Source organism: Lepus europaeus, chromosome 10, assembly GCF_033115175.1.
Source record: "Lepus europaeus isolate LE1 chromosome 10, mLepTim1.pri, whole genome shotgun sequence".
Lineage (NCBI taxonomy): Eukaryota > Metazoa > Chordata > Mammalia > Lagomorpha > Leporidae > Lepus > Lepus europaeus.
In genome coordinates this window covers 79,840,744-79,962,639 of record NC_084836.1, presented here as the reverse complement: position 1 = coordinate 79,962,639, position 121,896 = coordinate 79,840,744, and the positions used below count along the sequence as shown (strand labels likewise).

General features: G+C 43.1%; 2 protein-coding genes across 2 annotated transcripts; one reads left to right on the top strand and one right to left on the bottom strand.

Annotated features, from left to right (window-relative positions):
- The first annotated feature begins 2,981 nt into the window (after window positions 1-2,981).
- On the top strand, window positions 2,982-83,060 carry XRN2 (5'-3' exoribonuclease 2). Its single transcript, XM_062203793.1, has 30 exons — window positions 2,982-3,143; window positions 19,031-19,158; window positions 19,242-19,353; window positions 22,035-22,146; window positions 24,183-24,241; window positions 24,318-24,407; window positions 25,154-25,226; window positions 25,356-25,406; window positions 25,873-26,030; window positions 27,022-27,096; window positions 27,182-27,315; window positions 27,399-27,456; window positions 27,537-27,644; window positions 32,538-32,582; window positions 34,456-34,587; window positions 38,721-38,839; window positions 42,002-42,137; window positions 43,669-43,776; window positions 43,863-43,952; window positions 44,612-44,684; window positions 48,491-48,574; window positions 49,958-50,055; window positions 50,588-50,667; window positions 53,440-53,496; window positions 62,127-62,195; window positions 62,277-62,408; window positions 64,098-64,225; window positions 73,315-73,378; window positions 78,902-79,040; window positions 82,508-83,060. Exons 1-30 carry the CDS (start codon window positions 3,069-3,071, stop codon window positions 82,571-82,573), a joined length of 2,853 nt encoding a protein of 950 aa, XP_062059777.1. The 5' UTR covers window positions 2,982-3,068; the 3' UTR covers window positions 82,574-83,060.
- Window positions 83,061-88,709: 5,649 nt separating this feature from the next.
- Window positions 88,710-90,109, bottom strand: NKX2-4 (NK2 homeobox 4). The gene is made up of 2 exons (XM_062202249.1): window positions 89,635-90,109; window positions 88,710-89,344 (listed from the first exon to the last, which is right to left on the bottom strand). The coding sequence occupies exons 1-2, from the start codon at window positions 90,092-90,094 to the stop codon at window positions 88,710-88,712; spliced, it is 1,095 nt and encodes a 364-aa protein (XP_062058233.1). The 5' UTR covers window positions 90,095-90,109.
- Window positions 90,110-121,896: the final 31,787 nt, after the last annotated feature.

Here is a 121,896-nt window from a genome sequence, read left to right as displayed (position 1 = left end):
AATCAAACAGGAGGGTTGTGTGTGTGTGTGTGTGTGTGTGTTTGTGGTTTAGTTCTAGGTAGAATATTCATGTTTTTCAACTAGCTAAGGAATGACTACAGCAGTATTTTTTTAAAAGTATCCCTTCCCCACTTTTCTACAGTACAACGTGTCTTTTTCAAGTGTTCATACATATGTAAGTCTGTTTGGGACCTCATTTTCCTATTACCTATTCTTGCACCAATACTCTTACTGTCTTTTAATTTCCCAAATCTCATTTCCTGATTTAGATAGCATCTTTTCACCAACAAAGTGTACTGATTTCTAAAGGTCCTAAACTTGTTTTATTTAGATTAAAAAACAAAACTCTGAAGAACAGCTCTCCATTTAGCTCGAGAAAAACTGATTTAGAATTGGAAATAAATTGGAGGCTTCCACATAAAATAGCAAAAGCACATGACAATTCGCAAGTAAATAAAACTACTGTAATAAGGTTCTCTGGAGAAACAGAATTCCATTACATATATACAATATATATATAATAACATAGATATTATTCCAAGGGCATTCAAAAAGTTCAAGGAAATTTTTATTCTCTTAAAATTATATTTGTCCATGAATTTTCTGAAGTACCTTAGTAATTCTACCTACAGATAGACAGTTATCATAAGGACTTGCCACACCCAGTTATAGAGACCTGCAAATTCAAATCTGCATTGTGGGCCAGCAGGTTCAAGACCACTCAGGAGAGACAGTGCTGATAAAACACAAGGACAATTGGCTGGAGAATCCCCTCTTGCCTGGGGACAGGTCTTCATGTTCTACACGTCTTCAACTGACTGGATGACACCTGCGTAGGTTATGGAGAGCAACCTGCATTACTGATTAAACATTTCACTCTCACTCAAGAATGTCCTTACTCAAACAGCCAGAAGAATGTTTGACCAAATATCTGAGCACCCTGTGGTCCCATCAAGTGGAAGCCAGTAATTAGTCATTATGGCTACTATATTAAGTACATCAGATTATTCATAATGAATTTTGTAAGGCTAAAGAGGGAAAGGAAGCACTAGATAATCCAGAGACCAACAGAAGGCAGAAAACAAAAGCACAAAGACTCTTTCCTATGGTTATTACAATGCTAATGGGGCTTAAAATCAACTTGTGTTTATAGACATTCTGGCTTTTATATACTGTATATTTTTCACACTATTCTTGATATCCATTTAATCCACTGGCTGGGTAGGGGCTTTTCTGGCTCCTTCAGTCTTGGCAAAAATGTTTCAAAAGCCTCTGATCTCCCAGTAGGTGGAAGTCCAAAGTCTGGTTCAACACTCTTGTAAATTCCGAGACTCATAAATTCCCACTTTGTCGGCTTCCTGAACTCTGCGATGTTGCCCAAGCCCGTGCTAGACCATAGTGATCCCAACACAAGATCCATTCTCTTCATTTCCCCGAGAAAAACTCACATCCAGTATTAGTCCCGACACATTAGGCTGACAAAGGCATCACAACACTTAGTTCATATCTTGGGTTTCTTCTACCTTTCATCTCTCTCTCTTCTGAGCACCCAAATCTCCAATTTTTAAACCTCTTTACAAACTTACCTAGATGAATTAACTGTGCACTTCCCAAATTTTACTACTAGTTTGTTGGGACTCTTTCCTTCCCAAGGGATAGGAACATCAGTTAACCATGTTTATGGTAAAAATTATTATCATTATTATTGGCTCATGAAATCAAAGGATAGGCTTACCAACCAAACTGTGGAAGGGATTTTAGCTGGAGCTCAAAAACCATTGGAGTCAGGGACTTAATACCTGCTTCTCTCATTGCACGATGGCAATAAGTTGAATTTTGATCTTCTGGTTTGGGAGGGGCCGCCTCCCATTCCTCACAGCTCAAAGTTCTCAGTCGTTGGGCAAGGGTTCTCAATGAATGACACAACTTGACCACGGCCTATCCCTGCATTGCCTGTGGTGTGTGTACATTTCCTGTACATGCATAGCAGCTTGGAGCGGAGCCAGATGCTTGTCAGAGGAGGGACCATCTCTAGGTAAAATGAGGAATCTCCCCGGAAATAGAACCCTCTGGGATAGTTCTGGCTATTCTTCCGTAAAATATGGGGTAACTCTTCTCGAATACCCACACCGACACAGTGTCATCAGAGCACAGGGGACGGGGGCGGGGCAATGAATAGTGTGCAGGGGAGCCCAGAGAAATACCCTGCTTTCTTAGAGGCCTCTTGAGGTGAGCCTTTAGGATTGAGTGTGATTTATCAAGCCAAGAGGGGATTCCAGGGTAAGAGCCTTCTCAGGCTTGAGTAAATGGACATAAATGCCTCCTCTTCCAGACCTCCCCTTCCACCTGCTGACAAAATAAAAGCATCCGAAGCCATCAAAAGTATGTCAGTACAAAGACAGACGATTAATCGATCTTTGCTTGAACCGAAATTCCAGCTGGGTCAATCAGCAAGTGATTTAACCCTACAACTTGGCTTTCTCATGCGCAGTACGTTACAGGAGTGTAATGACAGTGCCTTCAGAAGGCTTAAGTGACAGTTAAATGAGATAATCCCCTAGCACAGTCGGGGCTCAGGAAGTGCAGGGGAGTGCTACCAGCAGGTATTTCACAGTCCTCAAGGCTGCACTGGATGCTAAATGCCACCTCAACTCCACCCTGCAACTATCTGGAGTGAGTTATTTATGCAAACCAGCCATTATTACAGTACAACACTTATAAACAGTCCTCCTGACAGTCCTGACAGTTCTGCGGTTCCCCGCAGAAACGGAGGGAGTCACCCGGCGTTCCCGCAACTCGGACTCACTCCGGGCCTGGGACCACCTGGAGCGAGCGCGCCGCCCACTTCCTCCACCTACAAACACCCCGGCCCGGGACCACCCGGACCCCGCGGGCCGCTCTGTCAACCTAGCGGCGGAGCCCCCTTCCCGGCTTCCCCGGCGGCGACGCCGTGACATCACTTCCGGGCGCTAGCGCGCACGTGGGAGGAAGTGCCGGTGTCCGCGGCGGCCGCTCTGCCTGTCTCTCCGGTTACGCTGGTCCGCTGGCCCGGCCGCTGCGCTGCCGCTATGGGAGTCCCGGCGTTCTTCCGCTGGCTCAGCCGCAAGTATCCGTCCATCATTGTCAACTGCGTGGAAGAGAAGGTGAGGACGCGCCCGGCGGCCGTCACGCTAGCGCCCGGGGGGCCCCGGAGAGCCTAGGCCGCGGCCCTCGGGCCCGCCGCCTGTCCCTTGATCCCGAGGAGCCCGCACCCCTCTGTCGCAGCCCCGCGGGCGGCCGTGGTGGGACGCGGGGTTGACCGCTGGCGCTCGGAGGCCGGGGGTCCCGAGGAGCGGCCGGGGCGGGGCAAGGGCCGCTCGGGGTCGGAACTGGCGGGAGAGCCGCTCCTCCCCTGCCAGCTTTTTTTTTTTTTTTTTTTCCTTTCCGCGACCGGAAGACCCCGCCCACGGCTTTGTTTGCTCCGGGGATCGCGCAGTTTGGGTCTGGCTGGAGGCTCGGGCGGGCCGTGCCGAGTTCGCCTGTTAGGGAGGCGCGGGTGCCAAGCCTGCCTGTAACAAACAGCCCGGTGCAGTGACCCCCGGGGGCGGGCTTTTTTTGTTTTTCGTTTGTTTCCTGGCCCCTCTCTCTCTCGAGGGTCTTCCCCGGCCTGTGTGTGGCCGGTTGGTTGCTCTTGATGGGATCTCACGTTGGAAAGTCGAGGGCTAGGTGGGAGTGTGGATGAATGCCCCCCTCTTCTCGGCGTGCGCTGGCTGACTCGTGTGCGAGCGGAGTCGGGCTGCTTTCAGTTTGCAGGATTTTTCCTGCACGCTCTCTGAACGGAGGCGTGGGTAGAGCTTGCGAACTGGGCAAGGCCTGGGGGCGCACCCAGCCCCCCCTCGCTGGCACCCATCGGGAAGATAACTCTGATTTTTCCTTTTTTAACTGCAATCGGGGAGAATCCGAAAGCCTGGTTTTGGTGGCATTCGCGGTCTTCCCGGTGCTCTCCTTAAAGCGAATGTTTCTTAAGACTTCTACCACTTCTACCATTACACTTTTCCTTGCGCTGGGGTTGAACGAATACAGACAATACTAGTTCCTTGTTCCACGCCTTCCCCTCCCATTTCTCCACTCTGAACTGTTTCGCTTTTGTGTAAATACTTGATGTATCAGTTTTGCGCCCAGCTGTTGAGTATCAGCCGTGATGGAGGCCTTAGTTACTTCATAACTTTAAGTAATGTGCCTTTGTTTTTTTAGGCCATCCCTAGTATAAGGTATCACTTGGGTGCTTTTCAGAGCTTCATCTCCGTTTTTCTCTCTCTGCTTCCATTACGATGGGAGTCCGGTTTGTCAGATGTCTTATATTGTTGGCATCCAAAGTTGAAAATTGTTGGTGCTTTGACTCCACAGATTTGTTGTAAAGTCTGCAAGCTCAGATGTTATTGTGGTTATCATCACTGCAGATTCAGATTAGGTACTTTATGTACTTTTATTCTGTGTCTTGTGCTTTTTCTCTGCTTTGGTGTTGCCTTTTTTTTTTTTTTTTTTTCAAGATTTTATTTATTTATTTGAAAGTCAGAGTTACACAGAGATTGGCTGCGCCGTTCCGAAGCCTTGAGCCAGGAGCTTCCTCTGGGCCTCCCATGCGGTGCAGGGGCCCAAGCTTTCCCAGGCCATAGCAGAGAGCTGGATGGAAAGTGGAGCAACAGGATCTTGAACCGGCGCCCATATGGGATGCTGGCGGTTCAGGCCAGGGTGTTAACCCACTGTGCCACAGCGCCAGACCCTGGTGTTGCCTTTTTCCCACTTTACACCTTTCCGCATCCTAACTACGTTTTTGACGTTTTCTGTTCTCTTGGAGATTCCTCTGGGGTCTATGTTGGAAGGTTTCCTTTTTTGTTTTTAAAATGCCTTTCTTCAGAGAGCTACTTTTATTTTTTTTTTTAAGATTTGTTTTTATTTATTTGAAAGGTAGTGTTACAGAGAGGAGAGAGAGAGAGAGATATCTTGTATCCACCAGTTTACTCCCCAGATGACCTTGAGGGCCCCAGTCTAGGCCAGTAGCCTGAGCTTCTTCCCCATCTCCCATGTGGATGGATGGGCCCAGGTACTTGGACCCTCCTCCTCTGCTTTCCCAGGCACATTAGCAGGGAGCTGGATTCGAAGTGGAGCAGCTGAGACACAAACTGGTGCCCATATGGGATGCCTGTGATGCAGACAGTGGCTTTTACCCACTACCTTGGCCCCAAAGTTACTGTTGCAGAGCATTATCCTCCAAGGCTTAAATGCTTCCTTTGTTTTTGATTCTCAGTTAACTTTTTAAAAAATAGTGTTTGACAGGGCTGGAGCTGTGGTGTAGCTGATAAAGCTGCTGCCTGCAGCGCCAGTGGGATGCCGGTTCAAATCCCGGCTGCTCCACTTCCCATCCAGCTTTTTTTTTTTTTTTTGACAGGCAGAGTGGACAGTGAGAGAGAGGGACAGAGAGAAAGTTCTTCCTTTTTCCTGCTGGTTCACCCCACAATGGCCGTTGCGGCCAGTGCACCGCACTGATCCGAAGCCAGGAGCCAGGTTCTTCTCCCAGTTTCCCATGCGGGTGCAGGGCCCAAGGACCTGGGCCATCCTCCACTGCACTCCTGGGCCACAGCAGAGAGCTGGACTGGAAGAGGAGCAACTGGGACAGAATCCGGCGCCCCAACTGGGACTAGAACCTGGTGTGCCGGCGCTGCAGGCGGAGGATTAGCCTATTGAGCAGCGGCGCCGGCCATCCCATCCAGCTCTCTGCTATGGCCTGGGAAAGCATTAGAAGGTGGCCCAAGTGTTTGGGCCCCTGTACCCATGTGGGAGACCCAGAAGAAGCTCCTGGCTCTGGATCAGTCCAACTCCGGCTGTTATGGCCATTTGGGGAGTGAACCAGCAGATGATAGATCTCTCTCTCTCTCTCTCTCTCTCTCATCCTCTGCCTCTCTGTAACTCCACCTTTCAGACAAATAAATAAATCTTAAAAAATACTGTTTGAGGGGTGAGTTTTCTTACTCATTGTGGGGCTTAACATCTCCATTCAACCCTGATACACATGAATCAGCATTCATAGCTAGGAATAGAATTCAAGTAATGAAAATTATCTTTAATTTTTTTAAAAGATTGATTTCTTTGAAAGGTAGGGTTACAGAGAGGGACAGAGAGAGAGAGCTTCCATCTGCTGATTCACTCCCCAAATGGCCACAGTGACCAGGGGGGCTAGGCCATACCAAAGCTAAGAGCCTGAAACTGCATCTGTGTCTCCCTTGTGGGTGCAAGGCCCAAGGAGGTAGGGCATTTTCTGCTACTTTCCCAGGTGTATTAGCAAGGAGCTGGATCAGAAATGGAGCAGCCAGGACCAGAACTGGTATTCTTATGGGATCCTGGCATCACAGCAGGTGGTTTAACCTGTTGCACCACAACACAGGCGCCTAGCTTTTTTTTTTTTTTTTTTTTTTGATAAACTAGTTAATGTTCATAACAATTTCAGTGTGTGAGTGATTTATTCATTTAACTAACAAATGTCTAACACTTAGATTTACCATGTACCAGGCAACTTTTGACTGTATTGATTTTCTCTTTTTTTTCCCAAAGAAATTTTTATTTAAGGGATACAAACTTCATGCATTTTTTTTAAGATCTTATTTATTTACTTGAGAGGTAGAGTTATAGGCAGTGAGAGGGAGAGACGGAGAGAGAGATCTTCCTTCTGTTGGTTCACTCCCCAGATGGCCACAACGGCCGGATCTGGGCCGATCCAAAGCCAGGAGCCAGGTGCTTCTTCCAGGTCTCCCACATGGGTGCAGGGGCCCAAGCACTTGGGCCATCTTCTACTGCTTTCCCAGGCCATAGCAGAGAGCTGGATTGGAAGAGGAGCAGCCAGGACTAGAACCGTGCCCATATGGGATGCCAGTGCCGCAGGCAGAGGATTAACCTGTTGCGCCATGGCGCCAGCCCTCATGCATTTCATAAGTACAACTTTAGGAATATAGTGATTAAAGTTTAACTTTATTTACTTGATTTTATTTTATTTATTGAAGAGAGAGGTCTCCCATCTGTTGGTTCACTCTCCAGACAGCCACAATGGCTGGGCCTGATCCTGGTCAAAGCCAGGAGCCAGGAGCTTCATCCAGGTCTCCCACATGGGGAGCAGAGGCCCAAGCACTTGGGTCATGTTCCACTGCTTTCTATTGATTTTTCTAAAGGCACTGTTCTAATCACTTTTGACTGCTGGTTTACTTACTGCTATTATTACTGATGAGAAAGCTGAAATGCAGAAGGATTGAGTAACAAGTCTAAAGGCCCTGAGCTAAGAAATGTCAGAGCCAGGGCAGAAACAAGGAAGGACATGCTCTTTGTGAAGATCTTTCATTCTTCAGTGTGGATCAGCTTTTCATTCTGAATTTTATGTTTTCCTGGACAGTATAAATGTCCCTGATTCTGTATGTAGGCATAACTTTTATTTTAGGTCTAGAATATTGTGTTCCTTAGTTTTAGGTATTTCTTGACCTTTTTTCCCCTTCTCTCTCTAAACTCAATATGGGTCCTCCAAGAATGATTTATTTGTTTATTTTCACTGAAAAATTTATTGTTTGTTTATTTCAAAGGCAGAAAAAGAGACAGATCTTCTGCTGTTTCCCGTTTCAAATGCCCACAACAGCTGAAATGGGCCTGGCCAAAGCAGGGCCATAAAACTAACCCAGGCCTCCCACATGGGTGGCAGGAACACCTGCACTTGGTGTTATCTGTCTGCAGTGACAGAAGCCAGAATCTGAAACGGAGCTGGGGCTCTCCCACTCCAGTATGGGATGAGGGCATCCCGAGGAGGAGTCTTAACTGATGTGCCAAATGCCTTCCTGTAACAGATTTTAATTTTTTGTCCTCTGGCTCCTCCCCCCCCCCCCCCCCCATTTCTTCCCTGTTTGTAGCTTTACTGAAGTACAATTGACAAAAAATAAACTACTTCTGTGAAGGATAGAATTCCACACGGCCATCACTACAGTCAAGACAATGAACTTCACCTCTAAAACATTCCTTCCCCCACTTTGTAATTTCTCTCTACTTCCCCTCCCTACTGCTCTGTCAGTCAGCCACTGATTGGCTTTCATTCTCTTTTATTTTGTGTGAATAGAATTATACAATATATGTTCTTGCTCTCTTTTTAAACATGGCCCAGTTAATTTTCATTCAGTATTGTTATTTTGAGATTTATCCCTGTTCTCACAGTTATGAGTTGTTCATTTCTTTTTATTTTTGGCTAGTATTCTCTGTTGTGGACGTACCACATTTTGTGTTTTCATTCACTTTATTGCTGAACATGTGGGTTGTTTCCAGAGCTTGACTATTTCTAAAAACAAAATCTGAAATTTTTTATTTTAACGTCAGCTATCTTTTTTTTTTTTTAAATAATTTATTTCTTTATTTGAGAGAGAGAGTTACAGAGGGAGAGACAAAGAGAGAAAGGTCTTCCACCTGCTGGTTCACTCCCCAAATAGCTGCAACAATCAGAGCTGGGCTGATCCAGAGCTAAGAGCTTCTTCTGGATCTCCCATGCAGGTGCAGAGGCCCAAGCACTTGTGCCATCTTCTACTGCTTTCCCAGACGCATTAGCAGGGAGCTGGATTGGAAGTGTAATAGCCAGGACTTGAACCGGCATGCATATGGGTTGCCGGTGCTGCAGGCAGAGGCTTAGCCCCTATGCCACAGTGTAGACCTCACAAAACCTAAAATTTTAAAAGAAATTCTTAAAAACATGATGTATTTTTATATACTGTTGGGTTCAGTTTCTTGAAGTTTTCTTGAGCGTGTTTGATTATGAAAGGTCTTTGCAGCATTCCTGTAATTAATTCACTGGCATGAAAGGACATCCTGCTCCTGCAGATCCAGGCCCCAGATGTCTCAGGCGGTCCCTCCTTGAATCTGGCAGGGACCGGAGCAGGGCTCAGGCAGCTCTTCGCTTTTCCAGGATACTGTATGACTGGCGCCTTCTACAGTTACTCTGGAGAACTACAAGCAGGAGAGAAAGAGCGAGAGAGATCTGAGTTGGTCCAAGGCTACCCAGAGAACTTGCCAACACTGGTTATTGGACTTTTAGAAATAGCCATTCTAGTTGGTTGTGAAATGTTATCTCATTGTGGTTTTGATTTACATTTCCCTATTGACTAATGGTGTTGATCATGTTATATGCTTATTGGCCGTATATCTTTTTGGTGAAATGTATATTTTGACTTTTTACTGCTTTTTAAAACTGGGTTGCACTTTGGTTTTTGAATTCTAAGAGTTTCTGTAAGTCCCTTGTTAGAGACATATTTAGCAGAAGTTTTCTCCTGTCCTTGGGTTGTCTTCAGTTTGTTGAAGGTTTCCTTTGAAGGATAAAAATTTTAAGTTTTGACAAGAAGTCTTTAGTGTTTGTATAGATTTGTCTGATATCAGTATACCAGCTGTAACTTTCTTGGGGTTGCTATCTGCATGATCAGCCTCCCTTGTCCATTTACTTTTATATTGGATCATGTTTTTTAAATCTGACCATCTAATCTGCCTTTTTATTAGATTGCATGAACCGCTCATGGTTAATGTATTTGTTTAGTTGGTTTCACATCTGCCATTGCATTTCTTGTTTTCTAGATAGCCTCTCATTTTTCTTCCTCTATTCCTCCTTTACTGCTTTGTCACTACTTTTATGGTGTATTTTTCAGTGTCATTGCTTTAGGGTTTACCATATACATCTAATTAAAATCAATTTAAGGTTTGTACTCTTTTTTTTTTTTTTTAAAGGTTTATTCAATTATTTGAAAGGCAGAGTTCCAGAGAGGCAGGGAGAGATCTTCCATCCACAGGTTCACTCCCCAGATGGTCAAAATGGCTGGAGTTATGCCGATCAGGAGCCAGGAGCTTCCTCTGGGTCTTCCATGTGGGAACAGGAGCTCAAGGACTTCAGCCATCTTCTACTGCTTTCCCAGGCCATAGCAGAGAGCTGGATCAGAAGTGGAGCAGCCAGGACTTGAACCGGTGCCCATATGGGATGCCGGCTATCCCGCTATACCACAGCTCCAGCTCCTATAGTGTCTTAATTCCAGTGGTATCTAGACGTTTACTGTTACATACCTCAAATTCCCATCCCTTTCTTTTATGGTATTATTATAATACACATCTGTAACGTTGTAGCCCAACGGTCAATTCTTTCCTTATCATCTGTAGTCATTTCCTTAGCATATTGCAACTAACTATGCTTCCATCTACCTCTTACTGTGCTATTGTTGGCACATTATGTTATACAGATATTACATTCTATGATATAAGTCCAACAATATATTGTATATTTCACACAGTTGCTCTTTAAGTTAAGAAAGGAGGAGGAAAAAATGTGTATCTTTCTGGTTTGTGTGGAATTGAATCATGATCTAGGATCACTGGCTTTCAGTGCGAAGAACTTCCTTTGGTATTTGTTGGAAGTTCAGTCCACCAGCAGCATACACTCCGTTTTTGTTCATCTAGGAAAGTCTTGGTTTCTCTTTCTTTCTTTCTTTCTTTTTTTTTTCTTTTTTTTTTTTTGACAGATATAGACAGTGAGAGAGAGAGAGAGAAAAGTCTTCCTTCTGTTGGTTCACCCCCTAAATGGCCGCTACGGCCAGCGTTGCACTGATCTGAAGCCAGGAGCCAGGTGCTTCCTCCTGGTCTCCCATGCGGGTGCAGGGCCCAAGCAGAGGGCTGGATTGTAAGAGGAGCAACCGGGACTAGAACCCAGCACCCATATGGGATGCCAGCGCCGCAGGTGGAGGATTAGCCAAGTGAGCCATGGCGCCAGCCCCTTCGCTTTCATTTTTAAAAATATTTATTGGGGCTGGCACTGTGGCCTAATAGGTTAAGCCTCTGCCTGTGGTGCCGGCATCCCATATGGGCGCTGGTTCAAGTCCTGGCTGCTTCACTTCCAATCCAGCTCCCTGCTGATGTGTCTGGGAAAGCAGCAGCAGATGACCCAAGTAAGCTGTTGGGCCCCTGCAACCATGTGGGAGACCCGGAAAAGCTCCTGGCTCCTGGCTTTGGTCTGGCCCAGACCTGGTCGTTGTGGCCATTTGGAGCTAACTGGGGATTGAACCATCAAATGGAAGACCTCTCTTTCTGTCTCTCCCTCTCTCTCTGTAACTCTGCCTTTAAAATAATAATAATAAATCTTTTAAAATGTTTATTTATTTGAAAGGAGGAGAGACCAAGAGAGATGTTTTATCTACTTGTTAACATCACAAATGCCCTCAACATCCAGGGCTATGCCAGGCTGAAGTCAAGATCCAGGAACTCCATCCAGATCTCCTGAATGGGTGGCTGGAACCCAAGTACTTGGACCATCATCAGTTGTCTCTTAGCAGGAAGCAGAATTGAAAGCATGGAGTAGCTGGGACCCAAACTGGCACTTAATATATGGGATGTGGGTATCCCAAGTGACTACCTAACCTGTGCCACAACGCCCGCTCCACCTTCTGTTTGTTTTGTTTTGTTTTTTTGTTTTAAGGATTTTATTTATTTGAGAGGCAGAGTTACAGTGAGAGTTAGAGGCAGAGAGGTCTTCCATCTGCTGGTTCACTACCCAGATGGCCTCAATGTCTGAAGCTAAGCTGAGTGTAGGGGCCCATGGACTTGGGCCATCTTCATCTGCTTTCCTGAGCTACAGCAGAGAGCTGGATCTGAAGAAGAGCAGCAGGGACTAGAACCAGCGCCCATATGGGATGCTGGCATTGTAGATGGAGCATTAATCTGTGCCACAGCGTTGGCCCCTCCACCTTCAGTTTTAAATGGTGACTTTCCTGGTTATAGAATTCTTCGTTGATAGTTCTTTTCTTTTCTTTCAGTGCTTTTTAAGTCATACCACTGCCTGTCTTCCTTCCTGTCTTCCTTCTTTCCTTTTTGTCTTGTCTTGGCTTCGCTTCGCTTCTCTCTCAATATTTGTTTATTTATTTGAAAGTCAGAGTTACACAGAAATCTCCCAACTGCTGGTTGACTCCCCATATGTCTGCAACATCGGGGGCTGGGCCAGGCTGAAGCCAGGAGCTTCTTCCAGGTCCCCCACATGAGTGGCAGGGCCCGAAGCACTTAGGCAATCTTCCCCTGCTTTGCCCAGGCCATTAGCAGGGAGCTAGATGGGTTCCCATACGGGGCGCCGGCATCACAGGCAGTGGCTTTACCTGCTATGCCACAATGCTGGCTCCTCTGCTCATTTTCTTTACCTTATATAAGCTGTATGAATCTATCTTCAAGTCTGCTAATTTGCCAGTTCACATCTGTTGAGCCCCTCTAGTGAATTTATTTCTCTTTTTCTCTGTTGATAGTCTCTTTGATATGACTTTTCATCATATCTTCTGCTTCTTTAATCATACTTTAGCTTCGTTTGCATGTTTGTGATAACTACTCTCAAATCACGTAACTTTCTGTTGAACCCAACATCTGGTCAGTCTCAGTTAATTTTTGTTGTTTTTAGATTTATTTATTGGGGCCAACATTGTGGTACAGTGTTTGCAATGCTGGCATCCCGATATTGGAGTGCTGGCTTGAGTTCCTGTTTAATGCTCCTGGGAAGGTGGTTGAAGATGGTCCAAGTACGTGGGCGTCTGACCTACTCATGTTGGAGACTGGGGTGGAGTTCTGGCTTCAGCCTGGCCTAGACCCAGCTGTTGTGGCCATTTGGGGAGTGAACCAGTGGATCACTGTCTTTCTGTGTCTCTCCCTGTCTCTTTTGCTCTTTCAAATAAATAAATATATTCACTCAAAATGACCATAGATAGCAGCCTGGGTTTGGCCAAGCTGAAACCAGGAGCCAGCAACTCCATCTGAGTCTGCCTCAGGTGCTTGGGCCATTAGCTGCTGCCTTCCCAGGTGCATTAGCAGGAAGCTGGATCAGAAGCTGAGGAGCCAGGATTTGATCTAGGCACTCTGACATTGAATGTGGGCACCCCAAGCGATAACTTCATGTGCTGTACCACAGCTCCTTCTTGACTCACAAGCGGTTTCTGTTGCCTGCCCTTTTCCTGGGGTGTGTGTCATAGGGTAGAGCTTGTTGTTGTTTGGTGGTTTTGTGTGTGTGTGTGTTGTGTGTGTGTTGTGTGTGCTTGACTTGATAATTTTGTTGCAAACAGGACATTTTAGATAATTATAGTAGCAACTTGGGGTACTGATCCAGCCTCCTCCCCACCCAGACTCCTTTCAGATGGTTATTTGCTTATTTATTCACTGCATTAACTGTGTTTCTCCATTGCTGTATTGTGCCTCTGATGCTGCCCAGAGAGGTGCAGTTACCCTGGGACAACAGTGGTACAGATAGGGCTCTCTCCTGAGCAGTTAAAGTTCACCAGTTGTGTCCTTTGTTCTGTTATTTCAAGAATGCCTAGAGTGTAAGTTTCTCTTCAGGCTCCTCCATTTGAATTGTAGCTCCTTCCAGGGATTGCTTTTTTCTTTCTTTCTTTTCTTTTCTTTTCTTTTTTTTTTTTTTTTAAGATTTATTTACTTACTTGAAAGTTGGAGTTGCACAGAGAGAGAAGGAAAGGCAGAGGCAGAGAAAGAGAGAGGTCTTCCTTCCTTTGGTTTGTTTCCCAGTTGGCTGCAGTGGCGGGAGCTGCGCTGATCCAAAGCCAGGAGCCTCCTCTGGGTCTCCCATGTGGGTGCAGGGGCCCAAAGGCTTGGGCCATCTTCCACTGCTTTCCCAGGCCACAGCAGAGAGCTGGATCAGAAGTAGAGCAGCCGGGACTTGACATGGTACCCATATGGGATGCTGGCATTGCAGGCGGTGGCTGTACTCACTATGCCACAGTGCCAGCCCCCAGGGATTGGTTTCTGAAGTTAGTGTTTGGTGTTTGTACCCACCCGGGAGGGCTTCTCCTAGCTGTCTGAATTTCTCAGTTCTCTTCTACAAACTAGCTAGCCTGCAGAGAGATCGTTACTGCACATCTCCTCCTAATTGCTTTTTCATTATAGCTTTCACTGTTATGAAGAGTGTCTTTAGGTGTCAACTTTGCTCTGTTTTTTTTTGCAGTTGGAACCAGTTCCTGTGTTTTTCTATTTTCTTGATTAAGTTGCTGTTTGTTCTGAGAACCATATCAAAAGACTAAATGTTTTTGTTTTTAAAGTAAATTTCAGCAGTTTTGCTGAGTAGCCATTCAGAAGAGTCCTTCATTCATCGTATTGGAAGTTGGTCTCTCTGATAAGATTTTATGTCTTGGAACATGGGAACCAGTTTCATGTCTTGAATATTTTGTATACTCCATAGAACTTGCTGTTCTTGGTTCTTGGTACACACCCCATTGAATCCAGTGAAATTACAATTAATCAGACTAATGTACTGGCTAAGACATGGACTTTTTTTTCCCCACTTTTTAAAAAAATTTATTTGACAGGTAAAGTTATAGACAGTGAGAGAGAGACAGAGAGAAAGGTCTTCCTTCCATTGGTTCACCCCTCAAATGGCCGCCACAGCCAGAGCTGTGCGGATCCGAAGCCAGGAGCTTCTTCCCGGTCTCCCATGCGAGTGCAAGGGCCCAGGCATCTGGGCCATCCTCCACTGTCCTCCCGGGCCAAAACAGAGAGCTGGAGTGGAAGAGGAGCAACCAGGACTAGAACCGGCGCCCACATGGGGTGCCAGCGCCACAGGCGGAAATTTAGCCAAGTGAGCCACGGCACTGGCCCCAAGACATGAACTTTAAATTTAAACTACTGGGTTCAAATTTTTGTCTCTGGTGGTGTTGTGGTTTTGGAAAAAGCCTTGTAATCTCTCTAAGCTTGTATATTCTTGTTTGTAGGGAAGGGTACTACATACCTTACAGAGTGGTTTTAGTGTAGAATAGAATAATCCATGAGTAAAGACCTTTAGAACAGTGCTTGTTGCATTTTAAGTGCTCCATAAGTGTTAGTGATAATTATCAGTCCTGTTTGCCAAACATGTAAAATGAAGATCTAACACACGTACAACCTGAAAAAGTGCTGATCACCCACTAGCATCCAGATGCTCTATTTGGCAAATACATCAGAATTGTAGCCCAAAAATTTAAGCCAAAATATAGTAATTGAAATTTTCATTAACCTTTTGGCTATTTCTTCCTGAAATGTCACCCATAGTTTTTATTACTTTTCTGTAGTTCCGAGCTACTTTAAGGGAAATTTAAAAAGGTAAAAGTTCCCAACTTGATAGGAAAGAAAGAAACATCATATGCTGAGATCTGCAGTTAGAATGAAACTTACTATAGTGGGTACTGTCTGTGTTTTGGCATTCATTCATTGGGGGTTTTGGAATGAGTTTCCCACAGATAAGGGAAACCACTGTATAAACATCATTTTGGGGGGCTGGTGCAGTGCCGCACTAGGTTAATCCTTCATCTGTGGTGCCGGCATCCCATATGGGCGCCGGTTCTAGTCCCGGCTGCTCCTCTTCCAGTCCAGCTCTCTGTTGTGGCCTGGGATAGCAGTAGAGTATGGCTCAAGTGCTTGGGTTCCTGCACCTGCATGGGAGACCAGGAAGAATCACCTGGCTCCTGGCTTCAGATTGGCGCAGTGCCGGCCTTAGCAGCCATTTGGGGAGTGAACCAATGGAAGAAGACCTTTGTCTGTCTCTCTCTCTCTCTCTCACTGTCTGTAACTCTACTTGTCAAATAAAATCTTTAAAAAAAATCATTTGTGTATTTGTAGTATCTTTGCTTCTTAATACCTCATTTATCTTGATTTCTTGGCATCTTTCTGTACAAAAATACTGCCTGAACTTAGTATTTGGGATGCATGTATCCCTTTTCTTTACCATCGAGTGGCGAGTATGCTTCCTGTTAGGCACAGCTACCTTGCCTACCATGCTTCTGGCCAATGGTGCTCTCTGTTCCTTCCAGGAATTGTTTGTTAGTCTACCTATAACCCAACTTCCCTTTGACCGAGTTCCTACATTGTTTGGGAGTGCTGTCTCAAGTTGCCTGAGATGTGGGAGGAAGAGAGGGCAGGCACTGACCTGCCAGGCTGTGTGCCTGCAGCTGGTTCTGTTGGATCATGCAGGAGCTGTTCCTTGAGCCCCACCCCCCAAAGCCAGGAGTGCTCTTGTGTTTGCGTCCCTCATATCTGCACCCCCAGCTGTGGTTGCTGTACTCCATCCTCAGTCAGAGCTTTGGATTCCCTCGTGATTTCTTAACCACTGAAGGTTCTGCTCTGGTTTTCCACCATAGTTAAGCAATTATTTTTGTTTATTGAGTCTTTCATATGGTTTTGGGGTAGAAAGGGAAAACTGAAGTATGTGCTCAGTGTGTCATTGGGGAACCCAAAAGATAATGAAAAGTTATTATTATTTGACATAAATTGGTTTTAGGGCCCAGAGTAGCTCTCATTCCAACTGCTTTTTGATTGATTAAGGATTCCTCTTTAACCCAATGGGAGGCACATTGGTATAGTATTTCACGAGGCTTTTGAGGAGCGAATTGCTTTGTTGAGTGAGAAAATCTCCTCTTAAAGGAAGTCTAAATTTACATAATAAAGTGTATACTATGTCTACAGTACTCTTGAAGGGAAAATATGTTAAGTTTTCTTAATTGGAATGCCTGGAGCTCCTTTCTCAAAATTAGTACCGGCCTATACTATCCTCCCCACACCATGCTTTTTTCTAGGTAGTAGAAGTAGAAATGTCCACGTAGCTACATTCAGTAATTTTTAAAGAACTGTAATATTCCTAGTGCTGTGCTAGAAACTAGGGCAGGGGTTAGTTTGCTAGCTATCTCTTGTTTTTGTGAATAAAGAGTTATTGAAAAGTAGCCATACACATTCATGTAGATATTGTTTATGCTGCTTTCATTCTACAAACCCATATAGGAGTTGTTGAAACTGAGATCATTGGCCAACAAATCTGAACTGTTTGCTCTCTAGTCCTGTGGGAGGCACACAAAAATGAGTCTTCACTCCTCAGAGGGTCACAGTGGAAGCCAGAAGTCATGAGCTTCTTCTGGGTCTCCCACATGGGTGGCAGGGGCCCAAGAACCTGGGCCATCTTCCTCTGCTTTTCCCAGGCCATTCACAGGGAACTGGATTGGAAGTGGGAGCAACCGAGACTTGAACCATTGCCCATATGGGATGCCGGTGTCAGCTTTACCTGTTACGCCACAATGCTGCCCCTACTAATACTCTTCAGTGCCTTGCTCTGTTGGTTAAGCCCTAATTCTTCACATCTCAACTGTGTCTGGCATTCGTTTTGAACTTACCATGGCTTATTGATCATTTTCTTCTTGATGGGCTTACATTGACCTTTTTTTTTTTTTTTGACAGGCAGGCAGAGTGGACAGTGAGAGAGAGAGAAAGGTCTTCCTTTGCTGTTGGTTCACCCTCCAATGGCTGCCGTGGCCGGCACACTGCAGCCGGCGCGCTGCGGCCGGCGCACCGCACTGATCCGAAGCCAGGAGCCAGGTGCTTCTCCTGGTCTCCCATGGGGTGCAGGGCCCAAGCACTTGGGCCATCCTCCACTGCACTCCCGGGCCATAGCAGAGAGCTGGCCTGGAAGAGGAGCAACCGGGACAGAATCTGGCACCCTGACCAGGACTAGAACCCGGTGTGCCGACGCTGCTAGGCGGAGGATTAGCCTGTTGAGCCACGGCGCCGGCCTTATTATATTTTTTTTAAAGATTTTTACTTATTTATAGCTTTATTGAGATACAATTTATATAACATACATTGAACAGTGGGTTTTGGTGTATTTACAGTTGTACAAGCATCAACCATTATCTAATTTTAGAACATTTTATCACATCCCAAAGGCAGTATTGTACCCATTAGGAGTCATGTCCCATCTCTCTACCTTCTCCTTGAAATTACTACTAATATACTTTCTGTGTCTAGACTTGCATATTCTAGATGTTTCATATAAATGGGATTATGCAGTGTGATCTTTTGTGATTGGCATTTTTCTGTTGGTGTAATGTTTTGCAGTTCATTCAAGATGTAGCAGGTACATGATGAGCTTTGAAATTGCTGTTTTTTTTTTTTTTTTTTTACCATTGCCTTGTGTTATTTGGGAAACTGTTATTTTTAAATTACTTTATTAATAACTAAAAATTGGATTTCATTTTCTTAATCTTTTGCTGAAGCTCTGGAAGAAAAAGACAAAGGTAATATCATTTGTAAAAATAAAATTGAATCCCTATGGGAATGAATAAACCCTTACTTTTGAAAAACTTACTTGTAGTTGAGCTAGAACGACTAAGTTTAAAGCTATGGAAGTGCTACAAGTGAATAAGCAAAATTCTAAGGAAATGCTGGAGGAGGAGATCATGTACAAAGTGCTATGCAGTGAGTGGCAATTTCATCGGAATCTAGTCTGTAGGAAACCAGTACAGTTTTAGGACGTGGGTGTTGGCAGAGAGGAAGGCATTCTGAAAGGAGAAGCATTATGCAAAGGCGTTGAGAGATGAAAGAGCGTTTCTAGGAACTTAGAAAATTGAGTGGTCTTCAGCGATATTGTGGCAGGATAGGAGACTAAGAATCCAAGTTCACCAGGCAGCACTCGCTGTGCGAGTCATTGGAAAAATTAGGAAAGAGAGAGGTGCATGAAATTTAAGTTCTAGAAGGAGAGCTCTTGACAGTGTAAAGTGTGGGCTAGGGCAGCCACACAAAGGTGGTCATGATTTTTTTGGGTGAGAGATGATAACTTAAGGTTGTTCCTAGTAGTGGGAGTGGAAGGAGATGAAATGGAGGCAGCATTTTTTAGGTCAGATTTATAGGATTTACTGATGTGGGTGGTAAGAGAAATTAATTCCAAGATTCCAGTAATCTCTCATTTGGATAATTGAATGACTGGATAAATTGGTAAACATCCCCCACACCGTCAAAACTAACTTGTTGGAAGGCATTAACTTTGTGTAGATGACATATCTGCTTCCATTTGTTTAAGGTGTAAAATAGCTTCATATCTTAAAATTTAAAGATTACTCGAGTGTTTTATTTCCAGTTCAGAAATGAAACATAGGTTCATACTGAACCTAAGATCTGTCATTTTTAGACTTGAACAATCAAACTACTATTAATTATCACTTCCTCATAGCCAAAAGAATGCAATGGTGTAAAGATTCCAGTTGATGCCAGTAAACCTAACCCAAATGATGTGGAGTTTGATAATCTGTATTTGGATATGAATGGAATCATCCATCCCTGTACTCATCCTGAGGACAAGTACGTAACCTGTTTTTGTCACTGATATCACAAGTCACAGAGGAAATACTGTATTGTATTACATGGTTTGCTTGTCATTATAGACCAGCACCAAAAAACGAAGATGAAATGATGGTTGCAATTTTTGAGTACATTGACAGGCTTTTCAATATTGTAAGACCAAGAAGACTTCTCTACATGGCAATAGATGGAGTGGTAAGTGCTAATAATTAACTGAGAAATCTCCATTTTTGTATTTGCTTTGCTCTCAGTGTCTAGAGTGAGAGTCAGTTAAATAATGAAAAATATTGCTAGTGGTGAGTTTGAGAAAGAGAGCCTCATCCTTCAGTCATTCACCTAAGCATTTCATGGGTGTTGGATGAGACTGGTGTGGTGGGGAAAGGCTTTCCGGATTTCTCCAGTGTGCCCGGTAAGCACCCCTTGCCTTTGGCCACACTGACATGCTTGGGTAACTGCAGGTGGTTTGGATTGAAAAGAGAAGTAGAAAGACAGCTTGAGACAGCTTGAGAATGCCTTAGGTGCTGCACTCAGGAGTTTGAACTGTGTCCTGTGGTCATCAGAATGATTAAGAGGGAAATATCTGACTGACCTATGACCTATGATAATAATGTTGATAACTTAGGCTAAAAGTGACCAGCAAACAAGAGTGTAAGGAAAATCATAGCTGTGCTTTTTATTTATCATTAAATATTTATTTATTTATTTATTTGAGCATCTGGGAGAGAGGACACATACACACAGAAGACTCTTCCATTCCCACAGCCCTCAGCAGCCAGGGCTGCCAGATTCTCTTTCTTTTAGATTTAGTACATCCTAGTGGCTAATGGAATGATTTTGAAAGTCCAGAGAACCTTGAATCTAAGAAAACTAACTTTTCTGTGAGATTCTTTTTACTCGGTGAAGAATCTTAGCTACTAGATAACTTAGTTGAAGTTATAGTAGGGTAAAGAATAAAGAGAAAAAATATGTCCTGTTTTGAGCATATTCCACTCTACATTCAGCTAAATGTCTTGAAGAATAGCTTCAATTTACCACAGTATGCCCTTCCAGGTATAAAATATGGGCACATTTCTTTATGTTTATGGGTGTACACGTGTATACATCTTTTATTAAAGTGTAAATGTAGATCACAGTACTTGGTAATTGAGATGGCTACGAGAGATGACTTCTTTTATAGGAAAAAGAACTGTTTAAAGACACCATACATTACCTAGATGTAGACAGAGTATTCCAGAATTCCTTTTGACCCTAAAACTCAATTCAGTAATTTCAGAATTTTTTTTTTTCTTTAAAGATTTGTTTGCTTATTTGAAAGGCAGAATTAGACAGTCTTTCTTCTGCCAGATCATTCATCAGGTGACTGTCGTAGGAAGTCCGTCCAGGTCTCCCCCATAGGTGCAGGGGCCCAAGCACTTGGGCCATCTTCCACTGCTTTCCCAGGCTGTCAGCAGGGAACTGGATGAGGCATGGAGAAGCTGGGACATAAACCAGTGTACATATGGATGCTGGTGTCACAGGTGGAGGCTTAACCCACTGTGCCACAATGCCTGCCCCCTAGAATCTTACAGTTCATTCAGAGTGATTTAAATTACATTTGGTTAGAGTGATTTAAAAGTACTTTTAAAGGCTAGAACATTGTGCCCTTTAGAATTGTGCTTTATTTCAAAGACAGTAGTAATTATGAACTTTATTGTGGGCATACAAAGTAGAAGCGCATCAGGGTCCTGCAGGTGAAAAATAAGCTAGTTTTCTGTTGCTCTTAGGGGACGTTGTGCATCCCGTTTGGAGATCATCCTTTCCTGGGGGCTTGGCCGTAGGGAAAGTCTTCTTCCTGATCAGCCAGTCATCTCATGCTTTCCTTCGTGGGGACCTTGAAACAGTCTAACCCAGGGCAGCTGGCATTAAGCTGTGGGCCATGCAGTAGGAAGTGCTGTGGCTTCATAGGATGTTTGTCCATTTCACATGTCATTTACCTGATTCAGCTCAACATTTAGGGTCTTTCTTTTTTTTATATTTTTTATTTTATTATTTTATTTTTTTTGACAGGCAGAGTGGATAGTAAGAGAGAGAGACAGAGAGAAAGGTCTTCCTTTTTGCCGTTGGTTCACCCTCCAGTGGCTGCTACAGCCGGCTCATCGCGCTGATCTGAAGCTAGGAGCCAGGTGCTTCTCCTGGTCTCCCATGGGGTGCAGGGCCCAAGCACTTGGGCCATCCTCCACTGCACTCCCGGGCCATAGCAGAGAGCTGGCCTGGAAGAGGGGCAACCAGGATAGAATCCGGCACCCCAACCGCGACTAGAACCCGGTGTGCCGGCGCCGCAAGGCGGAGGATTAGCCTGTTAAGCCACGGCGCCGGCTATATTTTTTGTTTTTTAAAAGTGTATTTATTTGAAAGGCAGAGTTACAGAGAGGGAGAGACAGATCTTTGATGTGCTGGTTCACTTCCCAAATGGTTGGCAATGGTCAGGGCTGGGCCAGGCCAAAGCCAGGAGCCTGGAACTCCATCTGGGTCTCCAATATGGGTGGCAGGGGCCAAAGAGCTTGAGCCATCTTCTGCTGCTTTCCCAGATGCATGAGCAGGAACTGGATTGCAAATTTAGCAGCCAGTACTCTAACCGTTGCCCACGTGGCATGGTGGCACTGCAGTTGGTGGCTTAACCTGCTGTGCCACAACGCTGGCCCCAGCCTTTATTTTCTTGGTCCAAATTTAAGTTCTGAAGATCTACTGTCTGTCGTGAAAGAATTGTTAGACATATTACTTAATCTTCCTTCCTTTTTAGTGTACTGCGTTTATAAGCATGATTTTAAATAATTGTTCAGATTTATCTGTGAATATTTTGAATAGTGTTACATGACTATGAAAATACATATTTTCAGGCACCACGTGCTAAAATGAACCAGCAACGTTCAAGGAGGTTCAGAGCATCAAAAGAAGGGATGGAGGCAGCTGTAGAGAAGCAGCGAGTCAGGGAAGAAATATTGGCAAAAGGTAAAGACTATACATTTTGAAGTTGACCTTTGTACAAGATAAGTGCAGAAGGGGGAGGGTGATAGCCTTACTTACAAAAAGGTGAAGTTTTAATTGAGGATCTCAGAAAAATGTATGTTTATTATTAGAAAAATAGTTAACAAAATCACTCATCTTTTTAAAAAAAAAAAATATTTATTTTGGAAGTCAGAGTTACAGAGAGAAAGAGTGGGAGAGGCAGAAAGAGAGCTTTCCTTCACTGGTTCACTCCCCAGATGGCCACAGGAGCCAGGAGCCTCATTCAGGTCTTCCATGAGGGTGGCAGGAGCCCAGGCACTTGTGCTGTCTTCTGTTCCTCCCAGGCATATTAGCAGGAAGCTGGATTGGAAGTGGATCAGCCAGGACATGAACCAGTGCCCATATAGGATGCCTGCATCACAAGTGGCAGTTTAACCTACTATGCCATGATGCTGGCCCCAGAATCTTTACTCATTAAGAAACTTGTTCACAGGCTGGAACTGTGGCATAGTGGGTAAAGCCGCCACCTGCAGTGCCAGCATCCCATATGGGTACCAGTTCAGATCCTGGCTGCTCCACTTCCAATCAAGCTCCCTGCTATTGTACATGGGAAAGCAGTGGAAGATGCCCCTGCATCCAGATGGGAGACCCAGAAAAAGCTCCTGGCTTCTTCGGATCGGCACAGCTCCGAACATTGTGGCCATTTGGAGAGTGGACCAGCGGATGGGAGATTCTGCTGCTTCTGCCTCTGCCTCTCTGTAACTCTGTCTTTCAAATAAATAAATAAATCTTAAAAAAAAAAAAAAAGCGCTTGTTCATTTCTAAACTCTACAGTAAAAGAGAAAATTGGGAATAAGAGGAGGAAACTGGTAGGGAGAGGAGATTGCCTACCCCTTTCAGGTGAGTGTAGCTCTTCAACTAACTTTTACGTAAAGTGGAAATACATTGAGTGCTGCCTCTTGTTTTCTGTGGCTGTCAGAAAACAACAGTTGTGCAAACTGTGTGCAAGAGGTTATGGATGGTTGCAGCAGACTGATTTCTTTGTTGTTCTGCTACATAGGAATATAATAGACCAGGAAAACCACATTTTATTGGTGCAAGATAATTGTGCATTACACTATAGCATCCTTTTTTTTTTTTTTTAAGATTTATTTATTTATTTGAAAGAGTTACACAGAGGCAAGGGCAGAGAGAGGGACCGAGAGGTCTTCCATCTGTAGGTTCACTCCCAAAATGGCCGCAATGGCTGGAGCTGGGCTGATCAGAAGCCAAGAGCTTCTTCCGGGTCTCCCACGTGGGTGCAGGGGCCCAAGGACTTGGGCCATCTTCTGCTGCTTTCCCAGGCCATAGCAGAGAGCTGGATTGGAAGTGGAGCAGGTGGGACTCAAACTGGCACCCATATTGAATGTCAGTGGCTTTACCTGTTATGCCACAGTGCCGGCCCCTATGCAGCTTTTTAAAACTGCAATCAGCTTGACCTGCAATCATGATAAATTTTGTTATTTTAATTTGCTGGAAGTATGCAAGTATAGTTACTTTAGCGACAGCTTATAATTAAGACTCTGGAAACTGTATTTATGACAGTGTTTTTGATTTTAAGGATGTCTTCAAAGAAGATGTGTAAAATATATTTGTTCTTGAGAGACAGCTAATTAGTGATATAAAGGGAAAAATAATTTTTATATCCTAAAGGCTAGTACTTTTTATATCTTATCAAATAAAGCTCAACATCTTAATTTCTTGTTTTCTGAGGTACTTTTAAGAACTGTTTTCAGAATTAAAGCTCTTAACTGTGTGTGTGCACGTGCACACACGCATGCACGAGAGAGAGAGGGAGGGACTGTGTTTATGTTGTTAAAGCTTAATCTAAATCTGAGGGAAGGAGTCTTGTTCTCTTCCCTAAAGGGAGCACAGTGTTCCTTAGTTGACAGCACTTACTTTCCTTTTGTGTTTGAACTTTTCATTGTTGTTCTAGCTTCATGTTGTGTAATCTACCTCACTTTTTATGGGGAGAAGAAAACATTGCCTTTTTTCTGTAGGTGGCTTTCTTCCTCCAGAAGAAATCAAAGAAAGATTTGACAGCAACTGTATTACACCAGTAAGTAGTCTCATACTTTGCTAGCTATTGCTAACTCTTAAATGATAGGTTAATTTATCTCCTTCTGTCATTTTAGGGAACTGAGTTCATGGACAATCTTGCTAAATGCCTTCGCTATTACATAGCTGATCGTTTAAATAATGACCCTGGGTGGAAAAATTTGACAGTAAGTTTCACATTTTTGTACTTCACCAAGATTAGGATGATCATTTGAGGCTGTACTTTGATATGACTGATATTATTTATTCTTTTTCCCTCCATAAAATGCTAGTTGAGTGTCAGAGAAAAGAGAAGATTCTAGGATTATTGAAAATGGGATGCCTTGAATGACCAGGTTTTATATAGCTGTGTCTTCTTGCAATGCCAATTTTGTTCTGTTAGTATTACTGTGAAGCCACTAAATAGGATTCATAATTTTTAACATGTATGTGTGTAGATATGAATAATTTAAAATAGAAGTTTCTGTCATTAAATATCAAATTTAGCAATATTAAAGTTCTGGGGCTGCCTTTGAGATGTCTGTATCTTAATAAATACTAACATAAAACTTAATTGTATTTAATTTTGGATCCATAAGCTTGTTTTTGTATTAATTAGCTAGAGTAAATTGTATTTAGTGAGTACTTTTTATTGACTCTCGTGGGGCTTATTTGAGCAGAGTGAGAGAGGTTGTGAACTGACCAGTTTTTCTGGTGTCTAGTTTGCCGCAGCTGTTTTCCTTCCTTTCTGTTCCATATTGTACCTTAGTCAGTGAAGTGGTTTTGGTGTCATACATACATTATTCAGAAATTTTTCCAATTAATAACTATCCTAATAGAATTACTTCAGTTTTTCTTAAGATAGTTATTTTGATTTTTGTGTTGATAGAAAATTGGAGATGAACTGAAAGTGTTCACACTTGTTTTTAAATAGGTAATATTGTCTGATGCCAGTGCTCCTGGTGAAGGAGAACATAAAATCATGGATTACATTAGAAGACAAAGAGGTAAAACTCATTCATAAGTATTTGGTTATGTATGTCTTATTACGGAAAGACAGACATTAAATAGGAATATTTTGGCTAGATGTGATATTCTTGTAGTGTCCAATATATTTGTGTTTCTCCCCTTTTTAGCCCAGCCTAACCATGACCCAAATACTCATCATTGTTTGTGTGGAGCTGATGGTAAGTTTGTTCTTTGAGTTGTGCTTTTTTTGCACTAAGCTACAGCAGGTTAATGGGCTGGTGTGCAGCCATGGGTTATCCATAAGCTGTGTGGAAATTCCAGAATGCATTTTTTATTTAATATGTTTGAGAAGGAACTAGTGTTGAGTTGCTGCTAAATCTGTGATCAGTGATCGCCTATCTTTATTTCATTTTTTACATTTTTTAGCTGTTTAATATAGGTGCATGTGCCTTTAAAATGGGAATGGTTCCAAGTGTTTAATCCTGAGTGGTAGTCTATGTTCTAGAGTCCCACATCTGGAGGACTTCTTGTTGACCGAGAACTGCTAGGAAATCTTAGGCTTTTTGGCTTTGCTGCCTCTGCTGTGTGCTCATCTGGGCTTTTCTTTGTTGGTGTTCTTTGATTATGGTAAGGATCCTCTCAAAGTGCTCACCGTTCAGTGTTTTTCTCATTATTGATTGATAGCTGATCTCATTATGCTTGGCCTTGCTACACATGAACCCAACTTTACCATTATTAGAGAAGAATTCAAACCAAACAAACCCAAACCATGTGGTCTTTGTAATCAGTTTGGACATGAGGTCAAGGATTGTGAAGGTTTGCCAAGAGAAAAGAAGGGAAAGGTAAGAACTTTGAGATGGTGGCTGCCTCGTTTAAAAAAACAAAACAAAACAAAAAACCACAAAACCTGTTACCATGTAAAATGTAGATAACACACAAAATATATCATGTTAACTATTTTTAAGTGTACAGTTAAATAGCATTAATTACTCAAATTAGCTCATTTTTAAAATAGATAAAGTTATATTTGATTATTTTTTCCTTGCTTGCTCGGATGTATCTTTTTAAAGTGCTTTAAGCCCATATTCAAAAAGATGCACACACTCATTCTTTATACTTTTTCTAACATAGCCGATCTCTGCAAGTGGCTTAGTTCTTGTATAGATTGTGCCCATTTGCATATGATTTGTTTGTAGAAGTTATTTGTTTCAAATGGTTACTCTTATTAAAAGGAACTAAAATCAAATATGTTAAACTTCTGGATACCTTGAAGTTACTCCCTGTTACCATGTATTTTGGGTTTACTTGGTTATATTCAGTCTCCTTTAATGGAATTTCTGTTTTGAAAATATGGTGTGGGGAAAAAATGAGCAAAAGAGATACACTGTATGGTTTCTGATTGGCAATGCAGTAAGGCCCTATGTGTGTATCTACAAGTATATATTCACAGAGAACAGAGTGGAGACATAGGCATCACAGTATTAATATTGGTTGAATGTAGGTTAGGGATTGGCAAACTACAGTCCTCCAGATTTGACCCATGAGCTGAGAATGGTTTTTACATTTCTGAAGAGTTGTACAAACAAATGAAAGGAAATGTAGCACAGACTGCATCAGTCCCACTAGGACTAAAATAATTGCCAAGTGGCCCTTGATCTGGGTGCAATTGAATTTCTGTGTCATTTTTATTTTAGAAGGGTCTGGTAAGGTTTTTTTGGTTTGGTGCTTGTGTTATTAAAATGGATCCTGCTTTAGGAAAAAACTTTTTAAAATATGCTTGGTTGGACAGAATTACATAGTAGACCTGTTTACTCCTCCCTCCCGTTCCTACAGCACGATGAACTTGCTGATAGTCTTCCTTGTGCAGAAGGGGAGTTTATCTTCCTTCGGCTTAATGTTCTCCGTGAGGTATGTGGCAGTAACCCTCGGAATTGGCACTCTAAAGCAGTGTGCCTTTGACTGCTATAATGGCAGCCTTCCTTTTTGGTTGTAGTATTTGGAACGAGAACTCACCATGGCCAGCTTACCATTCACGTTTGATGTTGAGAGGAGTATTGATGACTGGGTCTTCATGTGCTTCTTTGTGGGAAATGACTTCCTTCCTCACTTGCCGTCGTTAGAGATTAGGTATGTGTGCATGAGTGGTGTTTCAGCCTTCTTGACCTCACAGAGCGCACTGGTCCTCATGCATGTTTCTCTCTTGGTGGCAGGGAAGGTGCAATTGACCGGTTAGTTAATATATACAAGAACGTGGTACACAAAACTGGGGTAAGTTCACTCTTGAATAATTTCAAAACATAAGTGTTTGCTTTTATAAGATCATTTTACATGTATTTTATCGCTTACAGGGTTACCTTACAGAAAGTGGTTATGTCAATCTGCAAAGAGTACAGATGATCATGTTAGCAGTTGGTGAAGTTGAGGATAGCATTTTTAAAAAGAGAAAAGATGATGAGGTAAAGTGTTTCTATTGCAGTAGCTAAACTTGCTCCTGTCTCTAAAAGGCTGTGCTGATCCTGTGATTGTACTTTTAACCTCTTTGAGTACATTGTTGTATCATTGCAGTGTATCAACACTAATTTATCTTGAGCAGTCAGTACTTTATTATAAATATAGACCGTGATGTTGGTTATGTGGAATTATGTATTGCAATTTTTTCTCTTCATAATATTAATTAGGGTATTAATCTAAACACTTATCTAATGAACACGATATGAAACAAGGGCTCCAAGGCTAGAGGGATGCTGGGTTTGAGCCACTACCTGCCATGGTTTATAGGAAATGCTTAGACTCTTGAAGACAGGTTAAGACCTAGGAACTCATACTCTCAAAGTAGAGCAGCAGGAGTCTGGGCTGGATTGTCTCAGCCAGGGCAGAGGATTGGAAGAATATTGGATCTGGGGAGAGTTGCAGCTCTGTAGTAAGAAATCAAAATGTAATGGAAGGAGATCAGATAACAAAGCACTTTGAGGGTGATTACATTTGGCAGTTGAGTGCTTAGGTGAGGTGTCCAGGTCTCTGGCTTGGGCATTTTGGAGTTTGCTGGTACCACTCATATAGCAAGCACTGAGGGTGAGTAACTTGGGTAGGGGCAAGGTGGAAATTGAGTTTCAGTTTGGAGTTACTGAGGTTGAGGGGCTATAAAGACAGCTGAGAGCAGCCCATCAGTCATTAAATGGTTAGATGGATGTGTGCGAAGATCAGAGCAGAAGATTTGAGAATCATTAGCTGCTAGGAGGTCCTTGAAACCCTGAGTGTGGACTTGAATTCCGTGGGAATTTGTGTGGAGTGAATGTTCCTCCAGCAGAAGCCTTGGGAAGCATGGGCTTTGGGAAGAGGGGAGCCAGTTCTAGGGAGATGGGGAGAAATCCCTACAGAGGGAGGAAGCCACTGTTGCTGCCTGGGGGATCAAAGAGAGATAGCCCCGGGCCAGGTGTCAGGGAATCCTGGGAGCTGGTGGCAGTGGAGGGGCAGCAATCTGAAGGCAAATGGGTGGAAGGGTGATTTATGGCGGATGATAAGGGAGGCCAGCAGGGAGCAGAAGAGGCAGGTAATAAATATCTTCTTTGAAACAGTGAAGGAAATCCTTTCAGAATCTGAAAGTAATTCAGTAAGAAGTCATGTGGCTATTTTGAGCAAATAGCAGTACAATAATCATACTACATTGTCTCATCATTTCGTGACAGATTAAAACTTGTCATTGAATCTGGCAAGATTTTTCTATTGTATTGAACTTTGAATACTACAGCTAGTGATCTCTTATTTTTAGAACTTTAGACATCATTTTATGTAATTATGAGTTGACTAGGCATTCTTCCAAAAGCCTTCAGTACTTGGCATTTTTGTGTTATAATGGCAAGAGTTTTACTTATAAAATTAAAATTTCAGAACTGCCTTGTCTGGGTATATCAGGTGTCAGCTGGAACAGCCATTTGTAACTTGTACAAGAAGTACAGCACCTTCACTTGACCTACAGCTGTTTAGACTTAACACTATTAAATACTGTGTACTACCTGGTATAAAAACCACATTATTATTATTATTATTTTATTTTTTTTTTTTTGACAGGCAGAGTGGACAGTGAGAGAGAGAGACAGAGAGAAAGGTCTTCCTTTTGCTGTTGGTTCACCCTCCAATGGCTGCCGCGGCTGGTGCACCGCGCTGATCTGAAGGCAGGAGCCAGGTGCTTATCCTGGTCTCCAATGTGGGTGCAGGGCCCAAGGACCTGGGCCATCCTCCACTGCACTCCCGGGCCACAGCAGAGAGCTGGCCTGGAAGAGGGGCAACCGGGACAGAATCCGGTGCCCCGACCGGGCCTAGAACCCAGTGTGCCAGAGCCGCAGGCGGAGGATTAGCCTATTGAGCCGCGGTGCCGTCCAAAACCACATGTTAACAACAGTGCTAGTATGTGGCTTTAGCCCATTCTGTGCCATTGAATATTGGTGATAACTTGGCATTAGAAGAAGGAATGAGGGATTTAATAGATACTGTAGTGTTTAATGGGGTTTCCAGCTGTCCGAGAGGGATTTTCAAGTGGTGGCTTTTCTGCTATTCCTGGAGTTGTATGATATCCTTTAGCCTGGTTGGGCATTAGGGGAAACCCTTTTAACATTCTACTGAACATTTCTGGGTGTATGTATTTTTTTGTGAAGTATGTCTGGCACTGGACAGGTTTCCAAAGGAGTTCATAGCACAAAAATGATTCAAGATCAGTAAGTTCATACAGAGGGTCTTTGATACTGCTACCATCCTTAGAAAAATATGTTTAACAGACAAGAGTACAGGTGGTCAGCAAAGAATACATCATTATTTGTTATTAAAATTGAGTGGTTCAGCCAGAAGTGTGATGCTTTTTTTTTTTTTTTTTTGACAGGCAGAGTGGATAGTGAGAGAGAGAGACAGAGAGAAAGGTCTTCCTTTTTGCCGTTGGTTCACCCTCCAGTGGCCGCCACAGCTGGCGCATCGTGCTGATCCGAAGCCAGGAGCCAGGTGCTTCTCCTGGTCTTCCATGCGGGTGCAGGGCCCAAGGACTTGGGCCATCCTGCACTGCACTCCCGGGCCATAGCAGAGAGCTGGCCTGGAAGAGGGGCAACTGGGACAGAATCCGGCGCCCCAACCGGGACTAGAACCTGGTGTGCTGGCGCCGCAAGGCGGAGGATTAGCCTGTTAAGCCACGGCGCCGGCCGTGATGCTTTTTTATTTTATGGAATTGACGTTTGCCTGTTGCAAATGTTGTTCCTTCATTCAGCAAGTATTTGTTAAGTTTTTACTATGTGCCAGACAGTGTGCTGAGTGCTAGTGATGCAGTCAAAAAACAGAACTTCCTGGCCTTGCCATGGAGCTCCCATCCTCCCTGGGGGGATGACAGTAAACGCAGTGAGTGAGTCAACTGTTAACATCTTACAGAGAAGCTGGTGAGGAAACACGTGGGAAGGTGGAGAGGGGATCAGATAAGGCCTCCCCGACAGATGGCTTCACATGAGGACCTGAACGATGTTAGGGAGTAGCCTTGTAGGAAGAACATTTCACATGGAGGCAACGGTCAGTGCCAGGACTCTGGGGCCAGGGTGTTCACAGGACAGCGTGCAGCTGGGAAAGTGGTGGGAGACGAGCTCAGAGAGGCTCCAACAGTGGCCCGCATCTGGTGGGATCTGTAGGTCGGGATCTGGACTTCCGCTTTCCCTCTGCAGCAGTGGGGGGCCGTGAGTAGAAGAGCAATGAGATCTGACACGGAAGGCTCGCTGCGCTGCCGTGCTGAGAAGCAAAGGTAGAAGCAGTGAGCCTAGGGAGGGGGCTTTCTTAACATAAGCCACAGCAGCTCAGCTGGTGGCCTTGGAGATGACAAGAGAGAAAGTTGAATTCCGAACATGTGTTGAAGGTAGAAACAATGAAATTGGCTAATAAATTAAATGCAGAGTGTGAGAGAAGGAAAGGTGTCAAGAATGACTCCAGAGCATTTTTTCCATTGTGAGAAAGACCGCGGGAGATGTGGGGATTCCATTTTGGACCAGTTTGAGGAAGAGATCCTGGTTGGAGAGTAATCTGCATATAGATGGGTAGTGTTTAAAAACCCTGTGACTGGTGATTTCTGCCTTGGGATGAGAGAAGTGAGGAGGTGCAAGCTTGGGCCCATGGGAACACTGACATTAAGAAGTTTGGGAACTGCATGAAGGCAGGAAGCAAGAGAGGGAAGGAGGAAACCCAGGTGAATGTAGTGTCCTGGAAGCCAGATGAAGGAAGAGTATGATTCAGGGAGGAGAGCACCATGGTCGGACAAGGGCTGAACACCGACTAATGGATTTTATAACCTGCAGGTTGTTGGTGAGCCAGAAGATTCTTTGAAGATGGGGGGCAAAGCTTGATTAAATCAGTGGTTTCCGCATTATAGGGAGTTTAAAGTTTTAAAATAGTCACCAGAGCTCTGTTTTGGAACAGACTGAATGTATCCAGGGTTCAGCCCCTCTCCTTGCGGAAAGAACCAATTTCAGGTCTTATTAAGGTACTGAATTGCAATTGATGGGACTGCCTTGGAAGAAATAGGAGGACAACCACTAGGGTAGCTGCAGTACCTACTGGTCCCTATTTTAGGCCTTAGCAGCATCCATGGTCACCCTAGCTGCCTTTGAGTGGTTCAAGGCTAGTGGGGAGCAAGACCAGCCCTAAATCTTATCTAGTCGAAACCATGGCCACACTTTGAGGATGAGTGGAGACTACGAATCAGTGTAGACTGGATCCTTTCCTGTGAATTGAATTGGCAGAGGAAGCAGTGCATACATCTGAATTCCTTTCCTGTCTTTCATTGGGTTGACTTTGGAAACTAAGGAGGTCTTGTTTGCAAAGAATCCTGTTTTTCTTTTTTTCCTATTGTGCCATGCCTGTTGTAGAGTTAGGAATTGTCATGCTCTTTTAAGGTTAAAGAGTGTCATTGTTAAATTGTCTTGTTGATTTTTTTAAAAAAAATGCTATTTTAGTTATTGATGATATTCAGCTAAACTTAAGAATTAGTTTTTTTCCTTATTTATTTGTACCTTCTCTGTATTGACAGCCTACTTGCTGTAGGGTAAAACCAAGGGTCTTTCTAATGGCTCTTGCTTTTTCCTGAAATAATGTCAGAAACTAACTGTAAAAAATTAAGAACAACAATTAAACTGTAAACTCAATCTCTGCCAGTCTAAAGTCATGATAAACAGTACTTTGAGCTTGTAGCTATTGCCCAGTTAAATCACGCATCTAGATTTCTGGGGTTATCCTTTAAAGCGTAAATTGTCTCCCAGATCATTCCCGGTTATGTTTAACTCTGACATTTTTGTGTAATTATTTGACAGAATGTATGGATTTTATACTTTTAGGACAGTTTTAGAAGACGACAGAAAGAAAAAAGAAAGAGGATGAAGGTGAGTTTTCGCTGACTTTGTGAGATCGGCAGTAGCATAAGTATACAATTTGTGAGGGCGATGTTCCATCCAGTGACTTTCTTCCTCATCCAGTAGGAGTCGCTAAGGGTCGTGAATGTGCATCCAGCTACCTTCTTACCTGGAGAAATATCACTGGTTTCAATTTGAAAGAAGCCCTTTCTGAGCTCTTTTTTTTTTTTTTTTTTTTAAAAGATTTATTTATTTAAAAGGCAGAGATACAGAAATCTTCCATCCTCTGGTTCACTCCTCCAATGTCTACAAAGGCTGGGGCTGGGCCAGGCCAAGCCAGGAGTCAGGAGCTTCTTCCAGGTCTCCCTTCTGGATTCGGGGGCCCAAGTACTTGGGCCATCTTCCACTGGTCTCCAGGCCATAGCAGGGAGCTGGATCTGAAGTGGAGCAGCCACGACATGAACTGGCACCCATATGGGATGCAGACACTGCAGGTGGAGGCTTAACCTTTTATGCCACAGTGCTGTCTGTTCCCCTTTCTGAGGTCTTGAGTGTGAATGGACAGGAGGTGGGTAGCTCTTGGCTATTCAAATTGTTTACATCAATCAGGTATTGTTTTTGTAATGAAATGGTAAACTCTGTGTGTATCCTCTAGGAGTTATTATACTCTTATTCCTATATCTTTGTCAGCTTACTTTTCCTAGATGATGGCACTCAAGCTTTGTTGTTTCTCTGTTAGGAAATTACCAGATTCCTTAATCCTCAGAATCCAGTTCTGCCTTAGTTTAGTGTTTAGAACACGCTGTGATCTGGTTGAATTCCAGCCATTCAGCTTGTCTTTCCCATCTTCTAAACACATCCCATCCCTGCTGACTCTCTTGCCTCATAGGGTTCCTCCAGTTGGCTTTCTGACTTCCCAGTTCACATCCTGCCTTCTCCATGAGGCATACAGGACCAAAAGAGATGAGGCTTTTAACTGTGGAGTTTCTCCCCATGAGGTTGGCTTTCTTACTTAGTTACATAATGGTTTTTGGGTCTTTTCTATTGGATTTTAAAACTCATGGATTTTAGAGGCTGCTTTTTAATGTTTTATTAAAATTGGGCAGTTTCAGGAAACCAGAAGGAAGAAAAGTAATTTATTATTGCATGTAGGTTCAAAACCATTTATATAAAGGACGTTCTTCATTTTTATCATATTATTTTCTTTCAGTCAATATCTGTTGTATCTCTCAGCCGTTAACTATCACCTACTATAGCTATAATCATAAATGTAATTGCGAATAAAGAGTTAAATTCTAGGAAGGTAAAGAGAAAATAAAAGCTGTATTTCCTGGGTCCTGCACTGTGGCATAGCAGGTGAAGCCAGAAGAGACCCAGAAGAAGCTCCTGGCTCCTGGCTTTAGATTGGTCTAACTCCAGCCGTTGCGGCCATTCAGGGAGTGAAGACCTCTTTCTCATTCTCTGCCTCTGCCTCACTGTAATTCTGCCTTTTAAATAAATAAATCTTTAAAAAGCTGTATTTCCTAAGATTAAGTCAAACTCAGTTTTTTTAACCTTAATTATTTTTATTTGCCTGAAATGGTGTCTTGAATGTTTTCTGAAATTGTAACCAAACTGGATTATTAACATGAAGAGACTGGAATCAGTTTTCTGTGTTCTTTTAGAGCAGTGGACTGCGTAGGGCAGAATTACTAAGTATTGCAGACTGTTGTTTACAGGGGATGAGTTGTCAACTCCAAATGTAGACAGCTTTGTAATGTTAATAGAAATCCATTTGGTGTTTTAGTGAGTTTAGTAAGTTAAGTGCTTAGACCTGAGAACTCTTTCAATGCCCTCTTTACTTAACCTATCATCTGTGTTGTAATTTAATTTTAATTTTCACATTTATTTCCATTTATGTTAGAGAGATCAACCAGCTTTCACTCCTAGTGGAATATTAACCCCTCATGCGTTGGGTTCAAGAAATTCACCAGGTTCTCAAGTAGCCAGTAATCCGAGACAAGCAGCCTATGAAATGAGGATGCAGAATAACTCCGTGAGTGACCTACTTTTTTGTGGCATTGAAGAGTGATGAATATCAGATGTTTCTTGCAGGTTGTGTGTGTGTGTCTGTGTGTGTGTATTTCATTACTTAGCCTGGAGTTGCTTTGTTTAAGTTTTCCTTTGCCTTGAGATATTTTTTACTCTGTTAAGTCCACCTTTATCAATATGAAAATATCTAAATGATGAGAAAAAAAGTATATGGGAAAGCTGATGCATGTGAATACAAAGGGAGGGCTAAGTGGCTGCAGTGTTTCTAAACTACAGATGAGCCACACCGCTTCTTCCTCTCCCAAAGACATCCCAGTGTCTGTGCAGCGGGGGCACGAGAGGAGGGCAGGTGTGTTCCTGTATTGCCCGTTTCCTTGCAGAAGGTGGGTATTTTTGCAAAACAGTGCTCCTCAGGCTATCAGATAGAAGTACCCCTCACTGCCTAAACTCTTAATCTTCAATTCAGACTTGGATTAGATCTGAATGGGTATTTTAATTAAATATTTTAATAGCCAAATTCTGATTGCTCCTATTTGTAATTCAGGAACTGAAAGGATGTTTCTTGTGATAACTCTTCTTGTTTGAACTTTGCAATCCAAACTGCAGAAGCAAGTCCCCCCACCCACGGAGGCTGTCCTCCATCCACTGGCTTCCTGTTGCAGTGAGGGTGGTGGTCCGGGAACAGACTGTACTGACAGCAGAGGAGGGAAAGAAGTGGAAGGTTTATTATTGTGTGTGTGCTTTTGCCGTGCTAGATCCAAGGCTATTACATAAACTTTTTAAATTTTATTATTATGATAGTTATCTTCTTGATATTTATGTCCCTAATTAGAGGAAAATTCTGTGAAACTTTTGCTGTAACCGATAACAGAGACTAATTCAACTTGTTTTCACAAAGTCACACCTGGAAGTTTTAGGACCTGTGATTTGAAATTTGAGCACTGAGATGTTGCATCTCCCGAGTAGTAGCCTGGGTTTCTGTTGTACTTTTTGGTTGTTTGATTTTCGTTGTCTTGTCTTACTGACAGTGGGATATGGAGGATCAGGGCATGGTGTTGCAGTGAGACCCCTGAGTGGAATAGAAAAAGCTAGTGCCCGTCATTCAGGATCCTGGTGACTGCCATCCCTGTAGAGCGGGGCTGAGAGTGATGGCATTCTCACACTCACTGTTGGTGGGTGGATGCTTTTTGCTTAATCTCCAGGAGGCACAAAGGTTTCAACTTTACCAGCCATGATTGCTTTGAGGATTCTGATATTGTTTCAGACTCCACATAGAACTACACCCATCGAACTACACTGTTGATCAGTAATTTCTTTTCTTTTTTTTTTTTTTTGACAGGCAGAGTTAGACAGTGAGAGAGAGAGGAGAGAGAGAGAGAGAGAGAGAGAGAGAAAGGTCTTCCTTCCATTGGTTCACCCCCCAAATGGCTGCTACGGCCGGTGCACTGCGGCCAGTGCAGTGCGCCGATCCGAAGCCAGGAGCCAGGTGCCTCCTCCTGGTCTCCCATGCGGGTGCAGGACCCAAGCACTTGGGCCATCCTCCACTGCCTTCCCGGGCCACAGCCGAGAGCTGGACTGGAAGAGGAACCAACCGGGACAGAATCTGGTGCCCCAACCGGGACTAGAACCTGGGGTACTGGTGCTCCGGGACTAGAACCTGCGGTACTGGTGCTGTAGGCGGAGGATTAGCCTAGTGAGCCGCGGTGCTGGCCGATCAGTAATTTCTTCTTTGGGAATGGGAATGGGGAGATTGGTAATTAGGTTGCTTGTTTGATTCTTAACCCTTTTTGACAGGATTATTTCTATATACATGAGGTGTGGAATTTGGAGTCTTTGCATGGTGAGATTTTTCACCTAGAATGTTCTGAACTGAAAGAAATTAAGGAGCCAAATCATCAGTTAATCTAAAATGATTTGTTAAAATGGATTTTCTTTTACTGTTTTTGTTTGTTTGTTTTGTGAACTGTTGAGCCATTTAGTTTCCAGTAGATGGTCAACATTGTTAATGCTTTTTTACGTAGCTAGTTTTGAAATTTATGGCTGTAAGTTTTGCATTCTGAAGTATGATTTCATTGTATCTGAGGACATACTCAGTTTAATGGAATTTGTCAGATTTTTTTTTTTTTTTTTTTAATTTTTGACAGGCAGAGTGGACAGTGAGAGAGAGAGACAGAGAGAAAGGTCTTCCTTTGCTGTTGGTTCACCCTCCAATGGCCGCCGCGGCCAGCGTGCCGTGGCCAGCACACTGTGCTGATCCGAAGGCAGGAGCCAGGTACTTCTGTGGGTCTCCCATGTGGGTGCAGGGCCCAAGCACTTGGGCCATCCTCCACTGCACTCCTGGGCCACAGCAGAGAGCTGGCCTGGAAGAGGGGCAACCGGGACAGAATCCGGCGCCCCGACCCGGACTAGAACCCAGTGTGCCGGCGCCGCTAGGCAGAGGATTAGCCTGTTGAGCCATGGCGCCAGCCGGAATTTGTCAGATTTTAGAACCAGCTTTTTCAAAAGACATTTGTTTGAATAAATTTGTATGAGTTTGATACATTTAGAAAACAATACTTTTGTTGGTAGATTTAACATTAAACGAACAATTTTTTTCCCCTTGAGAATACATTATTTTTGATGTGTAAAGTAGTTTATATTTTGTTAAGAATCCATTTGGTGGGAGACCAGGAGAAGCACCTGGTTCCTGCCTTTGGATCAGCACGATACACCGGCTGCGGCGGCCATTGGAGGGTGAACCAACGGCAAAGGAAGACTTTTTTTTCTCTCTCTCTCTCTCTCTCTCACTGTCCACTCCGCCTGTCCAAAAAAAAAAAAAAAAAAAAAAAAATCCATTTGGGAAAGTTTGCTTTTTATACAACTTCTATATACTTACACATTTGATAGGAATGTCATCCTCACAGTGTAATCCCAGTGGCTGAGTGTAAGATTTGAACAATAATGAGTGGTTAAACCGCATGCCTGGCAGGCAGTGTGCTAGTAATCTTTCACATATCTGTTTAGTCCATGCAGTAATTTGTAAAGACGCAGAATGTTATCATCCCAATTTAAGGTCAGGCTCACAGAAGTTAAATAAGTTGTCCAAAGCCACATAGTAGAGGTTGATCTTGGTATTTCAGACTCGGATCTCTCATTTTCCAAGTGTAGTAGTGCTTTCCTGGATGGGTGGATGGGTGGATGGATGGATGGATGGATTTATGACAGTGTTAGCTATACTGATCATAGGTAAATGATCCTGTCATACAGTGCTCTAAGCTCTGTAAAATACAACATTGCTTAGTTTTAACTTTTCTTGGCATATAGTATAAACAGTCTGTATACTAAGGTTTTAGTTGCAGTGTCATTAAAATAGACTTCTGAGCTCAATTTTAAATTCTGTTGACTTGACGTACCTAATAGACTGAAGAACAGAAGGAAAACTTCATTGTGAAAATGTTTCCTGCCACTTATCTTTTTGGTAATTTGGCCATTTAAATAGCTGAAACTGTGAAAGATTGTCTTTTAATTTTGTAATTAAATGTTAAAATATTTTAGGGCCATATTATGTTAATTGAGTTTGGTATAAAGGAACTATAATGTCTTTGCAATACAAATGAAGTTGCATTTTTCTAAGATGACTAATAGATTTTTAATTACACATTTGGAACTTTAAAACAGTACATGCAAAGTAATTTAGCAGCTGTCTGTCATAGTCTGATTGAACTTACTTTTCAGAGTAGTTGTAGATTGAATACCTATTATTTAACTGCATTTGCACCAGCACTGACCATTAATAAACTTTTATACAAGTCATTGCCGCATCTAATATATATGTAGCATATATAATGTATATTATATGCTTTTTCCCCTTACAGTTTTGCTATGTGGAAAAATGTGAATTTACAACATGAGGGAAGCACAAAGGAAAACAAAATTTGAGTTTAAATGTTTGAAGCTTGGTGCTACATTAACTCCTTCGGGAGGAGTGGAATAGGGCAAAATGAGTCTTTGTACTTTGTAAATACATTTACCTCCTTCATTTACTAGCTCTTTAGAAATGTGTACCATGAAGCATGGTGGGTAATGTCAGTTGGATGTATCTTCTTAAGTAAAATGAATAATGCAATCCTTCCTTTGTAATGTCATAATCGTCTGCAGAGTCCTTCAATATCTCCTAATACGAGTTTCACGTCTGATGGCTCCCCGTCTCCGATAGGAGGAATTAAGCGGAAAGCAGAAGACAGTGACAGTGAACCTGAGCCAGAGGATAACGTCAGGTGATACCATTTTTTGGTAGCACTTTGTTAGCAAATTGCTGAAATAGAGTCGGTCTAATTAATGCTATTTGGCTTAGAGCAGTAGTGCCTTCGGATGCTTGCCTGTGATCTTTTTATCCCGCAGTAATTAATGTGGAGGGTTAGACTAGTCAGTAAATTCCAGTGAGATGTGTAAGCTGTAGCTGTTCAACCTAAGTGTCTAGATTAGTATGCGTGCAGGTTTTCGTTCTCCAAGCCACTTTTCCCTCTGAGACCAGGCACAAAATCAGCTAGACATGAGATGTTTAGCTCAGCCTATGTGATCTGAATGTTAGTGTTTGGAGATGAAATTTTCAAGCTGCTTACCTTAGAAAGTTCAGTTACGCTAAGGTACTGATATAATATAGTTGGCTTTAATTTTCTCGACTGAGAAGGTTCTTCCTCAAAATGAAATTATGCAGAAATCATTCTTTGAGAGATAGATGTCTTTTTTTTTTTTTTTAAACTACACACTTACATGGATAATTATATGACAGCAGAACTTTCTTTCAGCTGTATATGTAAAATCTATAATAGGAAGCTGAGTCTTTCATTGATCCCCAAGAAGGGGATCATCATACAGTATTACACACAGCCTCATGTGTAATTAAACCAGATGTGAATTCTGGGCTCCAAGTGAAAGGGCCAACAGTCTCAAACATTGTAGCTTATTAAGAATTTAGGAAAACTGTATATTTCAAAGTTAAGCAGGACAGTGGTGGACCACAGCTCATGCTTTGAAAAGATGCAGAGAGTGTGTGGTTTATGTTCATGGTTATTTTTCATAAGAGTCATATGTAGTTGCATTTTTTTTTTTTTTTTTTTGACAGAGTTAGACAGAGAGAAAGGTCTTCCTTCCGTTGGTTCATGCCCCAAATGGCCGCTATGGCCGGCGTGCTGCGCTGATCTGAAGCCAGGAGCCAGGTGCTTCCTCCTGGTTTCCCATGCGGGTGCAGGGCCCAAACACTTGGGCCATCCTCCACTGCACTCCTGGGCCACAGCAGAGAGCTGGACTGAAAGAGGAGCAACCGGGACAGAATCCGGTGCCTCAACCAGATCTAGAACCTGGGGTGCCGGCACCGCAGGCGGAGGATTATCCTAGTGAGCTGCGGCGCCAACCTAGTTGCATTTTTCTAATGTCCTTCTATATGAGATCCATATCTGCTTGGGATTGAACATTTATGTGATTTATCTTTAGTTTCATTAGCTTCAGCACATGCTGAAAGAGCCTTGACTAGAGAGTCCTATCAGTGCTCTTGATCTGTCCTGTTTTTTTTGAATGTTCTTTCACTTGTGTTCCTTAAACAAAATACGTAAATCTTGCAGAGGGTGAGAAATGAGCACTTCAAGAAAGTAGACTTTGGATGAAAATGTGTTTCCTCATGTTGTATTTTTTTTTGACAGGCAGAGTGGATAGTGAGAGAGAGAGAGAGAAAGGTCTTCCTTTTTGCCGTTGGTTCACCCTCCAATGGCCGCCGCGGTAGGCACGCTGCTGCCGGGGCACCGCGCTGATCCGATGGCAGGAGCCAGGTGCTTCTCCTGGTCTCCCATGTGGGTGCAGGGCCCAAGCACTTGGGCCATCCTCCACTGCACTCCCTGGCCACAGCAGAGAGCTGGCCTGGAAGAGGGGCAACCGGGACAGGATCGGTGCACTGACTGGGACTAGAACCCGGTGTGCTGGCGCCGCAAGGCGGAGGATTAGCCTATTGAGCCGCGGCGCCGGCCCTCATGTTGTATTTTTGTGATTAATAAGAATATAGTGGCTTGATGGACCTTCTGAATTTTACCACAACACGTGTGCACGCACGCGCGCGCGCGTGTGTGTATGTGTATGTATAGAAATATAGAGATAGACATTCTTTATCTCTGTTTATCTCCTTCCTGTAAGCCTTCAACGATTTCACTTGAAAGATAGATAAAAGCTCAGGCAACAATAGAAATAGAGCAAGTATGTACATAATATCTGCCTGGTCTCTAGATAATAATTTTTTTTCTCCTCTAAATTAAGGGAGGCAGAAAGAGAGTGGAGGGTGTGTAGATGTACATGAGAGAGCATCTATAGGAGTGCTGGCTCACTTCTCATGCCCGGAACAGCTGAAGCTGGGCTGGGGCCAAAATTTAGAGCTGGGAATGCAGTCCAGATCTCCCACATGGGTGTCGGGAAACCCCATTCAGGATCTGCATTAGCAGGAAGCTAGAGTCACAAGTTGGTGTGGGATTTGGTTAATCAAACCCAGGTACGCCATCGGAAATGAGAGATAGATGTTTTAATCCAAGGCTAAATGCCTAGTCCCCTTTAGATAATTCTTTTGTGAACTTTAAAAAAAGAAAGGTTATATTTATTTGTTTGAAAGGCAGAGTGACAGGGTGTGGAGGAGAGAGGGAGAGAGATTGATCAGTTTTCTCTCCACTGGTTTACCCCCCAAAATGCCCCAATGATCGACCTGGACTTGGCCAGGCAAAAGCCAGGAGCCAGTAAATCCATCCTGGTGTGCTATGGGGGTGGCAGGGGCCCAAGTACCCTGGCCATCATCTACTGTCTTCCCTGGCACATCTGCTGTCTTCCCTGGAAGCTGGATTTGAAGCAGAGCAGCGGTGACTTGAACCAGTGCTTGGATATGGGATGCTGGCGTCGCAAGGTGCTTAACTCGCTGTGCCACGACGGTGGACCAAACTTCTTTTTAACATTAAAATTGCCTCTGCATGTCTGTTTTAAAAAAAGTAATTTTACTGCCTTTCTTTGTATACTTTATATTTTAACAAACTGAACTATGTAAGATATCTTAAAATGTGGTTTTTAAAATTGTTGCACAGTTACAAAAATATGTGTAGCACTGGTAAAATTTGAGCAGATAAGTATTCTGTTTCTACTTTAATAAGTTATTCTCTTTTATTTTTTTAGTGTAATTTTATATTGATCTTACTAGAATCAATGTTTGGATTTTTGATGTTTAACTGTCATTAAGTTGATAGTAGATCCTGTGAAAGTGGACTTTTCAGAATTAATTAAATGAATCTGTGTTAGCATTACTGTTTAATTCACTCACATTTCCCTAGATATTAAATATAAATGGACTTGGGATATAGACTGGTATTCCCGAAAGTGTATTAATTCAACATGAGCTGGCTTTGCCTGGTTTGTAGGTTATGGGAAGCTGGTTGGAAACAGCGGTATTACAAGAACAAATTTGATGTTGATGCAGCTGATGAGAAATTCCGCCGTAAAGTTGTGCAGTCTTATGTTGAAGGACTCTGCTGGGTTCTTCGGTATTATTACCAGGTACAAAGGAGTATTTTCCTTTAAATCTGTAGCTAATAATTTTAAGAAGATAGTAATTTCTATAGTAATGTGTATTATTGAGCTATATTCTGAAATAAAATAGAATTATTTTTTGAAGCTTCCTACTCAGAAATTGATTACCGTAAATAATATTTGTAAAGATACCTGAGTTCCTTAGGTTTTAATATACTGTGTAAACAAAGCTAGTTTTTGTTATTTTAAAGGATTTTCAGCATAAGTAGCATGGTTGTCTGTCTCTAAGGTGATTATAACTGGGTAATTAATTGACAGTCATTAAATGACTGAACAAAGTACAGTGCCTGGAGATTCCCAATAAGAATTTGAAAGGAATTTGAGTGATAGCATCTCTGTGAGGCAGTGTTATTGCATGAAGTGCATTCTAATACTCTGTGTTTAGCTCACACCTTTTTGTGACTGAGGTGTCATACCTGTGAGAGAGTAGCTACACCTGTTGGGGATTACAACACTGAGTGTTAATACCTGATTTAGTTCTCAGAGAACAAACCAAATTAAGTTTGGTAACTCTAAACAGACAAGGTTTGTGAGTAAGTAGACAGTACCATAAAACACTAAATATTGACTGCAGACTTCTGTTTGCAAGTTTTACACCTAAAGATTTTTTTTTTAAGAAAGAGTTATACAAAGAGAAGAAGAGACAGAGACAGAGAATCTTCTGTCTTCAGGTTCACTCCCCAAGTGGCCGCAATGGCTGGGGCTAGGCCAGGCCGAAGCCAGGAGCCTGGAGCTTCTTCCGGGTCTCCCTTGAGGGTACAGGGGCCCAAGGACTCCGGCCATCTTCCACTGCTTTCCCAGGTGCATTTAAAGGGAACTGGTTTGGAAGTGGGGCAGTTGGTCTCGGGCATCTTGTAAGGGATGCCGGCATCACAGGTGGTGGCTTTACCCACTATGTCACAATGCCAATCCCCATATTCTAAAGATTTTAATTCACTGAGAACAGAGTGAAAGCACATATCAGGAAGAGATCTCTTATTTGAGTATAACTTGATCTTGTTTTCTTCTTGGTGTACTTAAAGTTTTTAGTCAAGAGAAAGATGTCCCATGAAAATGTAAGAGTGAATTGTAAAATGAAACTCTCAACCTGTGTTCCAGTGATGTCCCAGGCCACCTGCATACTCAATAAACATCAGCTACAGCTGCTGGTGTTATTTGGTGATGGCAGGTTTAGATTTACAAAGGAGTAGCGCCAAGTGTATTTTGAAGAGAAGTCATTGAATTGTTTTTGTGAATATAAAGGTTGATGTTAGCTACTGGTTATTAAAGATGCTTCACAGTATTGTTTAAGCCAAGGAGCTGTTGATATGAAGTAGGAAGCTTAGAATTAATCAAAATAATTTTTTGGACTCGTGGACAAAATATATAGAACATATACCAGTAGTCATTGTGTTTTATAAATAGAATATTTTAGGTTAGCTGTCTGATTTTGTTGCACTGTGCCCATCATGGATTCGCATGGATTTTGAGGATGGGTTTTGTTTGTTAATGGTTCTAGGGCTGTGCTTCCTGGAAGTGGTATTATCCATTCCATTATGCACCGTTTGCTTCAGACTTCGAAGGAATTGCAGACATGCCTTCTGACTTTGAGAAGGGCACAAAACCGGTAAGCCAATTGTGTAGTCACAAAATTTACAGAATTTTGGGTCTGGTAATAATTTGGGGTCTTAATTTTTCACATCATTCTTGCAGTTTAAACCTCTGGAACAGCTTATGGGAGTTTTCCCAGCTGCGAGTGGTAACTTTCTACCTCCGTCATGGCGGAAGCTCATGAGTGATCCTGTGAGTCTCTGGTTTGAGTGTGGTGGTAACCTGGATGTCATAACATATTTTATTAATATTGTCACACCTTCTTTTGCATCTTGTAGTTAAAAGCAGTGAAGTATAGAAAAAAGGTATTTGAGTTCTATAATTTTTTCATGGTATATATATTTTTTCCTGTTTTCTTTGACTAACAATACTCTACCTAGGAAATGAGATTGGTTGGTGTTATTAGAAATTCTTACATAGCAGTCATTTTCTTGTCAGCCTGCTTACTTGTAAGTCTTTATTTTCACTTGTTTCAGCCTTGTGTGATGGCTTTCAGAACTCATGAAGTCTGGCTTACCTGAATCTCAAAGCTTGTTATGTGTGCTAGCTAGAAAGAGTGAGACCCAACCAAGCAGGAATTGTTAGAGGAAATGAACTCATTCTTGCTTGCCAGAGGCCCACATTTGTCAGTTCTTAAATTCTTCTGAATTGATGCCTTTGTTTTTCATTTTTTAAAATAAAGTTAATTTTGTTTTATGAGGCCTGGTTTTAATGACCTCTTAATGACATTTTTTTAAAGGAGCACACCTATTTTCTCATCAGGCATGATAGCTTGGACAAAAGTCATCAAATTCTTTGTAGTAGAGATATGTGGCTTTGGTTTTGAATTTTTACTTTTCTTCTGGATATAGGATTCTAGTATAATTGACTTCTATCCTGAAGATTTTGCTATTGATTTGAATGGAAAGAAATACGCATGGCAAGGTAAGATTTTGACATTCTTTTTGTTAAAACTTTATTTTAAAACTGAGCAAACAGGATTTATGGGATGAAATAATTCTGTAAAAGATAAATATTTTAAAAATTAAGTGTGAAAAATTGATATTTCTCCATCCAACCTAGAATTAGCAATGATTAATAGTAATTTTAATAGTAATATTCTGATGTAATTAGAATTAAAATAGATTAATAATTGTATCTTCTGTCTCCTTTGTGCTTGATTAATGAGGCTTATTCCAATTAGTAACTCATTAACATCTTTTGTGATTGCCGAGAGATACAGAAACATCTGTCTCTCCCTCTCTGCCACTCTGCCTAACAAATGAATAAAGAAACCTAAAAAAACTAAATACTTGACATTGATAATTGCCTATAATTTTCTCATTTCTTTTGTTAACAGATTTTGTAGGATTGACACTATGAAATGAGAATTAAATTTAAGATGCTATAGTATTCAACAATATGTGATGATTGATAGTAAAACACAACAAGAAAATCTCACCATAAGCCAACTTCTGTTGCACACCAGAGCCCCCTTTCAGCAAACATTTTCCTCTGCCGTACATTTTTCTAGGATAATGAGCACATTCAGTAAAACTGTGTTTTCACTTTCTGCTTGATTATTCTCTGTGGTTGGGATGGCCAGTAAATGACCAGAGAGTTGTGAGGCAAAGAGGAATAAATAATGATTTACAAATTGAAAAATTACTATTTTGTGAGACTTTAGGGTTGCCTTTTATTAGGAGCAGGAATGATTGTTTAAAGGAAGTGTTTCCCAGTGGTTAGGGCTGTAGTCATATAAGTGTTGTTCTGTGGTCATCATTTGTTATATGTAAATAGATGGAAGTTTCAGATGGTGTTTGAAGGTGCTTTGTGTAGGATGTTTAGTTAAAGTAGAGACAGAGGAGGCATAGAATGGGAAATGGTAAGGTAAGAATAAGTAAATTAATTAGTAAATATGTTTATGTGTTTGTTACGTAAGTATATAAATTCTTGCCTTAATTTACTACTAGTAGTAGACATACGGGTGACTTTATAGCTGTGTCATTGTGGCATGTATCTTTTCTATCACTGACCAGAGATGTTTTTGATACATTTTAACTGCAGAGGAAAACTAAGATAATACACAAAAGTTGCAGTTTCTGCAAGTGTTTGCCACCCACTTGTTGTTTTTTAAAAAATTTTTTCCTAATAGTAGCCATGCTGACAGGTGTGAAATGGTATCTCATTATGTTTTTATTTCATTTCCTTAATAATTAGGGGTGTCAAACAATTTTCATGTGTTTATTGGTCTTTTCTATATCTATGGAGAAACGTATTTGCGTTCTTTGCCCATTTTTTTGAATTACAGTCTTTGTTTTATTTTTGCGTTTAGGAGTTATTCATATATTTTAGACAATAATCCCTCATTGGGTATTTGATTTGCATTCATTTTCTCCCATTTTGTGAATTGTCTTTTCACCCTGTGCCATTGTCTTTGGATGCCCAAAAGTGTTTAATTTTGGTGAAGTCTTTTGTTGCCTGTGTCTTTGGTGTCATATCCAAGAAATCATTGCCAAATCCAGTGTCATGAAACTTTCTCCTGCGATTTCTTCTAAATGTTTTTATTTATTTATTTATTTATTTTCAGTTTAGCCTGTGTATTTAGGTAATTGATTCAGTTTGAGTTAATTTTTGTGTATGGTGTAAGGCAAGAGTCTAATCTCTCTTCTTTTATATGTAGCTATCTAGTTTCTTAGCACTATTTGTTGAAAAAAACCTTTCCACATTGTGTGGTCTTGGAACCCTTGTTGAAACTTAGTTGACCATTGTATATTCATATAAGGGTTTGTTCCTGGGTGCTCTATTCTATGCCTTTGTTCTGTATGTCTGTCCTTATGCTAGTACCATATTGTGTTAATTACTGTGGCTTTGTAGTTTTGAGGTCATAAAATGTGAGTTTTATAACTTGTTCAAGATTGTTTTGGGTATTCAGGGTACCTCGAGATTCCATATGCATTATAGGATATATTTAGACTTTGACGTTTAGTATTTTATAAGCTCAGCAGCTAGAAAAAATTTTAAGTTAAAATTCAGTACTATTAGGAAATATGTATAATTATTCCCTCACACATGTTTTAAAGTTTAATTAGTAATGGTAGTGCAGTAGTTAATCTCTTGCTGGAAGATAAAATATCTGAGTACTTTTCCAATATTTTTTGAGTATGTATACTTATCAACATTATATATAATTTAATAGCAATATGGTGGATTTGTAAAATTCAGTATAGATACATAGATACTGTGTAGTTTATATATGCACAGAGAGTTTTAAGTAACTTGATCAGAGCCACACATTGGCAGAGCTAGGGTCTGAACCCAGAAACTGTGACTCTAGAGCTCACATTTGAAAGGATTGTGCTTCTCTACGCGTTAATCATTACTTGGGCCATCCCTGGTGGCTGAGAGAGTTATGTGAGGTGTTGCTCGTGACATAGTAAATGCTCAGTAAACAGTAGTTGGCTATTCTCCGTCTTAAAATCAGCTCATCCTTAAGCACTGGTCGTTGTCATTCTGGATGTAAGACATTCCTTTCTGCCCTGGCCAGTTGGGCTGATCTGCTGCCTAGTAATTTTATTGCTGTGGTAGCACTACAAGCTGTCTATTGATTAGATTTAGATTCTGGAATTGATTTTGTAGCTAAGTCTTTCATAGGTTGTTTTCTTAGGCCCTGAGTATAATGGGTAGAAAACAAAGGATAGATAATGCTGTAGCTGCTCTTTGATGTGTTTCTCTCAAATGTGTGACCAAATAAAACTTGAACAGCTCCTTAGGTTTGTTTCCCAGTAATTGAAATGGCCTGACCCAAATGATGGATGTTCATATTTTTGAAATTGCTTTTAGACTCTTGACAATTCATGCTAGAACTTAATTTTTGACTTAAAAAAATTATCTTGCTATGTAGTAAAATCGAACAAATTTCCATACTTAGGAAATATTGTGGACTTTGAAAATACTGTGGAAAACCTTTTCATTTCTTAAAATTGTAAAGGGAGTAGCACAAATAAAGCAGTTTTTAGTGGCAGTAGTTTCAGAATTATTTAACTCTAACATTTGTCTTTGTCATTTATCTTAAAATTTTTATTTAGCTGAAGTACTATTTGTACTGCTTTAACAGAACAGACATGTGCTTTAGTAACTTTGTGTGTTTTTCTAGTGACAGGCATTGTATTAGATCTATACTTTGAAAATTATGTGCATGGTTCCAGATAAGGCAGTGCCCTTAATTCCAGAATACCATAGAATGAAGAACTCTGTTCTACCCAGCATCCCCAGGTCACTTAAGCAAGTCTCTAAAGAATTACACAACACATTTATAATGTCAGAACAGAACTTCTTAGTATTTTATTTGAATGATCTTAGGTTAAAAACAAGAGACCAAGTACTAAAGAATGAAAGGACAAGCTCAAGTCCCAGGGAGATTAACTGTCTTGCCTGAGGGCATCTTAGTAAATAGGTGAGAACCCAACTGCTGTCCAGGTGACCAGTAGTTCATTTAATTTATAAATGTTACCATTTCAGAGTCAAGATCCAGAAAATATTATTCATGTGAGCCACTTGAAGGAAGATACAAAGGATTTTTCTTCTCTCACCATATAGAGAGTATTTGGGTCTAAGTTTTGACTAGAGTTCAGTTCCAAGATGCTTTTAAAGCAGCAGGGATATTCTAGAACTGCTTCTGAGGAGCGGTGATATGTTGGAGTCTGATGATCCTGACTGTCTGGGTGGTTTGTGGGCCTTTGTTTCTCCAGGTGTTGCTCTGTTGCCGTTCGTGGACGAGCGCAGGCTGCGAGCCGCCCTGGAAGAGGTGTACCCCGACCTGACTCCAGAAGAGAGTAAGTCAGTGCTTCTGCTCCATCAGCACCCAGTCTGCATGACATGGGCTCAGGCTCTTCAAAGAGTTCACGGACAGTGGAATCACAGTTTATTTTGTTGCGAAAAATTTAAAAGAATCTGCATAGGCTTTTTCATAGTACATATTTTCCTTAAACTTTCTGAAGCCCCCTTATATAGACTTTGTTTATTTTCCATAAAGGGAGCCTAAACCATTAATTTTACTTCTTTATAACAAATGCTAACTTTGGTTCTCAATTTGTAAATTTAGTAGTACTTAAGTAAAAACTTTTTAAGATTCTAGTGTTTGTTGAATTTATTAAAGAGCAACACTTCGGTAATACCCTTTGAATTTTTGATTTTTTTATATGACATAGCCTGCAAAAGTTGGGAAGATTGTTTTCATTTTCTTCATCTACCTTCTCCCTGCCTTTCCTCCCCAAGCAGCAATAACTTTACTTGAAAAGATTAGAGTAAAATAAGCATTTTCCTTTAGAGTACAACTTGAAATATTACATCAAAAGTGCATTTTATAATCCTGACAGTGAAAAAATTCAGATTGGGGAAATTACAAAGATCAGCTTTGAAAAATTTATTCAATATCGGTCTAATCAGCCGCAGAAACAACTTAACTGTCTTAAGAATAATTTTAATTATCAGTGATTCTATTTCTTCACAAAATGCTTATGTATTTTAAATATGTATTTCTTGTACTAAGAAATTGAATTATTCATAAGTAAGAAAACCTTGCCCTTTATCTTGTAGTATATCCAAATAGCTTTCAGTGATTTTTGTTTTTCTGATAGTCATATTTGGTCTTTGAAATGTTACTGTCAAAATTTTTTGCTCCCGCCGGCGCTGCAGCTCACTAGGCTAATCCTCCGCCTTGCGGCGCCGGCACACTGGGTTCTAGTCCCGGTCAGGGCGCTGGATTCTGTCCCGGTTGCCCCTCTTCCAGGCTAGCTCTCTGCTGTGGCCCGGGAGTGCAGTGGAGGATGGCCCAAGTGCTTGGGCCCTGCACCCCATGGGAGACCCGCAGAAGCACCTGGCTCCTGCCTTCGGATCAGCATGGTGCGCCGGCTGCAGCACGCCGGCCGCGGCAGCCATTGGAGGGTGAACCAACAACAAAGGAAGACCTTTCTCTCTGTCTCTCTCACTGTCCACTCTGTTTGTTTAAAAAAAATAATAATAAATAAATTTTTTTTTGCTCCCATAGAGAGACATCACATACCTAGGGCTGTCACTTTTGAATTATTTTTTATAAACACGGTACTTTAATTAAGTTGTAAAATTTTAGATGTGTCTTTTTGTTTTAATCTCATACAAATTGCACTTTCAGCTATACTTGTTGAATGTGTGGTCTCTTTTTCCTACTTTTCCCTCAGATAGAAGAAACAGCCTTGGAGGAGACGTGTTGTTTGTGGGGAAACATCACCCGCTCCACGACTTCATTTTAGAGCTATATCAGACGGGTTCCGCAGAGGTAGATTGTGCACTTTGGTTCATTTAGCAGTATATTTTGTATAAAATTTGGGTGAAATGCACATAATATAAAATGTACTATTGTAACCATTTTTAAGTATAAAAATCTGTGGCATCAAGTATATTCACAGTGTTGTGCAGTCGGAACTACAATCCATTTCCAGAACTGTTTTATCACCCAAACAACTTCTGCACACACCAAACAATATTAAACAGTATCTCTCTGTTCCACCATCCCTCCAGCCTCTGGTAACCTCTGTTCTATTTCCTGTCTCTGTGAATTGGCCTGATTTTGGTATCTCCTGTAAGGGGAATCACAATGCGAGTCCTTTGTCTGCTTTCACTTTGCCCAGTGCTTTCATGTTTCATCCATGTTGTAACATATATTAGAATTTCTTTTTCCATTGGTGTTTATATAAACTGCATTTTGTGTATTTGTTCATCAGTTGATAGACATTTGGCTTTAAAATAATGCTCCTCTGAACATGTGTGTACAAATGTTTTCCATGCATTTGGAATGCATTTCTCCACAGCCAGTGGATGTGCCACCTGAACTATGTCATGGGATTCAAGGAAAGTTTTCTTTGGATGAAGAAGCCATTCTTCCAGATCAGTAAGTGTTCATTTGTATATAACTGAGGTGAATGGAAGGAAGTTTAGTTAGCAGATTTTCCTTGTCTAATATTTTAGAAATAGTGATAAAATGGTGTTTTAAACAGGGAGTGGGTGTTTAATGAACAAGATGCCCACATTTCACATGGGAGTGCCTGGGTTTCCCACTTCTAATTCCTACCACCCGGGCAGGAGACCTGTATTGTGTTCCCAGCTGCTGGCTTTGACCCCAGCCATTGAGGGCGTTTGGGGCTGTGAATCAGCAGATGGTGATGCGCTCCTGCTCACTCACTCGTTCTCTTTCTCTCTACATCTCAAATTAGAAAAAAGGGAAAAAAGTAGCAAACCATGTTGGACTAAGATAGGGGTTGGGTTTAAAACCCAGGTTTTTTTCTTGATTTTTTTAAAGAAGATTTATTTATTTATTTGAAAGGCAGAATTAGAGAGTGAGAGGAGAGACAGCTCTTCCGCCTGTTGGTTCACTCCCCCAGTGGCTGGGACTGGGCCAGGCCGGAGCCAGGAGCTTCATCCGGGTCTCCCACATGGGTGGCAGGGTCCCAGGAAGTTGGGTCATCTTACACTGCTTTGCCAGGCCATTAGCAGGAGAGCTGGATCAGAAGTGGAGTAGCCGGGACTCGAATCGGCATCCATATGGGATGCCAGCACTGCAGGCGGTGGCTTTACCTGCTTCACCACAGAACCGGCCCCAAGCCCAGCTCTTCAACCATAGTAACTGTCACCTTACGCAGGGAGCTCTGATATCAGGGCATCCACAAAGTTAAAACGGTTTTCATGATAATAATAATACTTAGATATTAGCGGTGTTATTGCTTTTTTCAATCTGTTTCTTTCTTGAGTGTACAGTGGCATTTTCCTGAGGCAAAGTATAGTATGTGATCTCCAGAGATCACATCAGAAACAGAAGAGAGTCAGTTGTTAGAGTGACATTAGGCTATATAATGAGTTTTTTTTTTTTCTAAAGATGTTTGTTTATTTGAGAGGTAGAGTTACAGAGAGAGAGAGAGAGAGAGTGATCTTTCAACTGCTGGTTCACTCCCCCAGTGGCCACAGCTGAGCTGATCTGGAGTTGAGAACTGGGAGCTTCTGCCTGGTCTCTCACACAGGTGCAGGGGCACAAGGACCTGGGCCATCTTCCACTGCTTTTCCCAGGCCATGGCAGAGGGCTGGATTGAAAGAGGAGCAGCCAGGACACGAACTGTCGCTCATGTGGGATGCCAGCACTGCAGTTGGAGGCTTGGCCTACTACACCACAGCGCTGGCCCCATAGATACTGAGATTTTTAAAAATGTAAAGCAATGACACTCTTCTCATTTATTTGTGTTTTGCTTTATGCTTGCATGTATAATTTTGATATCTTTGATTCAGTTTTCAAAAATTTTTTAGTTTTAATTTTCAGTTGGTAAATATTGATATAGTTTTGATAGACATAGTTGATAGATAAAAGTTGTTTGAGGTACTCACTAATTTTGAGTGTCAAGGGGTTCTGAGACCAGAGTTTGAGAACTGCTTCTCAAGGTTAATGTGAGTGTGTCCAGGAATGATACTGTGTGTTATGTGGTGTGCATATCTTTAGCTTTTTGAATAGTAATATGGGGCTTCCCAACATGTTTACTCTGGGCTGGCCTTGTGGCCCAGTGGGTTAAAAGCCTCTGCTTTCAGCCCAGCATCATGTTCTGGTGTGCCAGTTTGAGTCCTGGCCCAGCTTCCCGCTTCCAGCTAATGCCTCTGGAAAGGCAGAAGGTGATGACCCAAGTGCTTGGCCTCCTGTCACCCGTGTAGGAGACCTGGACGGAGTTCACGGCTCCTGGGCCTGACGGCTGTGCACATCTGTGGAGCAAGCCAGTGGATGGACAGTGTATTTCTCCCTCTGTCTCTAGTGCTCTGCCTCTTATGTAAATAAGTAAGTGAGGGGCCAGTGCTGTGGCGCAGTGGGTTAATGCCCTGGCCTGAAGTGCCGGCATCCCATATGGGCACCAGTTTGACTCAGCTGCTCCACTTCCTTTCCAGCTCTCTGCTATGGCCCGCACCCACGTAGCATACCAGGAAGAAGTTCCTGGCTCCTGGCTTCGGATTGGCACAGCTCTGGCCCTTGTGGCTATCTGGGGAGTGAATCATCTGATAGAAGACCTCTCTCTCTCTCTCTCTCTCTCTCTCTCTCTCTCTCTCTCTCTCTGCGTCTCCTCTCCTCTGCGTAACTCTTACTTTCAAATAAATAAATAAATCTTTAAAAAAATAAGTAAACGAATCTGCAAAAAACAAAAAGTCCTTACCCTATCTTACACTCCCAGTGGCAGCGAGTAAGATCTGCTTGTTGTGTGTTCTGAGAAGCCCCTGGAATCTATGCCTTTCATTTTTGTCACTCTGTGTGATGCTTACTTGCTGGCATTGTGTTGTGATTTACAGGTGCATTTCTCTGCGAAGAGAGTTGAATGCCTTGTGGTTAATGGTTACTCATTCAGTTTTCCTCATTTATAAAGAGGCTGCTTTTTTTATTGAGTAATCTACTCCCCACTGCTTTTTGATTTGTCGGGTTTTTTACGTATCCAAATTCTGATACAAGTCATTTACCCATAATTGTTTTCTGCTTGTGAGATGACAAACAAGGATGATAGGACATTATAAATGGTTATTTTTTGGTGCATTTTAATGGTTTCTCTCTTCTAAAGTCTTACAAATGTAGCATTATCTTTCTTTGTCTTAACCTTAAAGATTATGATTTACAAACACATGGTGTTCTCTTGTTTCCTTTTAGAGTGGTATGTTCTCCTGTTCCCATGTTACGGGATCTGACACAGAACACTGCAATCAGGTAGGTGTTCCAAAATTCATGGCATTTGTCCAGAACACAGTTCTGAACTTGCAAATAAGTTTTAAAAGATTCCCAATTCACAAGGAAATGTCAGCTGTTAATCCTGCCAGTACTTTGAGATGGGAGGGTCCCTGTGTTGCAGGCCTCAGAGCAGAGCCTCTTGACTTTAAATTATGTATATTGTTAAGGTTACTGATTTAACAAGCTTGCTTATCTGTTTTCTGGTTTCCCCTGGCAACCTCTAATTCTTCCTGGATTAGTCAAGCTTTAGGCAGAGAGAGGCGTTTCTGGTAGTTTGCTAGGTAGAAGCAAACAGTCTCCCATACCCCAGAGGCTCCCACGACTTCAATGTATTTTAACAGATTGATTTATCATGTTTATAACTGTGGCCCCACAGAGCTTAAAAACAAATAATACGGGGCCAGTGCTGTGGCGTAGTGGGTAAAGCTGCCGCTGCTGCAGTGCCAGCATTCCATATGGGCGCTGGCCGGTTCGAGTCCTGGCTGCTCCACTTCTGATCTAGCTCTCTGCTATGGCCTGAGAAAGCAGTAGAAGATGGCCCAATTCCTTGGGCCCCTGCACCAGTGTGGGAGACCCAGAAGAAGCTCCTGGGTCCTGGCTCCTAGCTTTGGATCTGCGCAGCTTTGTCCATTCAACCACCTGAGGAGTGAACCAGTGGATGGGAGACCTCTCTCTCTCTCTGTCTCTCTCTAACTCTGCCTTTCAAATAAATCTTTAAAGACAAAAGAATGTATTTGATATATATTTTTTAATGTCTAGGTATTTTCATCTATTTGAAAGGCAAAGCAAAAGAGAGGGAAAAAGATTTTGCATCCACTGGCTCAATTCCCAAATGCCCATATTAGCCAGGGCTGGGCCAGACAGAAACTGGGAGCCTGGAACTTCAGCTGGGTCTTTCATGTGGGTGTCAGGGAGCCAGGTACTTAAGCCATCATCTGCTGCCTCCCGGGGTATGTTAGCAGGAAACTAGATTGGAAGTGGAGTAGCTTTTACTCAAACCAGTACTCCAGCAAAGAACGCAAATGTATTACACTCCTTGCTAACCTCAGTTAAGATGAGAAATAATCATCTGTGAAAAAATCTTAACAGTTAATATAAACTGAAAGGCCTAATTTCTGTTATCTGAAAAATTTATAATATCTCAGTTCTTCCACAGTGATAGCATTGAGTAAAAATACTGTTAAAATGTAGTAAGATTGTTTAGAATAAAAATCAACAAGTTTACCACTCATTGTGTAATAGAGTTCCTAAAGTTGATGGCAGAGTTTATGTTGTCATTTTTACCAATCTTTTGGCAGTGACTAAAGCATTTACAGCTGAAGTATTCAAGAACTTGGGCAAACCCTGCTATCCTGAATTCTCCTTTCCCGAGCATTTTTATTTCTCTCCCTCTAAGGAAATATTTTAGATTTTACATAGATTTCTCATTGTGAAGTAAATTATTATTTCCTATCGTTAATGGATTTTGATAGTAACTGCCATTTTAGACAGGCTTTTATTTAAAGAAAGCTATTATGAGTTTGGAAATTCTTCTTGGATTAGATACTTTAATTTATCTTCACACATGATTTTTTGTTTATCTTTACACTTAATTTGTCCTGGCTTTGTCTTCATGCTCTTTTGTTAAGGGTGCGGTACAGAATTGAAAGCCATGCTTCTAAGCCCATAACAAACAATCTGGCTCTGACAGACCCAGTGTGGACACTGTGTATTAACCCTTGGGGTCTCTGGCTTGCCTTGGCGCTTTAGGGCATTTAATTCTGCCAGTTCTCTCTGTGGCTTGTCACTTGTTTGCTTGCGCTCCTCAGTTTTTCTGTATATTTTCAAAGGCTGCCCTGCCTAGCCCTCTAGAAGAGTTAATTCTACTTATCTTTCTAATTAGGATAAAGAGGACTGCCCAAAGGAGAGCTTATAGAATTAATGGACAGATCCTGGAATTTTTGCATGGATGATGTTGTTGTTGGTTAGCTACTTCTGAGCCTGAAGCAGCCTTTGGTTTTTGGTACCCACTCAGTTCATGAAATTATTAAATTTATAAAACAAATTCAAGATGTATGTGCATATTCAGGCAAATGTTAAGAGTAAGTTTAATTATAAAATTGATTCAATTTTCTAAAGGTTTGTGAAAGATCAAAGTTAACTTTCACACAAGAAGTACTTTTCAGTGTTTTCTCTGAGGGATAATGTGAAGGCTGAGATGAATTTTATTGGACATTTATTTGTTTCAAGACTTGTGTATTCCAGTGTTATACTTCCTTTGTGAACAAAAGTCTGAAAATGTATCCTGTGGCATTAATTGCAAGTTATTGTTATTTTGACTTCTGGAATTTTCCCCCCTCTTTAATTTGGATGCATACAATATGCTGTTCCATATTTGACAAGCTGTTTGCTGGAGTTTGAATCAGTTATTCCCATCGTGTTTGGTCTTAGCTGTAGTGTTGAGAATGTATATTATACAGATTATTAAAGTGTCTTAAGAAAAGGACCAACAGAGAATAGTTAGGTGTGACCAAGGAGACCACATTTTCTTTAACTCTGACTTTATAAATCATTCAGCATATCAATAGCTTAACTTTGAATAGACCTGAGGTATCTTGGGGCTGGCACTGTGGCATAGTAGGCTAAGCCTCCGCCTGTGGTGCCACTATCCCATATGGATCCTGCTCTCTGCTAATGGCCTGGGAAAGCAGTGAAAGATGGCCCAAGTGCTTGGGGCCCCTGCTCCTGGCTCCTGGCTCCTGGCTTTAGATTGCCCCGGCTCTGGTGTTACGGCTATCTTGGGAGTGAACCAGCAAATGGAAGACTTATCTGTCTCTGTCTCTTTGTCTGCTTCTCAAATAAATAACTTTTTTTTTTTTAAAAAAAAACTGAGCTATCTTAATTTTCCTCACCCTTATCTCCCTCCACCATTATAATTTGCGTATACATACTATTTTTCAAATAATTCTTTGTTAAAATATAAACCTGCATTTGATTTTTAAATTATAGAAGAGTTTTCTTAGGCAGCAACACAATTTTCTGCTCATTTGGAGGAATAAGTGCATGTACCCACTCTTGCTCTTTCAAGGCCTGTCACCATTTGGTAGAGCCCCAGGTCTGTGTCTGAATCTGCAGTTCCTCAAGGGAAACTCCTCACCAGCCAGGCTGGTCCCTTCACAACCCTTGACCTCTGCATCTGCTTCCTGTTTGGAATGCTCTTCCCTTATTTTCTCAGGCTGACCAGAGCCTACCCTTCACTGTCTTTTTTTTCCCTTCTAAAATATAGTTTATATAATTTGTATATGTTTTCAGGAATATAGCATTGTTCAGTCATTTTTTTTCTCTATCTGAATCATAGAAAAGCTCATTGTTGCTAGTGTTGCCAGATCTCCAAGAACTTAAACCTTTTTCTCCAGAGGAGTGCTCCTCAGTCTTTCTGTATCCACCTTTGGATGAGTCTGGCAGGAATAGAACATTTTATATTTTAAAGATACTTTTCAAATGTGAATGTATATGGAAATGGCTTTTGTTGTTGTTGTTGTTGTTGTTGTTGTTGCTAGCATAGCCATTACTGCAGCATTTGTGAGGCTCATGGTTGGCAGGCAGATAACTCAAAATTAAAAACCCGAAGGGTGTGGAATGAGCAGTAGACTTCATAGGAAATTTGACTTTTACACCTTTTCAGAACACTGGGTTAACCTCTTCTGATAGAATATCACAGTCCTGTAAACTTGGTGGTTTAAAATATCAGCTCTCTGAATCATGACATTTTCCCCAAAAGAGCCGTTTATGTTGGCATGCTAATGTGGCATTAATTGTAGAATTATCAGGGAAGGGTAGAGTAGAAATGAAACTTGATATTTGGAGTTTTCTTTATGAAGTGTGCTTTCAAAAAGTAGTACTTAACATTATACTTTCTAAGGAAAATTCTTAAAGGGAATTAAGTCAGAAAAAGGTGTTGTCCATTCCATTCTTTTTCTGTTGAGACTTTGCTGAAGTATTTTTTTTTTTTACCATTGTGTTGAAAGTGCTACTTTTGATACAAATAAAAGCATTGTTCAGTTTTCTTAATTTAACCATGCTAGGTTTTAAGTTTTTGCTTATTTAGCTCTTTCTGTGGTTGAAGTCAAGTGATGAAAACACTGGTAAGGACAGGGAGGGCTGCCTCAAAGGAGAACCCATTATGCTGCTCATGGGGTGAGCTGGTCTGGTGAGGAGAGGCTAACGCTGGGGGAGTCAACATTGTTGTGCCTGCATTTGGAAAAAGTGGATGAAAATACTTCTGTTCATAGAGTTAGATAAAATAATAAAAACCTGGGGCCGGCGCTATGGCGTAGCGAGTAAAGCCGATGCCTGCAGTGCTGGCATCCCGTATGGATGCCGGTTCAAGACCCGGCTGCTCCACTTCCGATCCAGCTCTCTGCTGTGGTCTGGGAAAGCAGTGGAAGATGACCCAAGTCCTTGGGCCCCTGCACCCACATGGGAGACCCAGAGAACGTTCCTGGCTCTGGCTTTGGATCAGCACAGCTCCGGCTGTTGCGGCCAATTGAGGAGTGAGCGAACGGATGGAAGACCTGTCTCTCTCTCTGCTGCTCCTTCTCTCTCTATGTAACTGACTTTCAAATAAATAAAATAAATCTTTAAAAAGATAATAATAATAATAATATAAATCTAAACCTAAACAAAGTTTTCTTACCTCAGCTGGTAGCCTCTTGAGTCCATTGGCTGCTCCATTAACTCGTTTCCTCCCCTGGACTTCTCAGAGGGTGAGAGTGCTTCTACCCTGTATCAGTGTACTTACTGCTTTCCCTTCCTTTAGAAACTCTCTACTTTGTTTCTGATGGTAGAAATTTATTAAGGGTAATCTATATTTGTTTTCATTCAGTGCTCTAAGAATTTAGATTATGTAAAACAAACAAAAAATGAAGGAACATTAACAGTTTGGACCCCTGTTAGAAAGTTACCCTTTGGAGGGATAGGTGGTTGGCACACCCAGTAAGTCACCACTTAAGACACCTGCATCCCCTGTTGGGTGCCAGTTTGAGTCCTTGCTCCTTCTCTTCCAAACCAACTTCCTGATAGTGTATCCTGGGAGGCGGCAGAAAATGGTTCAAGTGCATGGACCACTGCCACCCATGGGAGAAACCTAGATGGAGTTCCTGGACACCTGGCTTCAGCCTGGTAGAGCTCTGTCTGTCTGTGGGCATTAGGAAGTGAACCCAATGGATGGTCTGTCTATCTTTCCCTCTCTCTCTTACTCAGCCTTTCAAGTCAAGTAAGTAAACATTAAAAAACAAAAGTTTCCTTTTGCATCCCACATTGTGGCGTAGAGGGTAAAGCTTCTGCCTGTGATGCTGACATGCCATATGGGCACTGATTTGTGTCCATGCTGCTCCTCTTTGATCCAGCTTCCTGCTAATGGCCTAGGAAAAGCAGCAGAAGATGGTGGAAGTGCTTGGACCCTGCCCCCAATGTGGGAGACTAGGGTGAGGCTCCTGGCTTCTGCTTGGCATATCCCTGGCTATTGTGGCCACCTGAGGAGTGAACTTGTGAATGGAAGACCTCTCTCTTTCTCTCTTTCTGTCTTTTCCCCCCTCTCTGTAACTCTTTTTTTGTTTTGTCTTGTTTTTTTTTTTTTTTTTTTTTTTTTTTTTTGACAGGCAGAGTGGATAGTGAGAGAGAGAGACAGAGAGAAAGGTCTTTTTGCCGTTGGTTCAGCCTCCGATGGCCGCTGCGGATGGCGCATCTCGCTGATCCGAAGCCAGGAGCCAGGTGCTTCTCCTGGTCTCCCTTGCGGGTGCAGGGCCTAAGGACTTGGGCCATCCTCCACTGCCTTCCCGGGCCATAGCAGAGAGCTGGCCTGGAAGAGGGGCAACCGGGATAGAATCCGGCGCCCCAACCGGGACTAGAACCTGGTGTGCCGGCGCCGCAAGGTGGAGGATTAGCCTGTTAAGCCACGGCGCCAGCCCCCTCTCTGTAACTCTTACTTTCAAATAAATAAATCTTACAAAAATAATTTCCCTTTGGATATTTGATAATTGATTCCTGTCTGTCTCACATTTAGTAAATTCTGAGTTGTGGCTCACATTATAATATTTGAAAAGGAGATCATTTCTAAATAGATAATAGAGTTTATTACAGATTTTTGGAAGTCTCAACTAGTGAAAGCTTAATTTAGGAAGAGAATGTGTTGTTAAATTGTTTGAAAAGATTTAAGGAAAAAAAATGTCTTACTCTTTGAGTTCATAATAGTGTCCTTGTCCCTTCATTGGACTTCCCACTTATTTCAAACTGACTTAATTCACTTAATTCTCTTAATTCACTTAATTCTCTCACTTTTCTGTCTCCTAATGGTTTGTACTATGTAAAATCTGTAAAGCACTTTGTTGAGTGTGATTCTGAGAGGACCCAGGAGAGATCTTGGAGGTTATTTTTCTGTTGGCTTGGAATTTTTTTCCCTTCTAGGGGCATGAGCATAAAAAATGGAATTTTAAAGACAATTTCATTATTAAGAATAGTTGACATACACTAAATTGAGCACATTTAACAAATTTCTTTTCCTAAACATTAGTTAGAGCTGTCTTATTAAATCTCTTGATATAACCAGTTTCCTTATCAGGAATATCTCTTCTCCCTGGGGGCTTATTTTGGCTGGTTTTTTTTTTCCCCCATTTTCTTGGTTTTCTGTCTTTCTCTGCATGACTTAGAGATCTTCTTCCGCAGCCCTTGCCTAAATCTAATCCATTCCAGTTCTAGTTTTGTGACATTCCGTTTTATTTTCCAGTATTTCTATCTCTGATGTGTGTTGGAGGCTCTTATCCAGGTTATGTTGGTGACTGCTTTATAGATGTTTCCCTGTGCTCTCCTGTACACTGCTGCTGGGTTGATTTTTCTGAAATACATGTTTGATCACCTTTCTTATTGCTTCACATTACAGTCAGATAAGCCCTTTGTGGCTGTAATCTCTTTCAGAAAATCTTTATGTGCTTAATTTCTTACTGCTATTCATATTTTTTAAAGGTTTATTTTATTTATTTGAAAGGCAGTATTACAGAGGGAGAAATAGAGAGATAGAGATCTTCCATCTTCTGGTTCACTCCCCAAATGGCTGCAATGGCTGAAGCTGGGCAAGGCTGAAGCCAGGAGCTTCTTCCAGGTCTCGCACGTGGGTGCAGGGGCTCAAGGACCAGGGCCATTCTCTGCTGCTTTCCCAGGCAGAACAGCATGGAGCTGGATTGGAAGTGGAGCAGCCAGGACGTGAACTGGTACCCATATGGGATACTGGCATCGCAGGCGGTGGCTTAACCTCTTACGCCACAGCAGCAGTCCCTTGTTCATATTCTTTTCACTCTAGTCCAACCGCTCTCAACTGGGGTTCCGTGTGAAAATTAAACACCTGTTGAATGTACTGAAGCAGTTTGTGTCCTATGCCTATAGAATTGAGAATGTGGTCACTGAAATGTTTTTTTGTCGGGCTTCTGTCCCAGATCCCCACTGAGAAGGAGGCTCCAATTAAACTGTTCTGCCTCTTGGTCCTGGAGCCTCTCTCCATGGCTTTGTTACATTTATTTCCTCTGCCATCCTGTAACAAATCCTGTCCCACCTTAAACCATAAGTTCTTGGGTGAAGATTTCTTTGTTCCATAGGTGGAAGAATTCCCTTAATCCATGATCATAGGAGAAATTTTGAAAAATACATATATAAAAAAGGGGAAATGACTGTCTACAGGAAATTACTAATAACCGTTTTATGGCTATGCGTCTGTTGTATGTGTTTTTTTCTCCTGAAGTATTGTTACTAAATTAAAGCAATACCAAAGGTTCTATTTTTAGGAAGACCTCTAGTTTCTTTAGCTAGTCTACTGTTAATAATACACCTGGATTTTATAGCCGCAATATATGCAACAAAGTTGTGAGCATCCTTAGGTCTAAGTCTGATACATAACTACGGTGTCAGAATATATTTACCAACCTTTGGAGCAGAAACAAATACCACCACCTCCAGTTAGTTCTACCTCCAATTCTGGAAAGGAAATTGAACCCAGTTTATATTCAGAGTTTGAGTGTATAGCTTTCAAAAGAGGCATTTATATAGTTTTCAGATTGTGACAATTGAAAAAAAACACAGAACAGGGTGTTAGGTTTTGGGGGATGTTTCCTGCCTCCCATTGATTTCTTAGCTATTTGTATGCATTTTTTGATTTTGTAAATGTTTCTATTGATGTCTGTATATTTTCTGTATACAGTGTGTGCTAGTCCTTCCTAAGGTGAATGAAAGGCATTTCATTTTATTGACTATTAGAAAACTCTTCAATCTACCTTTAGTATTTATTGAAATTTCTCAAGAGTTGAGACATTGTCTGTTTTTCCTCTGATCACCCACAGTTAGCTAGAACATGGTTATTTTCACAGAGGAAGTTACATGAGTGCTATTAAATTGTTTTAAGAATTTGAGAATTTAGGAATTAGAAGCAGTTTAGCAAGGAGGATGTTTCGCTATGTGGCAAAACCATTGGCCAGAATTGTTTCTGGAAGACTTTGGAATTTCAGTCACTCTGTTTTAATGTGCAAAGTAGCTCAAGTTACATGATAATTAACCATCTAATCATTATACTTGTTGTTCTCTTCCAGTATTAATTTTAAAGACCCACAGTTTGCGGAAGATTACATTTTTAAAGCTGTCATGCTGCCGGGAGCAAGGTAACAACAATAAACTCTGTAGGTCTCTTTTGGATGAATGGTATTGTTCTTGTAAGTAAATACTGTGTTTCCAATGGTCAGAAAGCCAGCAGCAGTGCTGAAACCCAGTGACTGGGAAAAATCTAGCAATGGCCGGCAGTGGAAGCCGCAGCTCGGCTTTAACCGGGACCGGCGGCCTGTCCACCTGGATCAAGCAGCCTTCAGGACTTTGGGGTGAGTCAGGGGTTCTGTCCTTCGTGTGATTTGCTTTTTCTGAACCATCCCATGAAGCATGTCAGTATCAATACGAAAGATATTTAAGGGACAGTAAAATACAGCTATTTTAATGCTTTGTGGCTTTCTTTCATTTCTAAAAATTCACTTCTGTTTTCTTTACGTGTTGCTTTATGTGTTCTATGAGAATTGTGTTATTTCCCCTAAGAGGCTTTATTGTCTGTGTGACAGTCACTTTAAAGGAATAAGGCCGTCTCTTTACCCTCAAGTAAGGTGCAGGTAATCCACGTGGCAGCCTATCCGGCCTGTCCGCCGATGCTGTAGCACACACAGCCACAGCCTCTGCTGGCTTTGCTCACCCAGGGCTTGAAAGACAGCGTCTTCCTGGGGCTTAATGGCATCTTGCGTTTGCTCATTTACCACTCCCTTGTGTTTCCTCTCCTGTAAATGCCGGAGTTTTCTCTTTGGTTCTTCTTAGTTATTGAATAATCTTTTTCCTGGCTGTAGAAGAGAGTATATGTAGAGAGATGGGACTTTAATATAATAGCAGGTAAAGTGGGCTGAAAAGAGCAACTGGCCAGAAGAATAGTAATGATTCACAAATTAATAATGATAATTCACAAGTAGGTACTTCTAGTTAATGGGGAAACCTTCAAATTCAACAAGTGGTTTAGGTAGAAGGTCATCCTCAGCGAGTAATTTATACAGTGAATAATAAAAGGAACGTTGTGGCATGGTGGTTACAGGCCTCATGGGCTTTGGATCCTAAATATGTGGATTCACACCACTTTATTCCCAGACACACATTTAATTTATTTTTATTTGAAAGAGAGACAGAGATCTCCTATCCATTGATTCACTCCCCAAATGCCTGCAATAGCCAGGACTGAGCCAGGCCAGAGCTAGGAGCTAGGAATTTGACCTGGATCTCCCATGCAGGTGGCAGGGATCCATGTACTTAAGCCGTCACTATCTGCCTCTCAGGTTGTACATAGGCAGGAAGCTAGAATTGGGAACACCTGGAATTGAATCCAGGTACTCTAATATGTGAAGCTGGTGTCCGAAATGGTATCTTTACTTCTGTACCAAGTGTCCACCCCACCACATAATATATTTGTAAAGGTTACTAAACCAGTGTGTGCCTTGGTTTCCTCATGTATAAAATAGAATAATTACTTTTATCCCATTAGGTTGTTTAAGAATTAAGTGAGCTGATATCTATTGAGTGCTTGGTATACTTCCTAAACACTGTGACATTGTTTATTGTTCATGTTTTGCAAAATCTGCATTCTCAATAATTGTTAAAAGACATGCAAATTTTAAAATGGTCTTAATGTATCTTTTTGCATGACTCCAAGTAGTTTGAAAAGCATCACAGAATTGCCTCTAAATAGAGTTCTGAAAATACTTTTAACCTTTGATCCAAATTCCTACTTCTCGAATTTATCCTGAAGAAGTAATTTTAGAGAAACAGTTATAAGCCCAGAATTTTTTTGCGAATATTAGTGAATATTTGCATGACTATTAATTGAATATCCTGATGTGACAAATGAACATTTATTATCACCTTAATCAGATCTGTAATGAAAGAGATGTGTACTTGCATTTGTTTGATTTGTGTCAACTGTGATGTGATGGATATACCTCTGAATAATGTTTTTTGTTGGGGGGGGGGTGGTCCACTTACAGCCACGTTATGCCAAGAGGCTCTGGAGCTGGCATGTACAACAATGCTGCACCACCACCTGCCACTTATCAGGGAAACTTATACAGGCCGCTGTTGAGAGGACAGGCCCAGATTCCCAAACTTATGTCAAGTAAGTCTTTGCCAATTGGTTATTTTACATTCTCTCTCTCTCTTTTTTTTTTTTTTTTTTTTTAAAGATATACTTATTTTACTTGAAAGTCACAGTTACGCAGAGAGAGGAGAGAAAGAGAGAGAGAAAGGTGGGGGGGGCTTCCATCCCTGGTTCACTCCCCAGATGGCCGCAATGGCTGGAGCTGTGCCAATCCGGAGCCAGCAGCTTCCTCCGGGTCTCCCACATGGGTACAGGAGACCAAGGACTTGGGCCATCTTCTGCTTTCCCAGGCCGTAGCACAGAGCTGGATCAGAAGTGGAGCACCCGGGACTCAAACCAGTGTCCATATGGGATGTGGGCACTGCAGGCGGCAGCTTTACCCACTACGCCACAGTGCCAGCCCCTACTTTACATTCTCAATAAAAACTAGAACAAAGGTTGGTTTCTCATCTTCATTGCTAGAAACATTTATCAATGCAGAGATAGTGAAATTTAAAAACATCTAATTTAGAAGACTTGTAGGAGAATGCTTGATGCAAAATCTTTGAGATATCTTTTATCCTGACTGTATAGTTAATTGAATAAGATTATCTGGAGTTCTTCCTTCACTGACACATTTATTTCTGAGTTAACTAACGTATGCAGAAAGAGGTATGTGGAACTGAGTGCTGCTTATTCTCTCAATACAAGTCTTTGGGTAGTGCATTCAGTCTGATTTCATGGGACTGTCACCACTTAGTCACTTAAAAGACAGAAGTATCCTTTCCTCAGTCTGTATTGCAGCTCAGTGCTGCTTAAGGTAAAGCCAGGCGATTGCTTTTGGTAGGAAAGTGTGTTTAGCCGTGCGATCCTGATAAGCTTTTGGCCTTCCTTTCCTTAACTCCTCCTGACTTGTGGACAGCTCAGAAAACAGCCACCGAAATAACACAGCATTTTGATAGCAGTAGGAAAGAGAAAAGTTACCTACCTGTTAGGTTTCATAGGTTTTGCACTAATTTTAAGTTGTAAACCTTTTCCATGCTAATTTTGCCCTTTGCGTCTGTGGCCGTGTACATGAGGTTGTGTAATTTATGTATGGAGTTCTCAAGGCCACGGTCTTGATGAAGCCCTTGCTTCTCCATTGCTGCTCATTTGGTTGCTACTCAGACAGACAGGAGCAGCACAGGGGAGGAGAAAACAGTAAGTTGAATGTCATAGGTAAATTTTTCCTGAATATTTGAAATTTTTCATAGGAATTAAATCTTTTTTAAAAATTTTTTTTTAAATTTTTATTTTTTTTGACAGGCAGAGTGGACAGTGAGAGAGAGAGAGAGACAGAGTTTAGAAAGGTCTTCCGTCACTGTTGGTTCACCTTCCAATGGCTGCTGCGGCCGGCGTGGTGCGGCCAGCACATTGCGCTGATCTGAAGGCAGGAACAGGTGCTTCTCCTGGTCTCCCATGCTGGTGCAGGGCCCAAGGACTTGGGCCATCCTCCACTGCACTCCCAGGCCACAGCAGAGAGTTGGACAGGAAGAGGGGCAACCGGGACAGAATCCGGTGCCCCGACCGGGACTAGAACCCGGGATGCCGGCGCTGCGGTGGAGGATTAGCCTATTGAGCCGTGGCGCTGGCCAGAATTAAATTTCAAAAAGAGCACTGTTCTTTTTCCGAGAGCCTTCAGCACTCTACGTGTGGATGGCAGGGACCCAAGTACTTGAACAGTTACCTGCTGCCTTCACGGGTACACATGGGCAGGAAGTTGAATCAGTAGCCAAGACTTGAACCAGACACTCTGAGTTGCACATGTTCCAGGCATTTTCTCAACCATTGCACCAAATACCTGCCCCCGGAACTCTTGTTAAACAGAAGTTGTAGTTATTAAAGACAATGCCAAGTTAGAGTAGAAATATTTATGCCATGTTCCTGGCAGTATTTTGATGCCAATTAAATACCCTTTTTTTTTTAACCTAAAGCGGAGACTTTTCTATACAGTATCCAAGAAATGGGTGGTAAAGGTTTTGCTCTCCCAAGAAAGGTTTTTCTCTCTGTTTTCAGTGCATTCTTTCTTTCTCTGTGCCCCTCAGTCTGGTGAGACACTGAGTGGAGCATAGTGAAACTCTGGACATGAGAACTGTGCACTGGAGCAGTTTTGTTCTGTTTAGGGAAGCAGAGAAGGGGTAGACAGTTTGGTAGTGAGCCTATGGGCATCTGCAGGTGTGGTGGTTACATAGGTCTCTTCCCCCAGGATATAGTAAATAACATTGCTGAGTATTTCTGTGTGTTCAATATTGAGTCATCGGGCTGGTGCTGTGGTGTAGCAGGTTAAGCCTCCACTTGCAACACCAGCACTGCACATGGGCGCTGGTTCAAGTCGCTACTGCTCCATTTCTGATCCAGCTCCCTGCTAATGCTCCTTGGCGGAAGATGGCCCAAGTGCTTGGGCTCCTGCAGCCATTTGGGGAATGAACCAGCAGGTGGAAGATCTCTCTCACTCTGTCTCTTCTCCGCTCTCTCTAACTCTGCCTTTCAACTAAATAAAAAATAATGTTAAAAAAAATCAAATCATACCACCTACAGCAGAAAGACTCCTATCATAGCTCCGACTATTCGTGCCTTGAGAAATTTATGAGTTAATAGTGAGAGCACGTTCAGCTGTTTTTTGTTTTTATTTTTTTTAAAGATTTATTAATTTTATTTGAAAGAGTTAGAAAGGAGAGGCAGAGAGAGAAAGAAGTCTTCCATTTGATGGTTCGCTCCCCGTTGGCTGCAATGGCTGGAGCTATGCCGATCCGAAGCCAGGAGCTAGGAGCCAGGAGCCCCGAGCCCCATCTGGGTGCAGGTGCATCTTCTACTGCTTTCCCAGGCCACAGCAGAGAGCTGAATCAGAAGTGGAGCAGCTGGGACTCGAACCGGCACCCATATGGGATGCTGGCACAGCAGGTGGCAGCTTTACCTGTTACACCATGGCGCCGGCTCTTCAGCTGGTTTTTAAATCCAGCTGTTTATTGACACTCGTTTTTTTAGGACTCTCTGCCATTCACATCCATCTAGAGTGTATTACAGCTTCCAAACAAGAATGAGAATTGGGATGCAGAAGTAGTACAGACAGGTAGATTTGGGTTTGTTCAGTCAGTGTTTCTCAAGGTTATAGTTATGAGGAGTTTCTGAGGTTATTGCAATGAGTAAATTTGCAGATACCTGCTGAAAAGAGGTTTTAGTAGCAAAGGTAGAAGCAGAGCTCTTCATTAAGCAGCTTCCTCTTAATTACCTTTTAAAATCTTAGATTTCTTCCTTTTTTTTTTTAACCTAGATTTATTTTAAGTTTATAAATTGTAGCACCATATGGCACTATGGATTTGATGTGGTTTTTTGTTTGTTCAAACAGACATCAAAACAAATAACTGTGAAGATGAAAAACTTATTCATAGAGTCTCCAAAATCATCCTGCATGAGATTCTTTGGGAAATGTTTTCCTAATTCAGTTCTTTTTTTTTTAAAATTATTTTATTTATTTGAAAGACAGCACTTCAGGCCCGGGCTTTAACCCGCTGTGCCACAGCGCCAGCCCCCCTAGCTCAGTTCTTAACTTTTAAGAAATCATAGACCCATGTAACTGCCATGGACCCACTCCCGAGAAGATCTGTCAGTGTTTTGTGTAAACCCAAGGACTCCATTCTGCGGTTCTACTTACAGCCTACAGAATTCTCTTACAGTCAGAAAGGCGGCGGCAGCAGCTTCCTACATTTATCAGCATCAAAGCAGAGCTAGAGGATTCCATGCCCTTACAGCCTTGACCTGCCTGCTTTGGAAACACACGATTCTGATTTGTCTTTATCTGTACATTTTATGTATCTCCTCTCCACTTTGATTTACTTTGAGTAAAAACTCATCATTTGCCCTTGTGGTAGCTGTTTTAGATATACTTTGTTCTACAAAGTCTGGAATACTTGCAGAGTGTTTTTTCTTTGTGTCTTATTTAGAGGTATATAATTTTGTCAGTTCTAAATTTCAAGACAGTAAAAAGCTTTTTTTTTTTTTTTAAAGATTTATTTATTTATTTGAAAGTCAGAGTCACACAGAGAGAGGAGAGGCAGAGAGAGAGAGAAGTCTTCCATCCGATGGTTCACTCCCCAGATGGCCGCAATGGCCGGAGCTACGCCGATCTGAAGCCAGGAGCCAGGAGCTTCCTCCAGGTCTCCCACACGGTGCAGGGGCCCAAGGAATTGGGCCATCTTCTACTGCTTTCCCAGGCCATAGCAGAGAGCTGGATTGGAAATGGAACAGTGGGGACTAGAACCGGTGCCCATATGGGATGCCGGTGCTTCAGGCCAGGGCGTTAACCTGCTGCACCACAGTGCTGGCCCCAGTAAAGAGCTTTTCAATTCCTAATTTTGCCTTCTGAGCCTCCTGACGGAGAGGCACAGAAACTGGGACTGGTTTTCCTGTGGTCCTTGTAAAATACAGTGACACGACAGAGCACCTCAGCCAGCCCCACCAGTGCGTGTGCAACGTGGGGATGGTAGCCTGATGGAGAGGACATAGCCCCTTAATAGCCATGTGACCTTAGGCAGGTTTTGGTCCATGTCCTAATTTTCTGTCCCTAAAATAGTACAGGGAATATTAAATGTATTTCAACTGTACAAGGCACTTAAAATTGTGCCTTGCCTATAGTGACTGCTATAAAAGTGTGAGATAAATGATAACAGATCAGCTTTCTTTTCATAAAATTTTGAATTTTAAAGTTTGATCAGAGGGGCAGGTGTTGGAGCAGTTAAGCTGCTGGTTGAGAAATTTGCATCCCATGTCAGGAAGACCTGAATTAACACTGGGCTCTGCTGCCGATTCCAGCTTCCTGTTAATGTACGCCCTGGAGGCAGTGGTGATGGCTCGAGAACTTGGGTCCCTGTCAGCCAGGTGGGAGACCTGAATTGAATTCTTGGCTGTCAGCTTTGGCCTGATTCAGCCCTGGCCATTGTGAGCATTTGGGAAGTGAACCAGTGGATGGAAGCTTTCTCTTTGCCTTTCAAATACATAATTTTTGAAAACTGATCAAAAATTGTTTTCGTGGAATTGAATGTTTTAGGATGTTTTTGGTATCATAATGGTTTTCTTCATGTAGTGCAAAATTATACTCAAGAAAGGCCATTTGGTCAAACTGCCGTGTCTCTGTGTCAAGAGCCTGGTATAGGTGTTTCTTGTTGCTGGTCTTTGATTTGTCTTTGATGTGTCGCTTTTTTGGCTGATGAGTGATTGTCTGCATACTGATAACTTGTGGTCAAGTACAGCCCTGAGTACTCAGTATGAATGCAGCATTTGGTTTCTGTAGCCTAGAGAGTCTGATAAATCATATGACTTCTTCATTTCAGTCAGTAAACTTGTCAGTTAGCTGCGTTTGAAAAGTGATTTTTGATTAGTGCAATCAGTAAACATGGAATTTTTTTCTGTGATTGCCACACTGATTAGGTAAATTGTCACTTGAGAAGCTGTTGGCAAAGTCTTGATTTATATGGCCATAAAGCTCTAGAAAAGGGATAAGTTGTTGAAAACAAAAGGAAAAAATTAACTGTCATTTCCCCACTCTTGCCTATACCTTCTGAAGTGCAATTCACTATCAGAATTTTTTTTCTCCCTCTCAAATGGATCTTTTGTTAGAGCCATATAAATTAATGCTAATGTTTGTTTTACCATCTACTTCATTACTTATCGGAGCCAGGATGTATTTGTGCTTTGTGAATACTTCAGGGCTATATATATTACTCAGAGCCACATGAAGAACTTTGCTTAAAGTAGCTCTGGAGGTTTCCTTTGCTCCTTTTCATTTTTCTTTTTGGACTTAAAGCAAAGGAGGTTTTCCTAGATATATGACAAAATTTTTTTTAAGTTTTAGAAAATTTCCTTAGGTTTTTACAAAATAAAAAAACAACTATGATCATTTTACCTGCTGAGTTTATTCATGTGAAAAACATTGCTCTGGAAGTGAGATACAGTAAGTATGAAACAGAGAGGAAGCACCTGATCCACTTGGTGATGCAGTGATGCGGTTGGAACTTTGGCTGTTTTTCTAGGCAAAATCGGACTTTCTTTATTTTTTAAGATGTATTTATTTATTTGAAAGGCAGAGTTACAGAGAGGCAGAGGTAGAGAAAGAGAGGTCTTTCACCCGCTGGTCTTTCACTCCCCAAATGGCTGCAACGGCCAGAGCTGGGCCAATCTGAAGCCAGGAGCTTCTTTCACATCTCCCACATGGATGCAGGGGCCCAAGCACTTGGACCATCTTCCACTGCTTTCCCAGGCGGTAGCAGAGTGCTGGATTAGAAGTGGAGCTGGATCAGAAGTGGAGCAGCCAGTACTCGAACCAGTGACTGTATGGGATGCTGGAGCTACAGGCGACAGCTTTACCCGCTATGCCACAGTTCTTGCCCCAGAAGGATACTCTCGAGAAGCATTCCCCTGCTCCAAAAAAGCATTTGTACTTAGTGAACTTTACATTACAGTGAGAAATATTGCTGTAATCTAATGTGGCATGTTTGAATTTAATCAGTGTTTATACTGGTGGTGATGGCTTGCCTTTCCTGTTTACTGTTACTAGGAGAAAATAAATGAACTTTTCCCTCTGCCATGTATTTTTCATAAAACATTAGGATAGGTGCTTTAGAGGGTTTCTCAATTGTGTGTGTCTTATTATACTCATTGATTTCAAGTTTATTGAGGATCCAGTTTGGAAGTACCAATGAGAATTGTATTAGGTGATTATACCACACATACATGAAGAGGCGGCATGGAACCAGAATCAAAGAAGTCCCAGTAGTAAAGGGGGGTGTGTTTCCAGGGTGTAACCCCAGTCATTGATTCTGGGCCATTTGAAGAACAGGATTAGAGTGCAGATAAAATTTCACTATGCAATATTTCTTTTTACTTTTGTCATATTGGCTAATTGTGTATATGTAAGGGTGCAGAAATAATTATATGTGGGCATTTTAATTGATTCTCACTAAACCAGCTTTTGTACAGTGGACTCCAAGTTTACCTAAGGAATAACCAGGAAAGATGGCTCCAATGTTGATTTTACTTTGACTAAATTACTCTATCATAAGTGGCAACTCATTGAGAAGTATATCATATGTTGAGGTAAATATGCCTTAAATTTTTCCATAAAAGTAAGCCATACTAATTAAATGATAGCTGCTGTTGTAAGAGTTTCTGGTTTTTACCTTTTGAACTGCAGTTTTCTGATGGTATAGCATCTATAGTAATAGTCGGCTCTGGGCCTAGAAGAGGGAGCTGTCTTCACCCAGTCTCTGCGGCATGTGTGGGGACTGCTCAGTGTCCACTCAGGTCTTGACCATGCATTGCACATCTCATGACTGCCGTAAAGCCTCCTCAGCATCGGTACTCAGTTTACTGCTAGTGCTTTGGTTTGTAAGAGATAAAAAGGAACTTAATTCAGCTTGACTGGAGCTGCCACCTTTCTTTCCATTCAGAATGGGGTTCTGTGTGAAAGTAACAGCTGGCAAGGTCCTCCCTGCTGCTTTCTTGGGGAGGCATCTCATGCTTTTGGTTGTGTGAGAGTGACCATGGACCAGGGGCAGCAGGCCAGGAGAGCTGCAGACAGCTACTTCCCTGTCCGCATTTGGAAAAGGTTCTCCTCTGACCTCCTCAGCCATATCGAGGGGGAAGGAGGCCCAGAGCTCAGGTAGTTTCACTGTGTCATGCCGGATCGTTGTGTTGCCTGTGCTTGGCTTGTTCCATCTTCTTTGTGGGGATTTTCCGATTCTCCCTTCCTTCCATCTTTCCTTCTCTAAAAACCAGAGTGTACTTTTCAGTTCCTGAACAGAGATAGGCCTTTTCCTTTAAGAAAGTAATTTGGTGGGGAATAGGGGGTTTGGGGGCAGTGGTGGTTGCATCAAGGCATAGTGGGTAAAGCCACCACCTGTGACCCCAACATCCCATATGGGTGCCAGTTCATCTCCCAGCTGTTCCACCTCTGATCCAGCTCCCTGCTGATAGTTTGGGAAAGCAGCAGAAGATGGCCCAAGTATTTCAGCCTCTGCCACCTTCATGGGAGACCCAGGTGCAGCTCCTGGTTCCTGGCTTTGGCTTAGCCTAACCCTGACCATTGCAGCCATCTGGGTTGTGAACCAGTGGATAGAAGATGTGTGTGTGTGTGTGTCCGTCCCTCCCTCTCTCTGTAACTCTGACTTTCAAGTAAATAAAGTAATTTTTTAAAAAGCGTGTTTCTAGTTTGTGTATGCATTAAAATGTGAGCTTGAATACATTATGGTAAGTCCTGTTGTCCTTGGTCTCGGGAGTCTGGAGGAAGTTACTGTTCTCACAGAGTGAGCTCATTAGACAACTTCTGGAACAAACTGTTTTAATTAGCTCAACAACAGACCCCGCTGAAGGCAGTGAGGTGACAGTGAGGCTGGAGCCAGGAGGTACAGTCGGTGGATGCTGACCCCCTGAGCTCCTTGAAGGCCCTGATTGGCCTGGTTTTTGGGGGGTGTTTCTTTCATCCTGTTTACTGGTCAGTTTATGTAGAAGAGCAACAGCTACTTAATTCTTTCTTCTGGTTAGCTGATATTAATTCAGCTTTGTGTTGGAGGAATGGTTTGATTATCAGAAAATAATGGACAAGTGAGCGCTCCCATGATCAATCTGTCTTCCTGATGGTGTGTTGCAGAGATTGTCTGCTGTCTGTCTGTGTTAGGACAGTGGTTTATAAGTTTAGGAGGAAAATTTCAAGACTTCTACTACAGTTAGCTGTTCATTCAGTTTGTGTTTATGGGAAAGATCTAGATTCTTTCATTTTGCACGACATTTAAGATATAATCATAAAAATACATTTACACATGAACATACGTACATAAGCAAGTGAGTTTAATGGCTGAAGCTACTAAAAAATGTGTTTTATTATCAAAGGAAAAATAATAAAAATTTGCTGACCCTTTTGGTTACCTGTCTTTTTACATTTGTGTGTGTATGTATACAATTATGATTATGAGCCTAGTTTATTTGGTTTAAGTTTTATTTCCTATTTTTTTCAAGAATTTATAATGATAAATAGGTGTGGGCTGAACAGTGTTACTTTAGAAAGCCTTCCGTGTAACTCTCCACTGTTTGTGTTTCAGACATGAGGCCCCAGGATCCCTGGCGAGGTCCCCCCCCTCTTTTCCAGCAACAGAGATTCGACAGGTAACAGTAAAGCAAATACAATATGACTTTTAAATATTTCCTCCAGCCAGCATTTGAGGTTTTTGTGGGTTTTCTAGAAACTAGAACCTCCATGGGTTAAGATACACATTTTGCCACCAAAAGCAATATTTCTTACACATGTTATTTAGCAAAGTTATTTAGTTAACACTTTGAATTAAAGAACTCATGTTTATATACCTTGCTACTTTTCTTGGTTCTTGGCCTTTATTTTATTGAAGCTTTTGAGGTACCCAGAAAAACGCAACACAGAGAGCTTAAAACTGTATTAGGTTTTGGTCAGGCTAAACAAATTTCTTTTTAGAAGGGTTGTGCAGCTTAATGAGGCATAACTAATGGTGTTCCACTTTTATCATTTCTGTGCCGGCAACACAGCATTAGTACAGACCAACCATTGATTCTTGCTACAAACCTCTTGAAGTCCTAATCAGCTTCTTTGGTACAACTTTTTCAGGGCTGACAAGCCTATTGTAGGGCAGTGTCACTGTAGGTCAGTAGTTATTAGTTGCCACTGAAAACAGTTTCTTTAACTACTTAAGGCTGAACTGAATTAAACGCAGAAGGGACTCAGAAGAGGATTATGGGATCTGCAGTCTAATAAGTACCACGGACTAGGAAGAATGTGACATGGTTTAATAACAAGGGATGTTTGACATGTGTTCCTTCATTGATAAGTTGTGTGCTGCTAAGTCAGATGGACTCAACACGACAAGACAGCCAGGCATTTTATGAATAATGATATATTAACATCTGCAAGTAATTTTTTAAAGGGCAGCTTTAAAATGTATCATTGCATGCTGGTTTTGCCAGCATCAGTAAAAGCAAAAAACAAAGTGAGCCCCTTGACACTGAGGTGTCCTTTTTGCCTTCTCAATTTTGTTTATTCCCCTTTGCTCTGCTGGGTTCACGTATGAAGTGAACAAAGTGTTTTGGTAACTAGGATTCTAAATACTGTCCTCCTTTGAAGAAAACTTAATTTTTCAGAGACACAAATGTCAGTTCTTGTTTTCTTCAAGAATATAAAATCTTACTCAATTGTTTATTAATGGTATCCGTTTAGTGTAAGTCACTTTTTAAGCTTAATACAACTGAATGCATGTATTTATCTTGTTTTCAGTACAAGCGCTTGTGAAGTATCAGTACTGTGTTAATGTCTTCTATAAACATGAATTCATTTATTCTTCCCAGTGACCCTTTAAGAAAGTAGGTGCTCTTATTTTCACACACTTCAGTAACTTACCTAGGCTCGCTCCTCTTTTCTTTTCTTTTTTTTTTTAAAGATTTTATTTTTATTTATTTGAAAGGCATAGTGACAGAGAGAGGCGGGGAGAGACAGAATCTTCCATCTGCTGGTTCATTCTTCAAATGCCCACAACAGCTGGGGCTGCTCCAGGCCAGAGCTAGGAGCCTGGAACGCTCCAGGTCTTTCATGTGGTTGGCCGGGATCCAAGCACTGGGCCATCTTCCACCTCCTTCCCAGGCACATTAGCAGGGAGCTGGATCAAAAGTGGAACAGCTGGGCCGGCGCCGTGGCTCACTAGGCTAATCCTCCGCCTTGCGGCGCCGGCACACCGGGTTCTAGTCCCGGTCGGGGCACCGATCCTGTCCCGGTTGCCCCTCTTCCAGGCCAGCTCTCTGCTGTGGCTAGGGAGTGCAGTGGAGGATGGCCCAAGTGCTTGGGCCCTGCACCCCATGGGAGACCAGGAGAAGCACCTGGCTCCTGCCATCGGAACAGCGCGGTGCGCCGGCCGCAGCGCGCTACCGCGGCGGCCATTGGAGGGTGAACCAACGGCAAAAGGAAGACCTTTCTCTCTCTCTCTCTCTCTCACTGTCCACTCTGCCTGCCAAAAAAAAAAAAAAAAAAAAGTGGAACAGCTGGGACCGGAACTGGCGCTTTGGTAGAGAATGCTGGCGTGGCAAGCTGCAGCTAAACCCCTGCATCACAGCACCAGCTCTTTACCACTTTTTACCATGAAACTTCACTGACTCAAGCTTGAAAGAATATTTACTCTGAGCGTGATATAAATAAAGCCACGGGGACTTCAAAGAAAGTAAAGGATCTACTTCCACTCCTTTCTTCAGTCCCATCAGCTTTCCTTCCTTCTGTCCGCATAAAAGTTTCCTAAGATCATCATTGTCCTTTTCCTTGCCCTGATAGCCATCATTTTCTGTTCTGATTCTACTCTAGCCAAGTACTAGTATTACATCAACTGACTTTGTGAACCCAGCTGATTAGGGACAAGTTTTATGGAGTGTTTCTTGGTTTAATCCTAATCAGATATGTAAAATCATTCCTGAAATTTAAATGTGAGCATATTTGAATTCTGTCTTACAGATAGATCTTTAATTGTGGTCATTTAAAAAAGAAAAAAAGCCACAACCATTCTGGCATCCTAAACTTGTCCTTCATTGCATATTAGGAACTATATATTACATCAGTCATTTCTGTAACACTCATCAGACCACCCATTCATTCCTTACAAGTCAGAGACTGACTTTGCTGAGAAGTTACAACTAGTAAGTAGTTGAATTCTTTTTTTTTTTTTTTTTAAGATTTATTTATTTGAGAGGCAGAATTACAGATGGAGGGGGGAGGAGAGAGAGAGGGACAGAGACAGAGAGAGAAGAGAGGTCTTCCACCAGCTGGTTCCCTCCCCAAATGACTGCAATAGCTGGAGCTGGGCCTGTTCGGAGCCAGGAGTTTCTTCCAGGTCTCACGTGGGTGTAGGGGCCCAAGCACTTGGACCATATTCCACTGCTTTCCCAGGTGCATTAGGGAGCTGGATCAGGAGTGGAGCAGGTGGGACTCAAACTGGCAGCCATATGGGATAACCGACAGTGCAGGCGGAGACTTAGCCTACTATTCCACAGCGCCACCCCAGTAATTGAATTCTTAAAGAACTAGGTTTTATGGGTCCTTTTGCTCAGTACATTTCCACTAAGTGTTTGTTGAGAATTCTATTAGAAAAAATTTTTGAATGTTTCTTTTTTAAAAAAACCACACTGTGTTTCATGAATTACTTCTTACTTTGAGGTGGTATTTATAGCCCATTATTGATTCATTTGATTTAAGACTACCACAAGAGGCAGGTTTCTTTCTAGTGATTTGCAAGCTAGCTAATTTTTAACCCATGCATGTTGAACTCTGTTAGCTTTAAAAACTCGGATTTGCCATATGTGTAAACTAAAATCCAGAACAGTTCTTTTAGGAACTTAAGAATATTGTTGCCATCCATTGATATCAAATTTCTCAAATAAGTTATCTCAGTAACTGCTAATTTTAAAAAAGATGGGTCAGGTATTTAGGCACAGCCTTTAAGATACCACTTGAGATACCTGCATCCTTGAATTCAAATTCTGGCTCCACTTCTACTGATCCACACCCAGGGAGGCAGTAGGATGGGTCAAGTGCTTGGGCCCCTGCCACTCACTTGGGAGACCCAGGTTGAGTTCCAGGCTCCTGGCTTGGCCTGGTTGAGGCATTTGGGGAGTGGTCCAGCAGATGAAAGATCCCTTTTCCTCTGTCTATATCTCTCTCCCTTTTAAAGAAAATTAATTAAAAAAAAAAAAAAAAGATGAATCAACTTGAATGCTTCCATCCTAGATCTTAAAATATTTTCTTAGTAAACTTCAGTTCATTGGTATTTGCCAATTAATATAATTAGTATAGAAATAAGGTAAGTTTGTGGAAAATAAAGGCCTTTTGCCACTAACAAAAGAGGATACTAGGTGTTATTCTTACTTAGTGTTATTCTTACTTAGTTCTTTCTGTTTAAGTTTATTATTAATGATTATTAGTAATCTTTTCAAGCAAAAAGGATAGCCATGTATTTTTAAATATAAAACGTAAAACATGTTAAACTACATTTATAGTATAATTCCTGGCAGCGCATTGTCCTGAAACTTGCTAGGGTGATTTTTAGCATTACAAGACTACAAAGGAAAATTGAGCAGAGTTCCTGTGAGAATTGCATCTTGGGGGTTTTGCATCAGTTGCCCTGTTTTGATGACCCTCATTGGTCACAGTGGATGTTTTAACCCCTCCCTCCTGCAGAGGCCAGAATGGGCCCTTCCTGTCTCTGTTCTTGCTAAAACAGACGAGGCATTCTTTGTACTAATAACCTGAAAAATAATTAAAAGCCCTAAACATACACATTTTTCTTTCTGAAATACAGTCTTTTAATTTTATTTGGAATCACTTACAGTGAATTATATTGTTAGAACTCTGGTTGGGACCACTAACTGTAAAGAATAGCTTTGGCCTTTCTAGAGTCCTTCAGAGAAAGCTGAGCCATCACACAGAAATAACTGTGTGTGTGTGTGTGTTTGCGCACGTGCGCTAAGAAGGCAAGCTTCAAATGAAGGGAGGAGAATAGGGGTAGAGCAGACAGATTCAGGTTTGAATGGCTGTGAGAAGAATGCATCACCCAATGAGCCCAAATTCAGGCTTTTTTCACAAGAAGTGAAAATCATAGGCTGATTATAGCTAATACCAGCTAGTTAGCTCTTTAAAGTTTCATTGAATTCCTTCCAACATTTTCAGTGGCTCCCAGTGCTTCTAATGTTCAAATGTGCTGGAGCATTTTGCTTCTGTTTGTTCTTTCTGGACTAGAAATGGAAGTTAAGGCAAGTGCCTCAAGGAGAGGGTTGCATCTTACATGGTCATGCCTTTAGAAGTCCATCTTTGCTACATTGTGTATGTGGCAGTTTTTAATTATGATTTAATACCTTATACCTGTTGCTTTGTATCTGCAAAGTTAAAAAAGGCACTTGAAAACAATTAAAACATTTCTTTCGACTAGTCATCTGGGACAGCAAACTGGACTATAATAGCTGTTGAGTCTGTGTTCCCATGTAAACTGTACACCAAATGCCAGTCAGCCCATGCCAATTAGTGCTCATGTTGCTAGGTCACCGTGGTCAATTGAAAGCTGCATCAATAGAACTTGAAAAGGTTTCCTCCCGATCAGACCTTCTGACATATTGAGCAGAATAATGGATGGGAAAAAACAGCCAAGTCCCCTACCCTGGATTCAAAATACTCAACAGTAAGAATTCATTTGCAACCTGCAATTAACTAGAAAGAATGGATCCCAGGAACGAGTCTGGACATTTTTAAAAATAAAGCCTCATTCTCCTGCCTTACACATGTTTACTCTTTGGATAGCATCATAAATGTAGCCAACTTGGTGATCTTGGTCTAAATTTTTAAGTGACTAAAAAGGAAATTGCACAGTTGAAAATGAACAGCATATTTTTTTAAAAGCCAGACCTTCTGATTTAGTTGCATGTAAGCACCCTTTTTGATACATGCATGCTGACATTTCATATAATACACTGGACTCCACTGACTACAGGACATAACGGCCACTGTGCTACTGCATTTCCTGGTGACAGACCCAGGCAGGTTGGGTTGCCCTGAGGTTTGGAGATGAAACCTGCCAGTTGGAGACTTTGTACTGTCACAGACTTGACTTCTAACATAAGCATGGGACCTTTCCACAGAGGAGTCGGGGCTGAACCTCTGCTGCCATGGAACCGGATGATCCAAACCCAGAATGCAGCCTTCCCGCCAAACCAGTACCAGATGCTAGCCGGGCCGGGCGGGTACCCGCCCCGCCGAGATGATCGCGGAGGGAGACAGGTAATGCTGCGTGGGTTGCAGGGCGGAGAGTGGGCTGCTCACTTGGTGGTTCTCTGTGCCTCCCGGGGCGCTCTTTCCCTACCAGGTTTCTAGAGAAGATACTGATAAAGTAGCTCAGTTTGACTTGGGTCCATCCTTAAAAAATGTGTGTAAGGTAAGTAACTACCTCCCTGAATAGGTTACAGTTTAAAGATGCTGAAGAATTGCCAGCCCCAAAGCCCTTCTTACTGTGTGTAGTGGATCTGTGAGAATGAGTGCAGGTATGGCAGTTACCAGAACACACTGTTTTTCCTTTAAAGATTGCTCCTCAATAAAACCTGCATCCCTCAAATAGATGTTAAGTTCTTAGAAGCTGAAAGTAAAAATCTGCTTTTATCATCTTTTGAATCCTCTGTCTTGATTCACCTGCTATCCCTCCTCAAGGAAGGAAAAGTCTCCTTGCTAATTCTCCGTGTGTGTTTCTCCTGAATGTAAACAGCTTTACCAGTGAACGAGTATCAATAACTCATCCGTTACAATGGATGCAAGCTTTGTTTTCTTCTCTTTATAGCCGCATTTAAAACTGGGGTCGGTTGGACGTAATTTTCTCCAGCAATTTGGCACCCCGGCCAGTATTTCTGCACTCGCTAATCAGATGCTTGCTAAGGAACACGATTGGAATCCGCAGTGCAGCGTGCCGTGTTGGTGGCGTTTGGCACCCACGGTGATGTGAAGTGCTTTTTAAATTGCTTACCTGCCGCTGCCTGCAGGCCTCTTGCAGTGCTTCACTGAGCGTTCATTTTCTACCTCGGGTTCTTCCCAGGTGCTCCTTGTAATGGAAGACCTCTGCTGACAGCTAAGGAAAACCTTTTTAACACTTTTTTTTTCTTTTTACATATTCTTAGAAGTCTTTCCTTTTTACAAGACAAGATTCATTGTAAATAGTTAATGCTTTCTGAGAGGATTTTGTGATCATTCATTAAAATCAGTTCATAGAATTCAGCTTTGAATTCTTTCAACTCAAGGCCTCTAAAAATTACAGTAGTAAGTGAGCTCGTTTATGGTACTGGGTTCTGTTTGACACAAGGCAGTTTTAATAATGAGCATTTTTTTGGGCTGGCACTCTGGTATAGTGGGTAAAGCTGCCGCCTGCAGTGCCAGCATCCCATCTGGGTGCAGGTTCAAGACCCAACTGCTCCACTTCCCATCCAGCTCTCTGCTATGGTGGAGGATCACCCAAGTATTCTGGTCCCTGCACCCATGTAGGAGACCTGGAAGAAGCTCCTGGCTCTTGGCTTCGGATTGGCGCAACTGTGGCTGTTGTCATTTGGGGAGTGAACCAAGACCTCTCTCTCTGCCTCTGCCTCTCTTAACTCTGCCTTTCAAATAAATAAATAAATAAATCTTTTTTTTTTTTTTTTGACAGGCAGAGTGGATAGAGAGAGAGAGACAGAGAGAAAGGTCTTCCTTTTTGCCGTTGGTTCACCCTCCAATGGCCACTACGGCTGGTGCGCTGATCCGAAGCCAGGAGCCAGGTGCTTCTCCTGGTCTCCCACATGGGTGCAGGGCCCAAGGACTTGGGCCATCCTCCACTGCACTCCTGGGCCATAGCAGAGAGCTGGACAGGAATAGGGGCAACCGGGAGAAAATCCGGCACCCCAACCAGGACTAGAACCCGGTGTGCCGGCGCTGCAAGGTGGAGGATTAGCCTGTTAAGCCACGGTGCCGGCATAAATAAATCTTAAAAAATAGTAACATTTTTCAAAGGAGACATATACATACTTTAAAAAATTCTTTTTTAAATTCATTTATTTGAGAGGCAGAAGGACAGACAGGGCTGTCACTTTCTGGTTTACTCCCCAGTCTCTACACAGAGCCTGGAGCTGGGAACTCAAGTCTGGGTTTCCAAGATGAGACTTGGGCCATCATTGCTGCCTCCTGGGTCCGTGCTAGCAGGAAGCTGGAGTCAGGAGCAGAGCTGAGTATTGAACCCAGGCCCCCTGATATGGGATGCAGGCATCTTCACTGGCACCTGCCACAACCGCCTGCCGCGAGGAGGATGTGTCTAACTGGTGGGACCCCCAGTCACTCGTTTCCCAAGTAAGAAACTGCCAAGCCCTGACATCCGGGCAGTGTGGCACAGAGCTGGGGACCGGCTGCCTGGACAACTGATCCTGGCTTGTCATATTTCTTGCCTTCTACAAAGGATCTTCCCTTAAAGGAACCCTGCTGTTACAGGAAGTAAAACACTTATTTAGAAGATATGAACCAGTTGGTAAATTTATGATTCTTTTAGGACTTTCTGGAAATACATTCCTTTTTCTCAGTCTTTTATACTGAGGTACTTTCTATGAAATCACAATTGTTTGGGCACTATTAAATTACCCAGGTTCATTATTAAAAACAAAGAACCGGCCGGCGCCGTGGCTCAATAGGCTAATCCTCCGCCTTGCGGCGCCGGCACACTGGGTTCTAGTCCTGGTTGGGGTGCCAGATTCCAGTCCAGCTCTCTGCCATGGCCCGGGAGTGCTGTGGAGGATGGCCCAAGTGCTTGGGCCCTGCACCCCATGGGAGACCAGGAGAAGCACCTGGTTCCTGGCTTCGGATCAGCGCGGCGCGCCGGCCGCAGCACACCGGCCATAGCGGCCATTGGAGGGTGAACCCACGGCAAAGGAAGACCTCTCTCTGTCCACTCTGCCTGTCAAAAAAACAAAACAAAACAAACAAAAAACACAAAGAATCATGTAGCTTCGTTGTTTTTAGTAAAGTTCATATTCCTGAACAAGGCCTTAGCCTACATTGTGGCCTGGAGGGTCCACAGTATTCATCTTACCATCTAAACTATTGAAGTGCTCTGAGTAGCAAAATAGAGGATTCCACTTCAGAATCCTAGACAGGGTATGATCATGGAAGTGGTGCCACGTTCATCTTTGCACAGAAATGTCATTTGTAAGCATACTAGGATGTGTTATAGATGTCGCTATTGATTGTTTATAAGATAAATAACCATAGCGTGTTATTTAATGCTCCACTACTTACTGCTCTACAGTTAGCTGCTCTGGGACTTGGAGCTGATGCAGCAAGCCCTTGCTTTGGTTAAGCGAGTGGTTTCCCTAGTGTGCTGTCTGGGGATGAGGTGGGCCCTATCCCTGTGTGACAGGAGTTACTGCTGGGGTGGTGGGAAGACTGAGGACCACTGTCCACACGTTTACACAGTAGCTGTGTTTCGCTGTCTGCATTTTAGGCAGTTTCTCAAGGGATTGTTCAGGATTGTTAGGTTAGTTTTCAGGGGTAACGTGTGCTTGCCTCCAGTTTTGCTGTGTCAGAGCTCTGGATCAGAGCCCCTGTTTGTGGGGACTTTGCATGTGCTGTGCCTTTAAAACATACTCAGCTTTATGATGTGCCTTTCCTTAGAGGTGTAAAGTTAATTCCTTTGCAAGGGTGTTAGTGCAGAAAATAAACTCTTTTCTTCTTTTGTGTGTTTTCAGGGATATCCCAGAGAAGGAAGGAAATACCCTTTGCCACCACCCTCAGGAAGATACAGTTGGAATTAAGCTTTTGTAAAGCTTGCCCAAATCCTTTCATCATTCTACCGTTTTATGCTATTTGTGGAAAGATTTCTTTCTCAAGTAGTAGTTTTTAATAAACTACAGTACTTTGTGTATTTCTTTTAACTGTGTATATTTCTACTGATCTGATCTCACTGTTTTATGTTGCTTTCCTAAGGTGTGTGTTGCATAATACAGTGAATCTGAATTTATTACTGCTTGTAAAACATATTTGATGGGATAGGAGTACCGATTTTTCATTATGGTTAAAAGTCAAACCAGCTGTGAATTTCAAAACACAGTATATTCTAGATCATCTAAGATCCATGCTGATTTTTAATGCACAAGAATTAGGTATGAACTCTTGAGCTGGGCCCCTCAGCATACTAGAGTATATATTGTTCAGTATTCCTTTGGAAACATTTCATTGATGTATTTGTCTAACAGAAATTTCTGGACTTTAGTAAAAAAAAATTAAACTTTAAAAACTCTGGTCTGTTGTGTTGTTATCTTTACAGTATTCCCACTTTGAAAATCTTGACCAAGGATGTTGTTTTAAAGGCTCTTTTGTAGAAAACAACTTGTTTCTATAATTAGATGTCAAAAACAAGTCAGGGAAAAAGTAGGTTTTAAGAGAATATAGTCAGTAAGTCTTACATTTTTTGCAAATTAAGGTAGGGTTGTGCTCAAGTTTTGAGCACTTGTTTTAAATCTTCAAGAAGATGAAATGTTAAATTTACAACTAAATGTTCTAAACAATATTTACATTATTTCATAAGCAGTTTCAGTTTGTCTTTGCTACTAAGCACACTGTTTCTTAAATATTACATTTGGAGCTCACACACAGCACATTCATGGGCATTTCCATTTGATTCCAAAACAGATTTAGTCACATGTGTAAAGACTTGCTTTCTTTCAATTTTTCCATCCATACTAAGAAAGTAAGGTAAGGCTTCAGTTTGACCCTCTGATCCAGGGCACTCTCCTGCTTTAAGTTTCAAGGAAAGCTCACTTGTTAATCTTGGTCTGAGTGGCAGAAACCCCACCTTAACCTTGAGTAGGAAGGTATTTTGAGGCTGTTGAGTTCATTGCTAGTGGTGATGTGAATGGAGCAGGAGCCTTTATTGTGGAGACAAAGAGTCCCCATTAGGAGTCACCCCCACAACCGTTATAAATTAACTTCACTCTAGAGTGATAATGCCTTGTGTTGTTCAGTTTCTCTTAATTTATCTTCCAAATATTAAAAATGCATAGCCACCTAATTATTGCATGGTCTAGAAGAGCCCGTAATTGTCCTGTGTCTAGAATCAAAGGTACCCAACCCACACCTGTACCCTTCATATTTTCTCAAACCTTTAGTTTTATAAGCTACCACGAGACTGACTGAAACTCAGTTTTTGACAATATTCGAAGCGTGGTGAAAGTGTCTAGGCAGAACTGCCTGAATGATGAGTGACAGCATGAGATTGCCTCTGCGAACAGGTGGCTGGCTGGTCCCTCCGTCCTCCATCTCTCTCCAGCTTGTCCGGGCATTGGCATCTTCCAGAAACAATGCCCCGTTTGTTTGACAAGTAAAATGCTTTCCAGAGCTTCAAGTCCATACTGTGTCCACCTATACGTCTCCTTCGAATTCTGATGTCAAATTAAGCAGGCAGTTCCCGGTAGTTCATATTATCTTTAAATAGACCACATCTCCCATCCACTCAGCTCGCACGTTAAGGATTTTTTCTCAAATCTCAGCACCAGAAACAGCTTGAGTACTGTGACACTGGGGGCCGGCGAGAGCAGCAAACGATCAAAAGAGGTGAGGGACTGAAGTCCAAGACCGCCTCCACCCCGGGATTAGTTGCCATTCAGGTTTACAAAGGCGAATTGGGTGATGCGGGGAGCCGGGGCGGTCAGGTGCGCGGGGGCGGGATGGATGGTGACGGCGACCGAGCAAGGCGGCACGGGCCGACTGGCTGCTTCTCGGGAGTCACAGGCCCAGGTCCTCGCCCTGTGGGGACGGGAAGCGCTCGGCCCTCGGCGCACGTGGGGCTCCGGCGCCACGGTCTCCCCTGCGCCTCGCCCGGGGCTCGCGTGCGGGCGCCGCACCTGCTCCGCAGACCCCGCCAGGCTGCCCGGGAGCCCCGCGCACGGAGGCGGGCGAGCTCGGACCTGGAACCTCTGGGGCGGCATTGTGGGCAGCATCCTCGCTCCGTTCCCTGGATGCGGCGCCGCTCCTCAACGCGCCCGGTGGCATTGTCTCAACTGCCTGTACAAAGGCTGCAAGGAATTAGCGGACGCGGACTTCCTTCCCAGGCTACCGTTATGAAGTTCGAAGTCTGAAAATGACCGAGTTTACGTCACTTCTAGACGCTCCCGGGCAATCAACTTCTCCGCGGGCAGAGTGGCGGCCGCGGCTCACCCAGAAGGCTCGGGGAGCCGACTCTCCCGAAGCCAGGCTCTGCTGGTGACCGACTGCGCCGTCAACGAATGGATGAACTCACAAACCGCCGATTCTCGATGGATTCCCCCCAGCCCCAGCCCGCCCCCGACTCTGAATGCCCGCGTGCCTGGTTTCCCACTGCCGTAGTAACTATGCAATGAGGGCCACTGTGTGCAGTGGGACGGGAGCTGCTCACTACTGCCAAAAATAGTTAGCCTAACTTCAGTTTAGGCAACCTTGGTGGTTAGGGTTTTATTGGAAGTCACCTAAGCAATGACTGAGATAAGAAGTTACATGGCATTTGCCGTTAAATTGCTGCTCAACTTTTCTTGGACAAAACCAGGTAAAGCCCAAAAGCCTCTTCCAGAAACTTCCATGACTTCTCAACTTAAAAATATGATTTGAAACGCGATCTTGGACTCACGGAGTCATCTCGGTGACTGAATGTGTGCGCAGTTTACAGTCTGGGGCTCTTTGAACCTCCTCCAGATGCTTCGGGAAACACACTAGCAGCAGCAGGCTACTTGATGGTTTATAAAATGTATCTCAGTTCCCTGTCTCACTGGGTTTGGGGATGGCATGTAACCATGTTTCAAAAAACCGGCACCCAAATAATTAACGCACAAGATTTCACCCACAAGTTAGCCTCGTGTTCAACAGCAGGAGAATATCGTCCGGGCTTTGAATTGCATCCGAAACTTCTGTGGCCACTACAGAACGTATTATTTCTCTTAACGCACAAATTCACATCTAGAAATGCAATTGGTGTGGTCTTTTTATACTTACGGTTCACAAATTTAAGTCTTTCACCATCATCAGTATTCAATGCAGTTAACAAAGCAAGACCATGGAAGGTGCTTGTATTTACTGAACAGGATTGAGTCTCTGATTTGCTTTAAATTGAAAGTAAACAGTCACTAGCAGAAGAGTTTGAACACAACATCTGTGTTGATAGAAGTCTGTGGACTTGTGATGGTCAGGTTTTAGTTCTAAGCAGAGCCTTAAATAGAAAGCAATTGGGTTACACCCCCCACCCTTCCATATACAAATTAGCCCTCTTGTGTCCTTTAAAATTGCTCTCTCGCTCTCTTTCTCTCTCTCTCACACGCGCACACACACGCTACAATTCACAACTTACAACCCAGAGCCGCCGACTGCAGAGTACCTGCAGTCCTTGCTGCTCTTCTTCCCAACCTTGATCCTGGGTTTTGGTTTGCCGGCCTCAGTTGGAAAAGAGAAGTTAGACATCAGACATGTAGGAAGCTGTCACACTGCAGTTAGCCTTGCAGAAGCCAAGGCTTGCTGTGGCATCTGCTGAACTTTGAGGGGGCTTTGTTCTGCTCAGACCCTGCGCCAGTCCTCCCTCTTGGCGTGGAGACACTTATCCTCCTCTTCAGTTAATGAGTTTCACCTAGTCCGGCCATTCGTGTTTTTATAAAAGATCTGCAGAGCACTGACTGCAAAAGAAAAAAAGCTCTCGCTTTGCATTAGTCGGAAGGTGGAATTTTATAATAAAAACCTTTATTTCAATGCTTCAGGATTCAGACCTATTCCGAATTTCAGGATGTGCATGCATAAACTCAGTGGGTACAGAATGCTAACTCTGCATCAATTACATCTGCCTGGGACTGTACACTACTCACAGCAATGCTGAAAAGAAAAAGACGAGTCTACACCAATTACACCTTCAAAAACATTGTATAAAAAGGTGTTTCTTCCTAATGACGCTATTATTTTTGATAGTTAAATTCATCAAACTAAAGGATTCCGTGTTCTGGAAATGATTACCAAGGAAAAACTATCCATGAATTTTTTATTTTCTAAAAAATATATTACATGGAGCCTCTAGATCATAAGCTATCGTTTTTGTAGGTACTGGGCTGTAAAAAGATTACTGTAAACCATGTGGATGTTTAAACCACCTTTCTAGAAATGAAATTTCAGAATTCTGGTACAATTATGGTGGTATGCAACTTATCTAAACAAGTAATTTGACATTTGGTGTTAGAGCATTTTGAAATCTGGCATACTTTGAAATTTTTTCAAGTATGGTTGCCATTTCTAAAGTACAGCATGAGTTGAGATGTAGTGCACCATTTTTATACGAATTTGCTCAGATTACTTCTCTTTGTGTAAAATGGTTTTCAAATTAAATGTCATTGTTCAAAAATGCATTCACACTCTTTTTCCACACTCTGTGAAAAAGTGAGTTTTTTTTTTTTTAAGTTTATTATACAAAATACAGCTCAGAGAAAATGCAGGCTTAACTTCCAAAACACCTTCCTATGGATTCACTTTGCATTCAGAAAACTGCTCAGGGAAGTGAAATAAAATTTTCAACCCCAAACTGTAGTTCTAAAACTTCACTGTGTCCATGTTATTGGATTTGCATTAATTGTATAAGCTCACATTCCTCAGCTGTTTTCAGCAATTCTACTCCAATGTCAGTTATTTAAATGACTAAATCGAGTTGTGTTGTCACAGCAAGCCAACCAGTGTAAAAAAAAAAAAAAACATGAAAGGCACAGAACTCTGTACAGTTAATGAAAAAGAAATGACCACTTGACTTTTAGAAAAAAGTACTTAAGGTTCTTTTAAGTTATATTTAAATATCCATTTCAAACATAGGAAATATAAATCGGCATATTAAAGAGTAAATACATTTTCTGTACAATAAACACCAACAAAATCGGTGCAACTCCTATTAAATCCTAAACATGATGGAAAAATTATAAATATTTTTATTCTTTACATCGTGATAACAATTCAGTAAGTCACCTCATTCTTTCTCCTTGGCATGCTTTGAAAGACAGATTAGTTGATGTCGATTTTAGCCATTTCACTTGCTTGTTCTAGCACTTCATCAAGGTATTCAGATCCAGACAAGAAAATACCTCAGAGAGAGTGAATACCATATCAACAGAAAGACGGGGAGCATTTATTTTGTCAGTGGATTGGGGAGGGGGGCTAGATTCCATATAAAAAGTCATTACAACTCCTTTTTTTTTTCTTCTTTCCTTGTGGCGAGCTGCATCTTAGGGGTAAAATCTTCTTGCAGGTTAATACACAAACATTCATTTGCCAAATAATAACCAACACATTCGGAAATCAGCATCGACTTTAAAAGCTATCTCGATCCACACAGTCCATAGTTTGAGTTTCATTCCTTCGCTCCGGGACCCGAAAGGCAGCAAACGCCCCGCACTCACTTGGCTCTGCGCGCGCCGACCTTAGGCTGCGATTCAATGGACTTTCACGCAAACAAGAAAGCAATTGCACTTGCGGAGGCGGGGCCGGGGGCCTTTCGGTTATTAATCTCCCGAGATAAAATTCCACTTCGGAGAGGACTCCGTGTTAAAGCTGGGTTGATAGTTTGTTTTGCTTTGTTTTCTTTAAAGGGATACAAACACCGACAAAGTTTCCGACGTGTCCAACTCTTGGGAGCTTTGGTTAGGAACGTGGTGGACGGCAGGCCCAGCCAGCTCAGGGCCTCCTTTGGGAACTTCTGGAAGGAGGACATCGGGGCCCGATGTCCCCCCAGCTTCGTGCTGCGGCCCCTCGCCCCACCCCCTGCAAAGCGCCCCGGAGCCTTGCCCGTGTCGGTGCACTTGCCGGTCCGCGCCCGCCGCGCGCCGCGCAGGCTCGGCTTCCTCCGCGCATTACCCCCGCCCCGCACTCGGCCCGTCCGTCTGTGTACCCTGCGGGCCCGCGCCGTCACCACGTCCTGCCATAGAGCAGGTTGGCGCCCAGCACGCCGCCGCCGCCGTAGTCCCCCGCGGCCGCGTCCAGGGCCGCCAGGCCGCCCCCGGGGCCGTGCAGCGCGGGCGGGCTAGGGGACAGCTCCTCGAGCTCGGGCGCCGGCGTCGCGGCGGGCGGCTGCGGGCCGGCCTGGCCGGGCGTCGGGGTGCCCGCGCCGTTCTGGCACGGCTTGCCGTCCTTCACCAGCACGGGCACGGCCACGCGGCGCGGCGACGGCGGCGGCGGCGGCGGGGGACCCAGGCCGCCCTCCTGCTGCAGCTGCTGCGCCGCCTTGTCCTTGGCCTGCCGCTTCATCTTGTAGCGGTGGTTCTGGAACCAGATCTTGACCTGCGTGGGCGTCAGGTGGATCATGCTGGCCAGGTGCTCGCGCTCGGGCGCCGACAGGTACTTCTGCTGCTTGAAGCGCCGCTCCAGCTCGTACACCTGCGCCTGCGAGAAGAGCACGCGGCGCTTCCTGCGCGGCGCCGCCGCCGCCGCCGCCGCTGCAGCCGCGTGCAGCGGCGCCAGCGACTTGGCGGCGTCCGCGATGCCCGTCAGCGACCCCATGCTGGCCACGTTCACGCCCGCCGACGGCCCCATGAACCTGGAGACTGGGGGAGGAGGCGCGCGGTGAGCTGCGGGCCCCCCCTCCCGCTCCCCGCACCCCGGACCCCGGACCCTCTGCGGGATCCCCGCGCGTCCCGGACACCGCCAGCTCACGCCCAGGGACCCCAGGGCCACCCTCACCACCCTCACCACCGCGCGCGTCGTCCCGGAGCCCAGGACCGCCTACCCGCGCGCGCCCGGGACCAGGGCTCCTGCACCCTCGCGTCCCGGGCTGTGGCGGGAAACACCCGCGCCGCCCGCCTGCCCGCAGTCCCGCGCGCCTGGCCCCGCTCACTTGACGAGTAGCGCGGGTCCGCGTTGGCGCCGTACCAGCCGCTGGCCGCGGCGGCCGCGCCGCCCCGCATGCCGTCCGAGTAGGCGGGCAGCTCGCTCATGTTGCCCAGGCCGCCGTTGCAGTAGCCGCCCATGGCGCCGTGAGGGAACTGCGAGACGGCGGGCGGCATGTGGTAGCTGGCGGCCGCCGCCGCCGCCGCTGCCGCCGCCGCGGCCGCCGCGGCCGCCGCGTTGTGGCCCGCCATGGCGTGAGGCGGCTGCATGCCCGCCACGGCCGCCGCCTGTGAGGAGGGGCCGGGCGGCGGCGCGCGGTAGGCGGCGGCGGCCGCGGCCCCCAGGGGCGCCCCCAGGCCGGGCGGCGCGCCGTCCATGGCGCCGCCGAACTTCTTGTAGGTCTCCTCGATGGGGCTCAGGATGTCGGACACGGAGAAGGGCGTCGTGTGCTTGGGGCTCAACGACATGGCTCGGCGGGCGGCCAGCGAGGGGCGCCCGGGGCGGGACGCGGCGGCCGCTCGCTCCTCGCCGCGGCGGCGGCGCCTGTGGCGCGGAGTCGGCGGGCGCGGGCGCGGCGAGCCCCCCGGCGCTGCGGGATCTGGGGTTTATTTTAGTCCGGCGCCAGGTTTACGACAGACTCGGGGGGCGGAGCAACATCCCAAACGAGCAAACAATGGTCATTGACATTTTTTTTCTCTCGCCCCCACACCCCTCCCCATCATGGAGGCAAAAAAACACCTATATATCTTTTTTTAAAAAAACGGGGGGCCGTTGAGCGTTTCTGGGAACAGTCACCCCCTTTGCCTCCTCTCCATCCTTACGCGATCACGCACACTCGGAGGCCCGCGGCGCGGCTGGACGTAGAGGACACCGCACTTGTCCCCGTCCAGACCCGCTTTTTTTTTTTTTTTTTTCTCCCCGAAAGTGACTTTGTAGCCGAGTCCGGGGTCATTGGGGGAGGAGGGAACATGTTAAGTTTGGGGCGGGGGGCGGGGGTGCCTGGCTCTCCTCATCCTCTTCCCCCTACCAGCCCTTCGCTTGTTCCATCATCTAAAGTGTTAAAAAAAAAAAAAAAAAAGGCTCTTGGGTCCCACGACAAGAGCGCATAAAGAGAAGAGGTACAATGACCGTCCTCTGCCATTGTGGGGCTCCCTAATTTATGCATCTTTAGACCCTTAAGCTTCATTTTGCGGGCAACCAAACGGACACTTCCAAATTAGCTCAAAGTATCCAGATCCAAAGAGGAGAGAAAACACACGCACAGAGAGAGACACTGACACATAACGCAGATGCTACCTTGTAAGTATTCTGTTTTTCACCCCCTGTGGGCCTAGAGGGGGAAACACGATACACGTCGATGCGCGCTGAGATGCTGTGTGTGCAGTTTGCACCTGTTAAGGTCTTTATTGCTTTCTTTCTCTTCTCTCGCTGAAAGTCACTATCGGATTTGAGAGTTAGTCTCCTGTCACGATCGTGATCAAAAAGAGGAGAAAGAAAGAAAAAAATTCCAAATATATCTAGAGGTTTGCCATGGGTCTTTTTGTTTTGATGTTGTGTTGTTACTGGAAAAATATTGACCTGTCTAAGGAGGATGCAAAAATCAGGTGAAAGGGGGGTGGTTTCTTTCAAAAGAAATCATAGACACGTTGATTTTTAAAAAAACTTTGATCCTCTGATTTGCTAATTTACCTGCATAAGAAACATGAACTTAGACGTGAGCTCTGCCAAGTGCTGACCAAGACAAAGAATAAAACAAAAGAAGTGTGCAAAGCACAGGCACTACATTTTAAAGACAGTTTTGCAGTAAAAAAAAAAAAAAAAAAGGGAAAAATGAAGATCCAACTTCAAATTTTTCTGTCGACGGAGCAGGAGGAAGAAAAAATAAAACAAGGAGAGTGCTTTGTGAAGCAAGACTTTGTTGATTTTTTTTTTTTTTTTGGAAGAAAGAGAAGGGTCTGTGAAACTGTTTAACCTGACAGCACAAATCTTGAAGGCAAGTACAGTGATGTTGTTCCTTGTTCTGTTTGATTTCAGCCTTTGCTTGGGTTGTCCTCTGTGTGCTTAATGTTAATCACTGTTTTGTTCATTTCCATAGTTTTGCAGAGAATCTGCCTTTTCTAGTTCAGAAAAGACCATGTGGTGCCCAATGGGAAGAAAGTGACAACTAAACAAGTGTGTAGAGTGATGCTGTAAAATATATACTAACAGAGCAAACTGCAAGATTATTTGAATTGTTTACAGATGCCGGCTACTGACTTAGCAAGACTGGCACTGCTACCATTGTAATAGGATGCTACTTTTACACATCTTGCCAGAACTTGAGACACTTGAGCTAGGTCTTCATCTTCACCAACAATGGAGATGCCTCCTTATTAAAAAAAAAAAATCAATGATACACAAAGAAGCACTTATATGTGGAAGCAGTTTCTGGGATCATTCTGAAAACTCCAATTTGACTTTAAAGTTTTCAGTTTAAATTGTATTGTTTGCATGTATTTATTAGCTGAAGTGAAAAATAGAAAATCTTGTCAAGCTCTCATCAGAGACAGCGAGGTAAGTAAAAATATAATAGCCCTGTTGATGACATTTGTGAAGAAAAGTCACTTATGAACCATTTTTCAAAGTCAAACGTATTTCAGAAACAAAACTGTTATCATCATCTCCATGTTGATTAGTTCTCCAAATTGAGACATTGTTTACAACTGCAGTTTTCTGGGTGATTACTACTTCCTCTGTTTGCAGGCTGTACTTTTCATGTCAGGAAATTTTCTTTATAGAACTTTAATACAGCAACTTATAATTAGTTACACTGCACGTTACACAGCAACAACAACAAGTTGTTGTGGGGTTGGACGCTTTTGAATGATACTGGGTCCTACTATAAATCCGTTTACATCTGAAAGACTTGTGTATTAAAAAATACTCACTTTATCCTATCTGAAAATTCTCTCCCCAGAGCATCACTTTCTAACTGCATAGGGACACAATGAGCCAAATAGTACTTCTGCACTGGAGGTGAACAGTTCTGAGGGAAAGAAAAAATATAGCTACTATCTGTATCATTTCTCCCTGTTAATTATTTGTGTCTCTTTCTAGACATAAACACTGTGTAGAAGAGTCTGAAGACAGATGTAGTCTAGGGGTGGAGGCTGCACACTCACATTTATATACAGACACACATTTTAAAAATCTGTCAGCCCATTGAAGCCTTTTATCTTATTTATTTTATCAGATTATTGTCAGCTCAGATTATGAATGGAAGTTTCTACTTAGTAGATTCTTACATACTATTGACTAAACTGGATTTCACAGGAAATGATATTTCTCAGGAATTTTTCTTCTCTAAAAACAATGAGGGCATCTAAAAAAATAAAAATAAAAAAAAAAAAAGCAAATACTCCCAAAGAGGATATAGTGAGCAAAGAGGGTCCTCCTTCTACCCTCCAGCTCCCCAACTTTCCAGTTCCTCAGTCAAGAGACACTGGGTGCTCCCTGTTCTTCTGGGGAGAGCCATTTTATACCCAAGGCAGAGCAGGCTGTGTAGGATTTGGCACCTTGCCTTTTTTTTTTTTTTTTTTTTTTCTTCCCTATAGTTTAGGTTTTTCTGGTTTCACACATTGCACTGAACACTAAAAATTTAAATAGGCTGTGGCAGAAGTAGACACTCTTTCTTAGACAAAAAAATTCAGCAGGGTCCCTTGGCTCTCTGACAAACATGTGGCATTTGCTGAAAATCTTTGCTGGGTTAACCTCAGGGCCAAAAACATTTGGCAGAATTCTGCAGGAGTTTGCTCTTGTCAAGAGAGCTCTTGCAAGGGAGCCCGGGAGGAGTGGGGAAAGGTTCTGACGTGCCGTCTTTCAAGTGGAGTTCCAGGCAGCACTGAGAGCGAAGTGTTTTCTGTGCTGTCCTGAATTCCCTCCCCAAGACTAACTGCGTTTGAAAATACAACTTTCTGCTCGCCGCTCAAGAACATAAGTGCCTGTTAGAAACGAGACACTTGCTGCCCTTGTGATTAGTTTAAAATAGTTGTGAAATAATTTGATTAATAAAACTCTCATGCTGTGGGATTAGCTTCAAAATAATCTTTGCGGTTGGGAAAGAATAGAGAAACATCAAAGATAGTATTTTTGCAGAAAACTTTGAGGTTATAAAGAAGAAACATGGCTGAAACACAAAGCTGAATTGTTTTAAAATTTTTTGCTAATTTTTCCAGATCGTGAAATCTGGTTCTTCTTTTTTGTTCCCATGAAGGCTTTTTGTTTTAAATGTTTATTTCCATTATTTAAAATTTCTTACAATTTTACACTTGTATTTGCTTAACTTTGTTATTTCTCTGTGGCATGGTGATCTTTTCATTTTTTTTTTCACAAATTGCAAAATCTTTGCAATTTAACTATTCTTAAACAATGTTGAGTTCCTTTTTCCTAAGAGTCAGATATTTTAGGTTAGAAATAGTTTTCTATTTCCTGACCAACTAGTATATATTGTAGGTGAAGAGGATTATTAGTACCATGTGAGAATGACTGGTTAATGTTAAAGGCATACTTGTTCTCTAAATCATCATCATAATGAGATTCAATTAAATGATTTCTAAAAAAAAAAAACCAAACAAACAAGAAATGTCCCTTCATGCCCTAGTGGCCGTACTGGCTTTCAGTCTGTATCAAGAATGCTATTACGCTCTAGTAGATGAATAAAAACATGACAGTTCTCCAGTGTGTCACAGTTCTCTCACCCTGAGGTTGTAAGCTTGAGGTAGACAATGGAATTTTTTCTGTGTTTTAAGAATTAGTTTTTAGAGGAAGTAGTATATGATATGGGGAAAACAATGGTAATATTAAAATAATATTTTATTTCTGAATAATAAATTTCCTTGCATATCTTGCTTATCTAGAATGTTTAAAGCATGTTAGACTATGATGACTTTTTATAGAAAAAATGTCCTTTGAGTTTTAAACAAAACCATATTTCTGTTATTTTTTGTTGGGAAATAGTTATTCTAAACTCCATAACTCCATACTCATCTAATTAGGATGACTACATATAACATTTAAAAATACATACTTTCATAACTTTTTTTCTTATTTTTAAAATCTAAGAGGGTCAGTGGATTCAATGTAAGGATTTTTTTTCTCTCATACAAGTCTATTAAGTATGTATCACTGTACATTTATAAACTAATTTGTAATTATGAAAGAAGGTATCCATTTTTACATCTGAATAGGTGATTGGTTTATTTGTTGCCATGACTTGAAAGGACTCAGTTTTAGATGCCTTGGTAAATTGATTACTAAGTTGTGTTTGTTATTAAAGTTTTATGATGTACATTTTAGAATAAATAACTATGATAATATTGCAATTGGAAGATAATCTGCCCTTTTTAGTCTTTTTGTTCTTGCGTACTGTTAATATTGAGATACTTAACAGATAGTAATATTCATCTGTCTGAATTCTGGGTTGAGACTTGTGCTTAGAAGGAGGCAATAGACTATTGTTCGCCTCATAAATCAATAATTTGGCACATTTTAAGCAGTTTATTGATTCAATGAATTACATTTAAAAAAACCTTAAGGTAAAGCAGTTTTATTAATCTACTTGATTCGGTAAGTACCATAAGGAAAACCTGACAACAGTTGTCTCATACGATTTTTTTTAAATGCATAAAATGAGTCTTAAATCACAACATATCTTTCAGATAGACTTGAAAATGAATAATTATTGTCCCAAAATATACATCTTGTGAAGTGGACTAAAAATGGGATCTGATTTGTCCGCAAATCTAGTACATATTATAAAGGTTTTGAAATGAAGTGCTTAGTATAAAAAAAAATTTGATCTTCTTACTTTATAGGGAATTGTGTAGAGCTAATCTTTAAAAAGGCTATTCAAACTCTTGTTTTTAGAAATCATGGATGTTTCACAAAATTACCAAAAAACACTGGAATTCAGCCCAAAATATTAATCCAGAGAAATAAAAATTGCTTGAGAAAGTCAACATCAGCTTAAAGGGATGAATTTATCATTGGCATGCCATTAAAAACATGTAAGTGTCCAGCAGGCAAACAAGAAAAAAAAATACAATGTGTGGTGGCTACCAGAGGCTGAAGAGAGGAGGGAGGAGGGGTAGATGGGGAGGTTGGTTCGTGAGTACCAAGTTACAGTCTGGAGAGAGGAGTGCTGGGGTTGTGTTACACAGATGACTGCAGGCACCAATAATGTACCGTATATACACACATATATGTGTGTGTGCATGTGTGAATATATACATGTATGTTTTAAAGTCAAGGGAATTTTGGATGTTAGCAAAAAGAGATGATAAGTAGTTGAAGAGATAGTTATTTTCCCCCTGAGGTGGACATGGCACAAGGTACAAATGTACTGAGATGTTACATGGTACCCTCTTAAGATGTTCAGTTGTTGCGTATCAGTTTAAAATAAAAACAAGAACAAGAAAACAGAAATGTATGAACATCTGGAGTTAAATCACCTCTTCTAATGTAAAATATGCATATATCCAAAATCAATTAAAGAAAACTCAGATACCTGTAAAAACTCGGGGCCAGCCTTTGGCACCGCTGGGGATACCCACATCCTGTATGAGTGCCCAGTGTGGAGTCCAAACTCTGCTCTGGATTTCAGCACCCTGGCTGGTGGCAACTGATGGCCTGGAGACCGGCATTGAATTCTTGGCTCCCTAGCGTTTGGAAAATGAACCAGCACCTGGGAACTCACTCTGTCTCTTTCCCTCAAAAAAAAAAAAAAAAAAAAAGTGACTACATTTAAAAAAAAAAATGGCAAATCTCAATAGGTAAATGATTTTTTAAAAATTTACACAGTAACAAAAAGAAAATTTGAAACCAAACTTAACTGTTTGAAGTTCACAATTGAAATAAATCTTGAACTGTGAAAGGTGTATTAACATTTAATGTACATAAGTTCTAGCATTTGGATAATGGAATATTTTATGAGGCAATATTAATAGATTCTTTTGACACTTTATGTGCTTGTAATTATAAAAATGCCCTGAAAAATCTGAAAAGTATTTCACCAATGTTATTCTGTAAATACTCTGGTAGTGGGATGGTTCTGTTAAATGCAGTATTTGTTTAGTCAGTGGTAGTACATATTGACTGAACTACTATCAGGAACATAACTGGTGACAGACTGCCTTGATGCAGCTCTTACCAACAATTTGCAGAGATTAAAACGGTAACGGAAATGGTGGTTTACAAATCGCTTTCCAAAGACACTGGAGGATTGAAAAGAAACCTGGGGTTTCCAGTGCCCTCTGAAATCGTCTTCATCTAAAACCCAGGTTTAGTAGGTGCAAGCGTTAAGTGCTGTGCTCATGAAAAAAAAATTATGTGATATAAAGAGACTGTCTGCTCATGGATTTTATCAAGGATATCTATTCTCTACCCTTATTAAATGGAGAAATGAACAATGTTTTGGATATTCAATATACAATATGTGATTGTATTTAACTCCATAGGTAATAGATGAATACAAGTACCCAGCTTTATTCTGTTCAAGCAAATTTTATCTCATGGAGATGTTTTGACACAGAGAATCAGGAGGAATTATGTTAAGAAAAAATAGGATCTTATAAATAAGGATCTTATAAAAGAGTAGGAAGTTAAGATATGGGTATAAAATAGTTAAGTGGACAGGTCTATAAAACCTACCAAATTCTTATAATTGAGCCTCAGACTTGGTTCTAAGCTTCATAGTGGTTAACTCAGAAAGCCAGTTACATTTTCCTTATGTCTTGGAAGAAAAAGAGTCCCTGATTGTCCAGGCTCAGGAGCATTTCCTAACACTTTTCTCATGGTAGGCTTCATAGAAGGAGCACTGAATATAAAATTCTTAATAGTTCAATAGCAGATGGAGTTACTGTTTCCTAAGGTTGGCTTGTTAGACGGGCCATTTCCAAAAATACTTGAGATCTCAACATGTAATCAGCTCAGGTGGAGACCGTGAGAAGTGGGTGCAGAATGACATAGTCTAGCTCTGAACCGCGTAGTTTTCAAAGAAGATTTCACGAACCCCACAACATTGTTCAACAGTATGTTATTAGGAAACTGTTATAATGAGGCTACATATGTCACCAAAATTTGGATGTATATGTATCTGTCCTACTTTAGTCCTTTGATGCCAACTGTATGTCTAGTTTCTTCTTATAAAGCTGTCTAAATATGAAAAGACAGTAGAATCATGAACCTGCTTACTCTTTTTCCATACTAAAAATCCCCCAAAACAAATAGAACTGGAAAGAACATAAACAATTGTATTAACTAAGAGTTTAATCATGTTAACTAGGAATTTATCAAGTGGTTATGATATACTAAACAGGGTCCTGAGTGCCTTTATTATTTTTTAAAATTTATTTCCATCATTTGAAAGAGACTGAAAGATTTTTCATTTGCTGGTTTACTCCCCAAATGCCTACAACAGTCACACTAGGGCAGGCTACAGCCAGGAACTTGGGACCCAATCTGTGTCTCACACATTGCTGGTAGAAACCCAATTGTAGAGCCATCCTCTGTTGCCTCCCCAGGTGCACATCAGCAGGAAGCTGGGATCAGGGGCAGAGCCAGGGCTCAAACCTAGGCACTACGACCTGATGAGAGAGTGTCCCAAGAGGCACTACCTGCTATGCCAAATGCCCGCCCCTCCAGAGTGCCTTAGAAAAGGAGATGAGGAGTCCCTCTGATATCAGAGAGAAGAAACATTCCTGAAACGCATGATCTGACTTTAAACAGGATTTCGAATTTATATATATATATATATATTTACATTTATATACTATTTTAAATTATACTTACATATATCATACAAATATATGTTTTACATACATGCCACATATGCACAGGAACTTCAGAAAGTTCATGGAAAAGTGAATCAAATGAAAATGCAGGAGCTGGCTGTTGGCATAGTGGTTAGGGTGCCAGTTGGGACACCTGATGTTGCAGTGCCTGCAATTGATCCCCAGTTCTGGCTGCTAAAACTCCACCTACTGCTAATGCAGACCCTAGGAAGCCATGGTGATGGTCCAAATAATTGAGTTCCTGCCACCCTTGGGAGAGACCTGGATTGAGTTCCTGACTCCTGGCTTTGGCTCCTGACCTGGCTCAGGGTCATTGAAGGCATTCTGGGAGTGAACCAGCAGATGGGGAGAGCTCTCTCACTCTCTCGCTTTTTTCTCTCTCTCTCTCTCTGGGTGTTTGTTTTATATTCATTTTCTTTGTAAGAACAGCAGAAGGTTTGAAAGTCTCATGTGGCTGTAAGTAGAGTTACTTAAAGCAATGATAACCAGCATTTCTTTTCTATAGATATTACTACAGTAATAAAATCATTTCCTTAGAAAAGCTAACAATATAACTTCTCAGGTTATAGTGAATTACATGTATTTTATTTGTATGTCACTGTCATTGATTGTTGGTATCAGCACAATATTGTTAAAAATTGCTGACATAGCCGGCGCCGCGGCTCAATAGGCTAATCCTCCACCTTGCGGCGCCGGCACACCAGGTTCTAGTCCCGGTTGGGGCACCGATCCTGTCCCGGTTGCCCCTCTTCCAGGCCAGCTCTCTGCTGTGGCCAGGGAGTGCAGTGGAGGATGGCCCAAGTGCTTGGGCCCTGCACCCCATGGGAGACCAGGAGAAGCACCTGGCTTCTGCCATCGAAACAGCGCGGTGCACCGGCCGCAGTGCGCCTACCGCGGCGGCCATTGGAGGGTGAACCAACGGCAAAAAGGAAGACCTTTCTCTCTGTCTCTCTCTACTGTCCACTCTGCCTGTCCAAAAAAAAAAAAAAAAAAAATTGCTGACATAATAAACATTTGTTGCAAAACAATTTTTAAAATATGGAAATACATAAATCAGTGCTTTATTTTTTTAAAAGATTTATTTATTTACTTGAAAGAGTTACACAGAGAGAGAGGAGAGGCAAAGAGAGAAGAAGAGGTCTTCCATCGCTGGTTCACTCCCCAGTTGGCTGCAAGGGCTGGAGCTGCGCCTATCTAAAGCCAGGAGCCAGGAGCTTCTTCTGGGTCTCCCACGTGGGTGCAGGGGCCCAAGGACTTGGGTCATCTTCTACTGCTTTTCCAGGCCATAGCAGAGAGCTGGATTGAAAGTGGCCAGCGCCGTAGCTCAACAGGCTAATCCTCCACCTTGCGGCGTCGGCACACGGTTCTTCTATTCCCGGTCGGGGCGCCGGATTCTGTCCCGGTTGCCCCTCTTCCAGGCCAGCTCTCTGCTGTGGCCCAGGAGGGCAGTGGAGGATGGCCCAGGTGCTTGGGCCCTGCACCCTATGGGAGACCAGGATAGACACCTGGCTCCTGCCTTTGGATCAGTGCGTTGCACTGGCCGCAGCGCGCCAGCCGCAGCGGCCATTGGAGGGTGAACCAATGGCAAAGGAAGACCTTTCTCTCTCTGTCTCTCTCTCACTGTCCACTCTGCCTGTCAAAAATTAAAAAAAAAAAAAAGTGGAACAGCTGGGACTCAAACTGGCCCCCATATGGGATGCCAGCACTGCAGGCGGCAGCTTTAGCTGCTACGCCCCAACCCCAGCCCTGAATTGGATCAGTGCGGTGCACTGGCCGCAGCACGCCAGCTGCAGCGGCCATTGGAGGGTGAACCAATGGCAAAGGAAGACCTTTCTCTCTGTCTCTCTCTCACTGTCCACTCTGCCTGTCAAAAATTTAAAAAAAAAAAAAGTGGAACAGCTGGGACTCAAACTGGCCCCCATATGGGATGCCAGCACTGCAGGCATCCCCAACCCCAGCCCTGAATAGTGCTTTAAATTGAAGTACAGGAGTCACATGTCTGGAAGATACATTCTCACTGTTTTAAAATGTAGTAGTATCGTGACATATACTGTGCTTCCCTTTCGTCATTTGATTTATATCAACTTTCACATCAGTATGTACACGTACGCTCCTTGTAAATACGGGTTCTCACGTTCGCCATCATCATTCTTTCTAACGACCACATTGTATTCCATGATGTGGCTTTACCATAAGTTATTTAACCATTCCTCTGTCAATGAGTTTAGGCTATTCTTTCCTTTGTCCCCATCCCTCCCTTCACTTCTCTCTCCTCTCTTCCCTTCAGTCCTTATACACAGTGCTCCAGTAGACATGCAGATCTTTATGTACTGGTCCAAGGTCTGCAAGATAAGTTTCTAGAAGTAAAATTGAATCAGAAGCAGAAGTTTATTAGCCATTTTGGTAGAGGTTGCCAAATTGCATCCCAGAAAGACTGTTAGTTTACAGGTCGACTGTACGTGACTTTTCTCTCCATATCTCTCTCAAACACTAATAATTTTTTTAAAAATTAGCAGTTTGAGTCATTCCTTTAAAAAAAAAAAACCTTTGATTATTTTCATCTACTGGAAAGCACAATAGAGAGAGAGAAAACATAAGAGATCAAGAGATTTTCCATTTGCTTGCTCACTCTCCAAATGCTTGCAACAGCTGGGCCTGGGCCAACCTGAAACCAAGATCCTGGAATTCTAGGTCTCCCACGTCGATGGCAGGGGCCCTACCTGCTACCTCCCAGGGTGCATTAGCAGGGAGCTGGATCAGAAGCAGAGGTACTAGGACTTTGAACTTCCAGTATGGGAAGTAGGTCCCAAACCGTGGGTTATCCCATTGTACCATTAACACCTGTCCCATAATTCATCTTTTTTAAAAGACATTTATTTATTTATTTGAAAAGCAGAACTACAGAGAGGCAGAGGTAGAGAGAGAGGTCTTTCATCTGCTGGTTCACTCCCCAGATCGCTGCAATGGCTGGAGCTTTGCCCATCTGAAGCCAGGAGCCAGGCTTCTTCCAGGTCTCCCATGTGGATGCAGGGGCCCAAGGACTTGGGTCATCTTCTACTGCTTTCCCAGGCCATAGCAGGGAGCTGGATTGGAAGTGGAGCAACTGGGACTCAAACTGGCACCCATATGGGATGCCAGCACTGCAGGCAGTGGCCTTACCCACTATGCCATAGCACCAGCCCCATAATTCATTTTTAACATACATAGTATATAATATTTCTACATTTGTAGAAATACTATTGCTCATTTTGAAGAACCAAAAGGGAAAAAATTTTCCAAGAAATAAAGTGTGAAGGAAAAAATCCCCTAAATTATATCCAGGAATATTTCTACTAAGTATTCAAACTACCAAAAATTTTAGGCAAAAACTTAATATATTTTCATTTTCATCCTTGTTAAGAAGAGTAAGTACAGTGAAAAGCAATTATGTTTTAGCATTAGATGGACAGGTTGAATCCTACTCAACTAAATAAATTTTGGTGGCAAATTTTACTTAACTGTTCTGAATCTCTAGTTTTTCATCCGTAAATATGAAAGGGGCCTGCATTGTGGCATAGTGGGTAAAGCCATTGCCTGTGACACCAGCATCCCATATGGGCACTGGTTTGAGTCCCAATGGCTCCATTTCTGATCCAGCTCCCTGCTAATGTGCCTGAGAGAGCAGTGGAGGATGGCCTAAATCCTTGGGCCCCTGCACCCCTGTGGGAGACCAGAAAGAAGCTCCTGGCTCCTGGTTTCAGCTTGGCCCAGACCTGGACATTGTGGCCATCTGGGGAGTGAACTAGCAGATAGAAGATTCTCTCTCTCTCTCTCTTTCTGTCTGTAACTCTTTCAAATAAATAAATAATTTTTTTTAAAAAATGAAAGGTTAAATGTGAGGTTAGATTAAATAGGTTTAATCAGCATGTGAAATCACCATAATAATAGTCCCATAAATGTTTGCTTTATTTATTCTTTCACTCCTTTTTTTTTTTTTTTTTTTTTGACAGGCAGAGTGGATAGTGAGAGAGAGAGACAGAGAGAAGGGTCTTCCTTTTTGCCATTGGTTCACCCTCCAATGGCCGCTGCGGCCGGCGCATCTCGCTGATCCGAAGCCAGGAGCCAGGTGCTTCTCCTGGTCTCCCATGCAGTTGCAGGGCCCAAGGACTTGGGCCATCCTCCACTGCACTCACGGGCCACAGCAGAGAGCTGGACAGGAAGAGGAGCAACCAGGACAGAATCCGGCGCCCCAACCAGGACTAGAACCCGGTGTGCCGGCGCCACAAGGTGGAGGATTAGCCTGTTAAGCCACGGTGCCGGCCTTCTTTCACTCCTTTCTTTATGAGAGCTGCAGAAGGACATATTTCCTAAAATGCCATGTTTTGTTGCAGAGGTTGGTGTCCAGTAGAAGTTACCAGTGGGTCTGGGCCAGGTGAGAGATTTCTTTCTTTGGAGTCTTCTGCTGCCCACCCTATGACACCTCTCCCTCACTTAGCCTCTTCTTGTTTCATGACGTTCTGTAGCCAGAGCGCTGAAAAAAAAAATCCTGTACTCCTTTGGGAAAGCATGAATCTCTAGGCATAGAGGAAGGCGATTTTCTTTCCTTTTTGAAGAAAAGCAACTGGACTAGCCTGGAATCAACCAACCAGAGAACTTTCTTATGCAAGTAGTTTGCCTGTGGAAAATTCCCAGTCAACATAGAAGCACCTTGAGTGTTATGTCTTGGAAACCCCCGATGGGAACATTGCAATATTTAACAGTACTGCTGAAGGGCACCCCTAATTAACATAATATATTACATACAAGTGTCTTCCAGTATTGTTTGCTAAAATAGCAACAGCTGGATCTGTGTCTACAGATGGAATGGCTTTGAGCCCTCGGAGAAAATGCCCACGTGAGTAGGAGCTCTATCTCTCTTTCTCCCAGTAAGCTTTTGTGGATTTCCCATCATATACCCAGAACCATGCTATAGATAGAGCAAAATGCAGGACAGGCAAAAAGAAGAGGGGGCGGGGAGGAGAGAGGCGAGGGGAGGGGTACGGGAAGAGAGAGAGAGAGGCGAACCAGTCTTTGTAATTTATTTTAATAAGCGCTCAGATAGTTATGTGTGAGAGAAGTGGCACCTGGCCCTGGCTGAGGAGAGGGAGTGTGTTGCTGAAGTGATCCGTGGGGTGAGTTTTATACATCAGGGAGTTAGAAGGTGGAAGTGGTATTCCAGGCCCGTGAGCATGTTCAAAGGCATAGAAGCAGTTCAAGTTAGTGGATGTTTACTGATCATCTGCCATGTGCCAGGCCCAGCTAAGTGGCACTGGAAGGTGTGGCAGCATCCAGATCATGAAGGACTTTGTGTGCCATGCTCAGTCATCGTCCCTTGGTCCGTAGAGAGTAAGGCTGGATTTAGGTTGGGAAAGTCATCCTGCAGTCTCTCATTTGGCCCTCCTGCCTCCACGCCAGCCTTCACTAGTCCATAAGGGTGGCCCAGAAAGGTTCTGCATGGTATCTACGTCTGGCCTCAGCGCCTTCACCAGCCACTCCTACACAAGTATACCCAGAGCCCACATCAGCTCCTTGAGCTCCTCCCGGGTGGACAGCAGTGGCAGTTTCCGGGATTGCCTGGGCAACAGCAAGGTGCCTAGTCAGTGTGTGTGTGTGTGTGTGCATCATAGCTGTCTCAGGTCAGGTCTCAGATCCTGCTGAGACCCCCTTATGCTAGAGGTGAACCCCAACATCCAGGCTATGCATACCAAAAAGGAACAGATTGAGACCCTCACCAACAAGTTTGCCTCCATTTTTTAAAAAGATTTATTTATTTGAAAGAGTTACACAGAGAGAGCAGAGGCAGAGAGAGAGAGGTCTTCCATCTGCTGGTTCACTCCCCAATTGGCCACAACGGCTGGAGCTGCACTGCTCCAAAGCCAGGAGCCAGGAGCTTCTTCAGGGTCTCCCATGCAGGTGCAGGGGCCCAAGGACTTGGGCCATCTTCTACTAGTTTGCCTCCTTCATTAACAACATGTGCTTCTTGGAGGAGCAGAATAAGATGCTGGAGACCACATGGAGCTTCCTGCAGGAGAAGAGAACTTGGAGTAGCATGGATATGTTTGAGAGCTGTATCAATAACGAGCAGCAGCTGGACACACTGGGCCAAGGAAAGCTGACGCTAAGAGGCAGCCCTTGGCGACATGCGCTGGCTGGCAGAGAACTTCCGGAGTGAGAATGAGGGTGTGCAGTGGTAGAGAAAGGACTTGTCCTAATCAGGAAAGGTGTGGAAGAAGCTTACAGGAACAAGTCTCCCCTGGATGGGCTGGCTGATGAGGTCAGCGTCCTCAGACAGCTGAATGAGGAGAAGATTCCTGAGCTGCAGTCCCAGGTCTCAAGCATGGCTATGGTCCCATCCGTGGACAACAGCCAGTCCCTGGACATGGATGGCATCATTGTAGAGGTCTGCACCCAGTACAAGGACATCGCCAACTGCAGCTGTGCTGCGGCCAGGAGTAGGTACCAGATCAAGGATGAAGAAATGAAGACGCTGGCCAGGAAACATGGGGGTGTTCTGTGTCGCATAAAGCTGGTGATCTGAGATGAACAGGAACATCAGCTGGCTCCAGACTGAGATCGAGGCCAGAGGGCGTCCCTGGAGGTGGCCACGCAGATGCCGCACAGTGGGAGGAGCTGGACATGATGGACAATGCCAACACCAAGCTGGCTGAACTGGAGGTTGCCTGCCCTGCAGCAGACCAACTAGGACGTGGCAAGGCAGCTGGCCAAGTACCAGGAGCAGATGAATGGGCAGCTGGACGTTGAGGTCCCTAAGTTGTGCCAACTACTTGGGCAGCAAGGAGTGCCAGCTGAGATGCAGAACATGAGTGTCCATACCAAGAGCACCAGAGGCTACTCAGGCAAGCTGAGCTTGGCCTGTGGAGGCCTTTCAAGCCCTGGCCTCCACTATGGCCTCCTTCCAGTCCAGCTGTGGTTCTGGTGGGGGCTGTCACTCCTCAGCCTCCTCAAGGCTATGAATGTGAAGAAGACTGAGACCCTCAGAGGGAAGCTGGTGTCCCAGTCCTCCGATGTCCTGCTCAACTCCATGGGCACGGCAGCCCCTCCGGCTACACCCCTCCCGAGGCTGCCTCAGAGGCGTAGGGGAGGCAGCTCTACAGGGCAGCACAGGGAATAAGAAACCCACCCAGAAGACTCGGCTCTAGCCCTAAGCCCACCCTTGGGGGCACTCTGCTGCTTGGGGTACCTCTCACCTGTGACGCCAACAAAGAACCAACTCAATTGTCTTTTCCAAAATAAAGCCTCAGCTGGCTCTGCCATCTGCGGAAAAAAAAGCCATAGTGGCATGAGCATAGAGAATGAATTCCGGAATATTGATGCTGGAGGCAGGACATCCAATTAGGAGGCAGTTCTAAAATGTAGCCAAGAAACGAGGGCCTGAACTAAAGCAGCATTGGTGGGACACAACAAAGATAAAGAGAGATTCTCAAGGGGGGGAATATGCAGGTATAGAAATCCAGGAGTCCCTTCGATTCTCTTTCAGTAAGTTCTGTTTACTTGATAAAAGAAAATACAGCTCTATGGAGAAATTCAGGCCACTGATCTGCATTTTTAAAGATTCATTTATTTATTTGAAAGTGTCAGTGTTACACACACACACACACACACAGAGAGAGAGAGAGAGAGAGAGAGAGAGGTCTTCCATCTGCTAGTTCACTCCCCAGATGGTCACAATGGCAGGACCTGGGCTGAAGCCAGGAGCCAGAAGCTTCTTCCGGGTCTCCCATGCGGGTGCAGGGGCCCAAGGACTTTAGCCATCTTCTACTGCTCTCCCAGGCCATAGCAGAGAGCTGGATCAGAAGTGGAACAGCCAGGACTTGAACCGGCACCCACATGGGATGCCCGTGCCACAGCGGGCAGCAGCTTTACCCACCATGCCACAGCACCGGCTCCATGATTTGCATTTGAACTCATATTATTCACAACTTTTTTTTTTTTTTTGACAGGCAGAGCGGACAGTGAGAGAGAGAGACAGAGAGAAAGGTCTTCCTTTTTTCCGTTGGTTCAACCCCCAATAGCCGCTGTGGCCAGTGCGCCGCGTTGATCTGAAGCCAGGAGCCAGGTGCTTCTCCTGGTCTCCCATGGGGTGCAGGGCCCAAGCACTTGGGCCATGCTCCACTGCACTCCCAGGCCACAGCAGAGAGCTGGCCTGGAAGAGGGGCAACTGGGACAGAATCCGGTGCCCCGACCGGGACTAGAACCCAGTGTGCCAGCGTCGCATGTGGAGGATTAGCCTATTGAGCCGTGGCGCCGGCCGCACAACTGTTTTTGGTCATAGATTACAGGACTCTAACTTGAAGTAATTTATGTGAAAAGGAGAATTTATTTGAATGCCACTGGGACTGATCCCATGGATCAGAGAAGGGTAGGTATGCAGCCAGGTGTCAGGAACAAATGAAATTATAAATTCAGATGCCACTAGGACAGTTATTTCCTGATGTCTCTCTGCATGTTGGAGTTTCTTCCACTACAGATCACTTTCCTCTGTGTGGCAAGAAACAGGGCTAGCAACAGTTTTGGTGCCAGCAGCCCATTCTTTGGTTCCTCCCACTCTCTCCAGTATGACTTCCCCATGCCTGTAAAGGACTGAGTAGCTCAGAGTGGCTCAGCCAATCTGTGAGAGGCAGGGACTGCTGGAACTCTGGTGTTCAAGGTTTACCTGTGTTTGCCAGGGAGTGGGCAGAGAGCAGCTCCCGTGAGAAGGAAGAGGAGCACAGAGAAAATCAAACATGGCCTCCGTCCATCTTGTCAAACCCGCTAGGTTTCACCCAGGGCCCTCTTCTTCGACTTCTCCACTGTGAGTGATGCTATGACCACCTCTGTTTTCTGGACAGCTTCCTTGGCCTCTGTTACTCTCTTTCTGCTTCATATTCACTGTGTTATTGCTGAACTGATGGCCCTTTTTACTTCTCACAGTGAACGGTGTGAAAAACCCAGCCCCTGGGGCCGGTGTTGTGGCACAGCGGGTTAAAGCCCTGGCCCATATGGGTGCCAGTTCTAGTCCCAGCTGCTCCTCTTCTGATCCAGCTCTCTGCTGTGGCCTGGGATAGCAGTAGGAGATGGCCCAAGTCCTTGGGCCCCTGAACCTGTGAGGGAGACCCAGAAGAAGCTCCTGGCTCCTGGCTTCAGATTGGCACAACTCTGGCTGCTGCAACCATCTGGGAAGTGAACCAGTAGATGGAACACCTCTCTCTCTCTCTCTCTTTCTCTCTCTCTCTCTCTCCCTGCACCTGCCTCTCTGTAACTGCTTTTCAAATAAAATAAATAAATCTTTTTTAAAAAAGAACAATTTACAAGGGAAATAATGCAAATGACTTATAACCACCTCAAAAGGTACTTGTTCTCCAGTAGTACTAGGGATCCACAAATAAAAGTCATGAAAAGCTAGCTACTATTCCTTTCCTTCAGAGAGACTTATGTTGTGTCCAGAGTTGGAGAAATGTAGGCCCACAAGGGCACAATATTGATGAAAAAATACAACGATGAAGCTCTTTTTGTCTGAAAATGTTAAATGTATATAACCTTTGGTCTTTCAAATCCATATCCAGGAAAGCATCCTGCAGATAACCTTGAGTAGGGGCTGGTGCTGTGGCCTAGTGAGTTAAGCCACTGTCTACAACACTATCAAGCCATACTGAAGTGCCCATTTGTATCACTGCTGCTCCACTTTCAATCCAGCTCCCTGCTAATGTGCCTGGGAAAGCAGTGGGAGATGGCCCCAGTCCCGGGGCCCCTGTACCCACATGGGAGACCCACACAGAGTTCCAGACTCCTGCCTTTGGCCTGGCATAACCCTGTCCATTATGGCCATTTGGGGAGTGAACCAGCAAACAGAAGGTCACTCTGTTTCTGTCTCTCCCTCTCCCTCACTCTTTCCCCCCCCCCTGTCTCTCTCTAACTCTGCCTTTCAAATAGATAAATAAATGAATAAATCTTAAAATCGTTGGATAAGGATATACAAAAAAGCCATCTGGATGGTAGTATTAAAAATAATTTTGGATTTTCACCAATAGGAAAATGCTATGTTAAGTCACTAAAAAGAGTGAAGGAAGGGCTACACTTAGATCCTCTCATAGCCAATAAAAGGTATCAGTGGTAGAATGTTGAGGAAGAGAAGATGCAAAATGATACCTTTTAAAAAAAGATTTATTTTATTTATTTGGAAGAGTTACAGAGAGAGGCAGAGACAGAGCAAGAGAGAGGTCTTCCATCTGCTGCTTCTCTCCCCAAATGGCCACAATGGCTGGAGAGAGCTGATTCGAAGCCAGGAGCCAGGAAGTTTTTCTGGGTCTCCCATATGGGTGCAGGGGCCCAAGGATTTGGGCCATCTCCCACTGCTTTCCCAGGTGCTTTAGCAGGGAGCTGGATTGTAAGTGGAGCAACCAGGACTTGAACTGGCACCCGTATAGGATGCCAACACTGCATGCTGGGGCTTTAACCCACTGTGCCATAGTGCTGGCACCCCCCCCCCCCATTTTGTTTTAAAAAACATTCACAGCACTCAGATACATTAAGCATGTACTTATTAGCAATCTGTTTATGAGGTAGAAATTTATTTGGAAGGAGTCCTGCCAGTTACAAAGAGCTACCCCGGGAATAAGAGTGAGGGTAGTAAAAGAAGAATTTTCACTCTTTTTTTTTAATTTTTGACAGGCAGAGTGGACAGTGAGAGAGAGAGAGAGAGACAAAGAGAAAGGTCTTCCTTTGCTGTTGGTTCACCCTCCAATGGCCACTGCGGCCGGCGCGCTGCAGCTGGTGCACTGGGCTGATCCAAAGGCAGGAGCCAGGTGCTTATCCTGGTCTCCCATGGGGTGCAGGGCCCAAGCACTTGGGCCATCCTCCACTGCACTCCCTGGCCACAGCAGAGAGCTGGCCTGGAAGAGGGGCAACCGGGACAGAATCTGGTGCCCCGAGTGGGACTAGAACCCGGTGTGCCGGTGCTGCAAGGCGGAGGATTAGCCTGTTGAGCCACGGCGCCGGCCTCTTTTTATTTATTTATTTTTTTAAGATTTACTTATTTATTTGTTGAACGAGCAACAGTGAAAGAGATCTTCCATTGCTGTCTCACTCCCCAAGAGATGGAATGCAGACTGGGACTGGGCCAGACTGAAGTCAGGAGCCCAGAACCCCATCTGGTTCTCCCATGAGAGCGGCACCCTCCCAGGTGCCTTAGCAGGAAGCTGGATGGGAAATGGAGCAGCAGGGACTCAAAACTGGCGCTCACATGGAATGCCAACATTGCAAGCAGTGGTTTAACCTGCTGAGGCACGGTGCCAGCCGCCAAGGAAGTTTCTCTTTAAACGCGGCTGTGATTAGTAGAATGATCTGTCTCATTGAGTGCTGCTCTTACCTCCTCAGTGTTGATCCATAGGTGTTTGATTCACTGTCTTGGTTGCATGCTCTCAGGTGCATAGTCCCCTTTATGTTTTGCACTTGTTCCTCTGTAGTAAGGTGTTTTTATCCCTCTGGCTTCTTTCAAAATTATCTCTGTTTTTCTGTAGGATGAAGATGATATGCCTAAGTGTAGATTTTTTGGTATTTATCCAGCTGGTGTTCTCTGTGCCTCCTCGGTCTTTAGTTTGATGTCTGTCAGTGGTTTCATAATATTCTTGGATAGCATTCAAATATTCCTTCTGCTCTCTTCTTCCTTCTCCCTCTAGTATTTCTGTGAAATGTATGTTACATCTTTTGAAATTATCTCACAGTCCTTGGATGCTCTGGGTTTTTTAAAAATTCATTTTTTCTGTTTTTATTTCAATTTGAGAAATTTCTCTTGATATCTTTTCAAGCCTACCACATGGCTTTGTTCTATAATACTTCTTATTGTCTATTTTTCCTATATAGCCCTTAACATACTAATTATCATTATTTAAGAGTCCCTGTTTAATCTTTCAAACTCTTTGCCACATCTGTTTGGTTCTGATATGTACTTTGTCTCTTAAGTTGAGAGTGTTTCTTGCCTTTTAACATGCCGTTAGTAAATACTTAGCCTGCGGCTTTATGTTAGACTGTTTTCAGTGTTTACTGTAGCTGCAGGTGCCAGAGGCTTCAGGTCTCCCGAGTGCCCTTGCTTGTGTCTCTCATGGTGTTCTTGAGCTTCTTTAAGAACTCTTCCTTAAATGGAATCTGTGTCTTACAGCTCTTTCATCTGTAAGCCTCTTATTATACTGGTGCCCTGTAGATGTGATGGTTAAGGGAGGGGAGTTCTGGTGGCGCTGTGGCGTAGTGGGTTAAGCAGCCGCCTACAGTACTGGCATCCCATGTGGGTGCCAGTTTGAGTCCCAGCTGCTCCACTTCCCATCCAGCTCCCTGCTAATGCACTGGAGAGGGCAGCAGAAGATGGCCCAGGTCCTTGGCCCTGCACCTATGTGGGATACTCAGAGGAGGCTCTTGGCTCCTGGTTTTGGATCAGCCCAACTTAGCCTCTGCCACTGTGGCTATTTAGAGAGTGAACCAGCTGATGGAAGATCTCTCTTTCTCTCTCTGTCTCTCCTTCTCTCTGTCTGTAACTCTGCCTCTTTATCTATTTGAGAGCCAGAGTTACAGATAGAGGGAGAGACAGAGAGAGAGGTCTTCCATCAGCTGGTTCATGCCCCAAATGGCCGCAAAGGCCAGAGTTAGGCCAATCCGAAGCCAGGAGCCTGGAGCTTCTTCCGGGTCTCCCATGTGGATGCAGGGGTCCAAGCAATTGGACCATCTTCTACTGCTTTCCCAGGCTACAGCAGTGAGCTGGATTGGAAGAGGAGAAGACGGGACACAAAACGGCACCCATATGGTGGTTTTACCTGCTACACCACAGCACTGACCCCAAAATAAATAAAAAAAAATGAATAAAGGAGGGGTGTTCTATGATAGTATAGAACTCTGAATTTCATGATTAATATTGGGTTGAATTCTATAATCTTATGCTTTTATGATTATAGAACTTGATTAAATGATCATGTTTAGGACTATAGAACTCTCAATCTAATTATTTAAAATTTTTTAGTGGATCTGTGTCCCTGGACATGTTCTTCCCCAGTATTTCTTGCCTCCCCCACCTTCTGGTGAGTCAGGATGGCTAGTGGAAGCTGGAGTTGGAAAGTGTGCTTCCTCTCTGTAGGGTAAGTCTCTGGTAAAGTGCTTCCCTCTGAAGAGTGGGCATTTGTAAGGGAATGTTCCGGATATAGTTCACAGTGGTTACTTTCCTCTGTCCCTGCCAGAGCCTTAAGGGCCTATTCCTGGCTTTTTACTGCAAGAACCCACTGGATTTCGTAGGTAAAGGTGTGGTTTCCCTAATGCCCCAGCCCTGAGGGGTTCCTGCTGGTCCACCCTCAGCCTCCACCATTGAACTGCTCCCTGTGAGTTCATGTCTCCAGCACCTCTGCTCCAGGTTGGCAGATGTTGGCTATGACCCACCAGGTACCCTTGCCTCTCCAGACTGCAAGGTGGCACTTAGCCTTGCACGTTCAGTCCTCCAATGGGTCCAAGAAAAACCATCGAATTTGTTTGTTTAGCTTTCTGCTTGTTGTCAAAGGGTGAACTATGAATTCTAAGCTCTTTATGTGTTGGAGCTGAAATGTGCTGAATATATATGCATGTATATATAAATAATTGGAAAATTTAGGCTGTCTCCAATATTGAAATTGATTAGAATATAAAGGAGAGATTACATTTGTTCTCTATTGCATAAAAAGATCTATTGGTTTAAATTATATATAGGCGTATCTTAAAATCTTAATCTAAGAATCTTCTAGCAAAATTATTCAACAATTCAACAGGTAATACTTTATGATTTGAAAAGCTATTTTTTAAGGCTTATTTGAAAGGTAGAGTTACAGAGAGGCAGAAGGAGAGAGAGAGAGAGAGAGAGAGAGAGAGAGAGAGAGAGAGAGAGGTCTTCCATCCAATGTTTCACTCCCCAGATGACTACAAGGGCTGGAGCTGGGCTGATCTGAAGCCAGGAGCCAGGAGCTTCTTCCGGGTCTCCCACGTGGGTGCAGGGGCCCAAGTACTTGGGCCATCTTCCACTGCTTTCACAGGTGCCTTAGCAGGGAGGTGGATCAGAAGTGGAGCAGCTGGGACTCAAACTGCTGCCCATGTGGGATGCTGGAGTTGTAGGTGGTGGCTTAACCAGCTATGCCACACCACTGGTGCCTGTAATTTATATACATTAAAGTGAATACCTTATGGGATATGTATACCATGGAGTACTACACAGCAGTAAAAAAAAATAAGAAATTCTGTCGTTTGCAACAAAATAGATGAAACTGGAAAGCATCATACTTAGTGGAATAGGCCAGACCCAAAAAGACAAAAACCATATCTTCTCCTGGGTGATGACTAATAGAGCACCTGAAAAGTATCAATAGAAGTGAAACTGACACTTTGAGACACCGTGACTTTGAACAGCCCTTGGGTCGACTGTTGACAAACAGAGTTTTTTTAAAATTCGTACTATTTGTTGGACTCTTTACTTAGTATTGAGTTAATCATAGGTGTATAAAGTTAATTGAAAATAGATCTTAGAGGGGCTGGTGCTGTGGCACAGTGAGTTAAAGCCCTGGCCTGAAGTGCCGGCATCCCATATGGATGCCAGTTCTAGTCCCGGCTGTTCCACTTCCGATCCAGCTCTCTGCTATGGCCTGGGATAGCAGTAGAAGATGGCCCAAGTCCTTGGGCCCCTGCACCCACGTGGGAGACCGAGAAGAAGCTCCTGGCTCCTGGCTTCAGATTGGCACAGCTCCGGCCTTTGCGGCCATCTGGGGAGTGAACCATCGGGTGGAAGATCCTTCTCTCTCTCTGTCTTAACCTCTCTGTAACTCTGTCTTTCAAATAAATAAATAAATAAATCTTTTTTAAAAAAGAAAATTGATCTTAGGAAAAAATAAGAATAGGAATAGGAGAAGGAGGAGGTAGAGGGCTGGGAGGGCAGGTACAATGGGAAGAATCACTGTGTCCCTAAATTTGTGCTTATGAAATGCATGAAGTTTGTATTCCTTAAATAAAAGGTTTCTGGGGAAAAAAATGAACACTTTTTTAGTATTTGGTCCTGTAAGGTATTTTTTTAAGAGACATATTTATTTATTTAAAGGTCAGAGTAGAAAGAGGGGGAGAGAGAGAGCAAGCGTGCTCTACAGTGATTTTCTATACTCTGGTACACTCCCAGATGTGGGTGTAAGAGCCCAAACACTTGGACCATCCTCTGCTGCTTTTCCCAGGCCATTAGCAAGGAGCTGGATTGGAAGTGGAGCAGCCAGGAGAGGAACCAGAGTCCATATGGGATGCCGGCATCATAGGTGGCAGCTTTACCTGCTGTACCACAGTGCTGGCCTCATGGTCCTGTTGAGTTTTGACAAATTTGGTTAGTCCTGTAACCACCATTACAGTCAAGATATAGAATATTCCTATTACCCTCAAAAATCCTTTTCTCCTCCAAAATACATTTTCTAGGGATTTAATTTAATTAAATTTATTTATTTATTTGAAAGGCAGAGTTACAGAGAGGCAGAGGTAGAGAGAAAGAGAGAAGTCTTCCATCCAATGGTTCATTCCCCAGATGGTCGCAATGGCTGGGGCTGCGCTGATCCAAAGCCAGGATCCAGGAGCTTCTTCCAGGTCTCCCATGTGGGTGCAGGGGCCCAAGCACCTGGGCCATCTTCACTGCTTTCCCAGGCCATAGCAGAGAGCTGGATTGGAAGAGGAGCAGCTGGGACTCAAACCGGTGCCCATATGGGATGCCGGCATTGCTTTACCTGCTACACCACAGTGTCGGCCTCTAGGGATTTTAAAGTTTTAGTTTTTACCTTCAGATGTGTGATCGATTTTAAGTCAGTTTTTGTGTAGGGTACAAGGAAATGTGAATCAACTTTCCCTTCTTGATCTTGCTCTCCTTTGCTGGCTTCGTGCCTTTCTTCCTTCCGTCTGCAAATGGATGTCCAATTATTATAGTACTATTTTTTTTTTAAGATTTATTTTATTTGCTTGAAAGACAGAGTTACAGAGAGAGGTAGAGATAGAGAGAGAGAGAGGTCTTCCATCCGATGGTTCACTCCCCAGTTGGCCACAACGGCCAGAGCTGAGCTGATCCAAAGCCAGGAGCCAGGAGCTTCTTCCGCATCTCCCACGGGGGTACAGGGGCCCAAGGACTTGGGCCATCTTCTACTGCTATCCCAGGCCATAACAGAGAGCTGGATTGGAAGAGGTGCAGCTGGGACTAGAATCGGTGCCCATATGGGATGCCGGCACTTCAGGCCAGGGCATTAACCCGCTGTGCCACAGTGCCGGCTCCTCTAGCACTATTTGTTAAATTGCCTCTTTGTCTTTGTTGAAAACGAAGTGACCATATATGTGCCCAGATAAAATTACTGAGCTTTCTCTTATTCGATTGCTATATATGTCTACAAGTTTTAAATTTATGAGTGTGGTTAAGACCTAACTCTGTCATCACTATTTTGCTACTTAAACAGTGACATGTCAAAAAAGTACAAAGCAAAGCTCTGTTTTTTTGACTTCTAAAAATGTGTTAGACAAGTGTAACTCATTGACATTTATGCCTCAGAGTTAAAATACAGAGATTACCTTTGAATCGAAATCTTTAGTACTTACATCCTGAAACTAATTATGTTGCCAGAATAATGAAATGAAAATGTTAATATGTTTAAACCTGTTGTGTGAAAATATTTCAGATATCACATTGAAATCATTTATGCCATCCTTGTCACAGGTTGTCTCATTCCATAATTACTTTCTAGTTTCTAGAAAATTCACTTAACATTAAAAAATGTTCAAGAATGAAGTATCACTGAGAAAGTAGAGCTATTTCTTTCCCTGAATTCCTAGTAAAAGTCTTATTTTATCTGACCTGTTTTTTTTAAAAAAATTTTTTTTAAATTTATTTATTTGAAAGACAGAGTTAGAGAGAGAGAATGAGCTATCTTCCTTGTGTTCCCTAAATGGTCGTAATGGCCATGTCTGAGGTCAAGACAAAGTCACATGGGCCAGCTACTTGGGCCACCTTCCACTGCTTTCCTAGGCACATTAGCAGGGAGCTGGACTGGAAGTGGAGCAGTGGAGTCCTGATCCAGCACTCATATGGGATGCTGGTGTTGCAGGCCATAGCTTAACCTGCTGCCCCACAATGCCAGCCCCTGCCCTGAGTTTGAACTGCATACTGTGCAGTAAGATTGGGGGATTCCACCTTCTCCTTGCCTGCATCCAAAGCAGGAGTTATCTGGTTCCTTTGACAAGGGTGGTATTCCCCAACTTTTGTTTCTGAAGTGCTCTGTCTCCATACCCACAGCAGGGTGTAGGTAGATCTTGTCTCTGTTGATGGTGCTGGTGTTGAAGAGAGCCAGGGATGGAGCACCAACAACTAAAAACTGTATTTCTTATCTCTTCAGGTTCTGATTTTAAATCAGTCGCTCCCAGGCATAGCCATGGCTGTGGAGGGAAGAGGAACAAGAGCAAAGTTCTGAACTTGATGCAGGGAACACTGAGCCATTCTGTCTTATTCTCCAGAGACTTCTATTCTCAAACTACCCTTGGGTAGCTTTTTGTGACCTCGGGAACTTCTGCCCTGATGCTGCATGAATCTGGCTGTAGCTGCTTCCCACCCTTTACCAGGCACATGGCTGGACCCCAGATTCCAAATTGGAGCTGGGCTTACAGACAGGAACATTCACTGTATGTGCTGAGGGTGGCACCTGGTTATCTCTGCCACAGTGCCGGGTTTCCTGCACGCCCAAAGCCCTGGCCCCTTCTCCCCCCATTTACAACCTGTGGAGTGTGCTTCCAAAGGGATTCTGTCTCCATATTCCAGCAACTCCGAGGATGCCAGTCATTGCTCTTGATGTCATTCCTGCTCCTCCTCTCCATAAAGTGAGTAGTTCTCCTTACTAACCCTCCTGCCTAGGTTAGAGCATAACTCATGAAGCCAGACTTGGGGGTTTACAGTGTTCCTTAGCACTTTGTCACACCATCAACCCCTAACTACCCCAGAGTTACAACAGACCTCATCATCCCTAACCTGGGGGCACTGCAGCCAGGAATAGCCAGCCGAGTGATGCTGAGTGAAATGTGTTCTAGGCCTCCTGATCCACCTACTCTCATTATGCTCATGGCAGCTTATTTATTAGGAGTTCTATAACTGGAAAGCCTCCCTCTTTCTTTGCAAAGTCCCAGCTTTTGGAGGGGAAGCCAACTGGGGCCAAAGGAGAAGCTAGTTTCATTTGCATCCTCCATCACTTGGTCTCTTTTCAGATGATCCCAGGCCATTCAGTCATGCCTCTCCTAGGCCTCCTTCCCAGCCATTTGAAACTGTTATATGTTGTCCTTTTTTTTTTTTTTTTGATATATTGTCTTTTAGATTCTTTTAATGAAATCCTTTTTTTCTATGTATGTGGAGTGGTACACAGACTATAGTCTATTTATGATCTGTATTGGTAGCATTGTCCATGTTCCCAGCTGTATGAGATGCAATTGCATAATTATAGCATTGTTTACTTCACCAGACTCTCACTGACTGGGGTTCACATTGCTCCAGTTTTCAGGCGGTGTAAACAACAGACCCACGGACATTGGTATGCTTGTGTCTTGGTGCACCCAAGCAATGATTTTCTTAGCAGTGGAATTGATGGAATTTCTACTTTAATACACCCTGCTCTTTAGAAAAGTAGCATTATTGGCCGGCGCCGCGGCTCAGTAGGCTAATCCTCCGCCTTGCGGCGCCAGCACACCGGGTTCTAGTCCCGGTCGGGGCACCGATCCTGTCCCGGTTGCCCCTCTTCCAGGCCAGCTCTCTGCTGTGGCCAGGGAGTGCGTGGAGGATGGCCCAAGTGCTTGGGCCCTGCACCCCATGGGAGACCAGGAGAAGCCCCTGTCTCCTGCCATTGGAACAGCGCGGTGCGCCGGCCGCAGCGCGCCTACCGCGGCGGCCATTGGAGGGTGAACCAACGGCAAAAGGAAGACCTTTCTCTCTGTCTCCCTCTACTGTCCACTCTGCCTGTCCAAAAAAAAAAAAAAAAAAGAAAGAAAGAAAAGAAAAGTAGCATTATTTATCTTTCCGCCAGTGGGATATAAGGGTAACCTTTCAACCACACCCTCATTGGCCTTGGGCTTTAGCTTTCTTTTTCAGCTATTTCAGATAATAGCCATACTTTATTGCTTCAGTTTGCATCTCTTTGAATATTCATGGGGTTGAGCATCATTTCATGTACCTAACAGTCATTTGGATTCTTCTGTGAGTTGCCTGTTCTTGTCTTGTATCTACTGTAGTATTCACATTTTCCGTATTGCTTTCTAAGAGTTCTTTCTGAAGATATTATTTCTTTGTCTTGCATAAATTACTGGTGTTTCCCTCAGTTTGCTGTTTATGTTTTAATTTTGATTCTTGTGTCTTTTGCTAATTGGACTCTAAAATTTTTCTGCAGCCAAATATGTTAGTATTTTCTTTTGTAGCTTCAGGTTTTACACTCCTTTCCCACTCAAATCTTAGGAAAGATGTTTACATGTATTTATTGCTCCTAATGGTGTCTTAAAAATGTCCTAAGTATGGAAGATTTTTCTTGTGATGAGACTGACTATTGTAGGTTGACTTTTCTTGGTGAATGGCACAGTGGAGGAAGCTAACAGGAAGTCTCGTGTCTAATGAGTTATAGTTTCATGGACATCGTAGAAATCGGGTACAACCAAGAGCCCAGACTGATGACGTTGGCTGAGCCTACATCGTCATTTACAGTTACCCCAAATGTTTCCTAATAAATAAAAGGTGACCTGTGACTATCTTATCATTCAGTTTAACAACTCTTTGTTTCCAGCCTTCACTAAATCTGTAGGAGGCTTTATAATCTATAAGGTGCTAACCAGTTGACCCAGATTTTTCTGTAGAAGGAGAAAGAAGCTTGGCTAAGCACTATGTTGTAGATTACTGTGGTAGCTATTCTAAGAATCAGAATGGAGAGCGTGTCAGTGTTGGTTTCAGAGGTTGAAAGTGATGATCCCACACCTGGCAAGAGGGTATGAAAAGCTTCATTATGCATGTAACTGAGATTTCTGGAAAGACTAGGGCAAGCATCCCAGTGTGCAATGGCTGGAGAGACCCAGGAGAGGAAACTGGCTAGGGGTTCTGTTGGGGCTGGGGACAAAGCTTCCAGGTACGGGCAGGGGCTTTCATGGTTGACACCTTCCCCTGTGCCAAAGGAGGAAGCTCCCAGCAGCCCCACCCTCTTTTTAAAAATCAGCTTACCCAGATATAGGGCAGAGGACCAGAGGGAGAGAGAGCAGCCAGACATCAAACAATAGAGTTAGGCTCAGAATAATCACCAGCCTGAGTAACTCCATTCCCATGTCCCTAGGCTTCTCTGAGTGCAGACTCCTATATTAAAGAGTTCACCTCCCCACAATGCTGGTTTAAGTAGTTGTTAATAGCCAGAGACAACCAACCAACCAGACCCCTTTAAGAAATGAAAATATTTGTGTCAGGAACTCCAAGTAATCACGGTGTGGGTGTCTACCGCACCTAACGTGGGGCACCAGGATGGCGTAGACATTTATGCCGAGACAGATTTTAAATGGCTCTCAGCCCCGTGGATGTGTCATGACCTTCTCTCCTCTACTGATAACGCCTCCGTCCTCTGAATTTTTCCATTACTTGGCGATGTAGTTACTAATGTCTTATGAGTCAGGTGTCAGCCATGCATTTATTTCTAGAATACCGAGTATCAAAGCTTGGGTAAACTGTGGCTATTTTCCTTTGTGGAAATTCTATTGGTGGATATGTGATTTTCTTATTTGCTCCTGAAATCACTCCATCATTCTCAGTAATTTCATTTTTTCTCTTTAGGAAGCAGTTCCTGCCCTCTTGACTGCTTGCTTTTCAGATTTCCTGTCTTTCTGGGGAACCACTTTCAACAATACAACCTGACACAGCAGGAGAATTTATTCCATAGAGATGATTGCTTTTGCTGAGAATGTAAATGGCTATTTGATTTCAGTGGGGTTCTCTGACTTAGATTAGTTACATATATCTTTGTGAACATATTTAGTTCTGAGATAAATTGGACTTTGTGTTCAATACTAATTTTCAAGGCCTGGACGATTGTTTGGGAAGACTGACAATCAACGTTTAGTCATTTTTACCATTTAATGCTATCCTGTGATTAATTTTTACAATCTGTAAAAGCTTCTCATAGACCAAGCTCTTGAGTCGTAAGTTCCATTTGTAGCTATTTGTTTTTAAAGGATTCATATTCTGTCCTTTTGTTTTTATGCAACTATATCATTTAAAGTTCATTGATCCATGCATTCTAAATAGGTTTTTTTATTGTATGTAAAATGGGTTGCTTTCTTTTTCAAGGTGCTATTTAAATTAAAACTTTTTATTAAGAATCCTATTTGCTGGGGCCAGCGCTGTGGCGCAGCTGGTTAACACCCTGGCCTGAAGCGCCGGCAGCCCATATGGGTACTGGTTCGAGACCCAGCTGCTCCACTTCCAATTCATCTCTCTGCTATGGCCTGGGAAAGCAGTAGAAGATGGCCCAAGTCCTTGGGCCCCTGCACCCACATGGGAGATCTGGAGGAAGCTCCTGGCTCCTGGCTTCGGATTGGTACATCTCCTGCCATTGTAGCCAATTGGAAAGTGAACCATCAGATGGAAGACCTCTCTCTCTCTCTTCTCTCTCTCTCTCTCTCTCTCTCTGCCTCTCCTCTCTCTGTGTAACTCTGATTTTCAAATAAATAAATAAATCTTTAAAAAAATAAAAATTTTATTTACCTGAAAGGTGGAATGACAGGAGAGGGAGACAGAGAGAGTAAGAGAGATCAGAGATCTCTTCCGTCCACTGGTTCACTCCCCAAGTGGCTGGAAGAGCTGGGTCTGGGCCAGGCCAAGGCCAGGAGCCAGGAGCTCCATTCTGGTCTCCTACATGGGTGACAGGGGCTCATGCACTTGTTCATTTTTCACTGCCTCCCCAGGTGCATTAGCAGGAAGCCAGATCCGAAGTAGAGCAGCTGGGACTTGAACCAGCACATCAAGGCTTAACCTGCTGCTCTACAATGCCAACCCCATGTCATTCAAGTTTTGTTTCATTTGTTTGCTCATCACAATTCCAATCAGAAATTTCTGACAGATCAACACTTAGGTCAAGTTTGTGGAGTTGAGGGATGTGTTTGTGAGACACAATTGACAAGAACAACAACAACTATAAATATAGAAGTCTGAATAAAATAGGAAAATAGCAATCCTTGTTCCAGCTTTCTTGGAATATGTTGGAAAAGTTTTTTGCTTAACATAGGGGCAAGGGGCACATGTGTGATGTAGACACCCACATCTCCCATCGGAGTACCTGGCTTTAATACCAGTGCCAGCTCCTGACTCCAACTTCCTGGAATGCAGGCCCTGGAAAGCAGCTGAATGGATCAAATCATTGGATCCCTGCCCCTCAAGTGGAAGACTGGATTGAGATCCTGGCTCCTATCTTGGCCTAGCTCCAGTCCCTGTACCTGGGGAATGAATGGACAGATGGGAGTTTCCCTGACTATCTATCTATCTATCTATCTATCTATCTATCTATCATCTCTCTCTCTCTCCTGCTCAAATAAATTACTTTTAAGAAACATTTTTGAAAATATAAGCAATAATCTTCCAGCCATAGAGTTATGTCGGTAGGGGCTGGCACTGTGGCACATTGGGTTAAAGCCCCATCCTGCAGCACCGGCATCCAATAGGAGTGCCTGTTCGAGTCCCAGCTGCTCCACTTCCAATCCAGCTCCCTGCTCATGCACCTGGGAAAGCAGCAGAGGATGGCCCAAGTCCTTGGGCCCCTGCACCCATGTAGAAGACAAAGACGCTCCTGGCTCCTGGCTTCAGATAAGCTCAGATATAGTCTTTGTGGCCATTTGGGGAGTGAACCAGCAGATGGAAGACCTCTCTCTCTTTCTCTGTCTCTATGTCTCTCTGTAACTCTGTCTTTCAAATAAATAACAATAATAATAATAAAAGAGTTATGTTGGCTGTAGTTTCTTAACTGTAAAAACTCAATAGCAAAATGCAAAGAAATTTTTCTATCAAGATTCACATGGATTAGATTTATTAGGTCAAATAATAGATTTAATGGAATTAAACCCGTAAGCTCTGAACTCAGAAAAGTTTCAGCAAATACTGCGCCATCCTGACAGAAATTATATGACTCTTGTACCCACATACACAATGACATTTGTACACATAGATTCTTGAAAGAGACCTGTAAGTTGTTTCCTAGGCAAACAAACATAATACTTAAAGCAGTGATGAAATAATGCTATGAGAGTGTAATCATGATGTTATCAGACATTGTTTCCAAAAAAAAAAGGTGTCTAAAATATTCAGTCAATCACCCTCTTGGTAGTATATCAGTCTCATAAAATGTTAAACTTCAATACAATGTGATTGC

Coding starts and splice junctions, on each gene's coding strand:
- XRN2 (XM_062203793.1), top strand. CDS start 3,069: ATGGGAGTCCCGGCGTTCTTCCGCTGGCTCAGCCGCAAGTATCCGTCC. Junction 19,159..19,241: donor TGTACTCATCCTGAGGACAA/GTACGTAACCTG, acceptor TTGTCATTATAG/ACCAGCACCAAAAAACGAAG. Junction 25,407..25,872: donor TTGTTTGTGTGGAGCTGATG/GTAAGTTTGTTC, acceptor ATTGATTGATAG/CTGATCTCATTATGCTTGGC.
- NKX2-4 (XM_062202249.1), bottom strand. CDS start 90,094: ATGTCGTTGAGCCCCAAGCACACGACGCCCTTCTCCGTGTCCGACATC. Junction 89,345..89,634: donor GGACCCGCGCTACTCGTCAA/GTGAGCGGGGCC, acceptor CTCCTCCCCCAG/TCTCCAGGTTCATGGGGCCG.